Source organism: Amborella trichopoda, chromosome 6 (genome assembly GCF_054954075.1).
Source record: "Amborella trichopoda isolate Santa Cruz 75 chromosome 6, AtrichopodaSantaCruz75HAP2 v2.0, whole genome shotgun sequence".
Taxonomy (NCBI): Eukaryota; Viridiplantae; Streptophyta; class Magnoliopsida; order Amborellales; family Amborellaceae; genus Amborella; species Amborella trichopoda.
In genome coordinates, this window is record NC_142341.1 from 14620541 (window position 1) to 14764719 (window position 144179).

The 144179-nt window shown below is 36.2% G+C and overlaps 5 protein-coding genes and 1 long non-coding RNA gene across 14 annotated transcripts in view; 2 read left to right on the plus strand and 4 right to left on the minus strand.

Annotated features, from left to right (window-relative positions):
- Nucleotides 1-30060: 30060 nt before the first annotated feature.
- Nucleotides 30061-43415, minus strand: FHA2 (SMAD/FHA domain-containing protein). Its single transcript, XM_006848408.4, has 3 exons — nt 42692-43415; nt 41044-41201; nt 30061-30605 (listed from the first exon to the last, which is right to left on the minus strand). Exons 1-3 carry the CDS (start codon nt 43260-43262, stop codon nt 30396-30398), a joined length of 939 nt encoding a protein of 312 aa, XP_006848471.1. The 5' UTR covers nt 43263-43415; the 3' UTR covers nt 30061-30395.
- Nucleotides 43416-65666: 22251 nt separating this feature from the next.
- On the minus strand, nt 65667-67637 carry LOC148781619 (uncharacterized). The gene has a single exon (XM_088869780.1). The coding sequence runs from the start codon at nt 67195-67197 to the stop codon at nt 65884-65886; it is 1314 nt and encodes a 437-aa protein (XP_088725906.1). The 5' UTR covers nt 67198-67637; the 3' UTR covers nt 65667-65883.
- A 5595-nt stretch (nt 67638-73232) lies between these two features.
- Nucleotides 73233-99995, minus strand: LOC18438222 (Integrase-type DNA-binding superfamily protein). Of its 9 annotated transcripts, none has more exons than XM_088869783.1 (8): nt 99500-99993; nt 96546-97100; nt 96313-96374; nt 96061-96197; nt 84149-84227; nt 83270-83450; nt 74073-74194; nt 73233-73547 (listed from the first exon to the last, which is right to left on the minus strand). In XM_088869783.1, exons 2-8 carry the CDS (start codon nt 96650-96652, stop codon nt 73411-73413), a joined length of 825 nt encoding a protein of 274 aa, XP_088725909.1. In that variant the 5' UTR covers nt 96653-97100; nt 99500-99993; the 3' UTR covers nt 73233-73410. The 9 variants fall into 9 exon arrangements, with proteins under 9 accessions (XP_088725909.1, XP_088725911.1, XP_088725912.1 ...); XM_088869785.1 differs by having other exon boundaries at nt 83270-83453; nt 96960-97100; nt 99500-99958; XM_088869786.1 differs by having other exon boundaries at nt 96960-97100; nt 99500-99956.
- A 14552-nt stretch (nt 99996-114547) lies between these two features.
- LOC148781620 (uncharacterized) lies at nt 114548-117082 on the minus strand. Its single transcript, XM_088869654.1, has 3 exons — nt 115872-117082; nt 115652-115779; nt 114548-115400 (listed from the first exon to the last, which is right to left on the minus strand). Exon 1 carries the CDS (start codon nt 117019-117021, stop codon nt 115906-115908), a length of 1116 nt encoding a protein of 371 aa, XP_088725780.1. The 5' UTR covers nt 117022-117082; the 3' UTR covers nt 114548-115400; nt 115652-115779; nt 115872-115905.
- A 20268-nt stretch (nt 117083-137350) lies between these two features.
- LOC105420962 (wound-responsive protein-like protein) overlaps nt 137351-144179 on the plus strand; it is an 11154-nt gene continuing 4325 nt past the window's right edge. Inside the window, exon 1 of the mRNA XM_011626650.3 lies at nt 137351-137489. Coding sequence (XP_011624952.1) covers nt 137419-137489 — 71 coding nt within the window. The 5' untranslated portion in view covers nt 137351-137418. The remainder of the gene's footprint in view (nt 137490-144179) is intronic.
- The window catches only part of LOC148781621 (uncharacterized), a 3817-nt gene continuing 556 nt past the window's right edge, over nt 140919-144179 (plus strand). The window contains exon 1 of the long non-coding RNA XR_016058201.1: nt 140919-144179. This exon is cut by the window's right edge and continues 102 nt beyond it. This is a non-coding gene — a long non-coding RNA (uncharacterized LOC148781621).

The window sequence follows — 144179 nt, forward strand, 5'->3', positions numbered from 1 at the left end:
GGGAAAAGGGCTCGCATCTTTGAGAGGGAATTCTTCAATCACTTTTTCTTCTTTGCCCCTGAGCTGAGCTTTTAATGTCTTGGTCTTCTGGCCCAATTTCGGGGCTTGACCATGATTTCCCTTCTTCATGGCTAGGTAGTACTGCCTTTGAGCAAAGGCGAACTGTTCTTCCAACCCATTGACATGATTACCTTTGGAACCGGGTGGAATGCTAGAACCATGTGTGTGAGCACAGTGCAAATATGTGCTCTGGGCAGGGGGGATTGGTGCATGTATGCCCTCTGCAGAAGGACTTCGGGTGACCTGGTGGTCAACCTAAGCTCGGGTAGCGTGTCCAACCTTAAGAGGCCCCGTGCTGTGAGCATATGTGTGTGATGGAATGGCCTTGTGACCATCCCTCACAGAGTGAGCAAGCGTGTCCTCGGAGGGGATACTAGGAGGTTCCCCCTCATGTGCTTGGGAAGACGCAAGGCCGATCCAAAGAAGAGTCGAACCCTGACGGTGTCTCGAGGTAACCTGAAGGTATCCTTGAGGATGTACAGGTCCAAGTCTAAGAAGACCCAAACGCTGACAGTATACAGATCGGTTTGACGACAATACTACTCGAAACCAATGTCGATATGACTATCCTAATCTGGTGTGGCAGCAAGACGGGCATGGTACTCAGGATCAGCATGACGGCAATACTGCTCGACAGCCAGACCACTATGACAGTGCTAGATTGAGTCTGTCCTTTAGTCAAGCAAGAATGAGGAGAAAAGAGAAGAAAAGAGAACAAAGAGAAGGCACAAGATAATGAAGAGGGAGGGTCCCGACGGCGTTAAGATCGCCACCCTCAGTCGTGGAGTAACAATGTCATGGCCCCTGGATGTCACTGGACACTGCTAGTCATGGCGAAAAGGGCAGGCAGCAAACTTCAGACGGTGTTAGACATCGCCGTTTGCAACACAAGAAGGCAACGCATCCCTTTGCGGGCGGCAATAGCTTCTAGTGAAGCAGACAACGATTGGCATGGGACGCTAGAGAAGCCTGCCGACGGGGATAAGCACCGAGCGCATGAAAGAAGCTCGCGCACAGCATTACGCATCGTCGCGACCCTTTGTGAGCAGCGATAGGCATCGCCGTCTGCGATAGGCACAGGGCATAAGAGAGAAACTCACAGACGGGGATAGGCATCGCCATCTACGATAAGCGCGATACGCAAGAGAAGCCTACAGACAGCGATGGGTATTGTCGCAACCCTTCTCGAGCAGCGATAGGCATCGTCGTCTGCGATAGGCATGCAACAGGATGAGACCTCTGTGGGCGGCATTAGGCATCGCCGTCTGCGCTTACACGGGACACCGAGGATATGCCTGCTGACAACGATGAGCAACACCGTTTAGAAACTTTGTTGAAAGATAGAGATGAATGAAGAGTGGGGCAAAAAAACTCGTGCATGGTGCTACCATCACCATGCATGACCTGCAAAACCATAGGAAAGGAAAGAAAGAAAGGGTCATGCACGGTACTGCCACTGTCGTGCATGACCTTTGAGAAAAACTCAAACAAAGGAGAAGAAAGAGAAAAAGAGAGAGAAGAAGAGAGAGAAAGAGATTTACCTTAAGCCCAGGGGTACCGACCTAAAAGTTTCTCTCTCCTTCCTGTCTCTCTCAAATAATAAAAAGAGATGGAAATTTTATTAAGCAAAGTTTGGTCCATGTACAATGATAGTACGTTATATATAGAGAGTTTTGCCCAAACATGGGTGGATTGATCAAAATTAAACCTAATTGCTGAAAATTAAGATTTAATTGATTTAAATAAAATAAGAAAATAGGTTGCAAAATGACTGATTTGCCCTTTCCTAACAATTCATGAAATTCCAAGACAGTCCTTGCTGCTGCCCTAGAACGTGCGTGATCTTTCGTAGATAATCCAAGGTTGTTTTAGTGCCCGTTTGTCCAAAAGATGATTGTTTTCTTGTAGGGCTCGGCATGGCGATTGATTTGATACCAACTTCGAGCAATGGATCGTGTTTTTAAGCCACGATCATGTGACTTGAAATTTGGATGAATCTTACAAACTTCAGATCGATAGTGTGCTCGTTTCTTGATGTTTTCTTGTGATTTCTTCACTGGATCACACTAAGAATGCGGTCACAGTCGTGTGGCAACAAACGCTGCTCGATTTCGCGCCTGAACAAAGATTTCGCAACTTTTGAGTTTTGGCCAGAATCTGGAATTTCGGTGCCTGAATTTGCAGTCACTTCATTAGCTTTGTGTACGAAATCCGACCGGTCATCATGCTCGGGGTTCGGACCAATGATAACCATGGACATTACGCATGCGATGCAACTAGTTTAACATCGACCGGGTTGGCGAGCGCCGTGATTTAGCCGCTCGAGCGAGGCGTGTCGCTACTGATTTTCCTACAACTTTCTTCACGGATCAACGTCTGTCTAGCTTTTCTCCTTGCTTGGGCGTCGTCAAGAGGTGTGCCACATATTGAAACGCTCGTCTTGACGAGGCAAACACGCTCCAGTAAGTTTGAATGCGATCCAATTTTGGACGAGTATGATATGAGCATTGCAAGTCACTATTTGTGACTGGCCCTTTAATGGTGTTTAGTTGTAGGGTCGTCGCACAGGAATAGTGTGCAGCTCTTCTTGTTTTGACCTTTTACCCATAACTTCTTCCTAGAGTGTCCGTTTAAGCTAGAATTTGGCCCTTGAGGGTTTTCAACAGTGCCGGATTCAATGGCGGTGGTCTCATGGCTGTTTGATGCTCCGAAAGTTAGGTTCCAATTATAGGGGTCCGTTTCGAGGTGCTAGAGGTTGATTATATCAGAACTGTTTCTCAGTCTGCACTGCCTTAGACATGTCGGATTGCGACGAAACTTGACAGGAGACTTTTAAGCGTCTTGATGAAGATCTTGATCAGTTCTAGGGCATTATGAGACTGTTGAAATTTCCATTTTTTTTCAGGCTTTGTTGACCGGTTTCTTCGTTTTATTCCGCATCGCGGACCCATGGTATTGAAAAATGTCTTCAAACAAGGGTCCCCATAAATCCGAGTGAATATAATTAAGTATTCCCTTACTTGTATGGCTTCCGGTTTTTAAAATTCGTCTATGTTCTTTCCCATAGATACAATGCTCAAAAAATTTGGATTCCTCAAATTTTATGGTGTGAATTAACTTCCTCTTCATTAAAATCTCCAGGCCATTTTCACTCAAGTGGCCCAACCTCCTATACCATAAGCATAGTGGAAAATCATTACTCTCCACTACTAATTTTGTTGCATCATCAATAATGGAGCTTCCCGATAACTTATACAAATTCCCAACTCTAATAGCCTTGATCACAACAAGAACAACCTTGGATACTTTGCGAGCTCCCCCTTGTCCAATGAATTTATATCAATTGGAATCCAACAAAGAAAGAAAAATTAAACTTTTCTTTAAATCTGACATATATTGAACATGTTCAAATGTGTGGATACTTCCATCATATATCCTTAGTTTTACAGTGACAATCCCAACCATTATACTACTTGAGTTGTTTCCCATCAACACGAACCACCGTCACATGGTTCATATGAACTAAACCATGATTTGTGTGGGTATATATGATGTATAACACTACTATCCAAAATCCAATTTTGATAAAATTTGAGATTACAACCTACGGCATACACATGTTCTTCAATAAAACTGGATGTAGATTCCTCCACTTAATTTACCTCATTTTTGGACTCATTGGTTTGCCTTGTTTTTTCGAAGTCTGGTCCTTTCTTTTTTGTACAATTTTTCTTCATATGTCTGGCTTCACCACATCCCCAACAAACAAACTTGTTTTCTCGGCCTTTAGAGTTTGATCGACGTTTCAACTTAAATCTTGAAGAACTTCGAGAGCAATTACCTCTCTCACTTGAACGACCCCTTGAAAAGTGAACTTTCGATTCTTGTTCTTCAATAGATACCTTTTTCGGAGTTCATTATCATAAGATTCTTGTAAAGTACATAACAATATTACTGCCTTATCGTCATCTTTCTTTTTTTCACCAATACTATCTAGTTCACAAATAATATTATTGAAAATGTTCAAATGGTCGTAAACTTTTGTCCCCTCTTTTATCCTTAAACTTAATAGTTTTCGCATTAATAGAATACAATTTGTAAGAGATTTATTTTGATAAACACTTTCTAATTTCTCCCCCAAACCATTTGTCATCTTCTGTCTCACTACATTGAATAAAACATTATTTGCTAGACACAATAGAATTGTAGCCATAGCCTTAAAATCCATTTTCTCTCAATCCTCATTACTCATAGATTTTGACTTCTTTTCCTTTCCGAGTAATGTTTTGTATAGTCCTTATTAGAGCAAAAAATCATGTAATGTTTTGTATAGTCCTTATTAGAGCAAAAAATCATGAACTTGAATTTTCCATATCTCAAAATTATTTTGTCCATTAAATTTCTCTATCTCAAACCGGTTAGTCGACATTCTCCCAAATATATTGCACAAAACCTAATGTTCTGATACCACTTGTTAGAGACTCGAATACCCGAAACGTCAATTTAACCAATCACCAGAATATCACACACTCAATATCGAATATGTAAACTTGATAATCCAATAATAAGATCAAGGATCGTATGCAATAATTTATGGAAAATAAATTAGAGATGAAAACATAATCATGAGACAAAATTAGAGAGAAACAAACCACAACACAAATTTAACGTGGTTTACCCCATAAGGCTACGTCCACGGGTAAGCCGGCAAGTAATTTCACCATCAAAAGAGAAATTTACAAGGTGATACAATGTTATCTCAATGGAGAAAATTGATGAAATCCCTTACCAAAATACCTTCATTATAATTACCCAAAACCATGATTTACACCGTGTTTCACTTCGAATGATTCACGGACATGAACGGTGCAAGCTCAAACAATTTATCCTAAAAATAGACAAGAAATCATTCTTCACCTCTTTTCCTTTCTCACACAACTAGCAGAGCCCTAACTCTAGAGAGAGAGAAGAGTAAATCGTGTCTTCCCAAAAATTTTCTTTTTGGCTTTTATGCAAGTCACTTAATTTAGTGACAAAAAAACCCACAAACAAAATGTAAAAGACAAATATATTTAGGTGATTTTCTATCACCATTCAATAATCCCAAGCGGACGGCCCGTCCCGAGTCCCTCGATTATACGAGTGAGGCAAGTCCCCAATAACAAGTCCCCCTTTTTTGCTTTTCTCGTGGTCGAAAATCAATTTATTTTCGAAAAAGCATTCTGAAATCAAATATGCTATTTTTAAGAGTATTATTTTTGGGAAGATTTGAAAAGAAAACCATATAAAAGGCACCGATTCTGGGTGAATTTGAAATTGGTTCTATTAGCAAGTTTTTTTTCGACACCCAGATCAAACAGATCAATTACATGATTCAATACAAGTTAACAACAGATTTTTGGGTCAAATTGATTAAAGGAAAAGTACAATTTTATTGATTGATTAAAGTTTGGTTTTGGGTCACATTGATTAAAGGAAAAGAACATTTTTATTGATTGATTAAAGTTTGGTGAATCAATGGGGCTATTGGGCACCTACCCATTTTATTAAATAATCAAAATAAATATTACATGAACACCTTAAACAGGCTTTGGCAAAAGAACACTAGAACATCATATAAAATGTCAAAAAGAATTAATACATTATAAACAACGATATCCATTAAAAATAATTAAATCCTTTGCAACTTGGTTGGAAAAATGATTTTAATGATTAAATTTCTTTTTAAACTAGATTCAAATAGTTAAATATTTTTTTAAAAAGTGACTTGAAAAGTTATTCTGAACCAAATTCAATATGAAATTTGAGAAAAATCTATTTTGAGTAATTTCTGTCAATTTCTAAAAATTTTCCAGCTTCCTTAGTCCACCAAGCTGACTCAACGAGCCGGCTAGTCGATCTTGGAACCGATGGGTGACTAGTTCGATCCACCTGTCCGATGGATTTTAAGACCGGACAGTTGAGGACATACCATTAAAGATCATGAGAAGGAGCAGGACGTAGGCAGTTCCCCTATAACTATCCGGGCATATGCCCCTTATTAGTGATCTTCCCCATTGCTTTTGTATATTTTCTTTCTTAAAGTATTTGCTTCAAAGCCCGAATTAATGGTTTTCAATCTCATGTAGAGGAATAATGTAAATTGTAACGTGAATTGAGAGTTTCCAAAACACTTCATGAACCCCAGTATATATACAAAAACCCTTGTATTTCCAATGTATGAAATTTAAGGTCAAATTGGCCCTGATTATGTCATTTCTCTTGTTCATATTTATGCGATTGCAGTCATAGTATCTAAATATTTTCTTTTCATATTTCTGGGCAACCCCTCGCACCCTACTGATATATAATTTATAAAGCAATCGTTCTAATTTTAAATTTAATGGTTTAATTTTGCAATATAGTTTGAACATTTAAATGGTATTTCCAAAATATAGAAGTGTTTATGTCGAGAACAAATTATGAATCATAAGGAACCAACGACTTCTACAAAACTTATGCATGAGAAACCGAAAGCAAAGCGGGCACTCTCATGGAGAGTGGAAATACAAGAATCTAGGAGTGCATGTAATGTGACCGTACGGATAAACCAGTTTTTGTTGTAATTCCTGTAAAATTACGCACGTGAAGGAAACTTGATGACCCAAAACTTCTAGGGCACGTTTGGTTGGTGCGGAAATATTTCTTAAAGAAAAATGTTTATATATGTTTTTCTCAAGAAAGATATTTACATCTGTAAACTCTTTGTAGGAAAAACATACGCAAACTTTCTTCTTTTCTCCATATTTGTTAACACGTTTCAAAAGCGCTAAGAGAGAGAGAGAGATGAGTTTAAAGGGAGAAATGCTCTGCTAGGGTTTGAAACAAGCTTGAACCAGCCAACCCATTAGCCACCGCATTTCCTGTCACCACTACCACCAAGCCTCCGCTTCCACAACCACCACCTCATGTAGCTTTACCTCTTCTCTCTGATCTGATGTTGGATCTTTAGATCTGAGCTTTGCCCTCAACCTTTTGTAGCGTTTTCCTCTTCTTTCTTACCTTGCGTTTTGCTATACCCCTTCCATAATATTTCCTAAGTCACGGTGATTATATTTTATGGGATATAAATCTTGTAGGTTTGAATGGTGCCTGATTTGTATAGGAAGCCTATCTTGTAAGAAACTAAATCCCTATGTATTTAGCAAACCCAATCAAGTTGGGAATTGGATAGAGAAGCATCACGTGATGGACTTTGGGTTCTCTTTATCAGAGTTATCTTTGTAGGGAGAGAATATGCATAGGAAATTATGCAAGGTAAATCTAGAGAGAAGAGGGTTAGTTTTTTAGTTCTTGGGTGGGTATTCTAGTAAGAGAAAGACCATATTTTAGGGTGGCTTGAGAGAGAGAGCTTGTAATCTCTTGTATTCTTTATGCTTGCATGGTGTATTTTTTATTAATGGAAGAGAATTTTGCTACCCTGTGGATGTAGGCAACTTGCCGAACCACGTAAATATTTGTATTTCTGTTCTTTTATTTTTCTGCTCTATTTTACTTTTACTTATTTTTCTGCTCTATTTTACTTTTACTTATTTTTGCCAAAATTTAGTTTGTGTCCTCTACAATTGGTATCAGAGCCTTAGGGTTGTTTAAGATCATTGTTGGGTATAAGGTTTGTGGCAGATTACATAGCCGTGAAGATAGCTAAAAAAAGTTCAACCAGATATGAAATTCTAAAATTCGACGATTCGAATCTCTAAACCTGAAAATTAAAGATACACGCAATATTGGTGAATTATGGTTGTGTAATGGTTTTAAAAGGCAAAAAAAATAATACGAAAACGATGAGTGATGAGGAATTTGATGAGAATAATGAATTGGCCAAGGCATATATTTTATTCGCACTTGATGAGTCTATTTTATTCAATCTCCTCAGAAACTTCTGCAAAAGATTTATGGGACAGGCTAAAAAGAACTTATGAAGGTAAGTATCTTTCATCAGAAACTTCATCAGAAACTTTACAATCTCAAGATGAGTGATGGTGCATCTTTGCAAGGGCACTTAAATGAATTTAATGTCTGGATTAGCAAGTTGATGTCACTGAATGTAAAAATTGATGAAGAAGATAAAACAATTATTTTACTTTGTTGCTTGTCGGAACTATGGGATGGATTAATCATGAATCTCAGTAGTGCGAAATCTCTTGAATTTGATTTTGTTGTTTCGACACTTCTAACAGAGGAACCTAAGCGAAAGTCTAGTCAGGATTCCTTTGAGAATGTGCTAGTAGCATGGGAAGATCAATGGAGAGAACTACGGGTAGAGATCAATCAAGAGCCAAATCAAGAATGTATAAGAAAGTGAAGTGTTGGAGCTGTGGAAAGTTAGGTCATATGAGGAAAGATTGTAAGGCACAAAAAAGGAACTAGGACTCTCCTAAATCTGGTTCTGATAAACAACCTAGTTCAAGTGGATCTTAGGGAAATCTAGTAGAAGAAATTGAGTTTTTTGAATATGGATAAGTTATGTCTGTGAACAGGGCGGAAGTCTTACAGTATTGGCTACTTGCTATAGGTACCAACTATGTGATAGAGGTATTGTTTACATGGGAAATAATGACTAATGTAAAATAGTGGGAGTTGGAGATGTAAGAATCAAGAAGTTCAATGGAGGCATATGCATCATCCAGGGTGTCAGACATGTTTCAGGTCTTAGAAGAAGTCTCTTGCCCTTGAAAAAATTTGATGAGCAAGATCTCAAATTCACAGGTGAGAAAAGATGTCTGAAAATTTCAAAAGGAGAACTAGTGGTAGCAAAAAAGAGAGTTAGTAGGCAATTTGTACAGACTTATTAGAGAAACAACTGTAGGAGAGGTTGCTATCGTAGATGTGGATTCTTTCATGGCATGGCATGCGCGTTTGGGTTACATGAGCGAATGTAGACTCCAAGTACTTCTCAATAAAAATCTTCTCCTTGGTTTAAAATATTTTAATTTATATTTTGTGAGTCGTGCTTATTTAGAACGCAAAACAAATTGCGTTTTGCTTTATCCTCCGTTAAAAGTAAGGATTTTTTAGAATTGATTCATTCTAACACATGGGAATCACTTGTTGTTTCTATGGGGGGGTGTTGTATATTCTGTCACTTTTATTGATGCTTTTTCAAGAAAGTATGGGTTTATATGCTAAAAATAAATCAGATGCCTTTAGTTGTTTCCAAAAATTTTAGGCCTTGGCAGAAAATAAAAAAGGCAGGAGCATCAAATGTCTAAATACTAATAAAGGGCGAGGATTTTGTTCTGATGAATTTAATAATTTTTGTAGTGAGCATGATATTGCTAGGCAGTTGAACGTTCCTGGAGTACCTCAGCAAAATGGTGCTGTTGAGAGAATGAATCATTATAGAGCGTGCCAGGTGTATGTTGAGTACTGCCGGGTTAGAGCAATGTTTCTGGGCAGAAGCAGCTTGTACAACTTGTTTCCTAATCAATAGATCTATTAGTTATGCTATTGACTACAAGACACCATTAGAGGTTTGGATATGTAAACCAGTTGATCTAATAGATCTATTAGTTCTGCTATTTGTGTTTTTTGTTGCGATGCACACTATTTACAATGCAGACTGGAGAGATCTCCAGAAGAAAATCCCTCAGATCTGAACACCACAAACTGATTTTAAAAATGTGTGATAGAAAGTGGTACAATCAAATTCTGATATGAGGCCAGATCTATTAAAAAATAAATAGATTCGCTCTCAGATTAGTGGCAAAGCCGGTATCGATCCAAAAAGTACGAAATACAATATAAAATGCAATAAAACATATTTAATACTAATAAAAATAAATAATACAGAAAAGAAATGTAGAAAAAGTAAAAAAAATACTAGACTGGGCCAGTTGGCCTGGGACTCCCAAAGATTTGAGGCCTTGCCCGTATCAGGACCGACCGAATTTATGTCGTGCGTCCTCTTTGTCTCTCTTCAGGTTTTGACTAGGCCTTGGATTGGTTGGATGGATCTCTTAATCTAAGGGTTGAAGCCTAAAGCTCAGGTTTTTCTAAATCTAGGCTTTGCTCACAGGTTTTCTCTTTAGGCTCTCTCTATCTCTCCGATTGTTTAGCCTACCACATCCCACCTCTAAAAGATGTATGTTAATGTTTTTTATAGACTCAAAAGGGATATATAATGAATAACTACTAAAAATTACAAGATTTATTAGGTGTAAAATGGATAACTACTAAAAACATGGGTGTAAGATGTATACTTATTAAAAACATAGGTGTAGAATGGATAACTACTAAAAACTACAAGATTTTCAAGGTGTAGAATGGATAGCTACTAAAAACTACAAGATTTACTAGGTGTAGAATGGATAACTATTAAAAACATGAGTATAGAATGAATAACTACTAAAAACATGGGTGTAGAATGAATAACTACTAAAAACTACAAGATTTGCTAGGATATTGGATCATAGGATGGGGACCATGAATTATGGTGGTCTATAGTTTAGGGGTCTACTAAAATAGTGTGGTCATATAGGTTTAGGAAAACTATAGAATTTGTCAGTTTGAAAATGGGGTGTCTATAATTGCCCCTCTTTGGGGGCTCTCTGTCCTTCGAGGAACATATGAGTGGCAAAGTAATAGACAATATTTGGCTCTCACTTCAAGGAGCAGGTGAGTGAAAAAGATAATACAGACATTTTAAATTTCATGTTGATGTTTCGTGGTCAAAGGGCACACCAATAATCGCTCCAAGACATTGCGCTCCCCACTTACCCACCTAGGACATTTTTATCTTAGGGTTTTCGACGTGAGATGTCGGTGAGTTATACAAGCTTGAAACTTGAGTTGGATTTTTTGGCCATGCTACTAAACTTCACGAGTTTTCACAATTTCAAATTCTTAAACTTGACATTTTCTTTGATTCCCTTAAGGTTTCCTAATGTCTTTATAGGTTTTACCTATTTTAGGAGAAGGTTTGCCTGGTCAATTCTGAAGAGAGATATGAGGCGGAAACACGGTAATCATCATATAAGAGTGTACAACCTCCTTCGTTTTTAAAAGTCTTTTTTAGAAATTTTGAAAACAAGGGGAGAATTTTGAAATGGAACTGAAGCTTTGAACATGCCACAATTTTAACAAAGAAATTAAAGTTTTTGAAAACACAAAACATATAGTGAATCATTTCGAAAAGAGAAAGATATTTTTTAAAAACGAATTTTTAGTTAGCAGTTTTAGCACCTGCAACCATAGAGCTCTTTAAGCAATTCAACATCATGCAGCGATAGACAGATATACCCAACCCTTTATATCATACAGGGCTGACGGATACACCCGACTTTTTATGTCATATGGGGCTAGAAATTTTCTGAATACACCCGATCTTTTACGTCATACGGGGCTAGACGTTTTCTGAATACACCCAACCTTTTACATAATACGGTGTTAGACGGATACACCCAACTTTTTACATCATACGGTGTTAGACGGATACACCCAACCTTTTATATCATACGGGGCTAGACGTTTCTAAATATACCCAACCTTTTACATCATATAGGGCTAGAAGTTTTCTGAATACACCCAACCTTTTACGTCATACGGGGTTAGATGGATACACCTGACCTTTTACATTATACGGGGTTAGACATTTTCTAAACTGGATTTTCCTTGGCATTTTAGGCTCATGCCACCAAGAAGCATTTTATTTAAAAAAAAAAATTTGAAATTGGTTGGTAGTTTTAAGCTCATGCCACCAAGAAGCACTTTTTGAACTTTTTTTTTGTTGGGAGACACAGGCAGTGTTGCCCAAAGTTTTTTTTTTTGCTCCACTACCCCAGTTATGGGGTGTTTTATTTGTTAATCTCTACGTGTATCATTGATTTAACAAGGTAGATAAGAACATTTTATTTGCACACACTTTTCAGGCTAAATTTTGACAAACTCAACCCCCTAGTTATAAGGTTTTTGTTCCAAAATTCAAGTTAATGGACCGTCAAACACACACACAATGATGGGTTTGCCTCTTTTTGCTTTAGGGGATCCAATTGAGAGAGAAAAAGCTCCCAAACTAGCCAATGTCGTCATTGGCGCGGTTCACCCATCTCTGATATGTGGTAGTTGGAAGTTATACTCATACAACCATGGAGTTCTTGGCTAGTTTTAAGCCTTCATAATAGGTATAGGAAGTTGGCTCGAGAGCGAGGCCAGTTCGACTAACAGTTTAACATCTTGTAGTGATGGAGCAAGTCCTGTTTATAAATGTTTTTATTTAAAATGGATGATTTTAAAAGTCAATTTGAAAAGTATTTTCAAATAGGGATGGGCCTTACAGCTTTTGCCACCCGTGGTCCCTTTAGTGGCCATTTTCTTTATTTCTTTTTTATTCGTTTATTTATAGATGGCAAAAATGATTTCCTGTGTGATCATGAGGGCCCAAGAGACTTGATATTTTCCCTTGGCCTTTGGAGTTCTCATCCTTTGTTTCGCATAGCCATGAGGAGTTCTTTTGTTGGCCTACCTTCGTGGAGAGATCTCGACATTCTTCTTGGGGTTCGTTGAAGTCCTAGGTCTCCAATTCATGTTGCCTTTATATGTCTTCCCGAGGTTGGTTTTGTTGGAACCTGTAGGGATTATGAAGAGTCTTCATCCTCAGGGTCAGCTTATGCAGTATTATTGTGGCTTGCACGCACTTATTTCGTACTTGAGATTTTGGACTAGCGCCTTCTTTTTTTTATTTTTATTTTTTTTTTTTTACCCATGATGCCTTTTCAAGTTTTTACCACAACTTCTTTTTGTTTTTAGCCTGTTACGGGTAGTATATTTTGAGATACATTGCATTAATGGAGTCATTGAGTTCATACCCCTCCTGATTTTTTATTTTATAAGAATTACTTGCATACACTCGGGTTACCAAGAATGACCCTCCCAATTAGGTTTGAATTTGCCTAATAGGTGTGAATTTACAGGGGTGTGGAAGATTTTATTAAGTACCATGTCTCCTTTTTTGAATTATCGAGGAACAACCTTTCTTTGGTATTCCCTCTCTATTCTACGATGGTAAACTATGATCTTTTGTGTTGCTTGTAGTCGTCTTTCAACTAGAGTATCAAGGGCAACAACTCGTGCTACGATCTTTGTTCCTCATCTCAATATTTATGAATACGTACTGGGAGAGACGATATCTCAACTTTAATAGGTAGCACAACCTTCATTCCATACACTAATGAGTATGGGGTCATGCCAGTAAGAGTCTTCTTAGTTGTTCAGTAGGCCCATAGCACGTCATCTAGCTTTATGTGCCAATCTTTGTCACCTTCTATTATTCTGTCTATAATTTTGAGAAGTCCTTTATTTGTGGTTTTTGCTTGTCCGTTTTCTTGAGGATAGTGGGATGTGGAGAATTTCTACATTATTCCAAACCTTTTGCACACCTTAGTGACCCTTTCATTTTTGAAGTTGGTTCCATTATCAGTAATGATTGATTCAGGAACGCTAAATCTGAATACAATGTTGTTCTTTATGAAACGGACAACATGTTGACATTCAATTTTGAAAAATTATGCGGCCTCTACTCATTTTGTAAAGTATTATGTAGTCATTAGTATGTAATAGTGGTCATTCAAGGCTTTTGGTGAAATCATTCCCATGATATCAAGACCCCACATGGAAAAAGGTCATATGGGTGATGTTGAGTTAAGTGGTATTGACCGTGCATGGATGATGTGTCCATAAAATTGACATTTGGGACACCTCTTAACGAATTTCCAACAATCTTCGGCCATGGTGGTCTAATAATAGCCTTGAAGCCTGATTTTTTGGGCTAAGGCAGCTGCCCCAGAATGACCTGCTTCGTTGTGTAATTATGTTAGTACTTGGTCGATTTCTGGATGGTTGAGGCACCGCAAGATGATGTCATCAAAGGGTTTCTTTAACAGGAGGTCATCTCTTTTTAAGAAACCCATAAAAAACTTTCGAAGGGATTCCTTATCCTTTTTGATGGCTCTGTCAGGGTATAACCCTTCTTTCAACTGGGACAAAACATCGTGGAATCATGGTTTTGCCTTGGCTAGTGCATCTGAGGCCAGGAATGATGTCATCAAAGGGTTTCTTGTATAGGAGGTTATCTCTTTTTAAGAAACCCATAGAAAACCTTCGAAGGGATTCCTTATCCTTTTTGGTGGCTCCGTCAGAGTATAACCCTTCTTTCAACTAGGACAAACATCGTGGAACCATTGTTTTGCCTTGCCTAGTGCATCTGAGGCCACAAATACTACTTCCCTATCGTTCTCATTTTTTTGTTCCATTTCTTTTTCGATCCTTGTTGAGGAAGTGTTTGTGCCTGATGTAAAATGGCAGTGTGGTGACTTTGCAAGGGATGTTGACCATTGAAGCAAAGGTTGCAAGGGTGTCGGCAAACCTATTGTTTTCCCTAGTTACATGTTGAAAGGTGATTTGCTTAAAATATTTAATCATCTTTTCCACATTTTCTTGATAGGGTTTGAGCTTTTCTTCTTTAACCTTTCAAATCCCCTGAACTTGGTTTATGATAAGCAAGGAGTCACCAATGACTCATATTTGCTAGATCTTCAGTTCCATGGCATTCTCGAGCCTGGCTATCAGGGCTTCATATTCTGCAATGTTATTGGTACAGGAGAAATTCAGTCTGATGGTTGTTGCCATTAAAATCTTTTCGAGTGAGCATAGTATAACCCTTACACCTGACCCGTATTCGTTCTTTGCACCGTCGAAGTATAGCTCCCAAGTTGATTCCTCAATTGTGAAGAGGTCCCAATCCGAGAGATTCGTATTAACGAGAGTGTTATCTGACAGTGTGTATTCAACTAAGTGATTAGCAATGGCTTGTCCTTTAACTGATTTTTAGTGACATATTCGATATCAAACTTGCTGAATAGCATTCTTCAATTTGCCAAACGTCCGTTAAGGACTTATCTCTCTAATAGGGACTTGAGTAGGTCCATTGTTTAGATGAGCTTGACCATATGAGAGATAAGACATAATGTCTTAATTTTTGCATTGCTCAGACAAGCGTTAAGGAATACTTCTCTGTCTGTGTATCTTGTCTCATAGTCCACCATAGTTTTGCTGATGTAGTAAATGGTTTATTCTTTTTCAAGGTCATCGTATTGTCCTAACATTGCCCCATGGTCTTGTCGTTCATAGATATGTATAGGAACATATGTTTGTCTGGATTAAGAGGACTAAGGACGAGAGGTTTGGTTAGGTACTCCTTGATTTGGTCGAACACCTCTTGGCATTCATTGTCCCATATGAATGGGTTATCTTTCTTAAGGAGCCTATTAAAGGGTGCACACTTGTCTGCCAGTTGTGAGATAAAACACCTTATGGCTTGTATGCGACTTTGAAGCCCACAGATTTATCTGATATTCTAGAGACGGGGCATTTCAGTGATGGCCCATATTTTGGACGGGTCTACCTCAATGCCCATTTAGCTTACTATAAAACCTAGTAATTTGCCAGATTCAACTCCCAACACACATTTTTGTGGATTGAGTTTGAGTTGATGTTTTCGGAGTCTTTCGAAAATGGTTCTCAGTTAGTGAGGTGATCAGACCTGGCCTTTGACTTGACCAGGATGTCGTCGACATAGTCTTCCATGATGGTGTGCATTAAGTCGTGGAAGATACTAGTCATTGCCCATTGATAATTGCCCCTACATTTTTTAAGCCAAGGGACATGACACTGTAGCAATAGGTTCCCCATTGCATTATGAATTATGTTTTGGTCTAGTCCTCTTTTGTCATAAGGATCTGGTTGTAACCTGAGAAACCATCCATGAACAACAACATCTCGTGCCCCGCAGTGTTATCGACCAAGGCATTTATGTTTGGTAACGGGAAATTGTCTTTGGGACATGCCTTGTTGAGGTCTTTGTAGTCGACACACACTCAGATCCTCTTGTTTTTCTTGGGTACAACTACTATGTTTCTGAGTAATCGATAGGGGTGAAGAATGTTTCCTTGAGCAATTTATCGATTTCTTCTTTGATTTTGAGCTCAAGGTGGGTCTTTTGACGTCGGAGTTTCTGCCTTACTGGCCTTGTCCCTTCGTTGAATACTAGATGTCGCACCAATGTGGAATCTAACTTTGGCATATCATGGTATGACCAGGCAAAGACATCGTGATATTCCTTGAGAAAGGAAATCATGTTTTTCCGCTCATCAGGAGATAGGGAGGCATCAATCTTGATTAACCTTGGATCCTTCTTGGTTCCTAAGTTGACGTCGATTGTCTCTTCGATAGTAGTCGTTGGGTCACCATAAAATCTCTTCTTGAACTGCTCAATATGGGAAGTGAGTTCCTCAAGTTAAGGGATTTCTTCGGACTCTTAGTTCTCTTGATCTTCGTCCAAGTTATCCGATTCATCATCTTGGGTGTTTTGCATCATTAATGGGATGTCCTGAGTGTTTGTCGGTTTCTAAAATTCTTTTTTCTTATTTATCATTTTTATCATATTTCGAATTTTTACTGGTTTTTAAAATGTCACAAGAGGTATCCCTTATGGGACTCGCGAGAGATATGTTGGGGATTGGACGCACAAGGTGGTTAGGTGGCCACCCTGCGCCTATCCGTTTTTTGACACCGGGATTTGAAGGTGCCACTAGTATACTTCCATCAATTTTCGAGATAGGAGAGCGATTGACCAATTCCTTCCCTATGTTCGACAGGCGAATGAGCATGATTGGCTGTATCAGAGCCAATTGTGTATACTTTCAAGTCCAAGTCAATGAAAAGGTCTTCAATTCCCAGTTCTTGTGTGTGCTGAGGTGTGGAAGGAGAATCCTTCACCATTGGGGAATTAAAGATCACCTTTGACCATTTCGAAGGATGGGCATCGAGAGCGTTGAGGCTTTGAATGCCTCTAGCTACAAAACCTCGATGGCAAGAAGCCTTCATCCGGCTTTGAAATAAGGTGAGAGAACACCCGAGTCCTCTTCGATCCCCGTTTTTGGTTTTGGCTTGGGGTGATTCGGAGATTGGCTCTATTATGCCTTGCCCTTGACTTCCCAAGCCTTGTTCTGGTTGGAGGCCTTGGGAGAAGAGCATGTGCCAAGCCTCGAGGGACCCGAAACCATATCGATGGTGACATTGGATGGTGTCTTCACTCAATCCATAAATTTGTAGAATTTGATGATCAAGGTTGCTGGCCTCTAAGCGTAAGGTGGCGCAATTAGCTTGCTCGAAGGAAACAAACGGGATTTCTCCAAGCTCGACTCCCACGGCTAGCTTTTCGTTATCTATATTAAAGCTTATAAGAGAAGAAAGTTCAGCACAAACCTTAGCGACGCCATTTTTTGTTTGAAATTTGAGGCATTGATGAAGCTTAGAGGCTACCACAAGATTCTCGTGCAGTAACGACCTTCCTAATAGCATGTTGAATAAGGGTTTTATGCCCAAGACATTAAACTTATCACTTGGTGTAGACACCCCATTTTTTAAAAATCTGGCAAATTCCATGATTTTCCTAACCCTACAAAGCCTTAGGAACACACTATCCTAATAAGCCCCAGACCATAGACCACCAAAGTCCGTGATTCCTATCATGTGATCCAAAATTCTTCATGACCGCAGTTTTAGTAATAAATCAGGTAAAAATAGCAAAATAGCTTTTTTTACTTGATTTTTGGTAGGCAATATCACCAAAATGCAATTGCTAAATTTTTGTTAGATTTGAGCTCCCTTTGACCCCCCCGAACACCCACCCCCCCCCCCCCCCCCCCCCCCCCCCCCCCCTCCTCCCCAAAAAAAAAAAAAAAATGGAAAATTAGTTGGCAAAATTGACATATATCCATTCTGGCATGATTTGAACTTTTATATAATCGCATTTTGTGATCCATTTGGAGGAAGACTTGGTGAACCCATATGCTAGGAAATTTGAGAGGTAGAAAGAGCCCAGAAAAAAAACATTGAGAGATCCTAGATCTAGAGAAGCCTTAGTCATTAAACCTGCAACCCTAGCTTAGACTAGGTCCAAGATAACCATTCAATCAAGCCAAGGCTTGGTCAAAACCTGAAGAGAGACAAAAGAAGACGCACGACATAAACTCAGCAGTCTTGATACGGGTGAGGCCTCGAACCCTCAGGTTTGCCTGGCCAACTGGCTTGGCAAGATATTTTTATTATTCTTTTTTCCTTTATTTTTTAGTTATTTTGTTAGATCTAGGTTTTATTTCATATTTCATTCAATATTTTGTGTTTTCGGATCTATGCTGGCTCTGCCACTAATCTTAGAGCGGATCTATTCATTTCTAAGTAAATCTGGCCTCAAATCAGAATTTGATTGTCCCCACTCTCTCACTTCTTTTTAAAATCAATTTGTGGTGTTCAGATCCCAGGGATCTTCCTCTGAAAATCTCTCTGATTTGCATCATAAACAGTTTGGCGCTCACCGTGGGACATTTCAAGCTACATCCTTGCACAAAATAATAATAATAATAATTAAAATAGTCCCAGAACTCCTTTTCAAGAGCACGATTTGAAAAAAAAAAAAAAAGTTCTTTTGTTCTTTGTGGATTCTATTTTAGAAATAAAATTTGCAAACCACGGCTTTAAGTCTTTTCCTTGCTTTCTTTTTGAAAATTTCTAGTAGCAAGGACATCTTTTATTCTAAAAAAAAAAAGGTTTTTCCTCTTGAGGTGCACATTTCTTTAATTCTAAAAAAAAAAACAGCATAGGTTTCCCCTTGCTAGGACACTACATGTTATTATTATTATTTTTCTGTTTTTTTGCAACCATGTGAAAGTTTAACCAAGGGGTTTAAAACGAGGGAGTGAGAGAGAGAGAAAGAGCTGCGATACTTTTCTTGGGCGTTAATCTTGATTTCTCCGTCAAACAGGCAATCCCAAGTGCCTAGACCCTTAGGCGGTTAAGATAATTCGTTTGGATTTGTGGTTGGTTTACCAAAGAAATAATAAAGAGAGAGAGAGAGCAAAAAGAAATTTGCCTTTTTTTTTCTGTACTTTTGGCATCTTTATCTTCATCATCATGAGTTTATTCTCGGATCTAGTGTTGAGAGGTGTTCTTCTAGCCCTTTCGTGATGTGCTACTTGCTCAATCATGGAATCGAAAGAGTAGGGGATAAGACCTTGGTTGAAGAAGGTCTTGTATTCGGGAGCGGTATTTTCTAAGGCCATAGAGATCTTGGCCAGGTTCGTAAGTGGGCATTCAATGACCCGCATTGCCACCTCGCAAAATCGATACCTCGCAAAATCGATTGATGAAGTCCTTGAAGGATTCTCCCGGGTTTTGCTTTGTTGTGCTGAGTTTGCCTAGGGAGAGAGGTCTTGGTGTCAACCAACAGTAGTGAGAGACAAATAAATTGAACATTTCATTTGGAGTGATGTGCAGTTAAGTACACAATTCTTCGATGCCAGTTCAGAGCCTCGCCTGACAATGTTTGCGAAAATATGGTGTAACAATCCTAAACTTTCAAATATATATATATATATATATATATATATATATATATATATATAATATTAATATTGTTAACAGAAATAAATACAAAAAAAAAAAAATTAATAATAATAATATAATAAATAAATAAATAAAATAATAAGTATATATTAGTAGTGATAATAATAATAATAATATACCGTTAGGATATTGTTGCTTTTATATTAACAATAAATAAAAGATACTATTGTTAATATATTTGAAAGTCCAATTTTATTTGGATGGACCTTAGGTCCACGACCTTAAAGGTTTATAACAACACTCGTTTAAACGACACCTTGCGTTGAGGTGTTCCTTTTTAATACGTCTTTTTCGCTCTCTCTCCTATGCACATCTCTTTTAACAAATTTGTTCCTACCCTCTCTCTAAATACAAAAGTGGCTAGGATCAATAGTGATTGATGGCGGAAAGAACATGTGAATAGCGTTAATGGCATTCCATCCTACAAATTGAAATAAGTGGATAGAAAATCATTTGGGTTCTTTCCTTTTTCTCTGAATTTGAAATATGATCAATTGTAGAAAAGCCCCATTCAAAAAAATAAAAAACAGAAGACTGGTTTTCTTAGTTCTATCTGCTTCCCTAGTTTCGAAGTTAAGGTAAGTGACACCGTCTTCCTGAAAAATAGTCTATTTTTAATAAATAGTGATATTTCCGTCTAGGATCTTTATTTTATCAGTTTTATGTGTAAGTGACCTCATTGTCTCGAAAAAAAATCCATTCTTTTTAAAAATAAAATGAAATAATTATTTCTGCTTATTATCATGAATTTTAGGTGCGATAAATTTTATGCGCACACGATCTCATTATCTTGAAAAATAATCTTTTTAATAAAAATTGTGATATTTTATCTATGTTAGAAATTTTAAATGCTGTAAATTCTTAGAAAAATAAATTTATTTATTTTTCTTGGCTATTGTTAGAAAGTTTTAGATACTATCAAATTATTAGAAATAAATGTGATATTTCTGCTTTTAGTAAAATTGTGATATTTCTGTTTTTAGTAAAATTGTGATATTTTTTTCTACTGTTTTGAATATTTAGACATTATAAAATTCATGTGCAAATGACTGCCTTATTATTTAAAAATTGACATTTTTGCAATTGATTATAGTATTGTTGTAAAATGTTTATTTGTGGATTGATATCCCATAAATTGTGATAATTTCGTATTCTTGAATTTCTATAAGAGTTTTTCTATACATATTAAATTGGCAATTATGCTAGAATGCCTTTACAAACTGCTACCTTTCTAAATTTGAGCTCAAAATATTTGATTGGTTATTTTTGAAATGTTATAGAGAGTGACTGTTATTAATGGTTTAAGTGAAGTTCATATTAATGATTTCAGTGATATGTTGAGTACATGATATTGCTGCTTTCGAATGTTTAAAGAGATTTAGAAATAATTTAAGTATGCAAGTGGACTCATCCGGTTCGCCGGTGAGGTATAAGTGGACCTATCTGGGATGCCGGTAGGGATTAAGTGGACTCATCCGGTACGCCGGTGAGGTATAAGTGGACCTGCAGGGATTAAGTGGACCTATCTAGGACGCCGATAGGGATTAAGTGGACCCATCAGGACGCTGATGGGGTATATAAGTGACCTACTTGGGACGCCAGTAGGGTATTTTGTGAAATCCTTTGAATTATGCACTGCCGTTAAAAGTGTTATAAGCATTTCAATTACTCGGATTATACTTAATTATGCATTTATTGAAAGTGAAGCTGTTGATGCATTTCTGTTAACAGATCTCATTTTGGAAAATATTGATATCTTTCAATCATGATTATTTTTAGGATTATGATGATCACTTACTGAGTAGCCAAACTCATCAAACTATGGTAAACATTTTTTTCAGGATAACTGCGGATTCATTTTGAGTGCTAGTCAAGATCAACCTTGGAAGATATTGTTGTTGTACTAGCTTTCTTTATATACTTTGTAAGACCTCGCCACTGTAAATTTGTCCTATCAATAGATGTATATATATTTTGTCTGTCACATCTCAGGAATAACAGTATTGTAAATTCTTGGGGTGTGACATATGGCCTTTAGTTAATTTAGCCTATCTTGCAAAGCTCGAACGGAGAGGAGGTATGCATTAACGTGGGTATCTGGATGACTCTTCCCATTGAACTTGTTTCGGAATTCTGAGATCACTAATCCGAAGGGAAGGTCCTCCATGCCTCTGACTGTTTCGTGAACATAGGCCTTCAGGGGTACAACTTCATGAATGCCCATTCTTACTAGCATGTTTTGCTTTGCTTTCATGGTGCCTTCGTATTAGGCATTCAGCATAACGGTAGGCCACCAGTTGGCGGGTTCCCAAGTGCAGACTGATGAGTCAAGGCTTGGGGTATGTATTGGGCCGTATGGACTTGAGGTTGATGAGTTGCAGTCACCGGGGCGGTTCGGTATATCTGGGCTTGAGGGACGTATTGTCTCATAGGTGTTACCACAGGCAGCGGAAATTGCACAGTTTGTTGGACCGGACAGACTACTGGGACCGATTGAAGAACCGGTTGATTCAGTTGTCCTATGGGTTGTCATATAGCACTAAATTGGTTTGGAATTGACCCATGTGTTGGGGGATGAATAGTATGACCTCGACCAACTAAACTTTCGAGGGCAGCTTGGATACCTACATCACCTAGGGGTTGGTTTAGGTCGATACCTCTATTGCGTACAGCGTTCAGGTTATCATGAGTTGTACAACAATGGCTTGAGGCCGGGTCAGATCCCTTAGACCTAGGTGGGTCTTGGTTTCGAGACCGTCGTGCCTCAGGATTATCTTGGTTCGAGTTATGGGAATGAGCATTTGACAATGCATGAACTTCTTCTCTCATTGGACTCCTACTTTGGCTACCTAAGAGCCATTGCAGAACGACCCCAGGTCGAACCTCTTGATTATTCAAAGTCTTTCATTCGGAGCTGCTTTTTGAGCTACACAGATCTCAGGATTAGGAGCTTATCCTTGAGACTCTACCTCTAATTGAAGACTTGAGAGCCGAAAAATGGGCAGACCCGGGTTCTAGTCATAATCCCATAAGATTATGGCATACTGGTCTCTAAGTTTTGGAAGATTAGGTTTGGAGTCGGCTACAGAATAGTCATCATGGTCACCTTGGGTAGCCAACATGATGACTCACTTTGACCCGATTCTTGAATTTAAACTTAGGGTGAGATCTAGATTCGACGGCTTAGGATAGAACCTAGTCTGGTTCTGGGGGCGAAACCCTAAACTAAGACCTAGGCTTGGACTAGACTGGATGAATCTCGCTAGACTCGATGGGTTTTGGTTTAGACCTAGTCTAGCTCTAGAGGCAACTCTACACTTAGACCTAGGCTAAGACCTAAACTGAGATCTGGACTAGATGGGTACGAGTCTTTGCTCGGACCGAGAGGGGGTCTAAGTTCGGAACTGAGTGTGAACCTAGTTCGGACCTGGATTGAGTTGGGTACAAGCCTGGGCTTTGACCTATAAGGTTTTGAATATCAGACCGGGTGTTGACCCAGACTTGATCAAGGTTAGGTTGGGTTAGGTACGAGCCTTGGCTAGAACCAAAAGGGGGCCTAGATTCAGACCTAGGTGTGAACCTGGTTTAGCCCTAGGTGTGAACCTGGTTCAGACCTGAACTAGGCTGGGCACAAGCTTGGACTTGGACCCAGAAGGATTCAAATTTAGACTAAGTGTGGATCCGGACTAAAGTCTAGGTGAGATTTGGCGTGAGCCTTAGCTTAAACCAAAAAAGGACCTAAGTTCAAACCTAGGTGTGACCTTGGTTCGGACCTAGGCTAGACTGGGCACAAACTTGGACGTGGACCCATAAGGTTTCAGCTCGGAACAGAAGCGGATCCGAACTAAGATCTAAGACTAATCAATTGTAATAAGCAAACAAAACACTCAAAAACTTTTTCCCTAAACTATAGGTAGGCTCGGTCTGAGTAGGTTCCTAACTATTGAAATGCGGCTAGGCTTAGTAGGTCCCCACGTAGGTCAAGGTCACCTGTTAAAGGAATCAACAGGTCCTATTATGTGTGGAGTTGCTTTGAGGCTAAGGATTACGGAGGGGCGCTCACAGTTAAAGTTATGTGAATCCCAATCGCGATGTTAGGTTCCTCCCACGATAGTTAATGCCAAATTTTGGGGGTTTTTGAAAAATTTTGTTGGTTTCCCGGACTTCCCCGATCTGTTGTGTGCAAGAGTGTGTAAAGAAGCATGTAAGTAAAAAACAAAATAGCAAAAGGCAAACACCAAGTAGAAGAAATAACATGAGCGCTCGACACAAATCATACCAAGCGATGTGTGCTTCGAGGCGGAACTCACTCGATAGCACAGTAAAGATGGAGGGGTAAGCAACCCCTGATAAGGTGTTCAGTCAAAATAGTGAAACAAGCACAGTCTGTGCCTTGTCAAGTGCGCCACGAGTCGAGGGTGATTCGATCAAGACATAATTAGAGAGAGAGTACAGGTGACCCTGGATTTTTTTTTTCTCTTTTTTTTTTCTTTAATGAATAAAGATAATTGGCAAATGTTGAATCACAAGGAAACAAATATTTTTCTTTTTTTTTTTTTTTTTTAAGTGAATCTTCTCTGTTTTTTTTTTCAGAAAATGAAGTGGCTTAAAAAGCAAACTTTTGCAGCAAAAATGATTTTTTTTTTTTTTTTTTAAAGCAAATAAGCTTTAAGATTTTTTTTTTCTTGCAAAGCAAATTTTCTTCTTTTTTTTAGAAATGAGAAAGGCCTTAAATTTTTATTTTTATTTTTTTGAAAGCAAGATTGCCTTTAAAAGATTTTATTTATTTTTTTGACAAAGATGCTTAAAAAAATTTGTTGATTTTTTTTTCTTAGGAAAGTGACTCTTTTATTTTAAAATAAAAATGGCTAAATATACTTTTTTTTAGTGGATAAGAAAGATGGCCTCAAACACGTTTTTTTTTTCACAACAATATTTTTTTTTCTTTTTCCTTATTTTTAACAAAGAGGCCTACAAAGCTTTGTTTTATTTTTTTATTTGTTTTTTTTTTTCTTATGTTTTTTGAAACAATGAGTTTTTTTTTTAAAATTCGAAAGGTAAAAATACTTTTTAAAGAAGATAGAGTCAAGAAAGTTTTAAATTATGCGGGTGGACTTAAAACAAAAGATAAGATCAATTAGATCGTATCAAGTCAAGTAAGATCAAGTCCAATCTAGAAAGATAAGAGAAAATAAGTGAAAACCTCGTCTAATGTACAAGATAGGAACAAAGCAAAAATAAATAAATAAAAAAACTAAAAAAAAAAAAAACTTAATCTATTTGAGATAAGAAAGGAGATAAAGAATTTAAAATCGAATCTATTTATACCTTTTTCTTTTTTTTGGAAAACAAAGGGGCTTTAGAAAAGTGAATTTTTTTTAAAGAAAAGGAGAGTTTTTTCTTTTTTAATTCTTAGAGAAGTGGTAAATTACAGGAAAAGAAATGAATCTTTCTTTCTTTTTTTTTCTTTGGAAGAGATGGTTTTTTTTTTTTTTGTATTTTTTTAAAATAAAAAAGGCTTTACAAGATTTCCATTTTTCTGACAAAATAATTCCTTTCTTAAAAAGAAAATAAAAAAAAATGGCCTGAAAAAATAATGATTTATTTTTATTTTTCTTTTGTCTTGGAATTTGTATTTGAAAAGAAAAAGGGGACCCTAAGCTTGACCTTCTAAAATTTTTCCCTGTTAGAAGAAAAACAAAAAGGAATTCAAACTTGAAACACGAAATTTTTAAGGTACAAAAAAAAAAAAAAGAGCAAAAATATCAGCAGAATGTAAGAAGTAGACGATGAAAGCATAAGCTGATAGCTAAGACGATGAAAGCATAAGCTGAGAGCTAGGTCCGCATGAAGCAAATTTCCATTAGAGCAAACCCCCCTTTTTTCGTTTTTTTTTTTTTTTTAAGAATGAAGAAGTATAAATATAAATAAAAATAAAATGGTAGCAGGAGGTGCAAAGTGGTACGAACAGTTAGGAGAGGGCCAAACCAGAAGTACGAGCCTTATACGGACGTGGGTGAACAACAAAGCCTAGCGCACTGATTCAATCCTTGAGATGCCTCAAGAACTAAATTTTAAAAAAAAACAAAAACAAAAAAAATGGAAAACAACGAAATAAAATTTATATTTTGTGCTCGGATCTAGCTTGAAATGCTCCATGAACTGTTTACGATGCAGATCAGAGGGATCTCCGTAGGAAGATCCCTCATATCTGAACACCACAAACTGATTTTAAAAGTGTACGATAGAGAGTGGTACAATCAAATTCTAATATAAGGCCAGATCTATTAAAAAACAAATAGATATGTTCTCAGATCAATGGTAGAGCCAGCATCAATCTAAAAAGCACGAAATACAATATAAAATGCAACAAAACATATTTAATTCTAATATAAATAAATAAATACATAAAAGAAATACGTAAAGAATAAAATAAAATAAAAAATATCAAACCGGGCCAGTTGGTCTGGCACTCTCGAGGCTTCGAGGCCTCGCCCATATCAGGACGAATGAGTTTATGCCATACGTTATCTTTGTTTCTCTTCAGATTTTGACTAGGCCTTGGTTTGGTTGGTTGGATCTCTTAATCTAAGGGTTGTAGCCTAAAGCTTCGGTTTTTCTAAATCTAGGGTTTGCTCATAAACGTCCCACCTTTAAAAGATGCAAGTTAGTGTTTTTTATAGACTCAAAGGGGTGTAAAATAGATAACTACTAAAAACATGAATGTATAATGGAGAAATATTAAGATTTACTAGGTGTAGAATGGATAACTCTTAAAAACATGGGTGTAAAATGAATCACTACTAAAAACTATAAGATTTACTAGATACTAGATCATAAAATAGGGACCATGGATTATGGTGGTATATGGTTTAGGGGTCTACTGAAATAGTGTAGCCCTATGGGTTCAGAAAATCTATAGAATTTGTCGGTTTTAAAATGGAGTGTCTACGCACACTCTCTTCCAAACCTATTTCACTCTCTCTCTTTCTTCCAAACCGGATTTTTCTCTTGGAAAGCCCAACTCTCTCTCTCTCTTTCCCTCCAACTGCGAAAGCCCAACTCTCTCTCTCTCCCTCTCTTCCTATTTCTCTTCCCCGACTAAACTCTATTTCTCTTCCAAGCTGGATCTTTGGTTTTAGAGTTCCGCATCGATGACAAATTTTGATATTTTTTGGTGGATTTTATGAGCCATGGTATCTGGTTTGAATTTTCCCTAGCTAGTTGGAAGATCAGCAAAAATGGCAAGTTTTTCTTTGATTTTCGTACTTTCTTTTTTTGCATCTTGATGCTTGGTGGAAGATCAGCAAAAATGGCAAGCTTTTATTTAGTTTTTGTGACATTTTTTTTCTCATCTTGATGCTCGGTGGAAGATCAGCATAAATGACAAGTTTTTATTTGATTTTTGTGCTTTTTTTTTTTGCATCTTGGTGGAAGTTTAGCAACAATGGCAAGTTTTTCTTTGATCTTTGGTTTTAGAGTTTCACATTTACAAATTTTGATATTTTTTGAGCCTTGCATTGCTAGCTGGTTGGAAGATCAACAAAAATGGCAAGTTTTTATTTGATTTTTGCCACTTTTTTTTTTACATCTTGATGTTTAGTGGAAGATCAGCAAAAATGACAAGTTTTTATTTGATTTTTGTACTTTCTTTTTTTGCACTTTGGTGGCAGTTCAGCAAAAATGGAAAGTCTTTCTTTGATTTTTGTTTTTTTTTTTCTTTTTTGCATTTTAATGGGGTTTTTTAGGAACTTTCTCTCTTTGAAGAAGCTTCATAAGGCCTTAACGAAATTTGGGAGATTTTTTTACAAAATTGTGAATCAAGATCTGCGCATATTATCCTAGGTACGAGTCAAGGTCCCGAGTCCTAATCCATATACCAAATACGGGTTTGGGGCTCTTTGGACCCATCTGGTACGGGTCCGAAGACATGTCTATCAAGCAATATTTGGGTCCAGGTCCAGCCATACATGCACCCAGTCTACTGTCGAGGCTTTTGTTGAAAAAAGCATCATTCATTGTTCGATGTGGTCTAATTTAGTCTCACTCACTTTTGCACGCTTTGACAATCAAATCTTGTATTTTATTTATTAATTTATTTGTATTATAAATTATGTAATGTATTAAGTTTTCTTGTTGTAAATAAAATTTTTTAAATTAGATGATACTATAAGAAATTTTAAATCTGTTCTTATTTGTATAGTAAACTGATTATAAAATTTAAATCAATAATTTCAATTTCAGTATATAATATTATCGTTAATTAGGTTGTGATAATTTTAGATGAGTAAAACAAATTAATAAATGTTTGATATTTCGATGTGATACTATTTTCACTTTCCAAAGGGTATTATTTTTTAATCTTATAATATAAAAGGATTTTTTAATATTTTTTAAATAATTTTGATGCAATATTATCATAATATATTAGAATTAATAATTACACATACATGAAAACATCGTCTTAATATTCATCTAGTTTTACAAAATAATGGAAATACATAATACAGGACTTTTAATTTTGTTTAGAAACCTAAATAACACTATTTTTAAAATTTTATAGTGATTTTTTTTATTTTTTATTTAACCGATTCTCCGGTCCGACACGCCGATCCACCAATTTGACACGATTTTTGAGGTGCCTTAACCAGGTCACCAATTTGCTTTTTTTAACCTTGCAAATTCAAGCCACAATGCTAATTTGGTTCAATGGGACGACCAAATACTTTCATTCAAGGAATTTGAGAACCAATAACTGCTAATAAAAAAGGGTGCGGTTTGTATAGAGCCGAGGCTCTAAACAATCAAATTTGAGCCCACCTTCAAATATAGTTTCAATACTAGAAACTTTTGTAATAGCCTTAACAAATATTTTCATATTAAATTTTAAAATTTAAAGCTTTAAAAATAGTATAGATCAAGCAGATCTATGAAAACTTGAAAATCTTGAAAATTGACGGTCAAAAAATGCGTTACAAGATGTATTATTTTTTAAAATTGAACTGTATTTTTTTCTCATCTTCATGCATCTTGATGTCAAAATGATCAATTTGATGATATTTGGACGTCAAAACAACCACTTCTAGTAAAATTTTGAAGGTAGGCTCTAATTTGGTTGTTTAGAGCCTAGGCTCTATATAAACTTTCCCAATAAAAAAAGGGAAAAGTTTGTATAGACTTGAGGCCCCAAAAAATCAAATTGGAGCCTACCTCAAAATTTTCATTAGAAGAGGTTGTTTTGATGCCCAAATATCTTCAAATTGATCATCTCGACATCAAGATGCATGGACGTGATAAAAAATGGATTTCAAGTTTTGAAAATAATGTATGTTATTATAAATTTTTGGACAGTCAATTTTCAAGATTTTCATAGATTTGTTCGATATATACTATTTTTGAAGCTATAAACTTTATAAATAAAGATAAAAATATATTCCAAAGCTATCACAAAGATTTTCAATATTGAAACCACATTTCTCAATACTATTTGAAGGTAGGCTCTAATTTGATTGTTCAAAGATTTTCAGTATTCACATTTCTCGACAATGTTTGAAGGTAAGCTCTAATTTGATTGTTCAAAGCCTAAACTCTGTACAAACCGCACCCATAAAAAAATTATACTGATAGACAGGAAGGAATCACAATTCTATTTGGCAAGTATCCAAAAGTACATTGATTAGTATGTAAGAAGTGTTGCTATATCATGTAATCTTCCACAAAAATATGTATCTTTAACATCCCCAGGATTAATATACTAGAGGGATTTAGACCACCTCAGAATAAGGCCAGAAGGAACAACTTGATATAATGTCTGTGTGGGTTCTGCCTAGCTGAGACTTGAGACCACAAGAAAAATGTCATTGCCAAGGATCGACAAGGCCAATTCAATTTATTATTATGTTCTGAGCACCGATTGAGAGAGGCAAATTGATTCAAGTGGACAGCTCTAAAAGAACAAAAAAAAGACCCAAAAGAGGATATGAATGGAAGTACAAGAAGATATATGATAACTTATAGTTTTGATTAAAGGCATCATTCTTGATAGAATAAAATGACGGAACAAGAATCATGTAGCCGAGCCCAAATAGTTGAGATAAAACTTGAATGACTATAATGATCTCTTCATATTGCGGTAAATGGCATTTTCTCCATCATCGTCCATTTCAGTAGATGGTGGCAACCATTTGCCCACAGTTTTTCTATGTGAAATGTTCGTGGTATGGAGCTTCAGAAAAAACATGTTAATGAGAAAATCCAGTTATAATTTCTTTCTAGAGAAAATCCATTTATTCAATTTGCAAAAGGCTATTCACTTTGCAGGAACCATCATATTCATCTGCAGTCGTCCTTTTAAATTTATGGGAAGAATACTCAGAGGGGATAAATTCTTCTAAACATTTGGACAATCACTGTGGCAAAAGTAAATATTTGAAACACTTTCGATTCAATCCCAAACAATGGCAGGAGACAAACAAAGCTGAAAACCACTAATGTTCAATCTTGCCTAGAATTGTTTCTTTGTATTAAGCCCTTTCTCAGACACCGTACACCATACCGTAATCAGTTTTCACAAGAAAAAATAAAGTTATTGTTATTTTCACCATTTTCTCAAAAGGACACAATTTTGCTTCCTATGCATAACCCTTGGCCAATTCACCCAAGTACAGATCTCATTCTGCATTTCTATGATCTCAGTCGAGAAATGCACAAATCTATCTCGAATCTTCCATATACCATCACATCCACTTTCACATATCTACGGAACCAACAATAAAATTAATTTTATACAGTTGATCAGTACGACTACCATACCAAAAAGCCAACAAATTGCTTCTTCATGAAAGTAGTGAAACCAATGACACAAATTCAGCAGTCATTCTTCCCTTCGATCTGGTGTTGATCACAAAGTGCTCCGGGTATTTGCGTAAGAGGGTGAGGAGACCAATCCATGGCCTTCCCTTGGCTTCGACTACAGGCCAGTCATCCGATGTAAGGTATCTCCTTACCCTACTGTGATGCCATACCCCACTGTACTGGTCAAGGAGCTGCCAAAAAATAAAGCACAACAATCAGTAAATATAAAAGCTAGGATTTATTTTCTTTTCTTTTTTTTTCTCTGTTAGATACTAGGGTTTCAATAGGTAGATAAAAATGCAATGACTCTAAGAGTGTCCACAAAGTTCTAAATACGTTTATGGCTATGAAAACAGTATAAAACTACAAGTGTTGATGGGATATTAATAGCAATTAATATTGGAAGAAACCAAATATAATTGAAGTAGATAATGGGTCAAGTGGACAGAAAATTCCCAAAGAAAAGAAGACATTGTTGCCCCACGCCATCTATTTTCTTCTTTTTTCATAATTGAGTTTTTCAAAAAAATGCTACCATCTATCAGTGTGTAAGAAAGACGTTAAGGCCGAATAATATGACTTAACTTTGTAGGTAAACCTAAATACTATAGAAAATAAAAAAAATGTAGTCTATGATTATTATGAACAATACAAATATTATGAAGAAAAGAAGACTATAAAGAACACAGAATGCAATTCATCAATGCCTTTCACTGCTCCATAATATCACTACTCATTTTATCCTCTACCCTAAAACAAATAGTTATGCCATCATAATATGACTTAACTTTGTAGGTAAAACTAAATACTATAGAAAAAATAAAAAAAGCGATGGAGTATATGATTATTATGAAGAATACACATTTTATGAACAATACAAATATTATGAAGAAAATAAGACTATAAAGAACACAGAATTTAATTCATCAATGCCCTTCACTGCTCCATAATATCACTACTGATTTTATCCTCTACCCTAAACAAGTAGTTATGCCATCTGATAGATAAACAACACAGATAGAAGATTGAAACTCCACTTAACCATATAAAAGAAAAAAAAAAAAAAAAACAACACCAACAACTGCAATGAAAATCTTGTAATTGAACAATAACAGTTACCTCCAACTTTCCCAAGCCAATATGTAATAATTTGAATTAAATACATTTATCCCAAATGAATAGAGAGTCAACACTGATGGAAGACAGCTACATCAAAATCTTGAAATTAAATAGTAATCGTAACTCAAAACTCTCCCAAGCCAAAATGAATCAACATAAATTGTGATCTTCAAAGCCATTGCAAAGAAGCCATGAACATGCCCAGCACCCAGTAATACATGGATACTGATGTGAGCATTGGTGTCGCATAGTATCTTGGTTGTCTAGTTCTTCGACTAAAACATCAGATACTGGAAGACACGTCCATATACACACTATATTATGATCGATCATATATTACAGTTGGGAGTTTACGGCCTTCTATAGAGAAGTGCTAAGTTCGAACCCCAGGAACCAAGCTTTTGTTTTGTGATAACGATTTTTCTTATACATATCAGTGTGACTTCCATGGTGCTAGAGCTAACTTCTTTATCACTAGGTAGAAACTTCTTTATATACTACATGTCTAAGGTGTCAACATGTGTTGATCACAACCCAAGGTCAGGGAGGACATATCCAGATAACACTGCTGCACCAATCCTCAGTTAACACAAATGAAGATGGCCTGACTGCTACAGAGACCATGAATATGCTGCATGTGTAATCTAGGGTTTATTTGAAATTTTGAACCAAGGTATCCCAAAGATGCCTCTATCTGATGTCGATTAATCATGCCACATCATATTAGAAGTAAAGCCACGAAAGCTGGTAGGTGCCCGCTAATTTTCTTACCTGTAATGTGGTACTACTAAATACCTCCTCCTCAATGCACCTAAAAATTTCTTTAGCGAAAGTAAACCCTACACAGCCCGTGTAAGATACATGGTAACCCAGGTCATCCAGCGCTTATCCTCACTGGTTCACAGGGGAGATTATAGTTGACCTTGGGCATACCATACCATACACAGGGTGTGAATGGAGCATGCTTTCAAGTATGTGGTAGAACCTCACGGTTTAAAATTAAAAAACTAACACAAGAAGTCATGTTATTAGGAATTTGTAGAGATGCACGTCCTCCAATATGTTGTAACAAAATAGAGATATTAAGTACCAGGAAAAAAAAAATATTAGGAAAAGGTAGTACACATTGATGAGAGCATGTGCGTGGATGCGTTTGTGTGTTTTTCAAAACTCAAACCCAATGGCTATGCATTTATATGTTTTTCAAAACTCAAAACCAATGGCTAAGTTGGTCACAGTTGACTCGCTGTCTCAAATAGTAAACTTCGAAAATCTCAGTGAACTTTTCAAAATTTTATGTTTTTTTTCTTTTTTGTTAAAAGAATGTCTCCGTTATGGGAATCAAACTCAGCTTATCGACCAAACGTATACAAGAACGCTACTAGTTTAGAAGTACCATATGCTCATCATATCAGGAAGAAAAATATCAGGCACATCCCTAGTTTTTCATATATAAAACCCACCCAATGGACGAATCAATTTGACTTTCGGACTAGGAAATGAGCCTTTATTCAATGGATACATATAAGGAGGCTGGACGGGTTTAACACTCAAGACCACTGACATGGCCTCCAGATTCAAATTCAAACAAAACCTTCACAATAGAGGTTTGGTGCACGGATACAGGAGATCAAGTGCGAAGGTGGAGCTCTTGAACAATACAGATATGAATGATATGAAGATTGAAGCTGAAAAGGGAAGTGAAATGGTAGTAAGCACCAAAAACTCAAGCTTCATGGCTTAAAGCAGCGATGAAACACTCGTTTCTGTAACATGATTGGAGGAGCCATGAGAAATAGTCTTCCTAGACAAATGTATCCCTCATTTCCATTTTAAAAAGCACGATAAATATAAAGATCCTGGGTTTGGCATTTTTCCATTCCTGCCCCACCAAGAGAGTGAGATTACAATTAGCTGGTTACAATTGACAAAGCCCTCACTAAAAATCAATTACAACACTGTCCGGGTGCTGGTGCGGGAAGCTGGGATCGGCACTTGGCTAAAGCTCCCTACCCTTGGAGCGCTTTAGGGAGCGACCTAGGAGCGATCTTATATATATGAACTACATGTATATGGAAGCGCAGGACGAGCGCCTTGTAGATATATATATATAGAAAAAGTCTTCCCAACGCCTATAGGCAAAAATGAATAGTGATTTCACCTAAAAATTATCCGCAAAAACAAATTTGACCAAATACGTCAGAAACTTTTCGAGGGTATTTTGGTCAATTTTTTTCATGTAAAATATTATTTTTATATTTTTCGAAGATTCCTCTATTTTTTATGAATATACGCTCCAAATTTCAAGTCATTCCAATTTTTAAAAAAAAATGAAAAATAAAACACTACAGGATAATCGTGACCGCGCGATAAAATTTGGACGATGATGGGAATAGGTGAAATCACTATTCATTTTCGCCGTTGCGTAGTGTTTTCTATATATATATATATATGGGTTATGTTAGGGTGCTCCAACTATAGAGTAATTTATCATTGTACTCAACAAAATTTGGCACATATATACTCTTGTTTTGTATATGGAGCTTTTTTTTTAGTAATGGCATTTTTGGTAATTAGGAGTGTGACATCATTTACATGGGGTGTGACATCACCCACATGAAGCATTAAATGCCACTAGTGTGCTCCATGTGGGTGATGTCACACTCCATGTGGATGACATCACACCCCTCCTAATGATAAAAAAATACCCTTATTAAACAAATACTTCATGTACAAAACAAAGAATTAGAAGTATCCAAAATTATTGAGTACAATGATAAATTACTTCATAGTGTGAGCACCCTAACATAACCCTATATATATACAACTACAATGTCAGCCAATGGCCCAGATTCAATCTGGGCCGATCTGACGATTACAACCTCATTTCATATTTGAATTTTCATTTTTTTTCTACAAATCCAAATCACTTGAAATTTTAGAAGTTCATTCTTTTCATCAAGACGCACCTAATAAAAATAAATAAATAAAAAATTGTAAAATATAAATTGACCAAAATACCCTCAAAAAAAATTTGGGAGTATTTTGGTCAATTTATATTTTGCGAATTATTTTTTTATATTTTTATTAGATTCTCCTATTTTTGAAGAATAGACACTCAAAATTTCACATGAGTTGGATTTGTATAAAACAAAATGAAAATTGAAATACGAAATGAGGTCTTGACCATTAGATTGGTCCCAAAATGAATATGCGACATTAGCTGACACTATAGCTGTCAACCCATGGGCTGACAGATTCCTTTCTCGTATATATATATATATAGATATATATATATATATATATATATATATATATATATACACACACACACACCAATAGATCATCAGGGTCTTATATGGACGTAATAAAATTTTAGTTTAGGGGCCCAAACCTTATAGAAACCACACCCTTTAAAAATAAAAGTATGAACACAAGATAGACATGAGTAAGGCATGAAGTCCAAAGAGTACATTTTCTATTACTAATAACATGATTTATATAGAATTAAAGAGTGATTTGTGCTAAAATATATATTATAGTAAAAAGTTAACAATTAAAAAAATCATGGAACAGATTCAAGAAAGATTTGAAGTGAGATGCATTAGATGCTAGAAATGATAAAAAATAATTTTTTTCAAAATTGAAAGACAAAGCTAAGTATGTAATCCATTAAAAGATTTTGTACTATCATCCAAAATTTTCACATGAAAATTAAGAGTAAAAAATTTATAAAAAAAAATAACATTACTTTCAAAACATTTAAATAATACAAAAAATATGAATTGTACAAAATATAAAAAGATAGCTAAGACATTTTATTTGAAAAACTATAATCTATTAAATCTTAATAATTTAAAAATCAATAAATACATTTAAATAAGATTTGAAGAGAGATGCATTAAATGTTTGACAAGATATTTAATTAATTTTTTAGAAAATAAAATACATAAAGACATAAACGTAAGTACGAAATCCAATAAAAGATTTTGTACTATCATCCAAATTTTTTACATGAATAAGAGAATAAAAAATCAAATGAAAAGTATCATTACTTTAAAACACATGAATAATATAAAAAAAAAACCGTCAATAGTAGAAAATATTAATAGATAAATAAGACTTTTTGTTTAAAAAAATATTTCCATGAAATCTTAATAATTAAAAAATAAGAAATAGATTTAAGAAAGCTTTTAAGTGAGATACATTAAATGTTTGAAACGATATTAACTTAATTTTTTAAGAGATGAAAGACATAAATGTAATTACGAAGTTCATAAAAAAAAATTGTGCTATAAACGAAAATTTAATCATGAATGTTAAGAGAATAAATAAATAAACGAAAAATGCCATTACTTTCAAACAATTTCAAACAATATAAAATAAAAGAAATAGTCAATTGTGTAGGAACTATAAAAAGACATATACAACATTTTGTTTAAAAAAACTAATGCATGAAATCTTAATAATTAAAAATCCATATCCTTAGTATTCTTTATATTAAAGTACATAGATTTAGTGGAATTAAATTAATGTTGATATTATTACTATAAGATTTCTCATGAACTATACTATATGTTTGAAATGAGTTCATTGAGTGTATAATCATTAGCATAGACTTAGTAATTTATATAAGAAAGTACATTGATAAAGTTGATTTAAATTAATGTTGATAGTCAGATAGTATTACTAAAAGATTTCTCATGGACTATGAACTCATTACCATCAATGGTAATGAGCACATCATACAAGCCCTTAATATTGACCCATCATATTCAGAACGTGACCCATTTTTGAGAAGTCATGATCCCCCATTGATAGGATCAAAATCCTTTGCAGTCAAAGATCGAGATCCTTTTAGATTAGGAACTGAGATCCCAATAGGTAGGGATCGAGATCCCCTTACAGGAGGAAGCGAATACCGCTCAAGCTCCGGATCCCGGATCGAGATTCCAAGAGGGGAACACCACCCCTTGACCAAGATCCCCACAACTATGGAGTAGCCATGAGAAATAGTCTTCCTGGACTTATCTATCCCTCATTTCCATTTTAAAAAACACGATAAATATAAAGATCTTGGGTTTGGCATTTTTCCATGCTTGCCCCACCAAGAGAGTGAGATTACAAGTTGGTGGCCACAATTGACAAAGCCCTCACCTAAAATCAATTACAAACTCAGGTATTCAGTTTCCAAATACTTGTTGACCTAGTTGGGGTGCCGAGATAATGATGACTCATCTCCTAGAGATGAACCCTTGCCCCACATTGACCAGGCTTGAAGTATTTTCCAATATCTCTTTAGGTCCTACTGAGTTATGCAATCCTCTTATAGATTAACCACTATTTTGTTGGAAGAATTGTCTATCGTGGATGCTTTGCATACAAGTGATTCTTTAGGGTCAATGGAATTGAAGGAGAAAAAGAACAGGATATTCTCAAGCCAATGTTTATACGCCTTGTCACAAGCAAGGATATCTAAAACATCTAATCTCTTGGGCCTTGTCTAAACCTAAGTGCCAGGGAGTTTCAGCCCAAGATTTCATTTGTAACTAGAAGGAACATTGCTTGTCAAACCAATCTTGCAACTTTGATAGGACTCCTCCGCTGCAAGTTTCACTACTAATCAAATACAATTTTCGACAGAAACTCAATGGAGAACCCTTTAGACAAAAACCCTTTTTTCTCTGTATCCTCATCAAATTCATCACTTCTCTATCCTCTCCTCTCATTATTCCAACTATGTCTTCTTTTATATGTGCCCCTTGAAGATAACCTAATATATGCATGAACTAAATGAAATAATTAGTCATCAAAATAAAACTATAAAACTAAATTAAGTATAGATCATGCCAAGATACATAGATACACAACCATCATTTTCTGAAGGATCCATTATACTTGGACCAGTGCCTAAAGGATATAAGCAGATGATAAATAAAATGTCATATAAGCTTCTCGAATGCATTAAAGTAAAGGAAAGCCTATAACTGTCTATTCTAAGATCCTACCAGTTTCAAGGTATCTATAACATAGTTGTTGGGATAGAGAGAGGGGCTGAGAGCAGGATTGGGATTGAAAGCAAACGTGAAATGCTAGAAGATCCCTATGATTGGGAGCATTGTCCCTACAATATGTATGTTAGGGATCTCAAGAATCTTGATACGAACCTTTTCGGGCATTGCTCGCAGCATTAAAGAGTATGTATAATCTAGGACTGGATATACTCGTTAAAATAGGGATATCTGTAATTAGAGCCAGCAAGCAATGCAAGTATATTAAAAGTATAGTTGTGTTGCTAGCTGGCTATAAATAAAGAAATCATCAATTGGGTTGTTGTCTTAGTCTTAAAGGTTGGGATTGAGATCCTTAAATATAGGAATCAAGAACCCTAATAGTGGAGATTGAGATGGCAAAATTTAAAAATGAAGATCCCTCGATCCCTTTCCTAGAGCGCCGCAGTGAGATTCCAGAGAGGGATCGCCACGTATTTTGGGAGGTCCGATAACTATGCTCTGTAATATTCTGGCTATAGCTACTCTAAATTCTTGTATGCAGATTATACATCAACGATTATGGTCCGAACTTATTGGTGTTCAACCAATAATGCCATAATTGAGGCTCCAATCCCATAAATTAAAAAAGTAAGCATGCAATTTATATAGTCAGAGAAGGGCCTATCACAATCTTTGTCTTGCCTTAGTGGTTATCTGAAACACAATTCATTTGCTTTACAACAGAATAGATATGCTTATGACATTATAATCAAGTGACAAAGCCACCATAGTTTCAAAAAGCGCTAGGTCGCCCAGAGCCTAGGCGGGCGCTGAGAACCTGGGCAGCCCAGTTAAAATAAAAAATAAAAAGAAAAAAAAGATAGTCTGATTCTGATAATCCATAAGAATTTTGATAATTCATAAGACCATAATCCATAAAAATTTTGATAATCCATAAGACCATAATCCCAGTTGAAAAAAAAAAAAAAGATAGAAGTCGAGAAGAAAATTTTGATAATCCATAAGACCATAATCCATATTTCCATACAATGCTAGAAACTAGACGTATAAACTAAAAATAAAAAAAATAAAATATATAAAAAATAAAAAAATATACGAACTACAGTCTAGGACACAATAGTCAACACTCAACACTCAACACTCAACACCAAGAGTCTCCAGTCATCATCATCATCATCAAAAGGAATAGGGTAAGCCTCATAATATACATCAGAATCGAGGCCATCATCATCAGAGTCATCTCCCTCTTCAATATAACGCTTGTCCTCTTATGTTTCTTCCGAATCTACATCTTCCTCCTCTTCTTCTACCTCCCTCTTACTAGTACGTGCAGATGAAGCCCTAACAGTCTTGGCTGCTCTACCATTTTCTATCTTTTTGTGCTTCCCTGAACTCAAATATTGCATAATCTCCTCCCTGGTAGCCTCAGGAAGTTTTTTACACGGGGCAACATCCCCTTTAATACCGGCAAGGTATTTTTTAAAAAGGTAAATGCCCCCATTAGTATCATTTCCACAATTACATTTAATACAATTTTTTTCATTCGGATTCGGGTTATAACCATACTTCCAACCCGGATCACCACTTCTAGAAAAACCTAGAGAAGTTATTTTCATAAAACAAGGCTCATTTTCGTCATTTTCTGATTCTTTTAAATTCAGAAATTGTCTAATCTCATCCCGAATAGCTTCAGGAACTTTTTTACAGGAAGCAATATTCCCTTTAATATTAGCAAGGTGTTTCTTGAATCGGTTATTACCCCCATTGGTATCTTTTTACAAAAATTACACTTTATACAATTTTTATCGTTTGGTTTTGGGTTATAACCATACTTCCAACCCGGATTACTTCTTTTAGAAGAAGAAAAAATAGATCTATTCAAATGACAAGGACTTTGTTCCTGTTTTTGTTTTACAAAACTCATATATTGCTTAATCTCCTCTCTGATAACTTCAGGAACATTTTTACAAAGAACTTCAGGAACATCCCCCTTAATACCGGTAAGATATTTCTTACACTAGTTTATGCCCTTTTTTGTATCTTTTTCACAATAATTGCAGCTAATGCAATTTTTGTAATTTGGATTCGGGTTATATCCATATTTCCAACTCGGATCTTCACTTCGACTAGATCCTGAAGAAGACATCTCAAAATAAAGCAAACAATCTAAAAAATAAAGTTTTGCACTTACTTCGATTGCTCGAACTCCAAACTCCCACCTTTGAGATGTTTTTAGGTGCTAAAATAATCAAAAACACCCTGTAATAGGATTATAAAACTCCAAAACTAAATCTAATCTACCTGGGTGATGTTTGGATCCGTTTTTAGTACCTTTGAAACACACTTCGATCCAATGAAAATCACAAAATTTGGTTTCTTTGAAGTTTCTTTCTTTCTAAAATGGGTTCTTGTGGGTTTAGGTTTCAAATGAACCTAAAACAAATCCTTAAAAGCATATGTTTCAAAAAAAACAATAGAACAAAAATAAAAAATAAAAAATTCCGGCCCTAGGCGGGGCTCAATCCCTGAGCGGGCCGCCCAAGGCTGGGTGTTGGGCGCGGGCGCCCACCTAGGCGGGTTCCGTACCGTCGAGGCGGCCGCCCAGGGACTGCTGCCCAGCAGCCTAGGCGCTGGGTGGTCCGCTTTTTTGAACATTGAAAGCCACACAAATTGTATTTGAACAAGTACACTGAGAACTGTAACAAACCAGCATGGCACCTTTAACTTGAACCAGATGTTGTTGGAATAAAGCAACAAGCCATCCTAAACGAGAATATCAAAAACTGAAAAACTATAAAAATAAATTTGCCAAACAATTAACCCGACCATGGAACACACACACCAATCAGACTAGACGAATAGATCAGTTTTCCTCACTTATTTAAAGTTTGAAGACATCAGTTTGGACTTTAATATGGGCACCAACCCAAATATAAAAGAAGATTAACCGACAAAACTGCCCTGCAAGCCATCCTAAACGAGAAAATCAAAAACTGAAAAACCATAAAAATAAATTTGCGAAACAATAAGAACCCAACCATGGAACACACACACCAATCAGACTGGACAAATAGATCAGTTTTCCTCACTTATTCAAAGTTTGAAGACATCAGTTTGGACTTAAATATGGGCATCCACCCAAATATAAAAGAAGATTAACCAACAAAACTGCCCTGACCTATGAATTCAAGGTGGACCACAGCCATTCGAAAACTGGCTAACATTTCACACGAAGCATTATGTTGAAGCACTTCCCACATGCTTGGATATATAACCAACACGGATTCCATTGCATTGTTTTTTCTTTTTTGAAGGGAAAATTCCATTGCCATTTTCTTATCATTAAAAAATTAGACACACAGGTAGAAAAATTTAACCAAGCTGGCATGTAGATCCATGTTCATATATCACTAAGTATAACTACAAGCATTATCAACATGATACATGTCAGAGAACTTTCCATGATGAAATTATATTGAAACTTAAGAAAACTAACCTCCGAATGAAGCTTTGCCATAGGCATCCATTCGCCAGGCCCACAAAGATCAGAAAGCACATTAGCCACTGAAGAGACAACATCTTTCTCCTCTAATTGCAGCAGCTGTTGATTATCAGCTTCTCTGTCAGCCCTTGATCTTGCCTCCCCCTTTTTATCTGCAGAAACCAGAGAGGGCTCAATGTCTTTTGATGGATACTTAGCATTGTACGCAGTTTAACGAAGTTACAGAGCTTTTTGCTAATTCAAAATCTACTACAAAAATGAACTAGAAAAGCTGATATCTTTAAAGGCATCCACCAATAAAAGAAGAGTAAAATGTGGAAAATGTGGGCAAGAAATCCTATAACATGTTATAGAGTCACAGCTACAGAATTTCAACTGATTGCAAAAAAGATATATTTATATGTCCTTCATTCCAAATCAACTACATACAAGAGCAGCTTAATAAAATTCCACCTTGCAAAAGTATAAGCTATCACGATGGTCACGTTGACTTGACCATCTTGGCCGAATGATAGCGACTTATTTCTTATACATATTAATATACCAAATCATAACACAAACTCAAGTATAACAGTCACTGTTTATTTTCAGTCTTCATTATTTATTGTGCACTTTGCCCATATTAAAAACAATGTACATAAAATCTCACATCAATAAAATCTCTCTCTCTCTCTCTCTCTCTCTCTCTCTCTCTCTCTCTCTCTCTCTCTCTCTCTCTCTCTCTCCTAGAAATAGTGAGATATTTGGAGGGAGTGGTCCTAAATTGTGGTTCTAAATCCTTCTTTGCATTGAGGAAAAATAGGGCATCCTCTCCGCTTCCATCTAAACAAACTTATTCATACAATACTTTGCGATTAAATAAATTTTATTGATAAAAGCATCAATTACATTAGTATGAGAAAATAAAGAAGTACAGCAGTAAAAACAAATACACAAAAGATCCAGGGCTCAAGGAGACTCCGAGGAAAATGACAACTATCAACACAACTAAATTAGACAACCTTGCTCCCTCTTTCACCAGACTATTATTATTAATAGTTCTAGGGGAAATTATGTAAAATTGCAAATGCATACATCAAGTATGCACCTAAGCTCTCCTCAAGAAATCACATATTATCAGAAAAGAAGTATCAAGAGAAAAAAATGTGAGTATCCTGACAATTAGAAAGGCGTAATACATCGCTAAACAGCATTTTGTGATGGGTCACTTGGAAAATGAAAATGCGAAGGACATGCTCAAAAGACAACAATGCACCAACAGTTCATATCATAATAAAGTAAAATAAGGAAATCTGCAAAAAGCTATAATATAGAGGAGGAGGAGAAGAAAAAGATATTTTAATCCATGACTCAATTGGAAGATGGAAGGTGCAAGTTAATGCAGACTCCCACTATGGACTCAAAAAAGAGTTGGCACATCAAGAACAAGAATGAAGAAGAATAAGAAGAGAGAGAGACACTATGGACTCAAAACAGAGTTCACGCATCAAGAATAAGAATGAAGAAGAATAAGAAGAGAAAGAGCATATCAAGAACAAGAATGAAGAAGAATAAGAAGAGAGAGAGACACTATGGACCCAAAACAGAGTTCACGTATCAAGAATAAGAATGAAGAAGAATAAGAAGAGAGAGAGAGACTTACCTAGCTGCCCTGTAACTAAACCCTTGCCTCCATAAACAGTACCCTCATCCGCTCCACCATCCGGCAACATTGGCACCACCCCCTTCCTTGCCTTCTTCACCATTCCCACCCCATCATCTCCGCCATCATCATACTCCCCTGGCGGTGAATCATCAAGTCTTGCCCTTGCCTTCCTCACCTGCCCCACCGGCGCCCCATACGACCCATGGGCCAACGGCAATGCTGGCCTCAAAATCGACCTCACCGGCAACAGAAAATAAAATTTCTTATCGCCAATTTGCAACAAATCTTGGGAGTCAAGTTTGACAGGGGCTGTGCCAGGCAAATGGAGGACGCCTTCAACGCAGCAGCCATTCTTTCCGAGGACATCGAGTGCAAACCGGCGGCGCTGGAAATCGTAGAATATGCGGGCATGGTGGCGTGAAATGTTCATGCCCCCGCCCAGGGAGGCAAGGTCTACATCCACCGCTGACTTCTTGCTGTTGCGGCCAAGAACAATGGAGTAGGTCTGCATGTAGTACTCAAAGTCCTCCCCCTGGAGCTTGGCAAAGCCTGCCTCTACCTCGCCCATGGCGAAGATGGATGAGAGAGAAAGAGAGAGGGAGGGGAGAAGGATTTAGGGTATTTATTTGGTCTAATGGCCTCTAGGGCTTCCAGGATTTCAGGTGCAGAGAGAGAGAAGCAATTGGGATGAATTTAGGACATTTCTTTGGGGCGATGGCTCAGAGAGAGGGGTGAGGCAGAACCCAAGAAAATAAGCGGGTGGCGCAGGAATTAATGGCAAACTTCAACACCTCATTGGAAATTTTAAAATTACAAAATTTCGAGAAAGGAAAGCCTTCTTTCTTTTTTTTTTCTTTTTTTGTTTGGTTGGGTTGGGTTAGTTTAGTGGTAGAAATCGAACAGGCGGATCGACTTTTCGGAGGAAAAAATTAGAAAATTAAATAAGAGAAAATTAGGTACAAATTCGTTATATTTTACATTATTACACGGTTACATCAAATAGTTTACGTTATTATAGATGCGCCCATTTTTCATCTTCTATAACACTATTTTTAAAAAAAAACGAGTTTGTCTTTTTTCGGATATTCAACATCCGAATTTCTAAGATTTTCGAATGTTGAATATCCGAAAATAGCCGCAGCTCCAACAGTATATTTTCCCTTTTTGGATTTTCGGATGTTGAACATCCAAAATTTTTCGTGCCAAGTTTTTCAGCTTATGGGTGAAAAGTTATTTATTTTCTTTTTATAAAATTGGGAAAAATGCATGATACCCTTTTACTGTCCTTTAATATTGTCCCCTAATACAGTAATCCACAAAGTTGAAAAGATTGACTCACTATTTGGACGTGATTGGTATCGTTCTTACTCTTGCCTTATACTGTTGATTAATTGATGTTTATTATCGGTTATTTTATAAGATATTATATTTTATTATTAATATTTGTTGTGCATTTTTTATTAATAAATGAAATTTGTTTTATATTGATGAAGTTGTTTGTTTTATATAATTATTTGTTGTTTGTATCATGTTTATACATTTTACTAGTACACTATTTCAATCTATTATGTAATACTTAGATTTTATGAACCCTAAAGTAGTTAGAAATATCCTAATTTTTGGTAATTTTTTTGTATTGATTTTTTGTAATAGAAATTTTGCTATTCATTTATTACAGTGGTATTGACAATGGCCATGAGGGAGTGCAACTGGTATTCCGATATTGGGGTCATTGGAGACAAATGCAAATGACCGACATGTTATTTATAAAAGATGAAAATTGAAGGTCACCTAGTATAATGGGAATAGTTCCTTGTAGAAACTAAAAAGTCATTTTGGAAATTTAACCAAGTATGATTCAAGCACACAAGTCTATCTAGTGGGCTTGATTTGATTGATGTAAGTGATTATATAGATGTATCTTTTATGTTAGGAGGGGAATCTTCGGGAATTATAGCATATATTGCCGCTACAATGGAGCCACGATAGGAATCTGTTGTTGAGGGGCCATCTTCAAGGAATAGATATATCTACAATTTATTTTTTCATATGTAAATTGCTTTATTTTAATCTTTTATGTGCAGAAATTGTTGCTTCATCTTAGACTATGTCTTTTGTCAACAGTCAGCGTAACGCTTTACCTAAGCAAGATCAAAACATTCAAGTGGCGCCCAACCCTGAGCTTATACTAGAGCATGATATGGAGGATATTGAACGACTAAAGAGTCCATGTAAAGGAGTTGGTAACGAGGTTCAATTGAATGTTGGACAATTTTTAAAAAAATTAATGAATGTCGGCATCATCTAGTACCAATGGCCCAAGAATTACTTGATCTGTGAAAGATGAAGGCTCGATTTTTTTACACAGTTATATCCGCCATGGATACGTAGTTTGAGATCCACAATCTTGGGAAGAAGTATGTTGTCGATTTAACGCATTGGACATGCAGTTATAAAAAATGGCAACTCAGTGGCATTTCGTGTGCCCATGTCATTGCGGCTATTAACCATATCCATTTGGATCCTATTGTGTACTGCCTTAGGTATTTCACAGTGTAATACTTTAAAAGGCTATTTGAAACTCCCTTTGCGCTTGTCCCTGATGATATTGAGTTGACAGGTATTTACAACCGAACAGTGCTGCCACCAAAGACTACACGCCTTCCCGGTAGGCCAAAAAAGCAACGAAGAATATCTGAAACGGAACATCTGATCACCGGACCTATGAAGTGCAAATGATGCGGTGCATAAGGTCATAATAGAAGGACATGCAAAGAACCGATAGATTGAATTACTTGATGTTAATATTAGATTGAATTACTTGATGTTAATATTCTTAATATTGTGTTTGTTGTAAATGTTGTCCTTTTGTGTTGTCATAAATCTTGAAATGGAAACTTTGGAGCCCCTATTGAAAGCTATTTTAGATTGCAAGTAGGCTATGTTAATTTGTAAAGGCTTCATTCAAAAATAAAAAAGTTGCATATAGATGAGAAATGCGGAACATTCATAACAACACGACTACTAGAATTGCAATTGTGCATCAGCTTCATCATTTCACAACTTGAGTTAATAGCATAATTGATTGATATTAATAGCATAATTGATAGTTCGCATACTACTAATAAGTTGATATAGCAATAAATTGATAAAGCAGTGACATATCAGTGATCACATGCTACTAAATATCAATTGATAGTTCAAGTGTTAGGATGTTGTACAACCAAAAATAATTTCGAATGTCCAACATTCGAAATTATAACATTTTCGGATGTTGTACATCCGAAAATGTCACTACGAACATCCAGGGAGTCCCTAGATGTTCGCAGTGTCCATGGATGCTCGCAGTGACATTTTCGGATGTACAACATCCGAAAATGTCAAGTTTTCGGATGTTGGACATCCGAAAAAAATTTTGGATGTCCAACATCTGAAATTGTAATATTTTCGGATGTACATCAAAAAATTGTCATATTTTCGGATGTACATCGAAAAATTGTCATATTTTCGGATGACAATTTCGGATGTTGGACATCCGAAATCATTTTCGGATGTCCAACATCCGAAAACTAGACATTTTCGGATGTTGTACATCCGAAAACTAGACATTTTCGGATGTTGTACATCCGAAAACTAGACATTTTCGAATGTTGTACATCCGAAAATGTTATAATTTCAAATGTTAGACATCCGAAAACTTGACATTTTCAGATGTTGTACATCCAAAAATGCCACTAATCACTTATACATGTGAAGGATCAGTTGGTCTCAATGCTCATTATGAAGTTTTGGTCTCAATGTCACTGGTCACTAATACATGTGAAGTATCAATTTGGTCTCACTGGTCACTTAAACATGCCTTTTTAAATCATCGACTCTAGACTCAAGCAAGTAGCAGTGAGATTAATTTAGCAGCAAATTTTAATGAGAACTAGGCAAATTGGACAACTTCGGCACGTTAAACACTGTTACTGTTTCACAACTTTGGCACGTTAAACACTGTTACTGTTTCTATCTTTAAACATTATTACAACATAGGCACCTTATATACTATCATTTGAACTTTGCAAGTAAGAAAGTAGAAAGACTTAATCAAATTGTACTCAACAAAATTCATTGAACAAATTGAGTGGATCAAAATGACCAATACATTACATCGCTCAAAATGAACAAAATTACCAGGGTCAAGACCCCATTACACTGGGCGCCTTCTCGTAGGTTGATACTATTTCTTTCGTGCTGATCACCTTCTCTTGAGCTGATATTGTTTCTTTCTTTCCTCAACTGCTGGTTGTGTGGATGGAGCTAAGTCTTCTACAGCCCGACTACTTTCACCCACTCCATCATGTCTGGCCTCGTCAGATACATATTCGTTATGAGATTCACGTTGTAAATTTTTCATCCTGGCTTCTATGTCATCCAAATCCTCAGGCACAAACTTAGACAATGTTCCAAACGCGTTGTTAATGCGATTATACACTTCAGGATTCTACTTCTGTCTAAGTGTAAGTACCTCTGCTAACATGACTGTAGATGCCTAAACTGCACTAACCTACACAAACAAGATTACCTAATTAATAAATTTAAACAATTTCATGGAACTAATAGGTAAATACAAGACTATAAGAATTTGTAGGTCAATATAAACATACCAACTGGTCTTCATAACCTCGAGGTTTCATTATATACTGTGATTCATGAGCAAGAACCACATCTTGTTCTTCCTGATTATGAGGTTGCAATATGTCTTTGGGTGGGTTAGCGACATTATGTATTAAAGGATGGGACACTAGGTTGTATCAGGCCTTGTACTCCTTTAAGGGTAACCCATTATCAGTATCTTCTTCAAATTCAGGCATCATGTGGTCATGGCAAGTTTCCCAATGTTGTATTTTGTCTACATCTACAGTTCGTCAATCTCGTTGTCCACCTTGTCTACTAACCCTCTTTCCAACAACCAAGGGATTTCTAGGAACGCCCTGTTTAGCTCCAAATTGTCGACGTACTCGATCTGACATGTACGGCTTGACAATATCGTCAAATATGAGCGTTGTTATGCACATTGCAGTTTCATATGCTTGTTGCTTATCACTTGAAATGGCCTCATCAGGCTTGAAATAGGGATTCCATATTACCGATTATATGATATACAATCAGTCAATAAAAATAATTACAAATACTTAAATACATTTGAAAGTAATCAATATCAAATTATACATTAACCTCATTAGGTTGGAGGTTATCAAATTCTTGTTTGATGGGAGGAATTAGATTATTTCTTCAGTGGCTCCCATCTTTTGGCCCTAAGTATATTTGGAGAGATACTATGCGGTATGGGCCTCATATGCATAATATGTTCATACGATCAGCACTGTAATAAATTAAAATATGATATATATTACATATTTTAAGAAGCAGTCTAAACTATAACGCTTATGCCATATACCAAAAAAAAATGTTACCTACATGAGAGTGGATGAGCCACTAAAATGTCTTCGTTTGAAAGTACAAGCTTTTCCAAGTGAGCGATAGAGGAATGCAAGGGCTGCAGCACCCCAAGCATATCTGCTAGCTCCCTCAATATCTTTAAAAAACTGCAAGTACCTTGTTAGTACTGTTGAAACTGATGTATCAGAGAATATGGTGACACTAATGAGGAAGAGCAGATTTGCTCGAGTATATCTATAAACTTGAACAAGGGTTGCATTAGGTGGCAATTCTCTAAAATTCGCCTTCAATCATGTATGCCTTAGGATTGTTATGTTTCTATTAAGGAGTATACCTAAATTGTCTTCTATATACTGTCGTAGGTCACTGATAGGACGACATGTAACAGGCTCGCTGTCCACAGCCAGTCCTAATATCTCATATACATCAAAAAGTGTTGGTGTCATCTCACCAATATAAATGTTGTAATGGAATGTATTGGTCTCAGAACGCCTACATTGGATGAGACTACAGGATGATCAATTCGGCCTGACCGAATAATAGACAGCACACCCAACCCAAACGCGTTTACTAATTGAACTTGCTCTTATGTTAGATGCCACTCATTTAATTGATAAATCTTCTAATCAATTCTAATTTTTTGTTTCTCCTGAAATACAACAAATAGACAACATATTAGTCCCAATACATATACATGTACTTCTCATAGGATTTTGAAACTGACTACAATTTATTGAGAAATAACAAATTAATAAAATGGGCAGATGAATATATGCAAATATTTATGCTTCCCATATGAAATATGATGTATGTTCTGGATGAAGTTACAGCAAACTAGGGTCCTAACGACCTCTTGGATATCCTCCATCGGGATGAAGACGATTCATATTCACTGAAATCTCATATGGTCACCATGTTAATCATAAGGTTACATATGCAAAACTTAACATGATAACAAATAAACAATAATGACATGCTATCGATGAAGAAAAACAGTGCTACAATCCATTGATGAAAGAACAGCAGTGCTAAAATGAAATTGCTATCCTAGTCCAACTCAGGATCATATACTTGAAAATCGAAATCAATCAGTGAACATGGTGGCCAAAAACAGAATTGATTCTTTGAGTAAAACAGGCAACTAAGAAGAATTCAAAGAGTTCTTCAAAAACCACTAAACAACTTCCATAATTATAGCTAAAGCGAAAAAGCAAGCCCCTATCCAGTTCTTAAATCCAATTCAATATATCTACTTGAAGAGCTATTACACAGACCTCATAATTAATCAGTTATGCACAATCCTCATCCACTTCTTTTATCAGTAACAAATTCAACTCAGCTAAACAACAACCAAACCCTAGGTGGATAAACAAATAAAAACATAGTAGTCCCCTTTCAAGTAACCATCCTCGTCTAAAAACTAAAGAATTCAACTTTAATTAGTAACTAGATCATTTCAACGGAATTCGACATAGATAAGCAACTAATCATTTCATTGTAAAGACAAGAATCCAACTTTCATAAGCAACTAATCATCCTATCAAAAACAAAGAATTCATGTTAGCTCAGTAACCAAACCGTTAAAAAACCAAGCGGTTCAATAAAAAGCTGAATAATTCGATTTATACATAGATGGACTCCATCAAAAAAGAAAAACTTCAATTTAATTTCAAGCAACAATTTCAAGCAATAACTGAGAACAATGCTACTTATAATACATGCAACAAATTAAATCCAATGATATGGTTACCTATCATGCTACTTATAAACAGGAGCAAAACCCCCAAATTATAAACGAGCAAAACTACAATCTACAAGAAACACACCCAATAAGCATATACCTAATTATTTTGTGCTATTAAGAGTATAAATCCCCAAATTAAAAAAATATTTACAATTCTACAGAGACCACAAAATTCCAAGTTCTCAAAACCTTCAAATTTTAAAAATCTAATTCAATCACAATGGAGCCACAAATTAATTCAATCCATACTGAATTCACAAGAAATAACTACCATGCTTGAGTATAAACCCTAACCAAAAATCAAGTGGCAATCTAAATATAAAAAATCGAACAACTTACCTTCACTCTATGAAATGGCTTTAAACTCCAAGAAATTTTGTCTGTCAACGGCGTACACTATTGAAAATCAAAATCTATGAACTATTTACTAATCATTACCAATGAGATAGCAAATAGGTGCACAAAATAACTCAAGATCAAGAACACTGAACCAATGTTCAAATACGCAGAAAAAGACTAGCCGAAGTTAAAATATACATTCGCGTATTTTTAGGATGTTCAACATCCAAAAATACCAAAAATTCGGATGGTGAACATGAAAAAACATTGTTCCAGTTGCGGCTAATTTCGGATGTTCAACATCCGAAAATCTCAGAAATTCGGATGTTGAACATCCGAAAAAGGGCAATCTTGTCTTTTTTTTAAAATGGCGTTATGGAAGATAAAAAATGGACACTTCTATAATAACGGAAACTATTTGGTGTAACCGTAATAATGTAAACTATAATGGATATGTACATAAGTTTCCCAATAAATAATTTCTTTTTCCTTAAAAAATAAGTATTATTTTATTTCAACATTTTATATAGTAAGTCATCATTTAATATGATTTTGCGGTGAATTCGTGTGGATCCTAATTTAGTGAGGAACTAGAACTAGTCATTAGGGCTGAGAACGGGTCCGGTACAGTACCTGCCTGGATCCGGATCCAAAATCTATATATGGGATCCAAACCCACACCCATACCTAACCAGGAATTTTGGACCTAGACCTGAGATTTATTTCGAGGACCTGGACCCGATGGATTGTACTTAAATAAATAAAAAAACTTAGCTAGAACTTAAAAATATACCTACAAGCATAAACCAAAAAATTACTAAATTACCAAAATATATGTAAATAGCTAATAAGAAGATGTTGGACAATAACTCATCAATTTTTTCATTTTTATGACTAATAGGAAGATTTACAAAGAATTTTAATGTATGGGTGTGGTTTGTAGAAGGCCGAGGCTCTAAACAATCAAAGTAAAGCGCACCTTCAAATAGTATCGAAAGATGTTGTTTTAGTATTAAAAATATTTGTGATCACCAGACAAATTTATTTTCATCTCTAACTAAAAAATTTAAAACTTCAAAATTAGTGTAGATCAAGCAGATCTATAAACACTTGAAAAACTTGAAAATTGACCATCCGAAAATGTATTATATTATAAGATGCACTATTTCTAAGACTTGAAATCCATTATTTCTTATGTCCATACATCTTAAAGTTGAGATGATCAATTTGAGAAATTTTAGTCTTCAAAACAACCCCTTTTAGTGAATTTTTGAGGTGCGCCCTAAATTGATCGTTTAGAGCCTTGGTTGTATATAAACTTTTTCTTTTATTACATTATATATAACCTTAAAAAGTGTATATATAACCTAAAAAAAGTATATATATTTATATAGAAGGGGTGGGTAAGGCTATAAAAAGAAGTATTATATATTAGGAAAATTATTAAAAATATATCATAACTTTTGAATCATTGGAAATAAACCCTAAACTTTTTAAAACCTCATCTATGCCCATTTTCTTCGCCTTGTATTTTTTTACCAAAATTAGGAGTGGCAATGGACTGACTGGACCCGGGACCCACCGAGTAGACCTGCCACGGTTCTGGGTATGGGTACAACATTTAGACCTAGTTGGTAGGGTCCAAGTCCATCTTTAGGCCCCAAAATAGACACGAGTCAGGTATGGGTTCTAGTGGACCCGACCTAGACCCAACCCGGATTTATTATTTAAAAAATATATGATTTATATTTCTTTTCACTCTCTCTGTCTATCTCTTCCAAACCTTATTTCACTCTCTCTCTTCCAAACCCTATATCTCTTCCCCTGTGAAAGCCCTATTTCTATATTCTCTCTCTCTTTCCTTGCATATCCCAACTCTCTCTCTCTCTCTTCCCCTGCGCAAGCCCTATGTTTTTGTTGGGTTTTTGGGGTCATTGCATCTGGTTTGAATTTGCACTAGCTTGGTAAAAGATGAACAAAAATGACAAGTTTTTCTTTGATTTTTGTGCCTTCTTTTTTTGCATCTTGATGCTTATCTGGATTCTAGATTATCTGTATGTAGGATGAGAAAAAACATAGTCTGTATGGGGAGAATCGATTGTTTTTATATTTTTCCTTACAAATGGTAGAAAAAATGTGTTTTTTCTTTTTGGTTTTTTGATTAAAAATGTCAAATGGACGGGGAAAAGAGGCATTTTTGGATTTGTTTTCAACGTGGTGAAATTCAACAAGGATTTTCTATCTTTTTAGATTTTTTTTTTGGTTGATAATGATGTTCTACTGTGGCATTTGGGATAATGAAAAAGTTTTGCTAAGCCAAAAAAATACAATTTAGAACTTTTGAGATTTTGCATCATGTTTTTGAAAAAAACTACGTTGTTGTTGCTATTTTCTGAGATTTTAATGCGGCTCTTCTTTGGAACTCTCGCTATGAAAAATGCTTCCTAAGCCAATAACGAAATTTTGAGCATCTTTTGCAAAATTATGCATCAAAAGGGATTTGCACATTTTAACCCAAGTACAGGTATGGGTCCCTGGTCGTAATCAATATACTGGGTACGGGTATGGGTCCGGAGCTCTTTGAACCGGTTGGGTAGGGGGTCTGGGTATAGATCCATCAAGTGGTATTTCAGGTTCGAGTCCGGGTCTAGGTCCAGTCGGACCCGACTCATTGCTACCCCTAACCAAAATAACCTTCACAATAATCTTAGGACCGTGAAGACATCATGGTACACTCACTAAACAGTCGTGATGGTCGTTAGAGCCATCACGGATCTTTAAGTATTGTGATGCTTCAAAACTACATTTGACTTACAACCCACTATGACGAATATAGTTTTCAATAGACCATGATGCCTTCATGGTTCTAAGACTACCGTGAAGGTTGTTTTCATCTACTCACCCAAAAAAGGAGTACGGGTGATGTTTTGAAAAGTTTGGGGCTTATTTTCAATAATCCAAAAATTAAAGTATTTTTTTATAATTTCCATATATATTACTATATTAACCTTTATAAATTTATGTATAAAAAATTATATAATATTTTAAAATAACTAAGTCGGGTCCCGGGGTGGGTCCACTTGGACCTAGACCCGACCTAACCCGATTTACTATCCATGTCTAAGATTTGGACCCGGATCCGACCCATTGGATCCAAATATTGGATCTATATCCATACCCAAAACGAGTCGGGTAGTTAGGTCGAAGTAAACTCCCAGCCCTACTAGTCAAATACCATATCTAAGTTCAACTAAGAAAATTAACAAGTTCAAGCCAAAGTTTTCGCTTGTTTCTTCTTTCATGAGTGGTAGGGAAAATTTTAAAACTTTATTTTCTATTGGTCACCCATTGGGTTGGAGTTGAACCAAGAAAATTCTCCACTCCAAACTCTAGCAAACCAACTAAGTTCGACTCGAACGGAAAAATAGACTACCTCAAGCTTGTTGTACTTTTGTATCTTTGTTCTTTTATCATATGGATATTAATAGTTAACATTCAAAAAAGTAAAACAGGTCAATAAGAGTATTGCACCGCAGAGAGAACCATCAAAACCAGTTTAATGTATGATATCAAATATCATAAGTGTTCTTAAGATTACCCAATGAATTAGCCCCTAGCGATTTGTAAATTTCTCTTAACATGCAGTATTTGTAATTGCTTCATCACAGAGTGCTGGTGTGTAAAATCTTGAAATGGACATGTTTTGCTTATTGCATATATCTTTGACGATATCTATCAAGAAAGAGAGCACTACTTTTTGTGTTTTTTTTTCTTTTTTTCTTTTTTTAATTGATTATAATGGTTAATGAGAACTTCTTTTCTTTGCATATTATCATGAAAGTCTACATAACAAGAAGGGAACTACCTTAAAAGAACAAAGGAAAGGGAATATAAGTTGGGTCAGGCTTTGTGGGGATTTGATGATTTAAATCAGTGTTTCAAAATTGCCCTCATTCACTAGGATCTGTGTCCAGTTAATCCCATCTAATTAGGACAATTCTTGCCTCATATCAACTCTTTTGACAAAAAATTAACACTAGAAGCTAAAAATTAGTGATTGATGCGATAGAAGGGTTCTTATAATTGGAATAGCCTTGGTGGTACCTGATTTGAGCAATTATGAGTCAAATTGGCAATATTTCAATAGAAAAATTGTTACATAGTTTGTTTTGGGTCTAGAAGTTGAAATATTTCTTGCATTTACAAAAAAAACAAGAGAACTTAAGTATTATTCAAGAAGTTATTCTTTTTTATTGTATAAACGACAAAATGAATCTGTTTATCAATAAAAATATGGATAGGGAAGATAGTACAATAGAAATAACTTTATGAATCTTTCTACCACACTATCTATTTATCAATATATGGGATTGATATAGATCAATCCATTTCACGATATGTGTTTACACATATGAAAATGTAAATAACACTCCTATTTGATTTATATTCGTATTTATTCAGATAAATCCAAAAGAGTCCAATGTCAACTCCTTCAATTCATGGGTTTCTAATTATGATTTTTATTCAGGATTTCATATTGTAATTGTGTTTATTTCACAAATTCGGAAAATATAAATTCTAGGATATATTGAGAAATTGTAGGAATAGTGTGGGTATATAAAAAAGAAAACGAAATGGTCCATTTTTTATTCCGAATAAGTAATTGGTTGAGGGGTTAGCAGATAATCCAATGAGTTCTATTGTAAATTACTTGGATATAAAAAAAGAAGGGTAGACTCCATCTATCTTTCATGCTTGAACCATACCATAGTGTAAAACATAAATAAGACTCCTAGGATAATAAACGAAAAATACATGACATGTGGATCACCTGATGGAAGCAAGATTTGATTAACAATTAAAGAGGGAAGCAAATAAAAAGAAAATAAATGGAATACTGAGGAAGAATTTGGTTGGAAGATAAAAAGAAATGTTTGATCATGTGTATCCCTTTGAGTTTTGAAATTTGGAAATAATTGAAATCTTTCATCTAAAGAAGGGGGGGGGGCGAGGGGAATAGGTGAGATTTCATGTGACAAGCCATAGCCCTGAAAAGATCGCTAACGAAATACCTCATTTAGAAGCTCATTTGTTTCATAATTTAAATATAAAGGGAATTGTGATGTTCATACTTGGGTGGAAAAATGTTATGTTTTATTAGGTACATTGACGCCTCAGACAGAGAGAATCATTGTATACCCCAGAAGATAGATTATTATGAGTCATACTTAGAATTCAAGCATCCAGATTCATTATAAGAATAAGAATTTGTTATATCATTAATGAATGAATTCTATTTAATCTAATATTCAATTATTATTTAGATTCAATTATATACAAATTCAATTTGTAATTCAAATTAGATTTATACACTAAGATTCTCTTTATATATATTAAGATTCTCTATTAATAATAGAATACTTTTCTCCATCCTTTCTAAAAACTAAAAAAAATAATACTATCATTGGTACTCATAACTTAAGTTGGTAATTCAAAAAGATTTCAAAGGGAGATCCTTAAATGTTTATTTATTTAGCAGTCTCTAACCTTTTTCCTTTGCCCCGTCTAAGTTTACTCTAGTTGTTGAGGTAATAAGAATTGAAAATGGCATTTCCTTCTTTGGAGATCCTTTATTTCTTCTCCTCTTCACCAATAAATCAGAATTCTCATGGAGAATAAGGAGATATATGAAATCCCAATCTATGTTGGATATCATTCAATCATGTCCTGAATAATAAGAAACCCTCCCCCTTATCTGATCCTGCCGACACAAATCCCAATCTATGTTGGATATCATTCAATCATGTCCTGAATAATAAGAAACCCTCCCCCTTATCTGATCCTACCGAAACAATTTGTGTCTCGCTCTATCATTATCCATTGAGAGGTTAGAAATATATCTCTTTGACATAAAGAGTTGAAGGGCCCAAGGAAACGAACGAGTCAAATACATTTTTCACATGCTTTCCTCTTTTAGATAGGACTAACAAAACCAAAACCAAACAGGGTTCTTTTGCTATCACTTCGTCCCATATCTTACTTCTATTTAATTTAAGTTCCCAATAAGATACTTGATTAGGTTGGTTCAGGTCCCGAGTCTCGTATCATTTGGAGTGGAGCGTTTCTTCAAACAACAAGGAGCTGAGGCAACTATTCAATCAAATGATATTGAGCATGTTTCCTATTTCTTCTCAGGCACCAAAAACAAGTGGGGCATTTTTTATTTTACAAAATTGCATTCAATTTCTTATGTGGCAATTCCACCAAGATCTCTTCGTTAGATGGGGGAAGAATATAATTAAGAAGAATCAACACAAATCGGATTTTTTAGGAAGTATCAAGAGAGAAGTTTAGGTAGTATGTGGTTGGTAGACAAGGATAGGATTTTTAGCAAGGTTCGAAATGTATTGTCAAAAATTCAATACATTTTCATAAGATCTATTTTTGTTAAAGTACCAGATTCTAGCCAATTCAAAGGATAGATTATTGTTTTGGGTAAATGTCTTTGAAAATGAATTGATTAAGTCCAAATTCTGGAAAAATGAATGAATAGTCCCATATAAAAGATTGGCTATGACTATTCCAAAAATGGTAGTACTGACTAAATAAATTGTATTTTGTGCAAATTCATACCAATCAACTGAAAGATTCAAATCTTTATGAAAAAGCTTCTTTGATATTGATGGAGTTAACTATTTAGATAACATGTTAAAGTCCATTAGTCCTTGATCGAAACAAATTCCTACGGACCCAATGAACAAAGTCAATATGGCCAATAGAAGTATGGGGAATAACATAGTATTGTCCGATTCGTGGGGATAGAGAAAGCTGTCTTTTTTTGACAAAATGAGTGCTAAAGCATTGCATCTACAAACTTCACCTTTTCACCAAGCGTAGGTTTTTTTCAACAATTTTTTTTCTTTCCATCCAGAATTTCTTGTAAGGATGGGAGTGGTAAGTAAAAAAAGAATCAAATCACAGTATCGCACCATCTCTGTAATAGGCAAATGCCTTTTTTTCTCTTAAAGTCGTCCAAATGATACGTAATAAACTATTTCTCATCGAACAAATGGCATCTTCTTCTTGAAATCCTAGCTATTCTTAGCATAATATTGAGGAATCTCATTGATATTACTCAAACAAGCATGAAATGGGGCTCACATGAGCCTTTTGAAGCACGTTTTTCAACTGCCCCCTAATCTCCTCATTGGCTAATATCAACGTCCTGTAACGTTGTTGGGTAAGACAGCTCCCTGTGTAAGTTCAATTGAGTGCTCCAAGCTTTCAATCGAATAGCTAAATGAAGCCAAAAACTTGTTAGTCTACAGCAAGGTTTTAAAATTCGACGATCCGGATCGAGAATCATCAATATTGTTTTGGATCTCTCAATATATCAGAGTCTGACTGGTACCCCCCCTACCCTCTGGACCTGGCTAATTCGAACCAGTCTGTACCAATTCTGACATCACGAATCGATTATGATGTCATCAACTATGTTTGAAACATCATATTTTTTTCTTTTAATTTTTTAAAGACTTTTTTTTTTAGGTATCTAAAATGTTTTTTAATAAACAAACCCATAAGCAATAATTGGCCTCAACAACTGTTTACTAAGCATTCGTCTTGCTCAAGCAAGAGTACTAAAAGCCATGGGCCAAGCCTCACGCTCATTAACTTAGTTGATATGGGACAATTCTCCCACTAATTACTTTATATGCACAAAGAGAGAGAGAGAGAGAATTTAAGCAATTGCCCATTAAAATAAGATCACAATACTTTAAATACTTTGAGCCTCAAAAAATTGCAAGCAAAGAGAGAGATATGCTAGCAATAGTTTAAGCAATTTAAGCCCTACAACAAATCATTGCTGATCAAAATAAAATCATAATACATTAATTTTCCCTACAAATGAGCAAATAAATTGACAAAGGAAAAAGAAAAATAAAAAAGAGTAATTTCATCCCTTAGAAAAAATTAAATAGTTTAAGCAATTTAAGCCCTACAACAAATCATTGCTGATCAAAATAAAATCACAATACATTAATTTTCCCTACAAATGAGCAAATAAATTGACAAAGGAAAAAGAAAAATAAAAAAGAGTAATTTCATCCCTTAGAAAAAATAAAAAAATATATTGATAGTAAAACTATACATGACCTTAGAATAATAGCATATTAATTAAAAGTACACAAAATAAGATAGAAATGATAGGATAAGGCGCACATTCTCCCTATTTTAATATTTTTTCCCCCTCTTATACTAAATTTTTCATTAAAAGACAACTAGAGACCCAATTATGATTTTCTGCTACTAAAAAAAAAAAAATTTGTGATTATTGCTCCTGATTTAAATATAAAATTACAAATCCAACCAACATATCTAAAATGATTCCAAAATCACAAAAAAAAAATCAAAACTTTATACTAGACTTCAAAATTATTTACAATACCAAATTTTTAGCTACCTGGATCTTAGTCTAAAATTTCATTTTATTTTTATGAGTTGCATTTTAAATACCATTTTGACTATAAAATGAACTTAATACACATCAAACACTCAACATAAGACATATTATCAATATTTACATACTTTTGATATAATAACAAACAAGCATGATGCAATTATCACTATTTGTTTTTAGAAATTTTTAAAAAAAACTACATTTTTGAAAAATTATAGTTTTTTTTTTTTTTTTTGGGGGCCGGAACCTGCCGATCTGCTCGATTCTCCAATCCGAAATGGTTTTTGGGTTGGCCAATAAGTGTCACCAATCTTTTTTTTATGAGGTGCAGTTTGTATAGAGCCGAGGCTCTAAACAATCAAATTAGAGCTTACCTTCTATTGAGAAATGTAGTTTCAATATTGAAAATCTTTGTGATAGCCTTAAAATATATTTTTATCTCTAATTATAAAATTTAAAACTTAAAAAATAGTGTAGATCGAGTGGATCTATAAAAACTTGAAAATCTTGAAAATTGACGGTCCAAAAATATGTTACAAGATGCACTATTTCCAAAACTTGAAATTTATTTATTTTTTCACATGTCCACATATCTTGATGGTGAGATGATCAATATGAGGATAGTTGGGTATCAAAATAACCTCTTCTAATGAAATTTTTGAGGTAGGCTTTAGCCTCGGTTCTATATAAACTTTTTCCTTTTTTTGAAACCTTGGTGATCTTTTGACCTTTGGGAGGAAGCTTTCGTTTTTCTTTTCTTTTATGTGACGAGCAATTTACCTAATCTGAAAAGGCAAACAAGAGCCTTTCTCAGTCGAGCAGTTTTTAATTGGAAAAATTACGTGGTCCCCCTCTTCCAAACTGAATGGCCAAATGAACCCTTAGATCCACTCAAATCCGTTAATCAATCATCTACCCCATCTTGGCCTTTTTTCCAGACCCGTTTAACAATCATCTACCCCATCTGCGCCTTTTTTTTTTGTTAATGGAAAGATTTTATATAAGGTTGCAACCTTAAAATGTAGAATCAAAGATGCCCCTAAAAAATTTATGTTTTAATGTTGAAAAACTCTCTAATGGATCATCTCAACGTGGAGATATATGAATATAAAAAAAATAATAACAATAATAAAAATAAAAAATTTGAGTCCTAGAAATAATACATCGTGCAACACATTATCTAAACCGTCCATTTTTAAGATATTCATATGTTTATAAATCTACCTGATTTTAACCAATTTTTTATTTTTAAAATTTTATAGAATTGAAAGTAGATTTTAAGATAATCCTAAGAATGTTTTACACAAAAATTACATGTTGTGAGAAAATTTGGAGGTGGACTTAATTGGATTGTTTAAGATTGCGGCTTTATAGAAACTACACCCTTGTCTTATTATTACCTAACTTATTTTGTTCAATATATAAAGGAAAATTATTTGGTGCATCCAAACCCCGGCCGCGCCTGATACTATGTGGGCTTGGAGATGTACAATATCCCTACAATCGGACGGTGTATGTTATTCCCTTTCATCGAGGGAGCCCTTCGAGGCATGGGAAATCGTGATTTATGACTTTAGCCCTCCCACTTTTTCTAGATGGAAAAGTGACAAATTTGCCCTTCCCCGTTAATAATTATATGAAATATTTTTTATTAATACATTTTTTTTTATGTTTTATTTGTGATTTCGTACCCAAAAAAATCTCCTCTCTAACTCTTCTTCTTCCTCTGCTTTGTTTATCTGCAAACCGCCGGGCTGTCGATGAGGATCCTTCTCTCTCTCTCTCGCACTCTCTCTTCTTTCTTTATCTGCAAATTGTTGGGCCGTCGATGAGGATCTGGAAGAGATCAGCCCACCTCCCTATGCCAATTATCAGTAAGCAAAACCGAATGTATCAGTAAGAGCTGCATTAAAAAAAAAAAGGGTAAGGTTTCATGAGGTCAAGTGAGAATAAGAGCCATTGAAGAGAAATTAATCGCCCCAAATTCATTTGCATTGATCTTAATCCAGTTTGAAAGCCGCTGTAAACTATTCCATAGTCAATGAAAATGGTAATTTTTCATGAGATCCAAGTATTTGAGCCCAAAATTGAAATGATAGGAAGTTTTGAGAGTACAAATGATTTCAAAACATGATAATAAAATGTGAAGGCTAACCCTAAAAATAAACTATTGATTGAGAAAACTTGAAGGCTAACCGTAAAACTCATTTGCTCCCAATTAACTATTGCTGGTTCTTGAATAAGGTCTCTCTAGAATATACAGAGCTGAGAGAAGTTTCGGTTTGTGGCCTACTAACAAGGAAACGTACATAGAGAAGTTTCCTCTTCCCCATGCATATCCCCTGCATTTTCCTTTTGTCCCGGCTTCTATGCGGCCAAGCTTGCATATGTAGAAATGCGGGCCTCTTAATAAATCTATTTTTGGATATGGATTATAAGACTTAACTTTTAAGGACATGTAATCTCTAACATAGAGATCATAAATATGAAAAAGAAAAAAAAAATTAAAAATTAAAAATAATAATTTTAATAAAAAAACATTTGGACCACTAGTTTCTATTGTTTTTAGATGGAACACTTACTTGCATCCATATTTAAGATAGATGATTTACACTTTTTGGACCGTATATGTAGAAATGTTGTCCAGCCCGCATGAAACAATTTTCATTCTCTTTTTCTGTCCCGTCTCTTGAGCACTCTTGCGTTCATTGTCCTTTTGTCTTTGGCTCAACTCTCAGTTTTCTCTTTAAGTTATGAGGTATTGGATCCAAAAGTGGTTAAATATTGGTTTTGTTGCAAAGGAAAATTGGGTATGGATCAATAGTCTCATCGAATTCTGATATTGGCATCAAGGGAAAAGGTGATTTTGCAATCTCAAGCTCAAATCGGTCCTCTAATCTTTACCAGGAAAATCTTTTGGTTTGAGCATTCTTCCAGTTGGTTCGCTTTGTGAGGATGAATAAATTCCTTAACAAACCTTTGCAAAGCTTTCCCTGCATGTAATTTCGCTCCTCCCAAATTCGGACAAAAAAAAAAAAAGAAGGGTATTCGTAAAACTTGTTTCCATAAAATTATTTTTTATTGAGGACTAAATTTGTCACTTCTCCATTCAGGAAAAGTTGTAGGGCTATAAAATTGTAAACCAAAACTTAAGAGGACCGTCAGAATACATGGACGGTTCAGATGTAATTGCCCTCATCATAACAGAGACGGGCCCTGCCACACCAAAACCGGGTCCATACATAAACCCAATTTGATCCGAGTCAAAAAAAAAACCCATTTGTTACCATATTCTTGCTTTTTCTGCTCTGCATAACCCGTTTCCCTCTCTCACTTTTTGTCTACTCTAATTACTAAAGACGTCGTCTACTCGATAACTCTGGTAATTACACATAAAGTAAGTTTATATAAATGTGAGGCCCTAAACAATCAAATTAAGGCACACCTTAAAAGTTCACTAAAGTTGGTTGTTTCGATGCTGAAAACCCTCAATTCAATCATCTCGACCTCAAGATGTCAAGATGTATAGACATGAAAAAAAATAACTTTCCAGTCTTAGAAATAATGCATCTTATAAATGTTATCTAAACCGTTATTTTTCAAGATTTTCAAGTGTTCATGAATCTATTCGATCTACACTTTTTTTTAATCTTTAAATTTTATAATTAGAGATGAAAATAAATTTTCGGGCCATCACAAAGATTTCTGAATTGAAACAACATGTTTCGACTCTATTTGAAGGTACACCTTATTTTGATCGGTTAGGGCCTCAACCCTATACAAACTACAACCATTAAATAATCACTTAATTACAGCATACCATTTAGCTTTAATCTCTGGTTAATTGAGTTGAAACAACCATAATTCAACTGTAATTATGAACCCTAGTTAAAAACAGTAAAATTTATTGCATACTATGCATTTCCTGGGTCCATAAAAGCAACCGCTTTATGCAAGATACCAGAGAGTCAGCAAAAAAAAAACAAAACATGGAAGAGAGAGAAACATTAGAGAACCAAGGTATCAAAAAAAGCTAGCCGCTCCTAGGCGGCCAGCGCCAGCCCAGCGCCTGGGCGGGAGCCCGATCTTCGGGATCCCTTCAGTGAAAAATCATTCATTTTTAACTTAAATTTTATAATTTATTCCATTTCAATTTATTCCATTTCGCAACATACGTTTTATTTTAAGGGTTAAAAAATAAACTCCTTAACTTTTTTATACAAATTTTGGGTCAAAATGACCATTCTTCTCTTTGGAAGAATTTAAAAAGCAATTTCTGAAAACAATTTCTGTCTGACTTCACTCGACGCCCATCCAAGTAAAAACAACCGTTTTAGGCGCCTTTTCATGAGGCATACAATTGTTTTTTTGTTAAAAAACACCTAGGCGCCAGGCGGACAGTTGTTTTAAACAATGCAGATAACAAGAAAATTTAGGTTAAAAGAAGTCCCAAATCTTGCATTTATCCATAATCCTCTTACCAAAATGCATCAAGAGAGTTTCAAAAAAATAAAGTTCAAGAAAGAGCTTAAAAATACTCATCCTCACACAATGCCATGGAATAGGCACTTTAGCATGGAATATTAAATGTCCCCTAATTAATTTGGAGGAGAAAATATAGAGTGTCCACAAAAAAGAACGAAAATAAGAAGGTATTTTTTATAAATCTTCAAACTACCTCATTGAAGAGGAGAAAATAAAGCGTATCCACAAAACAAAAACGAAAATAAGAAGGTATTTTTGATAAATCTTCAGACTACCTCAATCAAGTTCAGTGGAAGAAAAACCACAATGATAGAGAGAGAACTGCTTCAATGTAGAGAGAGAATGCAGTAAGTTAGGGAGACCTGGTTGGGTGGAGAGGGAGCAAAATAGAAGTTTATTGATTTTTTTTTTTTTTTTTTTTTTGAGGCTGTGGGGTGGATAGAGAGGGAGAGGGAAAGCAGTTCAATGGAACTTCGGTAGACCCATCACCCAAGGGTCTATTTGGCCATTAAGTTTGGAGACTGCTAATGGCAGCAATGGGCCAGGCTTTGACCTGGGGGCCCTCCCTGGCCCTGGGCAAGTTCAGGCCAAAAACAAACGAAAAAAATAGAAGTAAAACAAAGAAACATGAGGGCTGGCCTGGAACGAATGGGTAAGCATTGGCCCTAGCCTGATCCTCAGGCCTCAATTTGTGGTCCAGGGACTACTTTTCTAGGAGCTTGCCGATTGAGCCTGGGCATCCCATTGCCAGCCCTAGAGACTGGAGACCACGTCATTTACCCTTTTTTTTTTTCTTCCTTATAGTCTCAAATGTGACTACCGTAAGAAAGAGAGAAGGGAGTTGCAGCAAAATAAGCTTCCTACCCTAAGAACCACCATCAGACAGCACAAATGCCTTTACATTTCTTGTACTGTAGCTCGGGGGCAACACAACGATCAAGAACTGCAGGCATTGAATCTTTATGGATTTCAACATTTACCCTGAACCACCATCAGACAGCACAAATGCCATTACACTCCTTGTGCGGAAGCTCGGGGGCAACACAACGATTATGGATTTCAACATTTACCCAGAACTAAAATTCAAAAACAACAAAAATATTAAAAAATGAAAAAAAAAAAAAAAAAAAAAAAAAACAACAAGTGGGTACAGAATTTCAGCCTCTAAGTTTCTGTAAGGAACTAAATCCAACTCATGAAATTCAATCAAGCTCACAATAGAATAGGGCGGCCTGGACCCACCCACATAGGTAGGAGAATGCTTTTTGTCGTAGATTTTTTCAAATCACCTCCACCTTGTTAAAAATTTCAATAATACAGTTATTTTTTGAGCTACCCCACAAATGCAAGGTCTAAAGTCAAATTTTGAGGGGTGTTTTGAGTTATAGCTTTTTGTGAGCTACAAATCAAATTCTTTTTTGTTGATCATAGGGATGAGTAAAGATCAACTATAATTGTCAGATCAAACAAATGCCTCCTACCATGAGTTTTGGGACCAAGTGCTAACAGTTTCCAAGCTAAACACCTGAACTTTATCCATTTCCATAACTTTCAAATAGTTTCAAGCACCAAATTTTGCATATTTCCTCTAAGACCAATCTCCCCTATAATGGTCAAAGCCCGTACCCTACACGGGCACTCATAGGAGAAAAGGCATCCCTCAGCAGTAAACAGGAAACACTGCTTTTGGAATTAATCAGCCACTTTAACTCCTTACACCTTAATAGAAAAAACACGAATAAGCATTCTAAAGAAAAATCAAAACTAAACAGAACGGGTGAGAGATTGTATCAGCAATATCTCTTCTGCCGTGCTATTATTATATGATATCAGTGTTTGCAGTGCTGAAAACCCAAATTCATAAAATCTTAAAAAGTATTGTCCCAATGAAGCTGAAACTTAGGGCTATGGTTTCATCTTGATGCCTACTGATTAAGCGCATCAATCAATTCTCTTTCCTAAAGAACGACCACATTTCTAATGGATTATTGTACATCAATGACCACATTGCTGATGGATTATTGTATATTGAGGTGTTGAATTCTGGCTATAGGATTTAGGCCAGATCATGCTTTTCAGGAGTCTGTTGTAATGTGTATTTCTATTCTTTTTAATTTGATGTGTAATGATAGAAAATAATAAAGAATTTCCTCCAAGGAAAAATAGTTGGAAATCCAATAACAAAGCACCAGAAAAATGGCAGCTTCAATAGTTATCCTAACACCACCAAACCCTCCCTCATAGCCCTAACAATATTCCCAACATCAATAGAACTCTAAATTTCATGCCCTAACAGTATTTCCACCATCATTAAAATTCTAAATTTCATTAAACAACCATCATGTATTTTCATGTCTCATAAGTCACAAGAAAATAATTGATGAAACATCAATAGCTCCAAACAGAACAAAAGCAGAAAGTGGAATTTGAGGCAATATCGCAGGGTATAACAGCACCACAGTAGCTAATATCAAGGTTATAGAAGACACGGGTAATAGAAGGAAACCCCAAGAAAGATATTTTCAAATTAACTAGCTGATTTGAATGTACATCAATAATATCACATGGAACCTCACGAAATTCCCCAAAACATTCTAAGACACCAAGTGAAAGTCAATGGCCAAGGAAATAACACCTGGACACCCATCAACAATGAATAAAACTAAACACCATATGTGAGTCAAGAATGGTAAAGAAGGGGAACATGGTTAGTTACCCATCAACAATGAATTGGTCATCATGGTTGTCTTCACTAGCCCTCCCCTCACCATGAACAATACCATTAACATGGTGCATATTTTGCATCATTTGTGAAAGATAAGGGTTTCCACCAACTGGGTGATCTGAGAGGCCACCTGAATGGCCAGTCCATTGAGAGAGAAAACCAAGCAATTGGTTTATCAGGTTTTGTTGTTCTTGCACTATTCTGGCCTGAATTTGATCCATTGCAACCCTATGTTGACTCAACATATCATCCATTTTCTTCCTCCACTCCAGTCTCCTCCTCTCCATCCTCTCTTCCCATTCTCTCTCTCTTAAGAGGTCTTCTTCTCTCCTCCTTTTCTCTCTCTCAGCACTTTCTCTCTCCATGGCCTCCCACTCTCGCACCCACTCCTGCCTGGACTTCTCTCTAACTTGCTCTCTCTCCTCCCTCTCCCTCTCACACTCTTCCAAATTCCTCTCTCTTTCCTCCTCAGCTTCAAGCCTAAACTGCTCCCGTCTCTGTCGCTCTCTCTCCCTCTCCACCTCGCGCTCCTCGTGCCTCGCCTCTCGCTCTCTTAATTGTGCAAATTGGTTTGCTAAATAAACCCAGAACCTATTACATACTACCTGCCCAGGCCCCTTTCCTCCATCCCCAAACCTCAAAAATCTCTTCTTTTTCCTCTGCCTTGATTCCATAGGCTCCACTTCTTCATAATCAAACCCTTCTCTATCATCCTTTACAAAATTCTCCTCTCTCTCATCTCCCTCATACTCAAAGCCCAATCCTAAACCCAACAAACCATTCCCGTTCCCATTCTCATTGCCACACTCAATAGCTATATCAGTCTCAGAACCTAAACCCAAAACCCCCATCTCTGACGTTCCACAGCCACCTGAATTATTTTTACCATTCTCCATGTTCATCGAATCGTTAAACCCTAAAGCCACATCTCCAAATACATCTTTATACCTAAGGAAATTGGGCCAGTGGGTTAGGCCTTCAAGCCAATCAAACTCTTCTTGCTCAATCGATCCATCAGAAGCAACACTTTTTCTGATCTTTTGCTTTACTCCAAGGTATTGGTGCCTCATGTTCTGGACCTTCGTAGAAGCATCCTTCCATGTCCATTGCCATGGAAAAGCAAGAGGATCTTGAGAATGGTGCATAAGGTTAACCTCGGAAGCAATAGGCCTGAACTTCTTCTCTCTGGTTTTCATCCTGGCTAGGGTTCCATTCGCCATCATTTCCGCATATTTGTCGATTAAGGTTCTTTCCTCTTCCTCTGTCCATTTCTTCCTTCTCATGGGCATAATGGAAGGCATGGATTAGTGCTTCTCAGCCAAAAGAAACTTATCCATGGATCAAGGTATTGAACTCTCGATATTTCCAGAGCTAAAAGAGAGTACTACTGAGCCGATTAGGGCACATGGGAGTGAGCACACAAAGAGCACCTATTGAGAAGCAGAAGAAGAGAAGGGTTGCCGAGTGACCGACCAAAATGAGAGTGAACCGTTAAATTAGGTTTAGGGTTTCTTGATCGGCCATGGATCTTGAGCGAACGGATCTACAGAGAGAGTGAAAGAGAGAGCAAAAATAGTGGAATAGAACAGTGACTTGCAGAGATATGTGCCCTTAACGCGAGATGACGACTCGGAGTGAGTGATATTGAGCTTTTAGAGAGGCGGATGTACAATGCTCCTGCGGTAGCATATTGTAAATTTACTTCTACAAGGAATTTTTTAATATAAGATTTTTGGGATCCAAATTATAGGGGCAGAATGGCATATCAACAATCTTGAGCAATAAAAACATAGATTTTATTTTTATTTTTATTTTTTTTATGGGAAAGCTTTTTATGTTCTTCCTACAACATAGAAGTTTTATGTTCCCCCTACCATCCAGCCGTCCATTTTTTATCAAGAGAGTCATTTATCATTTGATCTTAGATCCGACATCTCATTGGGGCGCACGTATAAAAAATATTAATAATAAATTTTTGATAAAAAATAATGACCAAAATACTCTTTGAATCTTTCAAAAGTATTTTGGTCATTTTATTTTATTGAAAATATTGTTTTTATATTTTTTTGTTATATTTTTCGTTAGTGCAAGTTTGATATAGGAATGGACTTCCAAAATTTGATGTCAAAATAGTTTATAGAAAAAAAATTAAAAACAAAACAGTGTAAAGATGTGACATTGTGATTGGGGCAATCTTAGCCCTCCATTAAAAAATGAACGGTTGGATAAGGTGAACATAAAACTTGTATGTTGTAGAGGGTACACAAAAAGCTCTCCCTTTTTTATATTTGCATCTAGGGTTTTTAAAATCGTCAAACCGGTATGGGTTGTAGTGGCGAATTCTTAGTCGGACTTGGGTGAATCATTCTTTGTAACGATCCAAAAAATCAAGCCTAGGTGCTCAATTTTTCATTTGTTTTGTTTAGGTGTGATCTCGGCCTGGGCTTTTATTTCATTTATTTTTTATTTTTAGTTTATTTGGACCTGCCCAGCCTGGCTTTAGGTCTTTTTTGGCCCCGTAAAAGTCGGGCCAGGCTGGGCCTAAACCAACCTCATGGGACTAGGCCAGGCCTATCCCTTCAGAGTCCAGTGGGGACGGTAGGGAGCAGGGTCGTGACTGGACGTTTTCTCCTGCTATCAACAAAAGGCTGAGGACCTTAACCTCTTTTGAATGGGCCGACCCAATAGTAAAAATTTTAGGGCACGGCTAAATTAATGTCCTAAGATTGAACAAGAACCATCAAGTTTTTAGAGCTCAAGATCTAGGTGTTCAAGTACTTAAAATCTTTTTTTTTTTTTTTTAAATAATCATTCTATGATATGTATCGTAAAATTTCGATAAAAAAATCCTCCAAAGTTACTCTTTTCTCTAAGGGAGTTGATGTACAGTATCCTTCATGGGAGCCAGTTATACATGCTCTTCCACAAATGCAACAGTAATGATAGCATAAAGAAGTTGAAATTTTGGATCGTAAGCAATAAATTTATCTTTATTACAAAAATCACAATCATCTTTAGCTTTTATCCAGAAAAATTAAATAAATGTCACAATCACACCTAGTTTTCTTCTATAAAATCAGGTTGGGAGGCTGGAGTGTTTATCATTTTTCCATATAAAGTCTAGAAAACAAAGGTAAAAGGTCTTACGATATATTTCTCCCGAAATTTTGTATAGAGCTCGTATAATGTGTTCTCCCAGAAGTGCAATGTATACTTGCTCACTTAGGTAAAAAAACATAGGAGTACTTTGTTGAATTTAAATTTTTTTTTATCCATTTTAGAATAACTAGATCAACATTTCTATAAAGTGGACAATGGTATCCGATCACTATGATTAAGCAGTCCGATATCTAATTAATCTTAGGATGTTATGTTTTATGGACAAACAAAGTGCATATGTTTTTATCTTTTCCTTCTTTTGAAGTTGGTCACTAGGTTGAAAAGGTTACATCTGTAAAATTTGTGCCATGAAATACTCTTAGATCCTTGAGGGAGTACATAATATTTTGAAAATCTTTTCACATTTTCTGCAATATGCACCCATCTGCTAGCTATAACAGGTTCCCATCCGGCCATCCCAAAAGGCGAGGTGTGTAAGTGAATAGTATGGTACCTATGTATTTAATGTTTTCTTGAATTCCTCTTGCAAAAACGAGACAAGAAGCAAGACTTTGTCCCATTCTCTTCTTTAATGCAAGCCCACATTATGGATGGAAACAAGAGAAGCAGGGTAGGGGCCTAAATCCCCACGGACTTATCACTTTTTTTTAGAAAAGAGCTCAAGTTTAATTGGTTAGCGCTTGATGATTTGCAATGTTGCGTCTTAGGCTTAACTCCTACCAAGATAGAGGCCTAAATCCCCACTTACTTACCACTTTTTTAGAAAAAGAGCCAGGGCTTAATTAGTTAGTGCTTGAAAAAGAGCCAGGACTTAATTAGTTAGTGCTTGATAATTTGTAACGCTGCGTCCTAGGCTCAATTCCTATCAAAGGTAGAGCCCCCCCCCCACTGACTCACCTAAAAAAAAAAAACAAGAAAAGCAGGGTAGGTTCAAAGCAGCCCAGATCCTAAAATCACAACCCTAGATCTTAAAGTGAGAAACCCAAAGATAACAACAAGAAGTTGGCTTTGATACTAGTTGAATGCCCAGGTAGAAATGGAAACTTTGAACCCTAAACCTTAAACCTTAAATCCTAAACTTAAAATGGTCATTGGCTTGAAAGCTTGGAATTGGCTATCTTCCATTGATGCACTAAGATCCTATTTAGGGCTAAGCACAGAGCAAGCATCGATCAAGTCATTCTCTTTACAAGAACAAGAATGTCAATATTAAACTCAATTACCCTCTAAGCCTTTAAGTTAATTGAGGCCCTTCAAGTTCAAGATGAATCCCTAGGCTATTCTAGGTTCTAATCCTTTTATTAAGTACTCCCTTCTTCAAGTTCAAGTCTCTAGTTCATGGACCTTCAAGGACCGAGGAGAAGGCTGCCTCTATATTCTCTGTCTGATCCGGGTACCAACTTTGGATGCCAGGCCTATGCGCCCAGCCCGCACCAAGTGAGCTTCTTTTCTAGGCCAATGAATTGCAAAAGCAAAGCCTTGAGGCTAACCATCTGCAATCCATAATTCAATGGAACTCTCTCTGTGTATCGACATTTTAATTGATCTTGTTTCATGCTAATCGAGGTGGGGCAGACTTCGAGTCATCTCACCTCAGATTTTTGCACATAACACATCACAAAGGGGCATCTATAACTAATTCTATCCATGTCATCTCCCTTGAAATGTTTTCAGACTCATTCCCCAAGCTTTTTAAGGGCTGCCTTGGAGGAGTTTTTCCATCGAGACAGCTTTCTGGTTATCTAGTAAATGGTACACCCACTCGAGGAAGATGAACTTGTACCAGTTGTATTCGGTTAGGGAGGAGATGGACATAGCCAATATTGCTCGTCTATTTACGCTGCAAATCTTCCCTGGAACAGTAGAAGTGAATTCGAATGGTAGCAAGTAGGTTTTTGATCATATAGGAATTTCTCATCCATAAATACCATATCGGTCTCTGTTGTCCCAATCTCCTTCAGCCTTGTGTCGTCCTTTCGTCTTCTGTCAAACTGATTCCACCTGCACCGCAGAGTTCCCAAGAGACCCTGAGTGAGAAGACTGAGGGTGTAGCATTGAGATTTTTCCTCAGCAAGATGAGCGTTGGCTGCTGCAACCATAAAACTCAAACACTAACTAATCTGTTTGGGATTATGGCTATCAACTGACCAAGGAGAATGACTAAAGTTGAACTCCCCTTGGAAGAGAATGAGATTCTCGTAAGTTAGGTCAATGGACATTGGCTAGCTTTCTTTGGAAATCATGAATGAATCAACTGAATCCCTTAAAGCAATATGACCTGTCATTATTGGTATAAAACTAGTCTAGGAGTCGTCCTAACTGTTTCTTAATCAGAGTCTCCACCATGCATTGCTTCCACTTGCCTAGAAGCAGAAAAGGTCGCTTGGTGCCCACTTCCTTGACTTTTGTGCCAAAGGATGCATTGGCTCCTTCATCTTTAGGCTGCTTTGCCTGGGTCCTTGCTTGTATGAAGGCCAGTGTTCAGAGAGAGGGTTACCTTAGGCTATTTGTGGATCTAGTGAAATTGAGGAATTAGTCTTTTGAAATTGTCCATGGAAAGGATTAATTTCTTGACCTGCTTGTCCAGATGCTCTTCTACCTTTAGATTGATGTCCTTCATTGCAGTATTGGTCCAATTTAATTGCTAGTAAAGAAGATCTTGGTTTGAGTTTTCTTCAGATAAGATTAGATTAGCAGCTTCTTTTCATCCCCTTCATAATAGAGATGGCAAATGTTGGGAAAAGAGGAGACTTCGTGTTCTCCCCCTCAAGCTCAAGTCAAATTGGACCTCCTAGTTGTTGCTATTTGGCCTCTAGAGGCCAAATCTAGAAGTGAGGAGTGGTCGTCGCCTTGTATGCCCATCACTCCTTATTCCCATCCTTCAATTTCAGTCATATTGGCCCAACCAGAGTCTTCTATAGAGGTCTTTCAGGTATTCTTTGTGCAATCGGTCGGCTTCCTCGAAGGTAGCAAAAGAATTTCTGATTACTAGTCTCTCATAGACGAAGTCTAGGAGAATAACCCTTGTCCTATTTCGGAGATGGATTCCCGGTGGCTTGTCATATTCTCTCAACCACCACAGCTCCATTCAGGGATCTTGGAGTACTGCTCCTGCAGAGGAGAAATGGCATCGGAGTCCTCCCGTAGTCCAACTTTAATCAGGGAAGGTTAGAAATATTTGGGAGCTGAAGGAGTAATATCAACCATCTACTATCCATTGGCAACCTTGACCATATGCCAACAAGTAGTAAGGGACCAGTACTATCAGGATCAACATCTTTTTTGCCTTGTTTCCTCTCTTTTAGCACCATGGAGTCTTAGGACACCAAAACCCAATACAAAAGCATAACAAGCAATTTTACTCAAAAGAAACGCGAGCCATCAATAGGACAAGATAATGATCATGGGATCTACAAAATTAAGTATAGCTGCTAGGAATAGGCACGACTGCATGTTTCGTGAGGGAGTTTGTGCCACCTTTGAACTGCTTGTACTTTGCTTTCCGAATTGAGAGAGCCTAAAGGCAAGTTAATGTTACATAAAAACAGCTTGTGTTTAAGAAGCTCAAGCCTTCTGCATGTTAAACAAATTATTTGAAAAACGTTGGGGTAGTTAATCATTAAATCTGGCAACCACAATTCCCATTGCTTTTGCAAATGTAAATCAATGGCACCATCGTTTTCAGAGTCATCAAAGTAAGGAGGATAGGTCTTGCACCAACCTTTTCCAGGAATCACAACAAAAATGTCAAGGGATACCAGTTGACTGACAACTAGAGGGTGTGAGTTAAGACGTTTGAAACAACAATATTGGGGAGGAATTCTGTGATGTGTTGGGTGTAGTTACTAAAATACCAAGTGGAAATTAAGGACCCTGTTTGGGCAGCCTAAGAACCTCTCATTAAGCAATGGGGTCATTTGAAAACAACTAATTTCTGTCCCTTTTTTTCCTCTCTTTTTTTTTTGGGGTTGGTTGTGGGGGGGCAAGTTTGAGGCCATTTAAAAGAAAGGGCCTCTCCCCTAAATAGCAGAGGAGACCAAGCTACCCCTCCTTTCGCTCCCAAATGGGTAAGGGAGAGAACGGTCTTATTCCCTAATAACTACTCCATCCCAATAGGACATAATCGTCTTAAAGTAAATGTAAATGCCACTACCAATGTTTTTGTATTGTGTGTGTGTGTGTGTGTGTGAGAGAGAGAGAGAGAGAGAGAGAGAGAGAACAAAATCAGACAATTTATTAGACTAAGAATATCAAGGTTCTCTTGTCAACCAATTTTGCATTCAGCAATCATTCTGCCCTAATAGGGGCCTTATATAAAGGAAAAAACAATGAGGAAAATTAACTAAACCCTAAACACTAATCCCAATCTGATTTCAAACCTTAAGGAAAGATAATCAGGAGATGAATACATGTCTGCCTTCTTCCATAGGGGCCGATAGTGCCTGGGCAGCTTGGCCATTACTTTGGTTGCATGGTTGCATATTGGTTGCCTGTTTCCTTCGCATCCCATTAGCGATTTTCTTTTGGTGCTCTAAACAACATAAAAACAAAAAAGGAAAAACGAGAAAAAAAATATCATCCTTCCGACCAAAACTCACTAACAAGTAGCAAAACTCATTTGTTCATGTATATTGCCTAGGAAAGTACACTATGGTAGATGCTTATACCGGTGATTAATATCATTCCCACATCCATATTCAACAAAGGATAGGGGAGGCCACCACTTCCTTCACTTAAGCCCACCAATGCCCACTTCAGAAAATCATGACTCATCTCCACCATCCATGGAAATATATACTATAACAGATGTGTGGTAAACCTTTCTTTGGGGCATCTTTTATGTGTCCAGAGGCAGTAGTTGGCTGCCCAATTTTGATATGATGGCTAGGAGTCGCCTGACAATAATGCCGGTGGCCATAATGGTACCACCACCATATATTTTTGCCAGCCACACCAAAATGATGGTATGTAATGTGCATTATATGCTGTGAGATTGTGTTTGCAAATCACAAACGAGAAGAAACAATTACGTCCACAGGATCAGATGGTTTCTTACTCTTGTTTGTTATGGCATTACGTGTCATTGTCAGGAAGTCATCCCAATTGAAACGGCGCAACTCTTCCTTCTCCTCCTCTGAGAGCTCGAAATTTGGTTCTCTCCCACACATAAAAGCTGCCCTGCTTATAAAAACATTGAAAAGTTTAGCCAAAAGAAATAATGCATAAAACAGATTTAAGAGGTTTGAAAGAATTTAGCAGGGAGAGATTATCAAAGCCCACGTAATGATTTTCTTTCTTATGGGTAAGCTTAGGATTGTATTATACCATATAAATATTTGCACTATAGTTCCCTCTATGCTTTGAACATTGGTAGGAAGAGATGTCCCAACAGCCCATACTGAGCACTAGATTCCCTGGTAGCATTTCAACAATTGATAGGTCTACTCATGCATTTCAAAGTTTCACAACTGTAACACAATTTTTTGTATAGGGCCATCACTCTGTGGTTCACCTATTTTTTGTACTAGAACCCACATCTAGTGGGTGGTCTCTAACCTCACCCCCTTTCTTCTCTTTGTAATTCTCTTTCTATCCAATACGACACCATTAGCAGTTAAAAAAAACACCTTTTTTTTTTGGAGAATTCACTTTCATTTTTTCTATTACATTTTGTTCACTATTATGCACCAGTTATTTGGTTCAAACATGAGAACTAGGTATTTCTAAGACTAATGGCCATTTTCTACCAATTGTGTGATGGGTGAGAAGAACAGACCCGATCACGATAAAATATAGGGATGGCAGTTGTGCATACTACCATTCAGTGATGAGTGAGAAGACTCAAACACGATAAAAAGACTTGCCCTTGAATAAAGCCAACCTAGTTTTTTTGGAAATAGTTGGCTCTACGAAGAGAATGCAGATCCCTGAAATAATACATCAAATTATGCAAACAAGAGAACACAGGGTGGAAACCATTGGTGGTTTACTCGAGTACAATATATATGGGCAGGAGGATTTGAGAATCAAATTTTGGATTAGGTCATTGAAGATAATCAGGCATATAGCTAGGAAAAGATATTTTTGACTTGCCTTAATATAAGTCATACAGTAGTCAAGACAAAACCCTAGCCATATGAGTAAATATCAGTAAGGCAGGAACCTCTTATTTATTATCATCACACGTCAAAAACAAACATAATGAAAACCATTTTCTAGGAAAGGTACTCTCCCGCTAAAGCATGGAATGATATCAAGATCAGGTTCACAGGTCACACATCTTAGGCATGATCTCTTCCACTACAAAGAGAACTCAAAACCCTTGTCCACAATAGCATGTTAATCTCCACCAGAGAACAAGGGCAAGGCATCACAACAGTGCAAACGAATAAGGTACAGATCAGGATGTCTCTCTCTAGGGATAAAGAAAGATTCTATAGTGAAAGCCCCATAGTTGTTTAAGTCAATAGGGTGAGAAACTAGACATAATACCAGAGACACTGAAATTTTTGTTAGCTGAATATAAAACTACCAAATATGCCCTTACAAATTATCATAAAAGGTGGTACGTTTTTCAAAAGTTTGCAGCAAATACCACCAGCAAATTGATTTCACCAGGATTCTCTTGCCCTAAAAGGTATTTCTGGCAAGAATTTAGAATAAACTGATATTATGATGGTATTCGTGGCTCCTCATTGACCTCTTGGCAGAAAACCTTGGCAATAATATGATGACAAAAGTTAAAAATGGCAATTTGGGTGTAATTACTGCTTACCAAATTCTGACCATTGAAATTTCGTAATTACTTGTTTAAGAAATATTGACTTGAATATTGTTGAATTTGCTTCACTTCGTATGCAGAGGCTAAACAGCTTCAGCTTTGTAGCCCAAGTGAATCTAGCAAAAATCCAATTCTTGTGGATTTCCAGCAATTTCTCTCCATTTTTTAAGTTTTCTTAAGGGTGTTTCCTTTTTCTCATTTCTCCAAGTCTCAAGCAATAGCTTTCATTACTTCAAGGTATTAAATTTTGAATTGAGAATTTTTAGAAGATAAGTCTGAGCATTTTAAAAGCATTATAGAATACTTTCATTCTAGTAGGCATTGTGGTGATTTTGGGGATTTTATGAATCTACTTTTTCTGGTAAGCAGCTCATTTAGATAAATATCTGCTAAATCTTGATTTGGCATTTTATTTTAATCTTCATTTTCTTGGGAAGCAGGTAACTATCATTACAAAACCAAGTTTAGTTTCCACTGTAATTTTTAGTAAATTTAATTAATCATTTATTTTAGGGGTTCTATGTTAATCTTCCCTTTCGATAGGCAGGTTTATCCATATATGTTAATATTTACATAACCAAATATAAATTTAATGAAACTTGGGTGATTGCCCTGTAAAGGCTTTGTTTTATATTTTTCTTAATTTTTTGAAACAATCCCAATTTCTTTCCTGCTTTTATTAAGTATATTGTTTTCTTTGAATTTTTCTTATTGCGTATTTTTATTTAAAAGAAAAAAAATAAGGAACAAAAGTATGAAATCTTCCATTTACTTAGCCAAAGTGCGAAAGCGCTTCTCTTCCCCAAATAAACTAAAACACGCTCGGATGCGAAACTAACAACTTTGATATACTTTCCTAAATAAAAAGAGATATATAAGTTACCTAAGATAAATACATTAATGGAAAGTTATCCTGGTTTACAATGAATAAGAAGGCAATCTTCCATTAATCCGTCCGATTTTGAAATGCATTGACAACTTACCTAAAAAGAGATAAACATATCTTGATATTTAAATTTAAAATAAAAAAATGCAAGCGCTCGTAGTGAGGTCTGAGACAATATGATGATTTATAATTATAAATTTTCAAGTGAAATTACACGTGGATGGAAAATGGTACCACATATTTATCCTTAGCATATTCATATACTCAAATATTGTATGATTGAAGTCCATATTTTTCATGCTTTAATACAAAATTATTACATAAAAAATATAGTAGCTTAATATATTCAAGACTAATAAATTTGCAACAAATTACCACTAAAAAAGGGCAATGTTAATCCGACACCCCATGTGGGGCCTAGTGTGGCATGTCGGCACTTGGACATGTGTCAGTACATGGCGACACTGCTAGTAACATAAAAAATACAATATTGTTCATGGGACATCTTGTATGGAAGCAATGAAACTGACCACTCCGCCTCATTATCTTGTGTGTATATGTGTGTTGTGTGTACGTGTGTGTGTGTGTGTGTAGATAATCTTATGTGTATACATATGTATATGTATATGTGTGTTGTATATATATATATATATATATATATATAAAGAAAACACTATTATGTTATTCAAAATAGTACTTGTATGGATGCGTCTTACCATACTAGCTTTTTAAGCTAGGGTACTAAACACTTTAGAAACATACTAGACATGACACTCGTGTCGGTACACATGTAACACTAAAAAAAGTCACACAAATAACGCCCCGGTAGAATTCCTAGCAACAATATCTTGATAATGATTAGGGTGTCAACAAGCCAAACCAGCTCCTGTGCCGGCTCAGCCAATAAAGAGACAATCTTGAGCATATCTTTCAGCACGACAAGCCAAATCTGCTAGCCAATGTCAACTATAAACCATCACTTGACCTTCATAAGACGTTTCAAAATGTTTTGAAATGGGAAACAAATAGAATTTCAATAAATGGTTTAAGCATATTTAATGGAAAACGTACGGTATTTACCTCTCTGTGTATCTTGGAAATTATGGAGGCGGAATAAAATAATACTTGTATGGATATGTCTTGCCATACTAGCTTTTTATGCCAGGGTACTAGACACTTTAGAAACATACTAGACATGACACTCATGTCGGTACACATGTAACACTGAAAAAAGGCACACAAATAACATGCCAGTAGAAATCCTAGCAACGGTATCTTGATAATGATTAGGGGTGTCAACAAGCCAAACCAGCTCCTGTGCCGGCTCAGTGCAATGGTATCTTGATATGCTCAGACAATCTTGAGCATATCTTTCAGCACGACAAGCCAAATCTGCTAGCCAACATCAACTATAAAGCTTCACTTGACTTCCATAAGACGTTCAAAATTTTTTGAAATGGGAAACAAAATAGAATTTTAATAAATGGTTTAAGCGTATTTAATGTATAAAGTATGTTATTTACCTCTCCGTGTATCTTGGAAATTATGGAGACGGTGGAAGCACCATCTTCTATATTCGAGACCCATACTCTATACATTTTTATATAACATTTCTATTTCTATGATTTATTTCTAATTATTTTAATTATTTTGTACACATTTTTATATATGATTCACAAAGTTTAAATTTTATTTTAAATTTTTAATATTTTGAATTAATAAAAATAATTGCATGGACATTTCTACACATTTATTTGAAGGTGTTGTGTCAGACATCAAAGAAACATGCTTGGAACATGCACGTGTATTGATATCCAGGTAACATAGCCACTAGTTCGTCTTTAAACAAGCCAAGCTCGAGCTAAGCCAAGTAACGTTGACCTTGTTCAATATATTATTATAAGATTTCATTTTCTATAATAAAAAAAAAAAAAAGATTTCATTTTTTGTAAGGGTTGGTATTGCGTCCACATGTTGTGGATGCTCAAAGGTGCACAAGCACCTTTCAATGGTTCGGATTGAACCATCCTCATCCAAGGCCTAAAAATAAATTTTGTTTTTAATTTTATTTAAAAATGATATTGATTTGAAATTTGGGTTTTAGCCTCATTTTTATAAGTAGAATGACTTAAAAATAATAAAAAAATTTATTTTCAACAAAAAATAGATCAAAATAAATTTAGGGGTATTTTGGTCAAATTTTTATTAACATATTTTTAATTATTTTCTTTTAAATTCTATTTATAAAAATAACATACACACCAAAATTCAGATAAATGTTTATTTAAATAAAATAAAATATAAAATATGAGATCAATTATTAGTTCTTAGATATGGCCTTGTGAATTCTCAACCATTGGAACAGTGTGCACCCTTCCACATCCACATCATGTGGACGGGATAATTTTCCTTTTTATATATATTGACCTCACTTTAAAATTAATATATCTTTTTTTTTTTCCCCTTTGCTTGTTTATGTGATTGTGCTTGACTTGTTTATGGCTTGACATGCCAGTGAATGAGCTTTTCCCAGTAAATGGGTCAAGCCAAGCCAAGGTCAAGCTTCCCTCCCCTAAATAAAGTCAAGCTCAAGCTGGATGGTTCGTCAAGCCAAGCTCAAAGCTGGTCCTCCACCCCTGCAAGCCGAAATTGAACATATCCAAGCTCTGCACCTCTAATCAGCCTCTGCACCTCTAATCAGCAAGTTCTTTAATATCATCACTTCCATGTATGCAGATTTAGGTAAGGTACAATTTAAAAACCAAACTCTACACAATCCAATATAATCCAAAATCAAGTGTGCAGTGTTAACAAAAAATGACATACTTTATCTGGCCAGCCAGAATTGGAAACATTGAAATCCTGATCCTGTTTCTGCTCTCAATCTATGCCAAAGAATGGAGTTCAGTTGACTTTGAACATCGTCATTGATCCATACACGAGACCTCTCAAGGGTTTTCATCATAACAATGCACAGAAAATGCAAATTTAAAGGGGGAGGTTTAGATTTAGAGAGCTTAGGATTTTCCATAACAGAAAAAGAGGAGGTCTCAGAAAAAAAGCTCAATTGGAATCTGCTCATCTTTGCAACTTCAAAGATGTGTTTCTGAACCAAACATGTTAAAAAGAAGGAAAAAGAATCCTAACTGTTTTTCAAAGAAGATAGAGCTTTTGGCTGTTCACTGTTGGTTGGGAGCTAGAAGTTGGGACATCAATTGTGAAAGAAAGATTCTTCTCAATAAAGGTGAATCAATGGGTGGTTGATCTATGGAGAGATTCACATTGTAGTTTATGTAGTGAACATATTCTCACTAATGTCAGTTTCAAAAAAGACATATTCGCACTACTGTCTTGCTGTTGGTTAGTGTGGTTTCACTGCATATCTCCTGCCTCTCGTTCAGCTCCCTCTCCCTCTTTAGCTCATAGAACAGTGGCGATCATCGAGTGGGTTTTCTCCGGTTGTTGCCCTTTCCTGTTTTGCAGTTATGGACTCACAAATTACATGAAGAGATCAGATGCGCTTGTAATGCTGCTATGGGACATAAACAAGATGCCTCTTAATTTCTATTTAGGAAAACCGTCAGCCTCTAATCCCTCTCTCTCGAATATTATTACATCGTTAGGATAAATGGAAGGAAATTAGTGTTGCTTCTAAGGACAGTGCCACCTGGTTCGTTTTTTTTTTTTTTTGGAGAAAGTTGATTATTTATATCGATAGAATATACTAGGTACAATGCATAAGCAGGAAACAGTTAGGCCATCCCCAAAACTGGGTGGCCTTTACAAACCCCTAAGTGGGCCAAGAAATAAGCATTAAAAATGAAATCCTAAGCTAGACTATAGGCCCGTATGAGGGGTTGAGCAAGCTCCCTCCCTGGCTAGTGCATCTGCATTAGATTCTCTATAGGTATATAACAGGATATATTGAAAGAGGAACAAATGTGATGAATCTCTGCAAAGATACTGTCTAGTCTCCACGGCCACAGGACAGAGCCAGAGGCGAAGCAATGGTGTTACTAGAGTCCCCCTTCAACCAGTACTTGAGAGTTCCAGTTGGGGTCGTATCCTCTGAGGCCCTCAAGCAAGGCCATGGCCTCGGCATAAGTTGAGTCCGCCATTCCAATAGGCACAGCATAAGAAAGGAGAGTTAGGCCATCCGAGTTCCTGTACAAGCCTCCTGCCCCGGAGGGGCCCAGGTTGCCTAGGGAGCAACCGTCAAAATTGAGCTCTGAGCTTGATCACCCTGGGTGATGGCAGTCTCCACAGGGAAGCCCGTGGTATCCTCGAAGTCCTAAGACTGAGAAGAGTCTGCCATTGCTGATGGGTATCCGTGAAGGAATAATGAGAGAAGCTTTTGTGATTAAGGGCCCAAAACGTGAAGGGACCTTCTCTTCTCGATAAGAGAAGAAATGGAGGCCCTCTCCCCTCTAAAGATCCTATTATTTCTTTCAATCCAAGTGACCCATAACGTGGCAGATATAGAAGCTCTCTAGAGGAGGTTCCCAGAATTCTTCCAAGGGGTGCAAAGGTAGGATGAGAAGAGACGAGGGGCAGACTGGAGAGTTACCCACAGCCAATGAAAGAGGAGGAGGAGGTCGTTTCAGAGCACCGAGGCCATTTCACAATGAATAAATAGATGATGATTGGTCACTTCCAGGGCGCAGCACATAATGCATCTGTTTGGCAGTGATACCCCCTTTCGTTGTCATTGGTCAAGGGTAAGGTTCCTTTCATGGAGTGTTATCCAGGTAAAGAATTGGATTTTGGGGGGTAGAAAGGAGCACCAGGCCTTGGCGGCAATGGAGGAAAGGGCCACAGGGGGGGAAGGAAGAGAGAAGAGGCTTAGGTAAAAGGAAGCAACAGTGATAAATATGATAAACTTTTATTAACATGATAAATATGATTACGCAATGACAGGGTTCACAAACCAAATTAACCCAGGGTTTGCAACATCTACTCCTAGTGGCATTCCAAGGATACACACATGCTATGCCTTCTAACTTTCATGGCCCAACTGTTTAGTGATCAGCTTGGGTTACTTGTTACGTAGCTGGTATTTCTATTCTTTATACCTGTGGGATATTTGTAAAATTCACAAAACGGTATTTATGTAGATCTTATGTGCTTAAAGAACAGGCAACCCTTCTATCAGATTTGTATTTTAACACGTTGTTTAAAAGGTTCTGATCTTCTTGAATCTCCCTTCCATATTAATAACAGATTATGTTGTTATGGAACTTCCCGAATATGCACTCCTCCTTCCAGAAACCACTATTTTTTTAAAGAGTGATGCTTGCAGGATGCAGGTACATGGAACCCCAATATCTTACCTTTCTAAATAAAAGAATAATGCTCATAAAATATTGGTGATCAAATCAACTGCATTTAATTTGAAGGACTTCTAAAAGGAAGAAAGTTCCTCATGAGATATATCAGCATTTAGAACGAGCGGACCTCTTGTTTAGTAGAAAAAAGGAGCAGCAAAAGAGTGGTTCCCTAAAATACTGATATTTTAGCACAATAAACAAAGAAAGATATTTTTACAAAATCCTTTTTCGTTTCTTTTCTTTTTTTTTTTCTTTTTTTCCTTTTCCAGCAAAAGCTGTGGAAGGAGGGGCAAATTTGGGAAGCTTCACTCCGGCACAAGCTGGCCTTGCTACAGATGGGGTACATCAAAATAATCAGAAAACATAATAAGGTAGGTGTTAAAATATGACTGTCAAAGCAGGATTTTTTTGTCTACAAGTGAGAGGTAACTCAAAACAGGAACATTGCCAATAAGAGAGATGGGCAGTCCAAATGGGAACATTGCCATTATCACGTCATAGTTTAGATATCATATCAGAAATTTTACTTTAGATACATTTAAGTTTAAAATATCGGAATTATCCTACATATTTTACTACTTCATTCATGGTATACTCAGCTTACACAACATTATATTTGTATGTAAGATTAGTGCTTGGTAATGATAATTGCAATGTATTGATATACCACAATGAAAAAATATAAGTATCTAGGTTTATTTACCTAGATTGTTGATCTTGGTGTTATGACAATGCATCCAGCCCCACCTCAACGAAACATATCAGATGGCATTCCCCGAGCAAGTAACATTGCCAAACCCCACACATAGAAAATTTGCCTCTTTAAAACTAGCAACCTATTTCCATGGGCTAAAACCCCATTATTATGATCCATTGATTGTTGAAAGTCTAGCTTAAGTGGATCAACACTATCTTCAAATTTGAATCCAAGCACTCAACCACATACATAGAAAAATATCAAATGTATAACAAATTCCACAGCAGACTTGGCATACTCTCAAGCCGAGTAAACTCAACTGATCTTCAGGAAAGGAAAAATAGAACTTTAAAATCACATGGTTTCTTTTTATTGGTGTTTTGGGGCATGAAACAAAATCATAACTCATCATGCTTATACAACTTCTCTTTATCTCTTTTAATTTTACAGCTAATTAGTAATAATACAAAAAATATCTGTAATCAAACCAAATTTTCCCTTCTACAACCCAAGCACATTGTCTTCAGCCACCAAATAAGGGTATAAGAGTGGAATTAGTCACCTGTCATATAAGTGGGCTGCTTCTTCTTGTGATCCAACAGTTCCTAAGTGAATCTGTTTCTTGTCCACTTTTATTGCTGCCTGCCATTTCATATTCTTGAAATATACACCCCTCATTATGCATTCTTCACGGTCTTCGAAGTGCTTTCTCCTCTGTCGTTTTCTACGCTTGATTTCTTGACCTGCTGAAACAGGCAATGGTTCTGTGTGTAGTGCCCGTGCAAGTATAACTAATCAACTACATATGCTTGAAAATTTTACACATTTAACAATTAGAAAGAGGGCAAAAAATTCATATAGTAACAGTTACGGAGTGAAATAAACATTGAGTCACAGCAATGCACATACAAGTCCGACAATAAGCAAAGCCAAAAGAGTTTGCAAAGAATATACAAAGAAATATGAGAATGGACATGACCTTTATGTTTTTTTTTTTAATAAGTAGACATGACCTTTATGTTTACATTCAGTGTCATTACTCTGACAATTTTCGACAACTGTTTGGCAACATTTGCAACAGATGTAAAGGTTACGACTTGGCACTCTAGTTAACCATTCTGATAAGTTCACTCTTTCACAATATCAGGAGCAGATTGAAGTTTCCTTAAAGTTGAGCACAACTTTGACTCCAACCCAATCAAAATATCCACTAGTATAAGCATGCTTAAAATAAAAGTAGATGGTCTACCTATCATGAGCCCTGGCAACAACTTCACACAACACTTTTAGTTAGTGTAAATTTCTGATTCACACATAACCTAATGTTGGCCACATGCATGCAAATACCAAAATATACATACTTGTGTAGACAGAAACACATAATATATGCGTACATAATGCATGCATAGATGTATGTCTCCATGCATAATTGCTGACAAACCTGAATCTTTTTTATTCATCTCCTCTTTGGACGAGCTGCATCCAGAAACATTTGAAGATCCAGGATCTGAGATATTTGTCTGCAAAAATGAATGTTTAGACAACATGTAAACTTTAATTTCTTCGTGAAAGCATTATAGTTTAACATGGAAAATAATGCAAATTGGGATGGTTGCATGCCTCTCAAAGTGAATCATTGCATGAGTCAGTCAATGAGTAAAATATGTAATTAATCAAGCAAAATATGTAACTAATCAGACTCATATCGATACGAAAAATCGCCATTGACTAATACCACTCCTCTTTACAAAGCAGAACAGATTTTACCTTATAATTAATGAGTGTCACTGCACACAGATAATACACAATTCAAGAAGCTCTCACCTATTACATAGTACAATTGGAAACTCCATGTGTCTAAACACAAATCCCCATCCCCCAAATACCACGCCCACCCCGCACCCCAACCCCAAAGACAGTAGGAACTTCCAATCAGAGTCCCTATACTTTAGTTTCCCACAAATATCATCTAATGTTGATACCAGATCCTTTTCTACTTCGACATCCAAGTTTGCATAAATTCATTCACATTTATCTTTCAAAGGATTTATCATTTTGATTCAGTTCACTTATCCACATCATCTGATTTTCACATCCCATGTTATGTGCATAAAACCATGTTTGTTCTTACCTAAAAATAGTTGAAAATGAGTCAGCTTGTAGAGAATCAAATAATTTGAAACTGAATTTACAAGTCCTGCATGTCTTGATTTATCATGCAGAAGTTAATGTCTCCACCAATCCAAAGGGTAATTCCAGCCATGTGTTGAGATTCATCTTGAATCCCAAGTAAAATTGTGATTGATTAAGTTTCCATATTCGTGAGGATGTGAATCCTAAATTTTGGGGAAATATCTGGAAGATATGAAACCTACTAAAGGTCTATATAAGGCCTTCATGGATGTGGTCTTTGGTGTCCTAGAGGGCCCCATATGGGAAAGGTGGACTTCCCTCTAGAAGGTGGAGACCTCTTGCACAGAGGAGGCGCCCTGAAGGCGTCCCTAGAGAGAGAGGTGAGCTTGTAGAGAGACATGGTGTAACCGTGCCTTAGGATAATAGAGAGGTTTGTTTCTTGTAGAGAAGTGGTTCCCATATAGATTTTGAGTATCCCCACTATAAAGAGAAAGTCGGTTTCTTGTTGCTCTCGCATATCTGTTTAGTGTATTAAGTAATAGTTGACAAGTTAGAGAGAAGGATGATGGCAGGGTAATCTCTGTTTGGAGAGTGATTTCGCAGGTTACTTGACCGAGTTCTTTGAGGGTTAGAGAGATACTTTTTGAATCCTAAAGTATATGATGTAACTCTTTTGAATAGTAGATTTCAATTTGCCATGTCTGTGGATGTATCACCTTTGGGGATGAACCATTTATATTATGTGTTCTTGTGGTGTGTGTGATTGTATTCTTTGTTTCTCATACTCATTTATTAGTTACACTCGCTTATTTCTCTTCTAGGAGATCAAGTACATGATACTGAAGGGAGCCTGAACTTTGGGTTGTTGTTTCTGCATCTGATGCAAGACAAGATGCCTCTTGTTTTTGAATTTTTCTTATTAAATTTGAAGGATGTATTTTTAGATTTTTTATAGGGATATTATTTTAGGGTTTTTTTAAGGATTCTAGATTTTTCATAATTTTTAGGATTTTAGATGTTGAGAAAAGTGATTAGAATACTTATTCAAAATTTTTTTTATTAGGGATAAAAGTGCCGTTACAGATTTTCTTTCACGTTGGGACTTTTTTTGTCATTTTAGTTATGGTATGGACATTTAATGTCCTTGAACGTTAAATATTATTACTAAGAGGAGTGTGGGCCATAGACAGGTCATTTCACATGACTTTGTTTTCAAAAACGAAAGAGTGAAAGCTGCAAACTTTTGAACCCTAGCTTGGGGATGAGGAAGAAACCCTACGGTTTCTCCGCGTTATTGCTAGTGTTTGGCTTGATTGCTTGTTACTTTTTCCTACATCAATTTCGTATCACAAATCAAGTTTGTTCAACAAGAAGGCCAGGAAAATACAGCCAAGTCTAGATTTTGCTGATTTTGGGACAAGTTTTGCCAAATGAGACTACATCTTGCAGATTTCAGCAATGTCTGTTGATTCTCTACCTATGGTTTTTTATTTCGACAAACCCATGACAACGAGAAGGGGCCATGGAAGGGGTTTTCACAGATCCACTTTGTTATCCTAGAGATGAAGAAATTGAGGAAGACAAAAGACAAGTCCAGCAGCTGACATAACATTTCACAAGTATCTATCATGGGCAAAATGGTGATCTTTCAGCCCAAGAAGATATCAACTACAACCTTTTCACCGTCCCTCTCCACATGCGGAGTCAAGTGGTGAGGATAGCGACAAAAGATCTAGATGTGTAGAATGTAACTCTAGGGATATCGATTTGAAGGTGGATATACCAGATTTTGATGGTAAGCCTCAACCCAAGGAGTTTATAGATTGGTTAAATACTATAGAAAGGGTTTTTGATTATAAGGAGGTTTCCAAAAATAAAAAGTAGAAAATTATTGCTATAAAATTGAAGAAAAGTGCCTCGGTATGGTGGGAACAAATTAGGGCTAAAAGGGAGAGAATGGGAAAGCCCAAAATTAATACTTGGGAGAAGATGAAAAAGAAACTAAAGAAAGACTACCTACCTGAAAATCATTTGCAGTCCCTTTATCACATAATATAAATAATCTTCATCAGGAAGAAAGGCGTGTAGAGGAGTATACCGATCAATTTTTATGAGTTGATCATAATAATGTAATCGATAGGGGGACATTTCTTAGCTAGCTATTTTGGTGGGCTGGGAACATCTCTACCACATGTGGTTTTGCAGCATTATTGGACATTAGATAAGGCTCGAAACCTAGCAGTGAAAATTGGAGCTCAGTGGAGGCATTCATCATGAAAGTGGGGCGCAGCCCAGGGTAATACAACTGGCCGTGGGAGTAAATTTAAGGGGAAAGGTGGGAATTTGGTGGCTGGACAACCCCCACAACCTGCTGGCCCATCCAACAGTAAGATATAGTGGATGCTCGGGCCAGTTCTAGTCGCCCACACAGTAGCATCCTTAAGTGCTATGAGTGTTCTTGAGTCAGCCATGTCTCCTCTTAGTGCCTGAATAGAAAATTTTTGAACCTCTCAGAGGAGTTACTTGAAAAGGACAGCAAGCTCTCTTTTGATGGAGACCCTGTTTATCATGAGGAACCTAAGGTAGAAGAGGAAGATCAATTAAACCTAAATAATTTCTCATCAAATTGCTTCAAAAATCAGCAGGTCATTGCTTTGGATTCTCCCCTTGTCTTTGATTAGTATTCAGATGAAGAAGGTAGTGATCCAATTTTTGATGAAGAATCGGGTGAAATTAAGGAAGATGACAATGGTCAAGATGAAGATGAAGAAGTTTTGGAAGAGGAAGTTGCTGATTTGGTTAGTGAATAGGGGGTTGGACATGATCATCTTGAAGGTGCTCCCTTGGTCTATTTTAGGGCTGAACCAAGGCAATTTCAGCAGGTTTATATGGCTAGACTGATGCAATTTTAGCTAGTTATTGTGATTGAACCGAGTGAACATATCACGGTAATTCATCGACATACAATGACCCTTTCCTTAAAGGGCTCTCAAAAGTGCATATGGATATATCAAGTATCAACTGATGGCATGGCAATGTGGAAAATGCTTGCATGTGTTTTCTCGTAGGGGATTTGGACGTCGATAGCATGGCAATGTGCACAACGCTTTATTACAGATTGTTCTATTGCAGCTACACTGCAGAAATGGTTAGCATTCAGGTTCAAGTTTGATGGTATTATCAACATTTGGCATTTTCTCTTCTTCACAACTATATAGATGATTTGGTAAGAGCGGAACCACCGTATGTTTCAAGGAAGGACACTCACTCTTGAGAAGTTGATTCGAAGGATCACCTACCATGTTCGTGATTTGGTAAGATGCTAAAGCATGGACTTACCACATCTCAAAAAAAGGCAATTGCTAAGAATTTACGACTTACGTGGCGGCAACAAAGGATCATGTTACCCATAACAATGGCATGGGCTTTTCCACATTCACAACATTTTAAGCTAAATAGTGATGGGTCTTCTATTTAGAATCCAGGTCAAACTTGTTATGGGGGCATCTTGAGACGGGATGATAGACTTTTGTTGCTGCTTTCTTGATTCCTCTTGGAATTGCTTCCAATAAGCAAAATTTCGAGGTTTACAAGAGGGTGTTGATTTAGCCAGTCAAATAGAATGCTTCCCCCTGTAAATTGAGAATGATTCTTCCTTACTTGTCCAAGTCATACAGGGCAGGTGTAAAGCTCCATAGGCTCTTCATATCATAGCTGCTAATTGCAAGTCTAGACTTGAGAATCATTCATGGTCCATTTGCCATGTTTACCATGAGGCTAATATGGTGGTCAATGTTCTTGCCAAAAAGGTTACAGTTTTTGCGGAGGCCAACATTTGGTGCTCTAGGCCTCTAGATTTTCTTAACCTTTCTTTACTTCATGATGTGGTGCAATTACCCTATTGTAGGGTTGTAAGATAGTACAATGTAATTTTTTTCTATCTTTTATTAATGAAGTACAGGTAAAGGGCCTTCTCCCTCACTGATTTACCCAAAAAAATATATCAACTGATGGCAAAGACTATGTTTTCAATGTGTGATAGTCGTGTTTTGATTAGTCCAATAACCCACAAGTTCCAAAATCGTGTTTTCAATATTCAGGTTGACGACAGTTGCTGGACTAACACAAATTCGATCTTACCTTATTTTAAAACTCGAGGACGAGTTTTTTCAACCAAGGGAGAATGATGCAAGACAACATGCCTATTGTTTTTTAATTTCCTCATTAAATTTTAAGGATGTATTTTTAGATTTTCTAGGGTTATTTTTTTGGGTAAAGTTTTTTATGGCTTCTAGGGTTTTTTTATGTTTTTTAAGATTTAGGAGATGTTTAAAAAAGTAGCTAAAATACGTATGGAATTGCTTGTTTTATTAGGGGAGAAACTGTCATTGCAATTTTTCTTTCAAGTTAGGACTTTTGGGGTCATTGTAATTATTATATGGGCATTAATTGTCCTTAACACTACTATGGTTTTCCCAAGCCAATCATGGTAGTCCCAAGCCTGGATAACGGAGAAGGGATGTGTTGGGTAGGGCTGCTAGCGTAAAACTGTCACATTCAGTGTTTCAAAAGCGCTAGGCGGCACCGAGGCGGCCATGGGGGTCCAGGCCGCCCAACGCCTAGGCGAGCGCCCAAAACCTGGGTGGCCCAATTGAAAAAAAAATAAAAAAATATAAAATATAAAATAAAATAAAAACTGAGGGCTGAGGCTTAGTTAAAAAAAAAAAAACCCTGATGACTAATAATGATTAATCTATAAGAATTTTGATAATCCATAAGACCATGATCCCAGTTAAACAAAAAAAAACAAGATAGAAGTTAGGAAGAGAATTTTTAATTTTTGATAATCCATATTATCATACAATGCTAAAACAGTAAAACCATACAAGCATATACTGATAGTCTGATACACTGTAGACTGTACACACAAAAATTAGATAGTAGAAGAAGAACTAGAAACTAGAAAGTAGAAAGTAGAAACGAAAAATATGAAAGAGAAAATATACAGAAACTCAGAAAATATACAGTCTATGAGACTATGACACATTAGTCAACACTCAAAAGTCAACACTCAACACCAAGAGTTTGCAGTCATCATCATCAAAAGGAATAGGGTAAGCCTCATCATATGCATCATAATCGAGGCCATCATCATCAGAGTCATCTCCCTCTTCAATATAACGCTCGTCATCCTCTGTTTCTTCTGAATCTGCCTCTTCCTCCTCCTCTTCTTCTACCTCCCTCTTACTAGTATGTGCAGATGAAGCCTTAGGAGTCTTGGTTGCTCTACCTTTTTCTATCTTTTTGTGCTTCCCTGAACTCAAATATTGTACAATTTCCTCCCTGGTAGCATCAGGAACATGTTTATACAGGGCAACATCCTCCTTGATACCGGCAAAGTGGTTTTTAAGCCGATAAATGCTCCCAGTAGTATCCTTTCCACAATAATTACATTTAATACGATTTTTGTCATTCGGATTTGGGTTATAACCATACTTCCAACCCAGATCACCACTTTTAAAAGGAACTGGTGAAGATATTTCCATAGAACAAGGCTCAATTTCATCATTTTCTGGTTCTTTAAAATTCAGAAGTTGTTTAATCTTATCCCGAATAGCTTCAAGAACCTTTTAACAAGAAGCAACATTCCCTTTAATACTAGCAAAGTATTTCTTGAATCGGTTAATACCCCCATTCGTATCTTTTTCACAAAAATTACACCTTATACAATTTTTATCATTTGGTTTTGGGTTGTAACCATACTTCCAACCCGAATCACTTCTTCTAGAAGTAGCAGAAATAGATTTATTCAAATGACAAGGATTTTGTTCATGTTTTTGTTTTACAAAACTCATATATTGCTTAATCTCCTCTCTGATAGCTTAAAGAATATTTTTACAAGGGGAAACACTCCCCTTAATATCGGCAAGATGTTTCTTATACCGGTTTATGCCCCCTTTTGTATCGTTTTTACAAAAATTGTATCTAATGCAATTTTTGTCATTTGGATTCGGGTTATATCCATATTTCCAACCCGGATCTCCACTTCGACTAGATCCTGAAGAAGACATCTCAAAATAAAACAAACAAGCTAAACAATAAAGTTTTACACTTACATTGATTGCTCGAACTCCAAACTCTTACCTCTGAGATGTTTTTTTATGCTAAAATAATCAAAAACACCCTCTAACGGAATTATAAAACTCCAAAACTAAATCAAATCTACCTAGGTGATGTTTGGATCCATTTTTCCTTCAATCCAACTTCGATCCAATGAAAATTAGAAAAGGATGTGTTCTTGAGGTTTCTTTCTCTTTAAAATGGGTTCTTGTAGGTTTAGGTTTCAAATGAACCTAAAACCCATCCTTTGAAACCCTTTATATTTAAAAAAAATCAATAGAAATGAAAAAAAAAAAGTTCCGCCCATAGACAAGGCGCAAGCCCTGGGCAGCCACTCAGAGCTGTGTGCTGGGCGGCTGCCTAGCCGAGTTCTGTACTGCCTAGGCGGCCGCCCAGGCCTTCTAGACCGCCTAGGCGCTAGGCAGTCCGCTTTTTTGAACACTGGTCACATCTTTTCATGAATCCTAAACCTAACTGAGGGTAGTGGCTTTGATAGAGCAGAATGGCGAAACATGACTCTTGCATCTGATCCTAAATAGTTGGGATAAGGCTTGAATGATGATGCTGATGACATTGATCGTCCTTGAACATTAAATATTACTATCTAAGAGATATGTGGGGCCCAGAAGGGTCATTCCACATGACTTTGTTTTCATAAAAGAAAGAGTAAAAGCTCCTGGATTTTGAGCCCTAGCTTGGGTGTGCGGAAGAAACCCTACGGTTTTTCCTAGTTTTTGCTAGTGTTTGGCTTGATTTCTTGTTGACTTTATTGTTCTATCAATTTCCCTAAATCAGCATCTACGAGGAAGTCACGACATCACTTAATACATTTCCCCTATTACATGATTGCAAACCAACAAGTATTTTGGTCATTTGGCATATAAGATGCAAGTGTATTACTAATTACTAATGTCTTGTCTAAAACTACATGTGGTGACTTGAGAGACATGCATATGTGTACACATTGTTATATGTTTGTATGTGTGAGATTATTGCTTGCCTTTTAGTTTTTTATGCATTTTGATCATCTCGACATGCCTCCACAATCCCATTCGTCCTGGTTTTCCCATAGTCTGCCCTCTTAATCACGTAGAACAAGTCCATAGACAGTAAATCCACCAGCAGTATGGGACTACTCATACCATTAGCATATTGAACCAATAGTGCTGATTCTATAAATTAGAACACAAGGTCCGAGACTGGTTACACAAAGAATATGAATAGTGTTCTTAAAATCAGCTTGGGCTCAAAAATCAGGTCCAAGCCTGGCTGAGTCACTCATGCGTGTCCAAGACAACTTGCCTGAGACAATGCTGAGCCACTCAACGAGCCAAAAACTCAAAAAAAAGCGAGAAAACCGGAAAAATCGGTGGAAAAATATGATGATCAACAGAAAATATATATAAAAGATGAGAAAGTTTTCAAAGAACAAAAATATGACAGTTTTCAAAGAAAAATAGAATACTCGTTAAATATCATTCTCAGAAAAATAAAAAAGAAAAATCAGAAAAAAAAATATTAAAATTCATAAAATCATAAAAAGAATATATAAACGTAATTATAAGTCAATCACTTTTCATTTAGTCTAGGTTTAAATAATTTATAAATCAACTATAATTCATAACAAATCAATTATATATATATATATATATACACATTTATATATATACATCCCGAGTTAGGGGAAGTTTCAGTTCAGCACCCTCCTGTGCCCAAGGAACCTGAGGGAGTCCGAGTTTGGACTTCCCAAGTTTAAAACACTGGATATGACTATTAATGACCATGATTTTGTCATATCCTTTCCACCAATCCTTGGGTGAACCTATCATAATGAACCCCCTGTTTATGAATGAAGCAAATATATATTTTCAAAATAGATCCTGGCTGGTTCTCATGCTGCAGTCAAAACCAGAATAAGCGCTTTTATTCCCTAGTAATATTTTCATTGAAAAAAAAAAGATATAAAACAAGTTTCTCGAGGAGATGGAGCTATTTAATGCACTATTCTTTGAAGGTTTTAGGACAAACTATAGGGAAAGAAAAGTATGAAAGACTTTAAGGTAAATAAACCTTAACAATTTATTGCTCTGCCTCAAGGTATGTCAATCAGATATATGTGCTGAAACATGAATGTTAAATGCGTAGTTGTCACTGCCAAATTATTGTGTGTCATACAAGTATATATTAAATCTCTACATATTACAAATCCTTGAAAATTTTACTCCCTTTTTCCCAAAACCATACACATCAAAAGCAATTACTGTTTCAAATAAATTGTGCACATAAATGTAGTTGAAAACTTTTAGAATATACGTTTAACTCTATATCAAAAATGCATGTTTACATCGCAATTGAGCTGGCATACTTGGGGCAAAGAAATTATCAGCACACATGCTTTACAAAGCATATACAGTTTGCAGGAAACAGCAAATAAAGAGTTGCCATAAATGTTTTGAAAAACTATGCACATATGTATTGCTCAAATAAGCACATATTCTCCAGAAAATTCAGGATCTCTGATCCTCAAAAATCTGCAAAAATGCTTCACAAACCTCTTGTAAAATCCATACAAGATGTGCGGGTCCTTTGTAAAATGTTCCCCGCTGAGAAGGTTCTATGCAGGTTAGCTTATGCAAATGATGCTAAGGAAAGGGGGCCAACAGTAGGCTCCGGGCCCCACAAACATGGGCCCTACCTCTTTCCTCCTTTTTTGATAATTTCCCTTTTCTCCCTTTTCTAAATATCATGAAAGTCACTGAACCCTAGCCTGGTACAACAGCACCTATTCTTTGTATTCCATAATCTCTCAGAGTTTTGGAGACCAATTCAGCCTGTCATTTTGATATAACATTAGTAAGTAATACCAAAGTGCTGCCTTTTAATGTCTGCGTGGAATGTCATTTTTATCTATGTTCTATGCAAGGTTTGGATGAAGAAAATTGTAAATCTGTTGCCACAAGATGGGACTCCTGACCACATGAATTTAGCTACTTCATAATCCCTTTTAGATGTCTTGAACTATATGACAATGAGAAATTGTGACCATATGGTGCTTTTATAGAAAACAAGGCACACAATCTCAGGCATATACCTTTTAAACAAGGAAAGGGCATTAATCATCACTATGTTAGCTTGAAATACAATCAACTGCTGTCAAGTATGCTTGGTATTAGCCATCATGCTGAGGGTATGAGACAGAAATTAACACCATGGTAACCTGTTTATAGTAGGAACCACATTGCACTCTGCCAGTTTCCCAAAATGCATTGTCAAATACTCACACACACAAGGGGGTTCTCACATCTTACTAATTCTCATCCCATAATGTCCTCATGAATATAAGATGGTAGAGCAGTCGCAGAGAACTCATGAGCCACCATGCTTATATCTAGAAGCACATAAATTACAGCCTGTATTTGGTATGGATCATCCTCACCCTTTGCTCCCAACAGGTGGATGGTGGTATGCGTATCATGTAGCATACATGTATCATGTGCAGCAACTTTGCATCCCGAAATATGACAGCCAGAAAAAGCATTTGTAATATTGAAATAGAATCACATATTTTTCTCTTTTGTTTCTGGCTTAGTAAAAAGAAAGGATTTGAAACTTGGACATCTACTGTGGCCCTCAACACCTTAACCACTGAGCCAGGCACTGAAATCCCTAATACTTAAACATGATTAAGAAGTTCATCTCAGTGTTCAAAAACTCAATATCAGTGACAGGATAGGTCAAGGGAAATTGATCCAAATTGCTGAGTTAACTCAGGCAAGTTTTTCAAAATTTCATGTGAAGATTTTCTAAACAAGGAAAATTAGAGTCTGTAATGGGAATGAACGAGATTGTCACCTAAAATGCATTGCAATGCTACCAAATCACTCGATCAGAAAAGACTATGTATTAGGTTAACAAAGAAAATAAGATATATCGAAAACCCAGATGCTTCCTGAGTTTTTCATTTATAAAATCAAGTGCATAAGTTGAATTGATTTGAGCAAGTTTTTCCAAATTGAAACAAGTATTTATTCACTGGTTCAAATTACAACAAACTCAGTAACTTGTTAGTGGATATATTAGGTGAGGCCTTGAGAACCTTGGCAAATGGCTCCCTCGGTCATTCAAGGCACAACCAGTAGCCAAATCCTACATTGGACAATGCTTACCTCAGTCAGATCACAGTATCAAATAAAGTTTATGACAAAAACACCTGGAACGCATATCTTAATAATGATTTAAAATAAGAGATATATATGTAACCTTCCCTTGCTATCTCACATATCTATCTTTAGTATGCAGACTTGACAAAGTACTTCACAGACTTGGTTTGAGAGAACTGAGGCTTTTGTGAAATAAGAGTCTAGGCAATGTGTCTGACTACTCTCTTTTTGCTTGATATGGAAAGGATTATATAATTCTTCACATGTTAATGACATTGCTGATGATGCCTCTACTTATCCCATCTCAAGCATAGTTCATGAAGGCATGGCATCAAGGTTTATTGTCAATTATTTGACAGGCATTCAATGTTGTTCATTTCCCTCAATTCTCCAATTTGAAGGAATGGAGGAGCATCTGCTTTGATTCGGCTGCATAATGCATTATGTGCCCCCATTTGATACTATAGCTTTTTTCTTAAAAAATAAATGATGAGTACATATTGTTTATATTTTCATAAATCTAGAACATGTATTTCATCTTTGTCCAATTAAGGGAATTTGAGTTGTTCAGTTTTCACAGGTCATCAGCCTAATACACAAGAACACAATTGACAATTAACAATATCATAAGTTTCTTTCCAAAAATCTAACATCCAAAGACAAAGCTCTCCCTAGAGGAAGTACACTATCATCCAAGGGACTATGGAAAAGCCATGGTTCACTGGGCCATCTTCTCCAATCAAATGACGGTGTATGACGGAGAGAGAGTGGGGCCTACCATTGAGGACATGTCCTGCCATGGCTAGTCCCACTCTCTCCATATCAAATTCCATCATTTCAACTGATGGTGATGACAGATTCTACTGTTTCTGTAGTTCATGGATAACAGTATCCTGTTGCCTCTATTAGTTCTTTGCTGATGGGGAACTCATTAAATTACCTGCTTCTGCCAGCCAGAATCGGTTGAAAGCACAGGCCGCAACTGCATTCTAAGAGACTTGGTATTCTCGACAACCTTTTTTAACATATTAGGAATTTCACTAAACTTGGGAAGTTCAGGCACATAATCAGTTTTTCCTGCAAAATAATAGAAAGAACGAATAAGCTCAGAAAAAGAAAAATCACATCAAATTCCTACCCCATTCTACTCCATTTCAAAAGATATCAAAATTTAAGTTAATATCGGATATACCTGGAGACAGCCCCAAAAGTCTGCGCCTCCTTAAGCTCACCATGTCTAGCTTCACTCTTTTCCTGTTGAAATAGTCAAACATCAGGGTTAAACCTTATAACATATTTTGTACACCGTATAAGTTCACAAAACCAGATCCACAAACTTAATTCAGAAGATACGTGGTGGATAACATGATAAATGCTAAAAGCCAAGAGTTCAGAACTTAGGGAAAAAGCATAAGGCTCCAGTACCTTATGATAAACAATCTTAATATCAAATGGTGCATCTCAACCCCTTCTATGTACAAGCATTCCCCATGGACCATGTTAGCAAATAATACATGGTTCAAAAAGCACATACAAAGAAAAGTATACTAGAAAGTTACAGGCATGTGCACGAGTGCAGTCACGCATGTACACATTGGCCCCCCAGATTTCAGGCACCAAAATTCAGAAAGACAAGGTAGGGGATCATGCTTCCTGGAGAATGGACATCTTGTCAAGATAATCTTCATGTTTCCTAAATTGCACTGTATCATCCCAGCATGTTGTAGTTATCCAAGGGAACTCTCATTCCAATTATAGAGATGTATTTCGAGATGAATTTGTAGTGCCAAAGACCAAACATGACTATTTCTTTTTCCCTTCTGAGCCCCAAAAGAATACCTCATTGCATTTTGAAACCTTAATCAAGGCTCTTATCATCTTGCAAACCCCAAATAATTTGTTAACCACATCGGGTATTTGTATAGATGTGTCCATCGTCTCACCACATGCTTTATAAAGAGCTTGTACTGGAGACCTCACCTGCAAATTCAAAATCATGTTTGTTCTAGATATTCATCATTCACCCTCAACCTCACAAATAAAGGGACACCCACTAATTTAACAAATGATTAACTCCTGAGAAACCACTGGGAGCTTTAGTAAGAATTTAGAACCTAGAAAGCGATCTACTTCCATCACTAGATGAGAAGGCCTGCCAAGGCACTATTCCCAAACCTCTGCCCCCTCGACCACCTTAATGGGAAACAAGTTTCAAGTTCCAAACTTGTCAAGACATGAACCAGATACATTATAAACAATGCACACTATAGAAATGCAGCATGGAAATTACAACAACATAATCTTACATAACAATACTTCTAAAAAGAAGGAAAAGGCTGTACTGAAGATCTCACAAAGCACATATTGTGTTATAGACAGCTCCCACAATTCTACATATCAAAGAAATTAGTGCAAAAAGAAATGGAGAGAAACATATTAAACAAAACAACTTCTCAAAGCACTTACATAACTCCATGTGCAAAATTGAATTTCTTTTTGTGCTGTAATTTCTTCCCAAATATGGAAAGGTTTTATCCCTCATCCCTCAGACCCTCAGGAACAGGTCACCAAATCTCTTTCTTCTCTATGAAAGAAAGCTTATGACACAAAACCTTAAGTTAATCAAGGAGCATTAATGCAAGCCTTATAATCCAGGATGTTATAGCTGAATCACCCATAAGGACACATGCTCAAGACAGAAAAACGAGCTGGGAACAAACACTTTCACATGGGAGGTTATGTGGCAGGTATAAAACCTTCCACACAGCTGAATTCATAACTTACAAACTATTCAAGAAATAAAACATGGAATTCTCTAGAGTGAAAATATTCAGTGAACCATCTAATTTGCATGACATACATTTTGCAACTCCAAAATAACACTTTTGTAGCTAATACTTTTCATTCCAATAATGGACCCAAGAATGCACCAGCCTACTCATGGGGATTGTAAATTTCTCAATGACCCTTTTTCTTCTCTGTGACAGTAAAAAACAGTCAGTTAAAAAGCAATAAGCAGACGAATGATGCAAAGTTTCACATCCCAATGGAACCCTTAATAAGCATTACATAAGCTATCTCATCTAATTAAGCAAGTATGACTGCAAAAGCATATTATTGGATTTAATAAAAAGAAGTCTCAACTACAATCTAGTGGAAGGTGCTCTTTTGTTCTACTTTTTAGTCTATTCACCAGGTGCGTTTCCGTCATCGTGTCACTTCCTTGCCACATATTTTCCTGTCTCCCTTTTTCCTTCTTCCTCTATCCGTACTCCATTTCTTTATCTTCCCCCTCTTTTGATCTCTCTCCACTCAACTGCTTCATAGGCAAAAGTTCATTCCTTCCTCATTTAGTTTTCTGTTCTGAACAAAACTTGTACTTCTCTCTTTATTTTCAGAGAAATTTGAGAGAGAGGGGGGCCGTCAAGCTGGGACACAAACCCGAAACCTAGATACGCATGAACAACATGCCACCATGACAGCAGGTGAAGCTGTCTATACTTCTATCTTGCACTGGGGAAAAAGAGCTACAACCATGTACCTCGCCATTCATATTTTGAAACCCCATCAAATGCACTTCCTCCCTCAACTTAGCGGAGGTCTGTCATAGTCAACATTAACATTTTTAACATCTTCGAGTGAAATTTAACATGCTCCATTACCACAATAGGTTGTCAAAGGAGGGGAGCACATAAAAGTATGCTACCAATTTGAAAGGGAAACTCTCTCTCTCTCTCTCTCTCTCTCTCTCTCTCTCTCTCTCTCTCTCTCTCTCTTAAATTGTGTCAACACTTTGTAACGGATTTTCATGGTGTGGCAGAAGTAACACAACAGGTTAACATCTTTGAACTCGGACATACCGATACCGAAGATCCATAGAAGGCCACCTCGAAAAACATCACAAAAATAAACCATGACGTACACAAGTAAACCCAGCAATTCAAATTGCCAAATCAAACCCCCAATCACACAAATAAAAGACCAAAACAAAGGCCATATGTTCCACCCAAAATACCTAAACAAAAAAATCCCAGCGAATTCAAAGAAAACAGTTCAAAAAAAAATGGAAACAAACGCAGAATGAGCAGAAACACATTAAAGCAGAAACATACATCAACCCAATCCTAAAAATACCTCAGTTTCACATGAAACCCATGCTAACGAGTGGACGGAAACAAAGAGTAGGGGCTGAGCAAAACCCACAAAACCAGTTCAATAAAGTCATAACCATGTTACAAGAACTGAAGTACAGAACCCATATTCATACATCAAAAGGGCAAGAGGTGGACTTTTACGTAAAAAAACATAAATGAACAGAGGCAACAAGCCCAAAACAAGCAAACAAAGCTCCTCACCGAAAGAGAGAGAGAAAGAATTACCTGCAACAGGGTCTGTCTGTAAGAGACAGGAGAGGGAAAGAGCAGGGTCAATCAAGTAGAGAGACAGGTTTTGGTAACATGTTGGGTTCTTAACTCTCAGCAACCTCTTACTAATTTTAGCCCCTCTCTCTCTTAGAAGCCACCTTGAAGTGGGCACCTCTCTCTCTCTCCAGAAGAAGGGCAGAGGTACTCAGTCCTGAACGATGGATGCTTGTGAAGAGAGAGAGAGAGAGAGGTATTGAGTCCAGAAGGGTGGATGCTTGTGAAGAGAGAGAGAGAAAGAGAAAGAGAGAGAGAGAGCTTTGAAAAGGGTTGGTTGGTTTTGTGCTTCCTCAGAACAGGGGCATGAAGCCTGGAAGTAGTAGTAGAGAGAGAAAGAGATGAGAAGGTGGCGGAGGTTTTAGAGAGAGAGAGTTGGGGGATTTGCATCTACCACCTTTCTTTTCGTTTACCCCTCTCTCTCTCTCTTCAATTTCTTTCTCTCTCTTGTTGATGGAAGGGGGAGATGTGGGGAACGTATGTTTATTTTTTACTAATGATCCCTATAATACCCTTCATCATTGCAAAATTATATCCGAACTACCACCTACTCTCTTTTATCTTGAAAGGTGCAATTGGTATACGGATGCATCCGTAAGTCCAGAAGTGGGTGCACGTTTAAATTTTATCGTGATATATAATTTTGATGTAAAATATTTTTAAGGTTATTTTAAAATTTATTTTTATATCTAATTATAAAATTTTAAATTTTAAAAATAAGAGTTAAAATTAAGTAGATCTATAAACATAAAAATTTTGAAACTAGACAGTGTATGTTATAAAATGCATTATTTCTAAATCTTAAAATCTTTTTATTTTCTATGGTTATACATCTCGATGTCGAGATGATCAATCAAGAGGTTTTTCAACATTAAAACTACCTTTTTCTATGGAGTTTTTAGGTGCATCCATAGTTCTACATTATAAGGTTGCATCTTTATATAAACTTTTTCCTTTTGAAAATGTTGTGCGCTCTTCATTTTAAAAAGAATCTCTTGCCAATATATGGTCACCATTCCAAATTTTTTTGTCAATGTTTAGACATGCATGAGAAAATGGTGGATAAATTTGGGTTTTTTCTTACTTGTGTTTATTAAAGAGTTCATGCTTCCATAACCCTCTATTCAATCTTTATAATTTTATTAAAAGTTGTTTATTAAAAGTTCATGCATTCGATCTTGACATTCTAGAACTTCATGAGCAACTTTTTGGATGATTTTGTTCGATCATAAAAAATAAAAAAAATTTAAGAATTTTATTTTTTGGGATAATAATTTTTGAAGAGGAGGAGGGTATACGTCTTTTTTCCTAAAGTATAAGTGTTGATTTAAATGTATAATATACTCCAAACAGTTAAAAAAAAAAAAAAAAAAGGGGAAAATAACATTTAACCCCCTCCCTAAAAATTTTATTTCTATTAGTCTTTTGGTTTCGTCAAAACCCTTTCTACCTCTCAAAATTAAAATTATGGGACTGTTAACCCTCTGATTGTGTTTTTTTTTTTATATATATATAAATTTGATCTTTTTATTTTATAAAATGCTCTCTTTTCTTTTTCTTTCGCCGAAAATCAATCTTACCTCCGTGCATCCCACTCTATAAATTTAGACATGGAAAGAAAATGATTTTTTTTTAATATTATGACCTATTTTACAATTACATCAATATCATTTTAACTTGAAAAATGATTAATCAAGATATTTGTTACTATTATTAATAGATTATTATTATTATTTATTTATTAAAATATTTATCAAAATACCTTTAAGAGATAAAATATTTAACAACTAATATATTTTTATTGTTACTATTGTAACTATTAATTAATTATAATAATTATTATTATCAATAAAATTTATATAACAAGTCCCAAAAAAAATTTATGTATGGGTTTGGCATTTTGTAAAACAAAAAAATCAAATTTATTAAAAAAACAAAAATTTTTAAATTTGAGAGGACCCAAGAGATTTTAGGTGAAACAAATTGACTAATAGAAACAGAAAATTCAAAAAAAGAGTAAAAGGTTATTTTTTAAAAAAATAAATAAATATTGAAGTCATCATGGATATGTTTGAAACATGAAACCGAAAGTGACGAAAAGACCCCGAGGGAAAGGGTAGACAAGCCTTCTTGAATTATAACCCAAGGGGTTAGTTCACCTTGCGATGAGAGAGAAGGTTAATATGGACATATATCGGAAAGGAATAAGGGCATTTTGGGCATTAAGGTTGTATATTTTGATGCGGTTGGTGGGCGGGTACAATAGGCACCGACGGGTGGTGACTAGGTACGACGCTGCAATAGGCGTGCGGATAACGTCGCCAGAACCAAAAATTGTTCTTTCATTAAAAACCTAATCTAGAGAGAGAAAGAGGAGAGAGAGAGTGCAAAAATAGAACCAAAAATCTCGCAAAATAATGAAGACAGTAAAGCGATGTGAAAGTTCGTTGAAAATGAGTAAAGCGAACAGAGAGAGAAAGAGTCCATTCCACAGGCAAGAAATATCAAATAAGATAGAGAGAGAGAAAAAAAGGAGAGAGAAAAAACAAAGGAGAGGGATGAAAAAGAGGAGAGAGAAAATGATGAAAATAGGGGTAGAGAGAAAAAGTAATAGGAGAGAGAGAGTGATGAAAAAGGGGAGAGAGAGAGAGAGTGAAAAAAAATGGCGATTGACCTAGCTAATTGCTGGAGGAGGTATGTCGTTGAATAGGGAGGGGAGGAAGAGCGAATTGAAGTGTGGTGGGGGGAGGCGTTGACCACCGTCCCCCTTTGCGCTTTTCCTCATCGTACAAGCGTATTTTTTTAATCAAATTAAAACAGGAAGTATTATAATATAATAATGTTTTAAAAAAAACGGATCGGTTGGGGCCGATTGTCCACTTTTGATCTTGGTTTGGATTGACTGGATCAATGATCGAATTATTCTCGAATTGTCTCAATTAATTATTCAAAAAAATTCTAAATAAATAAAATTATCATCATCAAAAAGTCTTTTTTCAACTAATTTAGTATCTTGTACGCAAATCCTAGCATGTTGTTGTGCACTATTAAATGCATACTTTTAGTGCTAACTATATATTTAATTTTATTTTCAATAGATAAAATAAATTTAAAAATAAAATATACGGTTTATTGGATGTGGAGTTAGGGAGACTAGAGACAAAATCAGACCAGCTTAAAAATGAAAATTAAAAAAATAAAATAAAAGGGAGGTCTTAAGGGAAAATTGAGCTGGGATCCATACCATTCTGAATCCGATTTGGTCCTGACTGATTTTGGATTTAGATCAACGACCTGGATCCCAGATCACCATATTTTTAAACACTGTAATAGACTATCATGTACTATTGAAATAAAAAGGTCACCTTTAATTTTAGCCGTTAGATATGAAGCCTAGTGGTTAAATATGTGTTAGCAAATGACTTTTTTGCACTTTGAACACAATAAGTAACCTACTAATATTAGGGGACGGTAGAGTTGAGGCTCTAAACAATCAAAGTATAGCGCACCTTCAAATAGTATCGAGAATTGTGGTTTCGACACTGAAAATCTTTGTGATAGGCTTAAAATATTTTTTTATATCTAATTATAAATTTGAAGCCTCAAAAATAGTGTAGATCGAGCAAATTTATGAAACCTTGAAAATTGACGATCCAAAAATTAATTACAAGATGCACTATTTCCAAAACTTGAAATCCATTTTTTCTCATGCCCATGCATCTTGATGTCGAGATGATCTATTTGAGGATATTTGAGCATCAAAACAACCTCTTCTAGTAAAAATTTTGTGGTGCACTCTAATTTGATTGCTTTGAGCCTCGGCTCTATTTAAATGTTTTCCTATATGGGAAATGGTTTAATAGGGCGGCAGTCATATCGAAATAAGTAAAGCCTCAACTCAAAACTCACTAAAAATTGTAATTATGGCGTCTGAAAACCATCAAATCGAACATATCAGCCTTGACCATTATATGTTTGTGAAAAAAAGGGATTTCAAATACCAAAAAGTGTATACGGTAACAAATTGTCCAGACCATTCATTTAACTCTAAAAATAAGTATTTACAGATCTACAAGATCTGTACTATTGTTTTAGCTTCAAATCTCATAGTCGGTGATGGAAATTGAGTTTAGAACCATCATGGAGATTTCTTATGCCCAAGGGGCTTTCTGGGCGAAGATTCAGGATGAGGGCATAATAACAAATTTCCGCATGTTTATTTACCTTTTAGTTTAAAAATAAGCATTCCTTTCATAGATTTTAATGTCTTTAAATTTTAGTCCAATTAGAGAGGATAGAGGGAGAGGTATAGAGACTCATCATATATGTGTTCTAGATTTTAGTAGTGGAGAGATAAAAGTTCCCCCATATACCTAAGTTGATCGTTAATAAGCTTGCACTATCCTTTTCCTATTGCGTGCATAGAGCCTCAGCAAGAACTCGTGCGTTTAAATGGTCAACAAGAATTTTTAAAAAGGAAAATATGTTGATGGGGCTGCAGCCTCATCAAAATAAGTAAAGCCTCACTTCAAAGTCCACTGCAAAGTACAGTTCTGGCATTGAAAAATGTTTAAATCGATCATCTTGGCCTTGACTCTTATGGTTGTAAAAAAAAAAAACATTAGGATTTCAATTCCTAAAAAAGTGCATATTATAACACATTGTCTAGACCGTCCATTTCATCTAAAAAATAAGTGGTTACGATCTGCAACATCCACACTATTTTTTTAGCTTCAAATTGCATCGTTGGTGTTGAAAATTGATTTTAGAGCCATCATAGAGATTCTGATGTGCAAAGTGTTTTCCGGACGAGTGTTTGAGGTGAGGCTTTATTTTGTTTTGATAAAGCCTAGGCCTCATAGAGACCGCATCCTTTTAAATCCTTTTAAAGCTGGCATTTATTAAAAAAAATTAAAATTTAATAATGTCCTTGACATAATCCTCTATATCTAAAATAAGTAGGTAAAGAAACCGGCGAATCCTGTGCTCTTAGAATACCAATTTCTCAATAATTATATGTCTTTTCCCCATTTCCATGAAAAAAAAAGACCCCAATTTCTCCTCGATTGAATGCACGTGCCATAAACCAGTTTATTTTATCTACTAGGAGCGCAAAATAAAATTTATGATTGTAAACAAGAGCGCCTATAGCATGTTTCCACGGGAGCATACTGTACAGCAACTCCCTCGGGCAAAATTGGTATTTAGAAGAAAATTTTTTTTTTCTTCTATTAAACTTTGGATCCATCTAAGTAATTATAGACAATTCTTTTCAAAGAAAGAATTTGGAAATTGAGTTCTTGAACATCTAGATCCTTCCCTCAAAAAATTAGACCCTTCCGATGCAATTTTAAGACATCATTCACAAAGAGAGTGCAGGTTAATTTTATTTATTTATTTATTATTTGAGGTCTGTCACTAGATTCTAGATATTACATCCCAAAATTTGGGATCCAAAAAATATTCTTACAGTGAGTTTTGTCCAAGGGAGTAGATAGACAGTATAAACCTACATGAGTAGGAAATCTTTTAGCTATAAAACAAGACGTTAGGAGAACAATTGCTCAAAAAAAAAAAAAAGTTGGATCGTTATGTCATCCAATGAAATGACACCGGACGCTGCACCAACGAGGTGATTAGTAAGTTGGAATAAGTTGGTAATATAACTCATGTAGAAATCATTATATAGGCCTTATTTTACTTGAAAATAAAATATTATGCAAATAAATATTCATGAAATTAACTATACTAATAATTTAATTTTCAATGTGCTATTTCCAAAAAAATTAATAATAAAAGTAGGCATCGCAAGTTTCATAATTCGCCTTATTTTACTTGAAAATAAAATATTTTTGAAAATAAATATTCATGAAATTAACTATACTAATAATTTAATTTTCAATGTGCTATTTCCAAAAAAATTAATAATAAAAGTAGGCATCGCAAGTTTCATAATTCTTTACAAAGGAATAGTATTTGGTGAGTAAGATGATGTATATGTCCCAACATCAAAACCACCATCTCTTGAGATGGATGCTAATTAACGGGGACCAAACAAAATTTAAGAATAAAGAATGCAACAAAATTTGATTTCATTTTAAAATTTATTCGTTTTTTTTTCATATTCATGATCACCATTGTTTAAATTATGGACCAATATATTTAGAGGGTGGACGCACATGAATGAATGAGTCATGATTGTCTTTAATAGAATCATAGAAGAAACCGGTTCACTACCCCGTCGATTTTATCAATAAATTTTTAAATTTCATATTCAATACGAAATGAAATATTGTAAATATAAATAGTATTAAAATTTTCGAATTAATAATTTGAGAGGGAACTATCATAATCTTTGATTTTAGAGCAAATTACGTACGAAAACTTTTGGGGGCAAGGTCAATTATCAAATGGGCAGTCATTTGCCCGAAATTATGAGTACTACCCCCCGCACTGTTTTTTTTCCCTAAGTTACCCTCATATCTGGCAATTTAAATACTGGATACGAGGAAAGCTAATTTTAAAAGTAAAAGAGTTGTTAGGCAATTTTAGTTGTTTGCAGTGTTCAAAATACCTGGCAAAAAATAAAGAATAAATCCAGGAGCATTGGTTGTCTCTCTCTATACCCAAGGAAAAAATTTGTGGCATCTCACTCAATGAACTGGCTCTCCCACCAACTTCCTCCACAGCCAGCCTTAATCTCACCATTGCCTTGTGCCTCATGTTTTGAAGTTGGGAAATCCGAGATGTCTTTTGTGTCTGACTGCAATTGGCCCATGTTAGTAAAGGCTAGGGACTTACTGCAACATCTAACCTGTGAGAAACTTGGTAGTTTTTTTTGTTTGAAAAATGCTTAAGTGTATTTCAAATCAAGAACTTTGGCTTTATAGTTTTTTTTAAAATTATTTTGTAGAGAGAAAAAGATATGGGTTTGAGTCCCACATTGAAGATGAGAGAGTTTGTTGAGCTGTATTTAAGAGCACATATTCCCATACATTATACTCTAAATACAAATGAGAGAAAAGACGCGTGTACGAAGCACACAAAGTGTACAATGTGTATGTACCCATATACGTGTGCAAGGGGGCTTGATGGCACACTTCGTGAAACTAGCTCGTAGGGGGATCAACGATCATCTAATCGTTGATACGTATGGAACATCCAATGGTCATCTAGTCGTTGATACGTAAGAGACATTCAATTGTCATCTAGTCATTGATGAGATGGAGATTTGTAACAGCAGTCATTAAATTGTCATCTAGCCATTGATGAGATGAAGATTTGTAACAACAGTCATTAAATGCGTATAAGTCATATAACTTGTAGCTATTGGGGTGCATGTAACCACATGTAACTTGTATCTTGGCCCTCTATAGCAAGGGCCCTCCTACCCATATGAGTTTGGACACTTAGAACAATGTTTTAGTGTCTCTTAATAGATCATTCTCTGCAATTCCAGCAAACAAACCAGTAGGCTAAATTCTCTCTCTACTAGATTTTCTCTCCTTCTTTCTAATACATCAAGACTCTGGTGTCTAGTGTGTGGGTTCCATGCTTGGGTACATAGAGGTTAGGAACATTGTAAAAGACATCTCTGTTTTTTCATATCCCAAGGACGTTATGCACATCAAATACTATATTGAAAGTGGGCAAATATTGTCTTAAGATAGTGCTCCTGCGTTTTTCGAAATCATATAATTTTCTGCCCCCATTTCACCCAACTATATTCAACAAAACCAACTCTTTGAACTAGTCATTGAGCTTTCAAAGCCAATTCCAATGTTAGATTGAGAACATGGTCCAGAAATGAAGATCTATTCTTGAAAGGGGAAGACGGGGAAATATTTTTGCAGGGAGCCTGTAGAAGATGAACATGAGACATCCATTACAAAGAAGAAGAAAGAGAGAGAAAGATATTTGTTTTTTAGATCTTTGTGGGATACTCATTGAACGGGAATTGGGTAGAGAGAGAGATAACTAATACTCCCCTTTTTCTTTTTCTTTTTTTTGATAGATATCCGGTATTTTGAACATTGAACAACCCCATGTCCTCGTTGTCAAGTATTTGAAATGCCGAACAACTTTTTTCCTTTTAAAATTTTCCCTTCCCCTGTCCGACATTTGGTATGTTGGACAGGAGGCAACTTAAAAAAAAAAAAAAGAATGCCGTGCGGGGGAGGTGGTGTTGTAATTTCAGACAAATAATTGCCCATTTGGTAATTGACCCCTCCCTAAAGTGTCCATACGTAATTTGCTCTTGATTTTATTGAAAAGTTAAAAATTAATGAGATTGAGACAAATTTTAGAGTTTATTAAACCTAATTTATTAGGACTCTATTGTTCAAGGATGATTTTTTAGTTTCTTTTAATTTAAATGGGTAAAATTTTCCAAAACAACAAACAAGTTAGGAAGAACCATATTTTCTGTTTGAAAAGTTCACAAAAAACTCCTTATGCAATAATACTTTTTTAAAAAAGGATAGCCTATTTTACATTCTTCATTGAAGTCATACTTTTTGTCATCTTCTTCCTAAATTACCTTTTGGTTCAAATACTTGATGTCATAAGCATGACCCTTTTTCTCAGTGGGGAGGGATTCAAATATTGGGGTCCAAACTCAATATTTCTGGAAATGGGCATATTTAGACATTCAATATCTAAACACGTCCTGCAATTTGAAAAATGTAAGTGTGTGGGTTCGGATTTGGGTGACCAAACACACCCTATTTACAAAAAAATAAAAAAAGATGGGTTCAGACACTCAATGTCGAAATTAGGCTCATATTTTTATAAAGAGTATGGTTTGTATAAGGTCGAGGCATTAGAAAATCAAAGTAAGGTGCACCTTCAAATTTAGTGTCGAAAGATTGCTTGAAAATTTATTTTCATATCTAATTCTAAAATTTAAAGCTTTAAAAATCATATAGATTGAGAAAAATCTTAAAAACTAACCATCCAGAAAGCTATAAGATGCACTATTTTCATGACTTGAAATCCATTTATTTCATGTCCATACATCTTAAGGTCGAGATTATCGACTTCCAAATTTTTGGGTATCAAAATAACCTCTTCTAGTGAGTTTTTGAGGTGCGCCTTAATTTAATTTGATTGTTTAGGCCTCACACTTATAAACATTTTCATTTTTATAAAAAGGAGCAAGTATAATGTGCTCCATTGAGAGCATATTGTACACTCTATGTCTCCAAATAGGTATTTTATTTGCTAGAATTAGTGTACAATATGCTCCCACTAGGGCACACTATAGTCTCACATATCCTTTACAAAAAAAAATAACAAGTATGATGCGAAAATTTCATTTATTATGCCTCTATGGGGTGCAGGGTGCAATTCGTTCTTAGGAAATTGACTACCAATAGGGTTGGCAATGGACCCATACCCGACCCAAGCCCCACTCTGGGCCGAGGTATCGGCTCAAATTTAGACCCACGGGTAGGGTCCGGATCCAACAATGCATACCCAAAAATTTTAGGGTATGGGTACGGGTATTGGTGGACCCGCCTCGTGTCTGACCCAGACCGTTAGTTATAAGTTATTAAGTTAAGCCAGTGTTTTAAAAAACGTCGAGTCGAACCGGACTCGCCCGATTCGACTCGAAAATCGAAAAAAGTGGATCGTATCGGCTAAAAAATCGGAAATCGTCTCGTTCTAGAGAGAACCGGACGATTCTGTACAGTGACGCGCCGATTCACTGTACGGAATCGGCGAGTCCGAACAGTGAATCGGCGAGTCCCGTACGGATTTTTTTTTTTTTTTTTTTTTTTGTAATCCATGATAGATTTTTTTGGAATACTTGATCGATTTTTTTGTAATCCATGATCGAATTGTTTTTGTTTTTTTGTAATCCATGATCGAATTTTTTGTTTTTTTGTAACCCATGATAGAATTTTTTGTAATCCATGATCGAATTTTTTGTAATCCATGATCGAAATGTTTGTTTTTTTTTCTTGTAATCCATGATCGAATTTTTCGTTTTTTTTTTTTTTTTTGTAACCCATGATAGAATTTTTTGTAATCCATGATCGAATGTTTTGTAATACATGATCGAAATGTTTGTTTTTTTTTTGTAATCCATGATCGAAATGTTTGTTTTTTTGTTTTTGTAATCCATGGTTGAATTTTTTATTTTTTGCTTTTTTTGTAACCCATGATAGAGTTTTTTGTAATTCATGATTGAATTTTTTGTAATCCATGATCGAATTGTTTTTTTCTTTTTTGTAATCCACGATTGAATTTTTTGTTTTTTTTCGTTTGTTTTTTTTTATAATCCATGATCGAATTTTATGTAATCCATGATCGAATTTTTTGTAATCCATGATTGAATTTTTTTGAAAATTTGTGATTTTTTTTTTTTAATCCATGATCGAATTTTTTTTTGTAATCCATGATAGAATTTTTGAAAAATTTGTGATTTTTTTTTTTAATCCATGATCAAAAAATTTTTTGTAATCCATGATAGAATTTTTTGAAAATTTGTGATTTTTTTTTTTAATCCATGATCGATTTTTTTGAAAATTTGTTAATTTTTTTTTTAATCCATATTATTCAAAGAGAAAATGAGAAAGATGATGATTCTGAGGCCACCCTATCCCAGCCATATTATTCACATATCGAGTCCCAACAGCAACAGTGTAGGGATGAGCACGACAGTGCAGGTGAGCATGAATGATGGACAATCTTCGGGGATTTTAGATTGGGAACACAACAAAACACAAACACTCAGGGATTTGAAAATAGTCAGACGCCTGCTAATATCGATGATTCGTTTTTAGATCGAATCAATGAATTGTTAAACGAATTCAATCAATGGCACCAGCGTGACCAAGAAGAACAATAACGTCATCTATCATTTTATTTTTAGATCATATGTTACTAATTTTATGCTTTATTGTAGTCCATGTATGTTGATATACTTATTCCATGATAATTATATATTTATCCTTTTGTGTGATGTAAATTAAATGCTGAATGGCGGTTCATGCAAGGAAAGAACATATCAATATTCGCATATTCATTCAAAAACATGAAAATTCTTAATGGAGTACCCTCATTTCTTATTGAATTCCTAAAAAACAATATTTATAATGAATTTTAATAATTTTTTCGAATTTTTTTTAAGCTTTATTCTGACCGATTCACCCGATTCTCGATCCGGATCGCCGATTCGCCGATCCGGATCGATTTTTTGGAAGCCCGATCCGGGTCACCGATCCGTTTTTTAAACTATTGAGTTAAGCAAACATATTTAGGATTCTAAGTATATAAAGATTAATAATTCATTATTCAATTAAAATCATATGATATACTTTAAAACATAATTATCTAACTAAACTATCGCCCAACTAAGTATAATTTAAACCTAATTAAGCAAACTTAAACCATCGTGTTTTAAGTTTTTTTTTAATTTATGGCCAAACCTAAATCCCCATTTCCCTTTCCAAATGCAAACCCTATCTTGTCCTACTCAGCTGAAGCATTGAGGCTTTGAGTTCCCTCCCTCTCTTTATTTAAAGCGTCGACCAAAAAAACCCTAACCTGCTGAACTTTGTGTTTGTTCAATCTTCGAAGCTTCGACCGCACATTTATATTTACTCTCTCTATCTTGCCCTGCAAAACCCCAACTCTCTCTCTCTCTTTCCCTACAAAACCCCAACTCTTTCTCTCACTTCTCTTGCAAAACCCCAACTCTCTCGCTCTCTCATCCCATACGGCCTGCTAAACCCTATTTCTCTTTGAAGATCGGTCTTTGATAAACAAATATAGCAAGTTTTTATTTGATTTTGTGCATTCTTTTTCTGTATCTTGATCCTCGATGTAAGATCAACAAAAATGACAAGTTTTTATTTGATTTTCATGATTTTTTTCTTCTTCTTTTTTTGCACCTTGGTGCTTGGTGGAAGATCAACAAAAATGGCAAGTTTTTATTTAATTTTGTGCTTTCTTTTTTTGATCTTGATGCTCGGTGGAAGATCAGCAAAAATGGCAAATTGTTATTTGATCTTCGTGTTTTCTTTTTTGCACCTTGATACTCTATGGAAGATCAACAAAACTGTCAAGGTTTTATTGGATTTTCATGCTTTCTTTTTTTGCATCTTGATTCTCAATGGAAGATTAGCAAAAATGGAAAGTTTTTATTTGATTTTTGTACTTCCTTTTTTGGTATTTTAGTGCGGTTTTTTTAGGTACTTTCTCTATGGGTATTAAAGAAAATTGGGGGATTTTTACATAATTTTATATTAAAAATGGAATTTGAGGGATTTTTACCAAATTATGCATTAAAAATGGGATCTATTCATTTTTGTCTCGGGTACAGGTTTGGGACCCGGCTCTTAATTTATATCCCAGGTACGGGTACGGGTCTGGATTCTTTGGACCATTGGGTACAAGTCCGGGTATGGGTCCATAAGTGGTATTCCATATCCAAACATGGGTCCGTAAGTGGTATTCCAAGTCCAGGTATGGTTCCAGCTAGACCCGACCCCTTGCCACCTCTAACTACCTAGCGCAAATCTCCAATCCTTTCATATCCCTTTACTTGGAAACATTTCAAATAAGAAAGTTTTATAGTTGAAAACAAAAAATTAATAGAATGTCAAATCTATCCATAGAGAAGACTACACTGCTGACGTTCGAATTAAGTCATATCATCATTCCCTCAATTTCCCTAAATTATCTCTACATAATGTGCCCAATTTTTACTATACATGTAAGGGGCCGCTTTTAAATTCATCTTGAAAATGTAGTTTCAATGTTGAAATCTTTACGATGACTTGAAAATTCATATTCAACCCTAATTACAAAATTGAAAATTCTAAAAATGGTGAAGATCATATGAAAACTTTAAAAATAGATGGTCCAAGTAACTTGTTACAAGATATACTAGTTTTATGACTTTTTTCTTTATCTATACATCCAAATTGATAATAAATTAGAGCCTTTTTCAAATTTGGAACACTCTTTTTTATTGAATTTTTGTGGTGCACTTTACTTATAGATAACATAAGGTTGCAACCTTAAATAAACTTTTTCACTATTTATATAGTGTTTTTATGGATATCGATCCTTAAAAGGTCCTCATTCACTATCTAAATCTAAACTCAATTAGCCAGACCCATTATAAAATTGTTACATGTACTTATCATATATATTTACTTTTAATAAAAATATGCTAGAGAGACGAAGTAGGAAAGAGGGAGACAAAATGAGAAAAAAAATCATAAAATACTTAGGAGTTATACCAAAGCAATTAGATATTTTTTCTAGTATATATGTAACAAATGAATTAGTAAATAAGTGAAACTCTAAATATAAAATTAAACATAACAATATAAATTAAATATGATAAATTAAACAGTTATAGAAATAACATTAAATTTAAACAGTTATAGAAATAACATTATAGAAATAACCCATCCCATGCCCAGTTAAAAGGGCATGTTTGTCTTACGTAGACAGCCAAATACAAAAAATTGTCAAAATTCATCATTAGACGTGGCACTAATAGGCAATAAAATAAGAGAGAGTAGAGTTAAGTGGGCTAAAAGGACATGATTAGAAATAATTCAAAAAGATATGGGGACTTATGACCTCACTGCTGATATGACCTTTAATAGAGTAAAGTAAAAAACCACGATTCATGTAGCCGCCCCAATTAATTGAAAAAGGGCTAAATGATGATGCTGATGATGTTAATGGTTCACTTGAATCAAATATTCTATTTTTTTTTTTCATCTTTCTCTACTAGAACATAGTGCAAGGGTTTTACAATTGCTTAGCTTCTTATACTTAGTTTCCTATATTAGTTTCCTATATTTCTGAAAATGTAAGAATAAAATAAAATTTTAAAATGAAAAGTATATCTTTCTTAAACATATAGTGAGATCTTATTTAGCAACACGCGCTATGACTATGAGGAGAGATCCCTATTTGGAGAAAGAATTTGAATGGTATTCTCAAATAGTGTTGAATCTATTTGGGTCCAGATAGGAAAGTGTTTAGATAGGAGAAGTGTTAAGTGAGTCAACTGACTCACTTGTTGATGTACGGTGTCCCTTCAAAACCCATCTTTAAGAGGGATTTTGGATCCTAAATTGTGGTATGTGTTAATTTCAATTGTCATGGTGATTATGAAGTCTAAATTTTAAATTTTTAAAAATTATATTTTTGTAATACGTTTTTCCACCATCCATTTTGAGGTACAGTGGAAGCACCGTTTTTTGATATCCATCTCTAAGATGGACGGCTGATGAGGAGACACACATATTTTGATGAATCGGCTGACTCACCAAAACCGTGCCCGTTAAGACCCGGCAAACTGATGATATCACAAAGAACAATAGAGAAATGAGTCTCATGGGATTACTATATGTACATAACGAACATAGAGACCCACCCTTTATACATTGTTACAAATGCCGGCATCATCTTGCTTAAAAGACCATGGAAAATTATGGAAAATATAGAGAAAAGGAATAAAATCTTGAAAAAATATTATTTTTGGGGATCAAAACCTTTACAAAATCATTAAAGGGTTTACATTATCTCTATTCACATTTGCGGATTAACTTTTTCTTTTTCATTTCACTAAGATACCTCTACAACCCAAAACTTAAAATTTTTAAATTAATAGAGAAAGTAGGACCTGTCAAATTATGGGTTTAAAACAGGTATAGATCTAAGCAGATATAGCTTCTCTTAGAACCAATGGTTTAAAAAGCGGATCGGTGACCCGGATCAGGCACCTAAAAAACGGATCCGGATCAGCGAATCGACGATCCGGATCGAGAATAGGGTGAATCGATCAAAATAAAGCTTCAAAAAAATCCAAAAAATTTATTAAAATTCATTATAAATATTTTTTTTAGGAATTCAATAAGAAATGAGGGTACTCCATTGAAAATTTTCATATTTTTGTATGAATATGCCAATATTGATATGTTCTTTCCCTGCATGAACTACTATTCAGCATTTAATTTACATCACACAAAAGGATAAACATAGAATTATCATGGAATAAGCATATCAACATACATGGACTACAATAAAGCATACAATTAGTAACATACGATCTAAAAATAAAATGACAGACGACGTTGTTGTTCTTCTTGGTCACGCTGGTGCCATTGATTGAATTCGTTTGACAATTCATTGATTCAATCTAAAAATGAATCATCGATATTAGCAGGCGTCTGACTATATCCAAATCCCTGAGTGTTTGTGTTTTGTTGTGTTCTCAATCCAAAATCCCCGAAGCTTGTCCATCCTTCATGCTCACCTACACTGTCGTGCTCATCCCTACACTGTTGCTGTTGGGACTCGATATGTGAATAATATGACTGGGATAGGGTGGCCTCAGAATCATCGTATCTCTCATTTTCTCTTAGACCCCATTCCCACTCTCCCTCATTAGGTGCAATATTACAAACATCTCCGATGAATTGTGGATACGTTGGCTGGCTGCTTCCTTTTTCATGCTGCTCATCACCTTCTTCAAGATCTTCCTCACCGACAGCCTCAAGGAACGCTCTCATGTGCAACACTGGCTCCTCCTCTTCTACCACCCATTGGTCTGCTGTGTCTATAACAAATATTGTGTCTAAGTCTATCGGCCCATAGTCTTCAAGCTTCCTTCTTATTTGTCGCTCTCGGAGGTTTAAATTATAATGAACGTATACTAGTTTATGAAGCTTCTCAGAAGCAAGTCGATTCCTCCTAATAGTGTGCAACCAATGTAACGTACTCCAGTTGCGCTCACAGCCAGTAGCAGCACATGTCTGGGAGAGCAGCTTGATTGCTATCATCTTTAGGTTAGGTGCATCAGTATCATATATCTCCCACCATTCAACTGGATTAAAATGCAAAAAGCATTGTAAGGGCAAGAACAATTCATAAGATTAAATATATGAACGAACAAAATATTAGCGAGGGGATAACCTGGATCCATTATAGTTCGAGAATTCCTAGCAAGTCTAGTTCCGAAGGATCCTATGGCATCCCTATACATAGCAAGCTAAAACAAATATATTACGTTTTATTGCATTATTCATCACAAATATAACAACTCAATGAAGTTCTTACCCAAACATTAAATAATACCTATTGTATGGCTGCTACTTGGTTTTGATGGCTTCTCTCCAACCTTGCAATAATGTATCTAACCCATTCCATAAACTTGTGGGGATATTCAGGTGTCAAATAGAAAAATTTTGAGTTGAAGTAGTAACCTACAAAATATATAGATGGAAAAATGTCATTTACAATTTCATAAAACAATAATTTAAAATGAAACATTGTAATGATATAAATATATATTTACCAGTATAATGAATTGGACGTCCAAATTTGGTGTTCTACCTCCTTTTTATAATCTCAATCACTTTGTTAGCAAAACTACACTTCTCCCCAATAGCTGATTTCGCCCTGTCAATACCTTCATAAAGGATACCCACGGTAGCTTTCTTGTCAGCATCCACCATTCTTAACACCGTGACCAAAGGGGCAATGGCCTCTACAACACTGGAACATCGAGACCAGAACCGTCTATTTGAGACTATGTTGTCCACTTTTATATCGGTACTGGACTTTGAGAGGCGATTATTTAACCAGTCTTCACAGGTCAACAATCTCTTTAATGCACCATCAGATTCTCGAATGGAGTCCACAGCTAAGTAATCGGTCGCAAAGCGGGTTATGGCAGGCCTGATTATCTCTTTTTTCTTAGAGTGTTCTCTAAATAGAAATAAAATTTTAAAGTGGTTGTATATAAATCTCGACACCAACCTTGCTTCTTCTAGAGTCTCCTTCACAATTTTGATCTCACCGATCTCCTCTAACATAAGATCGATGTTGTGTGTAGCACACGGGGTCCATATTAGATGCTTCATCTTATCCATCAACTTGCTGTCCGCAGAAACACATGCACGTGCATTGTCCGTAATAAACTGGACTACATGCTTATCTCCTACCTCCTCCACTATCTGATCATATAGTCGTACGTAGAAGTTTGCATCTTTCTTCGTCCCTGATACTTCTTTGCTAGACAAAAAAGCTGTACCTTTTAGGGAATAGGCTAAGAAGTTTAAAAACTCCTTTTTGCTAACTTTATTCAACCAACCATCACTCATGAGAATAATGCATGTCCTTGGCCAACTCTGTTTATATTCTTCAATCCACTTTGTAACTTCCTCCACCTCTTTATCTAATATTGGCCCACTGAGCTCATATACCGTCAGGGGTTTTACCCTGGTCCCGACTCTCTGGATTGCACTGACCATAGGTGGAAAATATGGGCTATTGGCTGCATCAAAGGGAATCCCTTTATCGTAGAACCATTTACCAATATATCTCCCCAACATGTTTCTTGTACCTTTAACCATGCCTTTTAGGGTCATCTGTTGTGACTTAGGCTTTGAGAGAAATGAGTCTTTACGACCATGACCTGCAATACTGGCACTTCTAGGTAACATAGAAACAATTTTTCAACATCTGATTCTCCTTGATACATATTGCCACTAACCTCTCCATACATATTTGAGCTGGACCCGCCATACATGCTCGAGCTGGGCCCGCCATGCATGTCTGAGCTGGGCCCGCCATGCATGTCTGAGCTAGACCCACCGGGCATTCTAAACCCACGTTTCCTTTGATATTGTTCATGTAAACTCAATCTTGTGGACATGTCCAGGTCATTATTATATTGCTCTTCTAAGTCATTATTATATTGCTCTTCTGTATCATTCTTGCTTGATGGCGTATATAAACTAGTCATCTCCTCATTCATCCTATGTTTGGCAATTTTTTTACCTTTGTTAGCATTAAGAATTGCTGCCATCTATTTTTTTACATTACTAGGGACAATAGTGCATGCAGAAACATCTCCCTTAACCCCTGCCAAGTGTTGCATGAACCTATGTACCCCACTACTTATCACTATTTGATAGTAATTACAAATAATTTTGTCTTTTTTGTTGGGATCAAGTCTGACCCCATGTTGCTATGCAGTGTCTTCTGCAGATCTTGACATGATTCAACTGTTTTAAGATGTAAAAAGTTAAAAATTAACCTGACAGTTCAACAAGAAAAATAATCACCATGTGTAGTGATCTTATGTTGGGGTAGTTCATGTAGTCATATTTGTTGTTATTTGTTATTGCAAAATACCTCTATTGACAATAATATTTTCGTACATATCAATTACAAACATTCAGGATAATATAATACAAAATGCAAGCTCCAAACATGGCTACAACTCAATTATCAAGAACATACATTTTTTGCATTAAAAAATTAATAATAAAAACAATTCTTCACATAGCCACCTAACATCAGTCATTCCAACTAAAAAATGCATTAACAACAGATTAAAAAAATACAGTTTTGCATTAAAAATATAATAACATGCATTTTTTTGCATAAATAATCTATCAACATACAATTTTTTCAACAAAAACTTTAACAATAAAAATTTTAAATATGGTTTAATACCTCATGATAATTAAAACCTTGTCACGATTTTCACATCTTTTCAGAAAATCATCACTTTTCAAAATTTTCAATCGTGGAAAAAAAAAAAAAAAAAGAAAAAAGTACAGCAAACTCAAACAATAAAAATTAAAAATTGGGTTTAATACATCATGATAATCAAAACCTTATCACGATTTTCACATCTTTTCGGAAAATCATCATGTTTCAAAAAATTCGATCATGGATAAAAAAAAAAGTACAGCAGTTTTTCAAAAAATTCGATCATGGATTACAAAAAAAAAAATCGATCATGGATTAAAAAAAAAAAAACAAATTTTCAAAAAATTCGATCATTGATTACAAAAAAAAAATCGATCAGGGATTAAAAAAAAAAAATCACAAATTTTCAAAAAAATCGATCATGGATTAAAAAAAAAAATCACAAATTTTCAAAAAATTAGTTCATGGATTAAAAAAAAAAAAAAAAAATTTCAAAAAATTCGATCATGGGTTACAAAAAAAAATTCGATCATGGATTAAAAAAAAAAAATCACAAATTTTCAAAAAATTCGATCATGGATTACAAAAAATTCGATCATGGATTACAAAAAATTCGATCATGGATTACATAAAACTCGATCATGGATTTCAAAAAAAAAAGAAACAAAAAAAACAAAAAAAAGCAAAAAATTCGATCATGGATTACAAAAAAAGAAAAAAACAATTCGATCATGGATTACAAAAAATTCGATCATGGATTACAAAAAACTCTATCATGGGTTACAAAAAAAACCAAAAACAAAAAATTCGATCATGGATTACAAAAAAAAAAACAAACATTTCGATAATGGATTACAAAAAATTCAATCATGGATTACAAAAAATTCTATCATGGGTTACAAAAAAAAAAACAAAAAAACAAAAAATTCGATCATGGATTACAAAAAGAAAAAAAAACAATTCGATCATGGGTTACTAAAAATTCGATCATATATTACAAAAAATTCGAACATGGATTAAAAAAAAAAAAAAAAATTATGTTCTTCACAGCGCCATCTTACATAAGCCATTTTAACTCAAAAATCCACCTCTAAGCGAATAAATTACATCCAATTGAGTACATTTTCTAATAAACAACAATATAAGGAATCAAAACCCTAAATTTTGAACACATTATCACCAATAAATCAAATTACATCGATTAAATTGAGCAAAAAAAAAAACGCAGTTCTCTTCTTCACAGACAAGAGTCATTGAATCCAAAAAATGAAGCTCAAATTAAATAAATCAGATCAAATTGAATACATCTAATTATAAACAACACTATAACGATTAAAAACGCTAGAAATCTAACACATTATTTGTAATATATCATGAACAAAAAATCGAAAGGCGGAAAAAAAAAAAAAAACAGTAGAAATTTTTTTCCACAGACATCACTGTGTTCATCTAAAAATTCATGCTGTAATTGACCAAATTAAATAAAATTAAATATGTTAAATCATAATAGACACAATAAAGATTAAAAACCCTACAAATTGAACTCATTATCTTCAAAATATGCAGTGAAATTAATCATATGGCGGAAAAAAAAAAACCCAAACTTCTTACTTGGTTTTGTGAACCCGAGCCTTCAATCTCTAAATAACTTTGTTTTTCTCAACGATTATCACAAATTTGTAACATAAGGGTTTGATGAACAACTTTACGATAAAAATGCCTACAAATTTTGACAGATTCATGCCTTATTTGGCATGAAACACAAGGAAAGGCGGAAACCCTAAAAATGTAACTTTCGTGATCCAAAAACACAAAATTTCTCAACCATTTAATCCTTGAAAAAGCTGTTTAAAGCCTGCATATTAGATCACATGCCAAAAAAAACAAGAAAAATGATAAAAAAATGACAAATTTTAAAGAATCCCGTGAAGAATACTATGCAGCCCATGTTCTTCACGGGACTTGCCGATTCCGTACAGTGAATCGGCGAGTCATTGTATAGAATCGCTCTGTTCTCTCTAGAACTGGGCGATTCCCGGTTTTTTAAGCGATTCGAGACGTCTACTGTCGATTTTCGAGTCGAACCAGGCGAGTCCGGTTCGACTCGGCATTGTTTTAATCACTGCTTAGAACCATTAGTAGTACCGGCTAAGTTTTCACACCAGATTTAATCATTTAAAGCTTGAACTATGAACTAAACTAATAAAAAATTACTAAAATAGAAAATAAATAATTAAATATAAAAAGGAGGATATACTTGCCTAAGGAGCTCAGAGTTGGGGTTTGCATCAAGATCGCGGGTTGTTTACACCTTGATGCGTTCTCTTTCGCTTCGAAGAATGGGCTTGTAAGCATTTCAGGATCATATGAGATCTTGTTCCTGAGGTTTAAAACAGAGATTTTTTTTATGGGAAATCTGGCTTCTAGAGAATTAGGGTTTTGTAGCCTAGGGTTTTACAGATCTAAGATTTAGACTAGAGGCAGTTTTTAAATATTTTTCTAAGATTTTCGTAGGGTTTTTAGGCTGTAGAGATTTTCCTAGGTTTTTGCTTATTTTTCTTAATTTCCTTATTTCTAAGGGATTTTCTAGGTTGCTTATTTCTAAGGGATTTTCTAGTTTCCTTATTTCCAAGGGATTTTCTAGGTTGCTTTGGGATTTTTGGATGATTTTTTGTGGAGGGTCAGGGGAGTTTATATAGACTTAGTTCCAAGGCATCTTTCAACGATATCCTTTGACCTCTATTTTGTAAATATTTTTTAGAGAAAATTTGGCCAAAATTTCCCATTCAAAGCTTATCCAAAGTGGTCAAACCACCTCTATGAAAGTGGTGATCTGGTCCAGTTTCGAGTCCGGACACATCTTAGGACTGAGTTGTTGGCATTTTTCTAATAATTTTGACCAAATTTGGATTAATCTAGTGGTTTTCTAGGGACAATAGATTACTGGGGTTCCTAAAGCGCAAGACTACAAGTTTTTGGGAACTCTTTCAGCCAAAATTTTAGGTAGGGTGCATACACTTGTTCCCTCATAAAAATTCGTAAAAAGACCCTAGTGAATTGAGGCATGAAAAAGACCACACATGAATAGAATAAAGGAAGAGACAATTCAAATATTTCCATAGGAAAATAAATTTTTATAAAAAATAAAATTTTATTCATCCACCCCAAATGTGGGATTTTATTACAATGAAAAGAACTCTCATCCACTCTAAACAATCGAGATTATTGGAAAACAAAAATTCTTCATCCACACTAAAAAGGCAGGGGTTATTGCATTGGCACTGAAAAGGAAATCTGAAGCCTGGTCCTAAATGACCCATATCGTACTCTATCCTAAGAAAATAGGAAAAATATGGAAAAAAGCTAAAGAAAAAAAAAAAAAGGAAATAAAAGGCAAAAATTCAATTGTCAATCTTCTTTTGGGTTGGGGGGCATCATATTTATCTTCCTTTTATTTTTGTTATGCTAACGCAATTTCAGCCTCCGCCTCCTCTATTGAAACCAAAACTCTTGAACATGGATATCTCGACCTCTTACTCAAAGGGTGGCATGGGGTTATCTTTGTTTGCCAACCCATCTCTTATTGGTAAAGTCATTCCCTTTAAGTCAATGAAGGGGAACGGAACAAGCTGGAGGAGAGATGAATTAAAGGAGAGATCGGGTGCTTATTTGTGATCTCAATAGGAAGGTTTACGTAAGTTGTTTACGCTCCGATTTATGCCGATCTTTAGGATGAGATATGCTCAGATCTTAGCAAAAACTGAGTTATTTTTGAAAGATAAAGAGAGTGGGGTCGTTTGAATTATGAGCTCTGAAAATTCCCACATCTATACAAATCCTGTCTTTTTTCTGAGTTCATTGGCATCCGAATCGTATTTTAACCTAAAAAAAAAGTTTCTAAATTTAATTAAATCTAATAAGAAATTAATTTCCAAAAAAATAAAATAAAGCAAATAATTAAATGAAAAAACCAAATTAAATCAAGCAAAAAAAGATATACTTACCTTTAGGGACTCGAATCCCGGAGTTTCAGGTTTGGATCACTCCACTCTTCATTTGCACCACCATCTTTTTTTTTGGATGTCTTTGCTTGCTGGAATTGGTAGATCTAATGTTCTTTGACCAAGATATAGGGTTTTTATGGTATGAGAAAAGCTGCGAACTTGTTGGAATTGGTAGATCTAATGTTCTTTGACCTAGGTCTAGGGTTATTAAGGCATGAGAAAAGTTGCAAACTTACTGAAATTAGTAGATCTAAGGTTGTTTGACCTAGATCTAGGGTTATTAAGGTATGGAGAAAAGCTGTGAATTTTAAGTATGGTCTACCTAGGCTTTTATTGGGATTGGAAAAGAATTTCTCTTAGTTTTCTAAGAGTTTTAGTATTGCCAAATGTTGAATATGAATTCTAGGATTTCCTTTAGTTTTATATGATTTTTTGGGATTTTTTCTAATTTTCAAATGTGTTTTTCTATTTTTGGGTTGTTTTTCTAATTTTCCCAATTTTTAAGGTATTTATATGATTCAATTGGTTATTTATTCATTTTCGAATTTTTTTGGATTTATATTGAAGTTTTAGCCTTATTTAATTAAAAAAATACCTTTACTGCATCAAAAAACGTTTTTATTGTGTCATTAGGCCAAGTTTAAACCTTTCGGGCCGCATTACAGTTCGGCCCACGGCCTGATACTTGGGTCTCACAAGGACTAAATTGTCATTTGTTAGATCGTTTTATCCGTAGGTCCGATTCAGGCGATTCTTGAATTGTTGAAAAGCTCTCGAGCTCTACTTCAAGTTGGGATAGTTTATAGGTAGTTTTGAATAAATTATATTGGGTTATAGGTTGCCTATGGTCTACTATGGTTTGTGTAGTCCTTTATGCTTAGAATCGAGGTTTTTAAGAGTTCATTTAGCCATAATTTCGAGGGGGGGGGGTCTACAGTTGCCCCTCTTTAGCGTTCACCTAGGGCACCAGGTGAATGACAAAGAAGTAGACACCTGAGACACGGTGGAAAGAAAAACCTTTTTTGAAGGATTATTCTTTTGATTGATTGATACCATTTAGGTACGGGATACGTCGATGGATGCTTTTGATCTGTAAGACATCGAACTGGAACTGCTATCTTTGAGTTGGTGCGGTTGAGAGGTCTTCGACAATCGGAAAAATTTTGAAGATGGATGACAAATTTTGAAAAACAAGTTTGGTAAGTAGTTCAGGCTCATGCTACCATGAAGGTCTCTCTTCTTCTTCTTCTTCTTCTTCTTTTTCGTCATGATCTTGTCAAGCCTCTACTTAAGACTTTTAGCATGAGGAATCACTAAGTACTTCCTCATATGTCACAATTCAATGAAGATTTTTTCTTGTTTTCTGATAAAACCAGTGTTTTGGATAATATGGGATGTGCCTCATAGTGCTCATACTATCATTGGACTTCCAATTTTGTTAATCCACTACTACTCATTTGAAGTTTAAATAGTCCAGCCTCTTTAGGTTTACTTTGATTGATGCCTTCAATTTAGTTTGTTTTCTCACGCCATTCTAACTTGAGAAGAGAATAATTTCTAGAGATTTTAGAGAAGAGACGAGAAGATAGAGAAGTTCTATTTTTTATTGCGTCAGGGTCCCTTTCAAGTGTTTAGCCTAGTGGATTTTTTTCATGCTCGGATTTCCTTTAGGATTTTTGGCCTGGAGGATTTTTTCTTTCCCCTAGCGTCAGCCCAGTGTTTTTTTTTCCAACGTTCGAGATTCCTTTTGATTTTTCATCCCAGCATTTTTTTTTTTTTTTTCCTCTGCTGCTAGGGTCCCTTTTAGGTGTTCAGCCCAGTAGATTTTTTTTCCAATGCTCGATATTCCTTTCGACTTTTCATCTCATCGCATTTTTTTTTCTTTTGAAGAAGATGAAGGGAGAGGAGAAGGACAAAAGTCGGTGGGTTTTTTTTTTTTCCTTCTTGTGGCACTTTGTCCTAAAAAATCAGATAAGTACTTGATCATCCTTTACTCTTCCAAGAGGCAAGGAGGTCCTAGTCTTGGTTATCCTTAGATTTTTCTTGCCCCTAGTTGGTATCTGATACTTTATTAATAAAGGTTGTCAAATTCTTATAGAAATTTTCCTCCTTGGATTGCTTCACTTGAGCCTTGATATTCAGACTCGGAATCACTCTAAGCTTCTTAGTCCTTCAATCTCTTGTTGGGTTGGCTAAGCTTTGCTTTTTTTTTTTTTTTTTCTTTTTTTACTCTATTGATGCCATGGAGTAGGGTGCTTAAGCAGAGCATGGATGCCCCACTTGACTTATTTGAGAGGGAGGAGTAAGCGATCACCTCACACCTTTTCGGTAATATTTTTCAGCCGGAATTTTATGTTGCTCTTGGGGAGTATATCGCCTCAAGACATGTTGGGAGTCGTCAGATAAGATGTGGGCCTCATTAGTTGCATCTGCTTTATTTTCATCATGAAATGAGGGTATTCTTATCAAGTGATTTGGCGGGGCTGCTCTTGTAGAGTCTTCTTCTTGAGAATTTTTCACTTGAGGGGATAACATGACTTGATCTTCAATGTCTGGTTCTTCTGGAGATAGAGAGCTTCTAATTCTTGTGATCTTCGGATCTTTCTCAGTTCCTAAAGTGATGTCTAAGGTCTCTTTGACAATGGTAATATTACTATTGGCGAATCTTGTCTTAAACTGCTCAGCTTGAAACATGAGTTCCTCAGTGGGACGTTCTATGTCTGCCTCAAAATTTTCATCTACAGGTGAGTCCTCATTTGTTTCATTTTTATTGTCTTCCTTGACTTTGTTTAAGTTTTCACTGGATTTGTTGAGGGTCTTGACTGTATTTTCTAGAATTGGGAAGGTAATAGTGTCAGAGGGGCTTGGCGCAGGATGCATGGTTAAGCATCATGCGTCAACCCGTTTTTTGGCATAGGGACTTGAAAGTGTCGTTGTATCAACTTGATGGATTTAATAGATAAGGCAGTGCTGATCCAATTTTCAGTAATTGCTCTAGTTTGAACTCCTGGTGTAAGCCAGGAAAGTTGTCGTTCTAACGGCTCTTCTTCTGGAGGAATTTCAATTATGACTTTTGGTTTTGAAAGAGATTCAGCCTTTCGGTGATCAAGACCTTGAAATTCCTCCAAGAATATAAAGGCTGGATGTCGAGAATATTTGAGTTTGCATTGAAGGTTAGAAACTGTGCAACCCAACCTTCTTCGATCATCGATATCTATTTTAGCTTGAGGGGAATGAGTAATTGCTTCAGCAACACCTTGCCCATTTTTTCCAAGGCCAGAGCTCGGGCAATACCCTGGAGTCAATAGCATATTCCATGTCGATTATATGGATCATGACGCAATTTTCCTTATTTGTTAGAAGTGAGATCTATTGGATTTTCAAATTTTTAGAGAGTTTCTATTTTTTCGCTTTGACCGCATCTGAATGTGCACGAGCCACTCCTCTGACAGTTGGGAACTTCAAGCATTGGTGCAAAGTGGAGGCCACAACAAGATTTTTCATGTAGCCATGGCCGGTCAATGAGTAGATTGAAGGAAGTTTTAATGTCAAGAATATAAAACCTCACTATTTGAACCACTAGCCCAATATTAAGAGTAAGAGGGATGATCCTTAAGGTTTCTCTTTGAGCCCCATCATAGGCTGCAACTGAGATGTTTGAGGCCTCAAGGTTTGCTTGTGATAACCCTACTCTTAGAATAGTTTTTAGGAGATAAATGTTCAGAGATGCCCCATTGTCAACCATCACTCTCCTGATTTCATAATCACTTATGAAAATGGTGATATAAAGTGGATGGGTGTGAAACAATTGAACTCTAGAAGTATATCATTATCAGTAAATGTAATGGGGTCAATGCCGTTAAAATGTTGATCATGTTGCTCAGCTCTTCGGGTCTAGTATGGGTAGGGATATGAGTTCTTCCTAGTACTTCCTCAATTTGGGCTTGATGGATGGGCGAGTTTGTATTTTTCGACACTTGTTATCCCTGGTACGCATAAGGAGAGAGCAATTTTCAACCTAAGCCACAGGTACCAAAATGCCTGAGGTCTACAGAAGCAGTAGTGCAATAAGCCCTTATTTATAGCTTGATTTTTGAGAGTCCTAGAATAGACTAAAAATGATTACGGACGTGGCTAAGGGTTTCTTAAGATCACCTACCAAGTTTCGTCGCGATCTGACAAAGTTAAGGCGGATTAGACACCAAAATAGTTTTCAAATTTCTGCCTTTTACATGTTGAGCAGAGACCTTGTAACTATAGCCCTATTTTCAGAACTTCAAATGGTCACTGGATCACTTCCATTAGATTTAGAGCGTCTGAAAACCCCTGGGTACCAAGTTTCGGCTTATTCGGACGCTCTTGGACTAATATGCGGCCAACTTACCAAAAATGGGTAAGTCGCACGCAATCTTGGTGCACCCTCGGTGAACTAATTTCCATTTGAGGAAATTGTATCTTTTAATTTAAGGCTGAACGTTCTATGACCATATCTCCTTCATCCCGGATTAGAATGAGCCCAAATTTTGGAAGGATGTTCGTCTCATCAGATTAGAATGAGCCCAAATTTTAAAATGAGCCCAAATTTTAGAATGAGCCCAAATTTTGGAAGGATGTTCTCACAAATCTTGCCGCCTCAAGTTAACGGCCCAAAACCTTAATTCATGGCTCAAAATCTATATCGAAATGACCAACTCACCGAGCTCTACAAGTTTCCAATATTATTTTGGCCGGACAGTGTCCGGAAGGACCCCATGCCAGCCACGAGAAGTTCACAAGAGTTCATGGCCATGGCAGGGGCTGATCTGTAATTACTCAGCTTGTTGTGGGCAAGGGGCAAAATCATCATTTTGCCCCAAATTTTAGCATTTATTCAATTCAGAAAATATATATTTTTTAGCAATTAGGTTAGATTTTGGGCAACCACCTATGTTTCTAATGGTTGCATGTAATACCTGATGTATCTTGGAGGTATCCTTCTTTTAATCTTTTGATTCCCCCTTTAATTTTATGCTAAAGCTTCCTTTGAGAGCTCTTTGTTCTTGATTATTTTGCTTACCCTTCGTTAGAAATAGATGAGAGAGAATATTTTACTCACTGCCCCTGGTCTTAGCCGCCGAGCAAAGACCTACTAAGTAACCTTGCCTCCTTTCCACTTGTGAAGCAAGACCTACTAGCCATGTGTGAGCCAAGACCTCTCTCATCTTTCTCTCTTCTTTTCTTCCTTTCCTCTCTTATTTCTTTCTCTTCTCTCTCCTTTCTCTCTCTTCTTCTTCTTTCACTTCTTCCTCTTCCCTCCCTTTCTCTTTCTTTATCTTCCTTCTTTCTCTCCCTTGTTCTTCTCTCTATACCTCTCACTTCCTTCTCTCTTCCCCAAGTGGCAGCCTGAGCCTTTTCCCAAGTAGCAGGCCTCAGCCATCGTCTCGTCCTCTCTCGTTCTTTTAACCACTTTTTTCTCTTCCTTCTCTCTTCTCCGAGTGGCAACCTGAGCCTTTTCCCATGTGGCAGGCTTCAGCCGCCGTCTTGCCTTCGTGTCTTCTTCTCAATTCTCCTCTTTTCTCTCTCATCTTCTATCTCTCTCTTCTTCGAGCGGCAGCCTGTGCCTTTTCCCAAGTGGCAGGCTTCAACCACCGTCTCGTTTTCTTGTCTTCTTCTCAATTCATCTTCTGTCTCTCTCTCCTATCTCTCTCATCTTCTTCGTTCTCTTCTTCCTCCCCCCTCTTCTTCTTCTTTCTCTCTCTTATCCGAGCGGCAGCCTGAGCCTTTTCCCAAGTGGCAGGCTTCAGCCACCATCTTGTTGTCTTGCCTTCTCCCTTTCTTCTCACTTCTCCTTTCCCTTCTATCTTCTCCCTTGTCCCCGAATGGCAACCCAACCGTCGTCTCGCCTTCTCCCTTTCTTCTTACTTCTTTTCTCTCTTCGGTCTCCTCTCTCTTCCTCGAATGGCGGCATAATCGTTGTCTCTCCTTCTTCAAATCTTCTTTCTATCTCCTCTCTTCCCCCTTGCTTTCTCATTTCTCCCTTCCTTTCTCTCTCAATCTCCTTCCTTCTTCTAACCCCTTTTCTCTCTCCTCCTCTCTTCTTTCTCTCACAGCTTCTTCCCTCTCTTCTCCTTCTCTCTCCTCCTCTACCACTTCTTTTTCTATCTTCTCTCTCCTTTCTCTATCTTTTTTTGTCTCTCCATCCTCTCTCTTCTTTCTCTATCTTCTCCCTCTTTCCTTCTCACTCTCTCCATCTCTATCTTTTCTCTCTTTCTCTCTCATTACCTCTTGCTATCTTCTCTCTTCTTTTTACTCCTCTACCACCATCTCTTTCTATCTTCTATCTTCTTTCTCTATATTTTCTCCCTCTCACTATCTTTCTCTATCTTCTCCTCTCTCCTCTTCTCTTACTACCTTCTCTATCTCTCTTTATCTTCTCTCTCCTTTCTCTATCTTCTTCTCTCTCTCTCACTATCTCTCCTTGTCATCCCTCTCTCTTCTCTTTCTCTCTCTACCTTCTTGCCTCTTATTTCTCTCTCTTTTCTCCCTCTCTTATCTCTTATCTCCTTCTCTCTTTCTCACTTCTCCCTCTGCCGTCTCTACCTTCATATTTCTCTTATTTCTGCATTCCATAAATCTGTCGTGAATTCGTTGTTAAGAAAACATCGTAAGGCTGTCGGATTGATACAGGCTCTACGACACCATTCCCCCATTCTCTTCATTTTTTCTTTGGGCATACACGTATGTGCATGCTCGCCTAAAGACAAGTCGGGGTCCCCTGACCCACTTAACTGGACATTTTATGTGTGTGTGTGTTTGCAGGAAGGAAGCAATGAGGTTAAGGGAGGCAAGTCCGAACCAGTCTCTGACTTGGGGGGCTTTCTTCGTGATTTAAGAGGGTGCCCATGCGGGCTAGCACGAGTGTGTCACAGACCCACGTGAGGTAAATCCCGCCTCACGACCCTAAATTCCTCTCTCACTAGTTGGTACCCTGCTTGCATCCGTATGCGTACTCGCCCTACGGGCGTCGCGGTTCCTCAGAGAGCGGTCTCGGGTTCCAAGCACTCACCCGTCTGGATCCCAGTAAGCCAGGGGTCTCCCATATCCGAGACCCCACGACAAGGCGAGGCTGAGGCACCCAACCAAAGTTCTTCATTAGATCCATGATAGAAATGGATGCTGGAATTTTACTGAGATGAGCTAGCAAGTTGTATTGTGTGATAGGCTCAACAATGTCTGTTTCTTGTTCCTTTGTTGTTTCATTAAGCATGCTGGGATTTTGATCAACTTTGGGAAGATTCCTGAGCTTTTCCTCCAGAGTGTCAGCCATCAATCAAGGTGGCTTGAAGTGGCTTCCTCTCCTCGTGAGGTGGTCAACCTCTTGAGGATTTTTATTGGCCACGACGATAATGCCTTATCTAGATTCTCCTGGACTTTCATCTTTCTCATCTTGCAATAGAGTGTAGTCTCGGCTAATCATGTTTATGCATGGATCTCGGTTGACTACTACTTCTTTGCTTTTGAAAATGGCATGATCCTAAGGGAAAACTGAAAGATTTTATTGGTTATTGTTATGGTTTTGTACTTTAAAGTCTCCCCTAAGTGACTTATCTTCAATCATCATAATGACAACTGAGCCAGCCTCATTGGGAAGTTCAATTTCAACTTTCTTGTCGTTATTTGGGAGTGGATTGGCAAATATTCCCATCTTCTGATTAGAGGTCTCCACCGGTGCATCAGTGGGAGTCTGGTTGATAACACCTTTATCTAGGAGTTCTCGAATGATGAGCTTTAAGTTATAACAGTCTTCAGTGCTATAAGTGTGATTTCTATGGTATCCACACCATTTGGATTTGTCTTTAACCACATACCTTGGTTGAACAGGGTTTGGAAGAACAATGAGCCTCGTTTGCAGGATCTTAGTTAATATCGCGGTGAGAGGTTCCTGCAGTGGTGGAATGTTAACTTTTAGAAAGGGCTTCATGTATTCAATGTTTGCATTATTACTGAAATTGAAGTTATTGGTCCTACCAATGCCCTTGGGCTCATTATTTATCTTTTGAGCTTGGGGTGGAATCGATGCAAGAAAATCTGGCCTACGTGGGCAGTAGTATTATTCTTTTTGTGATTCTTGTTACAATTCCCCCTTGGTTTAGTTTATGATGGTACGACCACTATCGAGTTTTCAAACGTTGTTATCACGACCATGCTCCCTGGAGGGCGACAGAGCATGGGATCGCGGGTCGCGAATGTCACTCCGGTGGGAGTGGCTCAACGCATGAAACACGGAATCGAGAGCAAACCACGAAAGACAACTAAAATAAATCTATTTCTTCAAACAATAATCAAGCCAAAAGTACAACCAATTAATTTATTCCCAAATCGAAAGTCTTTACAAGTTCATTAAGGCACTATTGGCCCAAAATACACAAAATGAGGAATACATCATATCACTGAATCACCAAAACATACTGCGGAAGTCTTAGATGGTGGATTCTCAAACTTCTTGGCCTCAGGCTTCTGGCCCTCAATCTGCGACCCACCCTTGAGCACAACTGCCACCACCCTTCACTCTACAGTTATGAAATTAAGATGGAATGAGCTAAAACGCCAGTAAGCAGATCACTCCCTTGCATTCCTGACTATCAGTATATACATGGTAACATACTCATAGGTCATCAGAAATCGCATTTTGCCTTACAGAGTAAGGTCACATATCAGAGTGCACATGAAGGCCATATAAAAGAATCAGAATCAGTTAACAGACCATTACTTGCATATCACAATTACAGTTAGATAATCTTACAGAATACATAATTCAAACAAGCAAAACAGAGTAGTTAACTCTCGAAGTAAAAGCCACAGTGATCAGGCTAAGCCAATCCTGAGCTTGGGACTTCTACCCTCCTTCAGGAGGGAGGACAATGACAAGTAGGGGCCTTACTTCGTAATGTCCTCACTCATGCACACAATCCCCAGCGCGCTTTAGGGTTTTCAATAGGCTGTAGCCTTGCAAGACACGACCCTCATTGTAGCCTTAGGTAAGATGGCGTTACACTACTATTGGAGGACCCAATGCATAGTGCTCAGAAAATTCGAGGGGCGCGACCCTCCCAGTCACATGCAGTTACATCTCGACTCTACTCCAATCATTGGAATCGAGGAATAGAAAACCCAACTACCAATGGAGGACCCATTGCGTAGTGGTCAAAGAATCAGAATAATGGCCAGAATCAGAATGCATATATCAGAATTCAAAATATCTACTATCAATGGAGGACCCATTGCGTAGTTGCTCGCATCAAATATATTAGAGTTCGTATAACAAAATAAGAGTTCATGTAACAGAATAGGAGCTCATGTAACAGAGTCAGAGGTCATATAATAGAGTCAGGGTTCAATATAACAGAGTCAGAGTTTATATAACAGAGTCAGAGCTCATATAACAAAATCAGAGTTCATATAACAGAATCAGAGCTCATATAATAAAGTCTTAGCTCATATAACACAATCAGAGTTCATATAACATAACTAGAACTCATATAACATAGTCAGAGTTCATATAACAGAGTTAGAGCTCATATAACAGAGTCAGAGTTTATATAACAGAGTCAAAGCTCAAATAATAGAATCGGAGTTCATATAACAGAATCAAAACTCATATAACAGAGTCAGAGCTCATATAATAGAATCATAGCTCATATAACCAAGTCAAAGCTCATATAACAGAGTCATAGCTCATATAACAGAATTACAGCTAACATAACAGAGTCAGAGTTCATATAACAGAATCAGAGTTTATATAACAGAGTCAAAATTCATATAATAGAATCAGAGTTCATATAAAAAAGTCAGAGTTCATATAATAGAATCAGAGTTCATATAACAGAGTCAGAGTTTATATAACAGAATCAGAGCTCATATAATAGAATCAAAGTTCATATAACAGAGTCAGAGTATCAATGTCACGCTTTCTAAAATTCTAGCCAGTGACATCCAAGTCAAAGCAAGACTATAGCTTCCAGTTCATTTGGAATTGGAAGATAGTTCCAAAATCAATTTTATGTTAAACACAACTATCTTTTAAATAGGTATAGTTTGAGCGCAATTGGATCTTATTGGCCCCCTCAAAAGATCTTAAGAACATAGACACTTCATCTGAAATATGTTGTGCAGTGTTGTGCAGTGAAGACAGTGACATGTCTTTGAAATTCTACCTATGTTTCAAAATCAAGAAGGAACCTCGGAAAGTGCTCAACATATGAATTAAAGATAACTCATAACCAGTTCTAATGGCAGGTTGGGCTAAAATGGATATCTAGTCAGTCAAATTTAGTGACATTAGAGGCATTAAATCTGTGGTTTTGCTAAAACTGTCCACAACGACATACCTTCATAAAACGAAGTGCAACTTTCAATTGAAGATAATTTCAAAATATTTCCTCATGCAACTTTTAACCCATTGAAAGATCTTTCAAATGGCTATGGTTTGGCCGAAAATGGACGTCGTTTGGTTAGTTAAAATCGATGAGCACAATGGTATTAATGACAAATCCAGATAAGCAGTCCACAGTGATATACCCTCTCATTTCAAAATATAACTTCATTTTTGTAAAGAATTTCAACAGTAGGCAAAAACAAACATTTTACTAGGCTCGTGTACCTTTCCAACGGTGGCCGTTTGAGGTCAATCGGGCTTCATTTGACAGTCCAAAAGTTTTAATCAAGAACACACATATTCCTACAATTTCATGATTTCACTTAATGTGTCAAGAATGCATTCCATAACCATCATTTCATAATGAAGAACATGATAACATCCATTTTCTCACAATGTGAACACACATAACATGCATTTCTTACATAATCTAAGAATCACAACTCCATTCTTACATTCATCATTATCATAGAATAAAAACCCCCAAATTTCCATTGAAAAACATGTATGTTTTTCTACATCACATACTCTTTTATTGCTCATTCACATGCCTAGGTTTCCATACATTCCCATGACTCCAATACAAGGGTAATGTATCCACTTACCTAATTAACAATGAGGCCTTCTCCAACCTTTGCTCACAGCTCTCACCCGCCCGACAAGGGCTACTCACAAAGTCACTTCTTCCACTTTGTGTCTTAGAGAGAGAGAGAGAAAGCGAGAGAGAGAGAGAGAGAGGTAAAAATGAGGGGTTTGGGTGAGAAAAAGGGGCTTAAGTACTCTCATGTTTGGGGTGGCTGGCCAAGTGTCACCAAGGAGGCTCAAAATCTAGACAAGTGGCACCCACATCAGTATGTATTAAACAAGTGTCACCTCCAACTCATGCATGTCAGAGACACAGCCGGTGCTGAGCTCTCTACTCAGCCAGTGCTAGTATACTTCCCCTCCTTCCAGCCGGTGCTGCACTTCTTCTCCTTCACAGTCGACGCTGGACAACCCAAACGGCGCTGGGCAACTCAATCGGCGCTGGCCTCCTTCTCCAACACAACCGGCGCTGGCCTCCTTCTCCAACACCACCGATGCTGACCTCCTTCTCCAACACAATTGACGCTGGCCTCTTACTCCAACACAATCGACGTTGGCCTCCTTCTCCAACACAACCGGCGCTGACCTCCTTCTCCAACACAACCGGCGCTGGCCTCCTTCTCCAACACAACCGGTGCTGGCCTCTTACTTCCCTATCCCGCCATGCCTTTTAACTGGCCAGGAAAAGTTTGGGTTGTCACAGTTGGAATGGCGGTGGCGAACTTTGACCTTTCATAGAAAGCAACTTGATCTATCATATGTTGAATTGAGAAAGGTCGCAACCCGTGACTTAAGAAATTCATATACTCTGGTAGGGAATTCTCCAAGTACATGCTCATCTAAGAGGTCTCGGGAAGTGCACAATCAATGACCTTTGATGCAGATTCTCGAAATCGATTAGCAAAGTCAGGGAACGACTCACCAACGTTTTGTTTGGTGGCATCCAACTCCCTGAGGGTCATTGGTTGTTGCTTGGTCCCTTGATATCGTTCAATGAATCGCCGAAACAATTCATGTCACACCCCAAATGATACTAACATTCTTGAGGTGTGACAGTCTTTTCTTAAAGTATAAATAGAACAAATTCAGAATTTCTACTATATATTTAATCAAAACTGATTTTTTTCCATTCAAAAATTTTCAAACTTGTACAAAGTCTACTCACAACTTATATTAACATGAAGATCCATATGTATACAGTTTTAGTAGAACAAAAGGTACAAAGGTGAATATAACCATGACTACAAACTTTTTCCAAGCTACTCCTGTTGTACATATGAATAATAAGGCAACAATTACTCTAAAAAAAATTCACAATAGTTTGATGAGTTTGACTACTACCATTATGATCATTAAAAATCATGGTTAGAAAATGTAAATATTTTCTAAGGGGTCGTTTTGATACCTGAAATATATTGTCTGTGAAATATATTGTTGTTATAATACATTACCTATGAAATATATTGTTGTTATAATACATTACCTACAAATGGATTGTTACTGTTTGGATAGTATTTAGATGTAACCTGAGAAATACATTGCTACTGTTTGGCTATGTCTGGAATAAATATGGGAAATGCATTACGAACATTTTACTAGCACTTGCCTATAAAATATCATTTCTTTATTTTTTGTTACAAAATTTTGCTGAAATGCGGAATTAAAGCCATCATCACACCATTCCAAAAAGATATTCTAATAATAACATCACCACCATTTTAGAGAGAGAGAGAGAGAGAGAGAGAGATAAATAAATAAAGGTATTAATAGTCACCATTCCAAAGATAGAGAGAGTGCAAAGTATTGATCTTAATCATCACCATTTTAAAGAGAGAATGATAACGTGAAATAAATTGTCATTGTTCCAACAAGATTTACTAATGTTATCATTGATATAGAAACTGATAATGAAGTTCATCATCCACCAAAAGAAAGAGAGATAATGCATGTGTGTGTGTTAGAAAGTAAGTATAACAATTCGATAACAAAAATTCCCAAGTTTAAAAACTATCTTGTTCAAATAAAAAGAGAGAGGAACCCAAATTAAAAAAGTGTGGATTTCACTCCACTTTACATGTTACTACCTTCTTGAAAATACTTTACATGCCACTACCTTCTTGAAAATACTTCAAGTTAATCCAAAACACTATGTTTTCTTCAGTCATTTCTAAGAATACCTCACTAATATTTACGGCTGTTATTATTTCATTATATGCTCGCATGAAGATGGTAGAGCTCTGTAGACCTCTCGCATATGTGGGTTTGCTATTGGTTTCCTCAACTCTACAATTGCAACCCCAATTTCTTTCACGGCTACACCTATTGACTCCACAAGATCAACTATGGTTTTCTTTTTCTTCTTTGATGGCATAATCGATGTTGATTTCTCGAATGGATTGATGGTCATTCCATTCGTCCTTGATTGGGCTGGTATCTCTGGGAAGTCCTCATCACCTATTTGCTCAATACCATTATCATCATCATCTAAGCCTTCAATCGTCTCTCGAACATCCTCAACACCATCATCAATGTCCCTCTTTAGTTGTGTTGTTGTCATGGTACCAGCACCCTCGGCAAAATCATTATTGACAATTATGCTCAGCTCCTTCCAATATTCAAAGGACTTCCTTTTGAAGTTATTTGCAAGCAAATTAGATTGCACGATTAAAATTATATGCATTAATTTAAATAATTAATTTACATTTTTTCAAAATAATAAAAAAATACATAGATAAGAAACACACACATACCATTACACAGACATCTCATAAAGATTCATCGATAATGGCCATATGTGATTCTTCATCCATAATGGTCATATGTCATCCCATAAAGAATTACATATGGCCATTATCGATGAATCTTTATGAGATGACTATGTAATGGTATATGTGTGTTTCTCATCTATCTACTTTTTTATTATTTTGAAAAATATAAATTAATTATTTAAGTTAATGCATATTATTTTAATCGTGTAGTCGAATTTGCTTGCAAAGAACTTCAAAGGGAAGTTCTTTGAATGCTAGAAGGAGCTGAACATAATTGTCTGCAATGATTTTGCCGAGGGTGTTAGTGCCAGGACAACAACACAACTCGAGAGGGACATTGATGATGGTGTTGAAGATGTTTGAGAGACGATTGTAGGCTTAGATGATGATGAGGACTTCCCAAAGACACCGACCCAATCAAGAACGAATGGAATGACCACCAATCCATTCGAGAAATTAACATCGGTTATGCCATCGAGGAAGAAAAAGAAAGCCATGGTTGATACTGTGGAGTCAATAGGTGTAGCCGTGAAAGAAATTGGTGCTGCAATTGTAGAGTTGAGGAAACCAGCAGTAAACCCACATATACGAGAGGTCTACAGAGCTCTTAAACAGGTTCGCGACATTACTTGACCCGTCTTCATGCGAGTATATAATGAAATGATGACATAGTAAATATTAGTGAGGGATTCTTAGAAATGATTGAAGAGGACCGAGTGTTTTGGATTAACTCGAAGTGTTTTCAAGAAGGTCGTGGCATATCAAGTAGAGTGAAATCCATACTTTTTTAATTTGGGTTCCTCTCTCTCTTTATTTGACCGTGAAGGTTTTTGAACTTGGGAATTTTGGTTATTGAATTGCTATACCTACTCTCTACCACTCGCACATACATTATCTCTTTCTCTTTGATGGATGATGATGAATTTCTCTATAAATTTTTATATTGATAATAACATTAGTATATCTTGTTGGAACAATGATAAGTTTATTTCACGTTCTCATTCTCTCTTTAAAATAGTGATAATTAAGATTAATATTTTGCACTCTCTTTATCTTTAGAGTAGTGATTATTAATACCTTTATTTTTCTCTCTCTTTAAAATAGTGATGATGTTATTATTAGAAAATCTTTTTGAAATTGTGTGATGATGACTTTAATTCTGCAATTCAACTGAATTTTATAACAAAAAAAAAAGAAATAGTAGTTTATAGGCAAATGCAAGTAAAATGTTGGTAATGTAATTCCCATATTTCTTACCGACATAACCAAAGAGTTCCTAAGTTGCATCTAAATACTATCTAAATAGTAACAATCCATTTACAGAACATGAATTAGGTCAGTAATATATTTCACAAAAAAAATAAAAAAATATTTCCGGATATCCAAAAAAACCCGTAGGGTTTTCAATGCTTGAACAGCGATTTTCGTTGAGTTATGACGTAGTTCGATAGGGCGGCAGCTCTACCAAACTATTTTGCTTTATTAATCGGTGGTCATTACTAACCCCTATAAATAAGCAATCGCTTGGGGATTTTTGGGCAGTACGCTCATTCGCTGTTGAAAGTAGCAGAGCCGGGAACAAGGGTTTCGTAGCGGAGCAAGGACTTAGGGTTCCGTGGAAGGTAAGCCATGATTTACGACGTGAATTCCCCCCTCTTCAGGTCCTTTCTCAGCCAGAAAGGTGGCGCCTCTGATAGAAGGTACACATATTTCATCACATTTTTTTGTGACTCGAGCTTTTGTTTAGATCGATAATTATGGAAAAAGTTATAAAGCGGTTCCTTTCTTTATATGTTTCTGAAGTTTTTGCTATGGCTACCTTTGTTTTTCTTTTGGGGAGAAAAGGCCTTGAAACAGTAGAAGTCGTTGGATTTTGATGGTCCTCTGGTGGTCCAAGTTTCGGTACTTTCATTATTTAAGCTGATTAATTTGTGATCATCACTCTTGGTTAGAGTGGAAATGGATGATTATTTTCTTTTGCATAAGTAAAAAATTAGCTCTGAATATTTTGATGCATTGCTTGCTTAAATTTCCATGGCTATGAAACTGTTTATTGTTGTATTGTATGTGGGACTCTATGTTTGTGGTTGCTCGGAAGGTTTGAGAATTTCGGTTTTGGGTTATGTTTTTGTTGTGAATAAGTACTCAAAATTCTTCAGAAGATTGATAGCCTTGCAATTTGGCCTGGTTAGAGAGGTAGCGATATCTCTGTCTCTAGATCTCCCTCTGTACTCCTTTGGGAATAATCAGTTGTCTACATTTGAAATTTTTTTATCCTCATTACTGAGGAAAGGCTACTTCTCTCAGCCTGAATTATTGGGGTCGAAAAAGATGTGTTATAATGACGTTTTTATGTCCTTGTATTGGAGATGGCCAAATAACCTTAGATTAAAGACTTGGTCGGTCTCTCTTTCCCTCTCTCTCTTTCATTTTATATATATGCTGGTTGGTGATTTTTATCTCTTTCTCATCTCTGCCAGTCAGTGAGTCATGGAGAGTTCCCCCCCATTAATACTAAGCAGTCAACTTGGAGTTAGTTTTTCTACTGCCAATTTGGCCTATTTTTTATTCTATAGGGCCTTAAGTTTGTCATATCTAGCTTGTGTGGCTTCATAACTAGTAAGGCAGTTGAAATTTGTGACTGATATGGTTGCCTTCTTACGTCTTTTCTGATGACAATTTTGTGCTCAAAAGCATTAGGAATATCTCCTTCTAGGCATATATTCCTCCTGTTTAAGTTTAACATAGTCCCCTAGGTAGCCTGTGCCAACCCTGGAGGGTGGGAGTTTAGAGATGAGACTGGTGTAAATGTATGATGCAACATGCGAGTCATTGTTGTGAGGATGGTTGATATTGCTGTTCCAACGACTACTGAAGTTAATGCCCTTCTCTCTTGCCTTAAGGCGACATTTTAATGATCTGCTCATCTTTGTAGACTGCCATATTGGATGATGGACTTTCTAGCCTTATCAGTTGTTGGGAACGATTTCCTGTTTATGGGCTGAGGTTTATTTCTCTTCACATATATGTCAATGTTTGTCAGCACCTTTGGGTACAACTTATGTATGCACTTCTCTTCACTATATTTTTAGTTTTGTAGAAATACACTCTTAATAATAGGACAATGAATGGTCTAAAATGATACCTTGTTTTGCATTGTGTAGTTGTGCTCTAAAGATTAAAAAATACCTTTTCTAACATGGCACTCAATCACAAAGCGTGAAACTAAACCATATATCAGGCAATCTGTGGAGCTCTGCCTTGTCCTTTATGTACCATCCCATGCTGCTCTTTGTTTTGTCTCCTGTAGTGGCATTATACTGGTAGATTATGTACATGTGGCCGACATTACACATTAATGCACGTTGTCTATGTTTAAGGGCTCTGGGCCTCCACAAGTGACACTATTTAGTATCTATGCAGCGAGAGGTCTCCTTACTTAGGCAATCTAGACTGCTGCATGTTATTATTCTTGTGGATTTCAAAGTCATTAGGGAGTTAGGCCCTAGAGATGATCGTATCATTTGAACTATTGCTAACCATCTCTATGCAAGGGTAGAATTGCTGTAAAATTCTCTGCTTTCTGGCCTCCCATAGGCACCTTAGATGTGCTACAAGTTTACCTACTAAAAATTTCTAAACTGAAGGCAGCTTTGGTGGGCCCCAAGGCATCCACCTGGCAATTGTTGTCCCAGACAGGATGTTAGTTGAGGCAGAATTCTTCCCTAGGTGGCCTACTTTGTGGCTTTTAATAACATTTTCCTCCACTAGCTCTGCTAGTTGCTTATTTTAGAGCTAGTAGTGCAACAAACGTGCTTGCATTAGGTGAGGGTAAGTTTATAGCCTATTGCAGAATCAAAACTGTTTCTCTTTCAAGGGATTTGTTCTTGCCTTCTCAAGCTACTACTCTGCAAATCAAAGTATTTCCTTCTTGGCAAGCTTAAAGCTCATTGCTACAACTGAGGTTATGTTCACTTTTTCCTTTGGGCCGCACTAGACAACAGAAGTTGAGGTAATGAATGTAGCCCCCTCTGCAATTTTGTCTGCGGCATATGATATGTATGCAAATGTTGAGCCTGCATTAAATATTTCTAATGCTCGCATGCTTGTGTGTACTTTGATGTTCCAGTTTTATCAAAGAAGATTGTTATCTTGTGAAAACAAAAAGCGACGAGCTAAGCCCTGATTACAACTTCGATGAGCTACCTTTGAGCACCAATTGGTTGCTAAGATTTTTATGCATCAAAATGCTCCTGATGAAGGCTTTATTTATTTCCTCCAAATAGGGCTTGCATCTCCTAGAAAATCTAGTCAATTGCGCCTTGTTTTAAATTTTGTAGACAAGCTAATGTTGTGCTTGGAAATGTTTTGAAACAACATTACAGGGCATGACACTTTTATAAGGCGGTCACTGCTCTTTTTTTAGGAGCATTTCGAAGGCTTTGAGTAGCTGCTTGGCATAATGTAAAATGCTGCAAATAAGGAGTGTCTTACATTATGTTGCAAAGGATGGACATCCCTTTTTCTTTAAACCGTATAGTGCTAAGAAAAGGCTATCGGGCACCTAAGATAATTTTAAAAGTCAAAAAGGCAATACATGGAACAAGCGTTTCAAACGAGACTTTAGCTTGTGGAATAACCAATTCAAATGAAGCTTACTATTTTATTTAATAATTAGTTATCCATTTGAATGCCTTTTTCACTGTTTAAATTCTATCTGGCACCTAAATGCATTTTGGCAGCACTGCGTAGCAATGTTGAAAAAGGCGGATTAGTCAACTCCCTAAAGTGTGATGTGGTGGGGTTTTCTTTTTGTCTTTTATTTTTTTGTGGGGGGGTGGGGACTTTTAATAAGTGTATGTGTGTACATATATATATATATATATATGTACTCTGTGCGTGTATGCGTGCGAGAGAGAGAGAGAGAGCTTATGGGTCGATGCGTGAGGCTCTCATTGAATGCATGGAGGTCATCTTCCTTTTTGGCTTCTTCTTCCTCTTCTTCTACTTGTGTATGTGAGAGAGAGGCCTCGGAGCAAATGCTTGGAGGTTGTCTTGTTTTTTTTTTTTGATGGAGCGAGGGAGGTGCAAGAGAGACCAATGACACAAAAGGCACTAGAAAGTGAAAAGGTAGAGAAAACATGGTTTTCGTTCTTGTCATTGTTAGCATTAGGGGGAAGAGAAGCAGGTGCCATCGTCAGGGATGGTAGAATTTTTCAATCGCTCTTCACAAAGAAACCCCAAAATTCCAGGTGGTCTAAGTTTCCAAAAGCCCTATGATGTTTTAGTGCAAGCTATGCGATAATTTTTAAACGCCACCATATATCATTTTCTGCTTTTACCCCAAAAGAGAGTATTTGTTACAAAATAAATAATTGGTGATTTTTCATTTTTGGGTATTAGTTTGTTGCTACCCTGGCCTCAGTAGTTAGCCAGCCTATACATGGCATACACTTGGAGGAATGATTCAGTCCATTGAATGTTACTTACCATAGTGATATCTTAATGCACACAAAGCCATGTTTGTCTAACCTTTAGACTTGTATTCAAAAGTGGTCCTTTCAATGTGTCTCTCCTCTCGGTGGTCCTTAATTTGAAAAATGAGGGATTATAAAGGTCACTGAGTATTTGTAGACTTCGAGCCCTCCAAATTTGATGTTGAGCTGAAATTGTATTCTTTCCTCCAATGGGGAATGCTTTCCCTTGCTCTCACTGACTTCGGTTTTAGAAAGAAGAGAAAATAGATATATCAAGCTGCACCATAGTGCAAACAAACATCGACATGTGCATGAGAAGACTCGGAAAAAGTAAGAGAAGGAATGTGGTTAGCCCCCACGGCAAGAGAATATCTTCTTACAGTTTATCTGGCTATGGAGTCTGCCACTTCATTGGCACTGGTATGAACTCGATTAAAACTATTGTTCTCTCAAAAAAAACTATTGTTCTCATGTTGCAGATCTCATGGTTTTCTCTAGCGTCTATGATTTTCCATGTAGGAGGAAGCCCTATGTGACTAACGAAAAACATTAACAGAGTCTCCTTTGCCAAACTTTGTCTCTGGGAAGAACAAAAAGCCATCTCCCAGACTATTTAGGTGTTTTGTGGCTTCATGGATGTGGTGTTGCTGTGACTTTCAGGCCTTTAGAAGTGAGCAGACTTGTCATCTCAAGGGATTAAAATACCCAACTTGGGAGGGGAGGATGTGGCATTGAATTGGAGTAAGACTATGGGCCATCATCCTATATCCTGAAAGAGATTTAGACTAGACTGATGTGTCCTAGAATTTGTTAGTAATCAAGGCTTTAAGATTTTTCTGAGTCTTTGACCCTCTTGAGACCAGTCTGGAATCTAGTGTATCTACCCTAAAAAAGCCTTTAGTGCCTCTTTCAATATACCCTAGAAGACTCCCATGGGAGTAGAATCAGCCAAAGCTTGCCTTGGTCAGAGAACATGCTCAACCTCCCCCTGTGGGGAAGCTTAAGCTCAACTTTGGCAGCTGTTCTCTCAGTAATAACCCCGGTCTCTCAGGTATTGGAGCCATCCTCAGAGACCACCTTGGCACTACTGTGGCAACAGTCTCCGAACACATTGGCCACGCTAATCCCATGGAGGCTGAAGTGTTGGCACTCTTGGAAAGTGTCAAACTCATCCAACCCTTCCACCTACATTTCCTCCTCGTCGAGGGAGATTCCAAGAACACAATCTCATGGGCACAGAGTCTTCCTTCCTCCCACCCCCCTGGCATCTGAACCACTTGTTTGACGAAATTGAATACCTTTGCAGGAATATGTCCATCGTGTGGATGCATACATTGAGGGAAGGAAACCAAGAAGCTGACTCCCTAGCCAAAGAAGCAGCAGCAATGGCAGAGGACTAGAAGTTTTTTTGGGCTTTTTAGTTTTTTACTCTCAATTTTTTGGACCCTTTTTGGTGGATAGACCTGTTGTTCTAGGTTGTTGTGTCGCACTGTAACCTCTTAAAAGAGGATTTTGATTCCACTTTTGGCCCTCTTTTCCCTTGAGCATCCAACCTTACTGTGGATTGCCAAGGTTTCTTGTACTTATTTTTTCTCTTATTAAAGGTTAACACTTCCAAAAAAAATAAAAAATATTGGAGCTTGGTAGTGGATCTTGGCTGTCCTTTATCTACTCCTAATAGTTTCAAACTCAAGGTATCTTGTAGATAATCTTTTGCTCTATCGCTTCATCAAGTGCTGGCATGTTTATAGATGAGAAAATAATTAATATACCTTAGGTAAAATTTTGTTCTATTAGAAATATTAGCTGTACGGATGCAGTATCAGCTTTTAACACTTGAGTACTAGAAATATATGGAACATTGTATCGCTCGCCATGGGACACTTGTTCAGAAAGTTCACCACTCATCCTGTTTGTATGGGATGCAAAAGTTAGGGAATTAGATCACCTGTAAGGTAGTGGTTCTTTGTAAGGACATTTTCAGAGCCACTATTCATCCAAAGCACAGAAGATGTAGTATCGAGGGGGTCTACTATCCCTATCCTTGGGACTTTGAGAAGTCATATGTTAACTGTTAACAATGATGTAGCAAAGTACCTAATAGATTAGCAACTTTTCACCTCAAATCTCCAAATGAGTCGTCCGCTGTTTGAGCGATAATGACGCCTTCCAGGGACTCAAGAAACCTATGAAAGTTGTCCCATAGTTGCGGAAACCTTGTGGCTAAGGTCATGGTCTCACACCTTAGGAACTCGATCTTGTGGTTCCTCCAAAGGATCTTAGAGAGAGCTGGATTTAGAGAAATAGTAATCTCGCTCCCTATAAAATGGGATCTCAGTCTACATATTTATAGAATCCCTCCAAAGAGAGGAGTTATACTATTAAAATATTAATTGAACTACTAGTCCTCTTTGGTATTATATATTTATTTCGTTAGAATATGTTAAACTACAGTGCATATCACATTGTGATATACAAGAATTATGGTATTAAAAAAACTACAGTTTCATATGTAAGCCAATTATGATATTATTAAACTGTATTGTTGTAGTCAATTGGAGTAGTATAACTATGGCATTGGTAATAATGTATGATAATGGATCGAGTTGACATTGGATTGATCCTAATTTTATCATATAATTGATCTCATTTTATCTATAATGGAACTTAGTTCCCTTCAAGTCAAAACCTCGATCCCCTTGACATGGTATCTTGCTCAGGTATCTTAGAATCTAGCTCCTTAACTTATAGAATATACATATATTAATCCTAATCCCAGGGAGCTTCCACCCTCTGGCGGTTCGGCATTCCTTGATCCTATCCTGCTCCCGTTTCCAACAACTGTGAACTTTCTTATAAGAAAAAGAAGCTTGTAAAATCTGTCCAGTGCACCATGTGTTACGTTTTCAGAAT

What these genes read in the sequence shown, in the direction of transcription:
- LOC148781619 (XM_088869780.1), bottom strand. Translation starts at nt 67,197, where the DNA reads ATGCCTTCCATTATGCCCATGAGAAGGAAGAAATGGACAGAGGAAGAG.
- FHA2 (XM_006848408.4), bottom strand. Translation starts at nt 43,262, where the DNA reads ATGGGCGAGGTAGAGGCAGGCTTTGCCAAGCTCCAGGGGGAGGACTTT. An exon ending in TTTAGTTACAGGGCAGCTAG is followed by an intron (nt 41,202 to 42,691) that starts GTAAGTCTCTCT and finishes TGGTTTCTGCAG; the next exon opens with ATAAAAAGGGGGAGGCAAGA. An exon ending in TGGCAAAGCTTCATTCGGAG is followed by an intron (nt 30,606 to 41,043) that starts GTTAGTTTTCTT and finishes ATTTTTTGGCAG; the next exon opens with CTCCTTGACCAGTACAGTGG.
- LOC18438222 (XM_088869781.1), bottom strand. Translation starts at nt 96,652, where the DNA reads ATGTGCTTTTTGAACCATGTATTATTTGCTAACATGGTCCATGGGGAA. An exon ending in ATTCTGGCTGGCAGAAGCAG is followed by an intron (nt 84,228 to 96,060) that starts GTAATTTAATGA and finishes TCATTTTTGCAG; the next exon opens with ACAAATATCTCAGATCCTGG. An exon ending in GATGAATAAAAAAGATTCAG is followed by an intron (nt 83,472 to 84,148) that starts GTTTGTCAGCAA and finishes CACTACACACAG; the next exon opens with AACCATTGCCTGTTTCAGCA.
- LOC148781620 (XM_088869654.1), bottom strand. Translation starts at nt 117,021, where the DNA reads ATGTTACCTAGAAGTGCCAGTATTGCAGGTCATGGTCGTAAAGACTCA.